The 123,073-nt window shown below is 39.4% G+C and overlaps 1 protein-coding gene across 24 annotated transcripts; it reads right to left on the bottom strand.

Annotated features, from left to right (window-relative positions):
- Window positions 1–14,486: 14,486 nt before the first annotated feature.
- On the bottom strand, window positions 14,487–110,740 carry KIDINS220 (kinase D interacting substrate 220). 24 transcript variants are annotated; one of them, XM_043469414.1, is made up of 32 exons: window positions 110,581–110,740; window positions 105,086–105,229; window positions 96,351–96,449; window positions 95,102–95,200; window positions 91,895–91,993; window positions 90,905–91,006; window positions 88,214–88,312; window positions 86,335–86,532; window positions 84,548–84,646; window positions 82,539–82,637; window positions 81,322–81,420; window positions 80,020–80,197; window positions 76,710–76,874; window positions 75,591–75,770; window positions 74,368–74,533; window positions 72,555–72,706; window positions 72,109–72,398; window positions 70,834–70,974; window positions 69,729–69,972; window positions 69,472–69,560; window positions 67,865–68,009; window positions 67,006–67,168; window positions 47,804–47,982; window positions 46,178–46,404; window positions 43,917–44,030; window positions 43,125–43,181; window positions 36,529–36,561; window positions 32,283–32,411; window positions 27,749–27,847; window positions 26,010–26,243; window positions 19,202–19,259; window positions 14,487–18,133 (listed from the first exon to the last, which is right to left on the bottom strand). In XM_043469414.1, exons 2-31 carry the CDS (start codon window positions 105,191–105,193, stop codon window positions 19,203–19,205), a joined length of 4,143 nt encoding a protein of 1,380 aa, XP_043325349.1. In that variant the 5' UTR covers window positions 105,194–105,229; window positions 110,581–110,740; the 3' UTR covers window positions 14,487–18,133; window position 19,202. The 24 variants fall into 24 exon arrangements, with proteins under 24 accessions (XP_043325349.1, XP_043325351.1, XP_043325353.1 ...); XM_043469416.1 differs by having other exon boundaries at window positions 14,487–18,060; XM_043469400.1 differs by lacking the exons at window positions 14,487–18,133; window positions 19,202–19,259 and adding exons at window positions 20,979–23,667; window positions 109,758–109,853 and having other exon boundaries at window positions 110,581–110,738.
- Between the last annotated feature and the right edge of the window lie 12,333 nt (window positions 110,741–123,073).

Below are 123,073 nucleotides of genomic sequence, written 5' to 3'. Positions count from 1 at the left end.
GAAAGTGGGTATTCTTGTCATATCCTGGCCCTTGGAGCACAGGTCACCCTCCATCCCTTATGGATGACCTGGCTGTATGTTGTAATACATAGTCTTTATCCATTTTAGGAAGAACCCTTCCATTGTTATGGATTTCTTGAGAATTTTAAATCATAATTTGGGTGTTGAATTTGGTAAAATACTTTTACCATATTTATTGATATTATTTCTCTAGTACATGATACCGATTTTTCTGATGCGAACTACTCTTTCATTTCTGCAATTAATCCTACCTGAACATGTATTGTTCTTTTTATAGACATTATTGCATTCTATCAGCCAATATTTTGCTTGGAATTTTTGAGAATGAAATAGAGCTGTGGTATTTTGTGCAGACCTTATCTAATTTTGGAATCAAGGTCACACTAACCTCAAACAGTAAATGTCAGTTTACATTTACTCTTAGTCCTCAAAGCCATGGATAAATCCTCAGAGGTTGGCAGACGTAAATCCTCCATCCTGTGGAAACTGGGTTCAGAGAGGTGACTTGAGTGAGGTAGGACACATAGCCGTTTGCAGACAGGGCGACTCGGCCCCATGTCCTACTGGAGTGGAGAAGGGGCTTCTGAATTTAAAAGGAAATAGCATTCTTGTCCATAAAAAGTTGTACCATGGAGCTTTTCTTTAAAAAAATATTTCAGCGTTAATTACTTATGGGGCTTGCTCTCCACAGTGTGGGCACGCGGCTCCAGGACCACTTGGAAAGTCAGTAGCCTGACTCACCACCCACCCTCCCCTTCTGTCCTGGTGGGAAGGCACCTCCAGGCCCGGAGTATCTTTGTTCTGGTTGATGACACTGCCCGAGACTTTGGCTGTCTTTCCGGTTCATCATAAAGATCATCTGAGACAGAGGCCGTGAGATGGGTTGAGAAGCTCAGTGGCAGGTACTGAGTTCAGTGCCAACCTCGGACACAGGCACTCTGAGTGGCACCAGCCCGAGGTCACAAGAATGCCAGGGAAGGCTGCAGAAGACACGTGCAGACAGAGCTGAAGCGGAGTAGGGGCAGGAGGGGCGTGCCCACCACTGTGGCCCTCCTGGCTGGGGGCGCCGGGCCTCACAACGTAGGGGCACTGGCCCGACGGGGATGGGGGTCAAGGTTTGGAAACCATGTGGAACCAGGGTGCCGCAGCTGAGGCCACCATGCAGAACCCTTGAAGGCCCCCAGTCTCAGCTGAAGTATAGACTAAAAAAATATATTGCTCACTAGATCATAAGAAAGTCCATCTGTCAGCCTGAGCTCAGGATGGGAAAGAAATAGCTCCCTTGAAAATTCATATCAGTAGATCTGCCCTCATGAGGAATGGAGGTTCAAATATATACCACCCAGTTAGTTTCAGACATTCTAATGCCTGTGTGTGTGCTCAGTCATTCAGCTGTGTCTGACTCTTGGCGACCCCGTGGACTGTAGCCCTGCAGGCTCCTCTGTCCATGGGATTCTTCAGGTAAGAATACTGAAGCGAGTTGCCCTCCTCCAGGGGATCTTCCCGACCCAGGGATCAAACCTGTGTCTCTTGCACCTCCTGCATTGGCAGGCAGTTTCATTACCACTGCACTAATGCCAATAAATTAATATAAAGTGGGGTCCCGGCTAGTGATGCTTCTGGGGTGTTTGGCAATAGCAAGTGCCAAACTTCTCTGGATAGAAAAGCCCTTTATACAGACCGCATAAAATTCTCATATTCAATGGCTTGCTGAAAGTAAGTTTAAAGTAAAAATTTTTAAAAACCACTGGAAAACAATTTACTATGAGAGAAAGAGTCAATAGATACAATGAAGAGAAAGATTAGGAACCAAAGAACTATAAAGAATGAGAATGACTAAAATGATTAAAGAAATCAAAGAACTAATTGAAAACATAAGACAATCCCAAGATATAGTTATTGAAATTGAAAACTTGATGCAAAAGTTAAAAGCCAGATGAAAAACCACTGGAGCGTTTCTACACACTAACAACAAACAATCTGAAAAGGAAATTAAGAAAACAATTCCATTTACAATAACATCAAAAAAGAATAAAATACTTAGGAATTAACCAAGGAGGCAAAAACCATGTACAATTAAAAGTATAAAACATTGCTTAAAAAATTAAAGAAGACATTTAGAAATGGAAAGATTTCCCATGCTCATGAATTAGAGAACTTAATATTGTTAAAATGACAATGCCATCTAAAGCAGTCTATTAGATTCAAGGCAATCCATGTCAAATCAAAATGATGTTTTTTGCAGAAATAGAAAAATCCATCCTAAAGTTCATACAGGCTCTCAAGGGACCCTTAAGCTAAAACAATCTTGAAAAAGAACAAAATTGGAGAGCTAATGGTTCCTGATTTCAAAACTCACTATAAAGCTCCAGTCATCAAAGCAGTGTGCTGTTGGCATGACCACAGTCATGGTGATCAGTGGAGCAGACTAGAGAACCCAGAAATAAACCCTCACATATGTGGTCAAATGATCAACAAGAATACCAAGACCATTCAATAGGAAAGGACAGGCTTTACAACAAAAGGTACTAGAGAAATTGGATAGTCACGTGCAAAAGAATGACATTGGACCCTTGCCTAATACCATATACAAAAATTAACTCAAAATGCACTAAAGACAATAAACATAAGACCTAAAACTATAAGATTATTATATGGCACAAGCTTCACAACCCTTGATGTAGCAATGACTTCTCAGACATGACACCAAAGGCACAAGGAAAATAGACAAATAAATAAAAATAGACAAATTGGACTTCATGAACATTTAAAACTTTGTGCATCCATTGATGCATTATCAACAGAGTGAAAAAGCAACCTATGGAATGGGAGGAAATATTTGCAAGTCATATAACTGATATAGGATTAATATCCAAAATATGTAAAGGACTTTTAAAACTCAACAACAGCCACCAAAAAAGTAAAAACCCAGCCCAATTCAAAACTGGGCAAAGGCAGATTTTCTTCACACTTAGATAATGGACTTAGGGCTGCCAGGGAAGGAAAGGGGGGAGAGTGGGATAGATTGGGAATTTAGGATTGACATGTTCACACTGCTGTGTTTTAAAATTAGATGACCAACAAGGACCTCCTGTATAGTACCGGGAATAGTGCTTAATATTCTGTAAATAACCTAAGTGGAAAAAGAGTTTGAAAAAGGATACCGTCATGTATATGTAGAACTGAATCATTTTGCTGCATACCTGAAATTCACTCAACATTATTAATCAACTATATTCCAATAGAAAATAAAACTAAATAAATAGCAAAACAACAAAATAGAATTTTACTGCTATACTGACCTGATATTGCTGGGTGAGTGAGCTTTCTAAAACCTAGCAGCTTGGACATCCCTGGTGGTCCAGTGGTTAAGAATCCACCTGCCAATGCAGGGGACATGGGTTCAGTCCCCAGTCAGGGAAGATTCCTCATGTCAAGGGGCAACGAAGCCTGTGCCCCACAGCTCCTGAGACCGGGCTCTTCAGCTGGTGCTCCGCAACAAGAGAAGCCACCGAAGTGAGAACCTGCCCAGCACAACCAGAGAAAGCCACAGTGAAGACCCAGTGCCACCGAAAATAACTAAATAAAACAGCAGCTTGAAAACCATAGCTTTGACTAAACAGACCTTTGTTGGTAAAATAATGCCTCTGCTTTTTAATATGCTGTCTAAATGGGTCATAGCTTTTCTTCCAAGGAGCAAGCATCTTTTAATTTCATGGCTGCAGTCACCATCTGCGGTGATTTGTTATGGATGTGAGAGTTGAACTATATAGAAAGCTGAGCACCGAAGAATTGATACTTTTGAACTGTGGTGTTGGAGAAGGCTCTTGAGAGTCCCTTGGACTGCAAGGAGATCCACCCAGTCCATCCTACAGGAAATCAGTCCTGAATATTTGTTAGAAGGGCTGATGCTGAAGCTGAAGTTCCAATCAATCCTTTGGCCACCTGATGCGAAGAGCTGACTCATTTGAAAAGAGCCTGATGCTGGGAAAGATTGAAGGCAGGAGGAGAAGGGGACGACAGAGGACGAGACGGTTGGATGGCATCACCGACTCAACGGACATGAGTTTGAGCAAACTCCAGGAGTTGGTGAAGGACACGGAGGCCTGGCGTGCTGCAGTCCATGGGGTTGGACACAACTGAGTGACTGAACTGAACTAGCAGCTTAAGGCAGTGAATGTTTCTTACTTTGCTCAGTTTCTGAGGGTTGGGAAGCGGGAGTGGCTTTGTTGGGTGACTCTGGATCAAGTCTCTGTTCTCTTACCTCAAGGCTGATGACTCTGGAGAATCAGCTTCCAGATTCCATCTTGTGGTCACCTCTGTTTGTCCCCAGCTGTCTGCCAGAGACCCCGGGGCCTCTCTTACGGGCCACTCACAGCAGGGCAGGGCAGCTGGTGTCCCCCGGAGCGGGGCAGGGAGAGAACGTACAGGACAGAAGCTGCAGCCTCGACTCACCAGATCTCGGGGATGACAGACCTCCACCATCGGTCATGCAGACCAACCTGTGTACAAGGCGGGGGGCCACCAGGGTGCGGGTGCACACAGCAGGGACAGGTCTCTGGGGCCACCTTGGAGGGTGGCAACACCCGGTCTTTTTATTTAAGAATCTCGACTGAGGGGGTGCAGTGGGATCAGGGCCTGCCTGGGGGTCTTGATGCCTTTGCTGCTGGTGACAGTGGAAGGACCCCACGGTCTGAGCAGGGACCCAGAGGGCCCGCAAGGAGGAAAGGGCCAACTTTCTACCATAGGCACCATTTTAGAAGCTCCTTGGGAACATTTGGTGGAAATGGCAGTGATAAATTTGGCTGTGTGACTCCTCCAGGCGTGTCTTGCTGTATCACTAAACTCTCAGTTTAGGAGTTCTGCCGGCATTTCCTCCAGCTGATACGATGTCTAGATGTCATGGGTTTACATGTGTCTTTTTTTAGTCGTAGCCAGTGCATTTTAAACTTATTAATAAGACCACAATTAACTTGGCTTTTTGAACTCAAGAAAAAGTACCACACTAAGTAACCTCAGATCACAGAACATCATCACTCATTCAACCATTTTACCTTTACTTTTTACATTTTACTTTTCCTAAATATTACTTTCACCTTAGATATTAATTCAATATCTAATTCTGGCTCTACGCAGAACCTCGAACTGGCGTAAATAATATTTTCACTTCTACAATGTGAGGGGTAATTTTGGCATATCCCAAAGACTAGATAGATAGATAGATATGAAATCATACTATTAAATAATTTGGACTTGAAATGATCATTCTATTAAAGAATGGAATGGCAAGGTATAATAGCCAAGGATAAAATTCATTTGTTTTTCCTTACTCAGCTATCATATGTATGCAGCTTGTCTGAGGGAAATATTTTAATTACTGAAAACATACTATACAGCATTGATAATGTTCTTCAATCTCACTATTGAAAATGACATCCTTCAAGTTCAAGTGATCCACTGAAGTAGATAAAAGGACCAAAGTTCTGGAAATGTTGGGCTATTTCTATGCCTTTACTCACAAGAAAGGGATTGCTTTTGCATAGCATCTACTAATAGATAAAGACAAGGGACTTGAATTCTAAGTCTTATGTTGATATGCAATCTAAAAATAGTAAGTATCGATTTCTATACACTTCAACATTTTCTGTATCAGGACTTTGCTTTCTTAGTTATAGGCAAGAGCCCAAGTTTTCTGAGATTCCATAGCCAAACCATCAGTGAAGTAGAAGAAGAAAAAAAAAAAAAAAAAAAAAACTCTTACTGGAAGCCATATGCAAGAGAGAGATAGTGACAGTGTCTGAAAAGAAAGCCATTTCTATTTTTTACATCTTTTTCACTACAGTAAGGGTGTAAATTTTAACTGACATTTCCCAACGAAGAAAATCATCCTGCAGGGGAAAAAAATGGAGGCAATCACATACCAGAAGTATGTGGAAGGCTTCAGCGTTGAGGGAAAAGATCTGCTTGATTTCAAATATTTTCAGCCAAGACAGAGCTTCTGTGCAGCCCCTGGAAGGAGGGAGGTGGCAAGCATTTGCCCTTGGGAGGTGTGGACAAGCACGTGCCCCATCCAGCTCTCAATCTCACTAGAAGCTCAGCAAGAGATCCTTTGAGCTCCATCATGCTGTCTGTAATTCTGCCCTGGAGGTGAACAGCTCTCTAAAATCAGTCTGGGTGCATCTAGCATGTAGCAGAGCTACGTTTTCATCCATTTTTCTGCCATGATAGCATCCTAGGAGACTGTTTATTTGTCTTCCTTACCCTGTAGATCCTAAAGGAAATCAACCCTGAATATTCATTGGAAGGACTGATACTTTGGCCATCTAATGCAAAGAGCCGACTCATTGGAAAAAACCCTGATGCTGGGAAAAATTGAGGGCAGGAGGAGAAGGGGACAACAGAGGATGAGATGGTTGGATGGCATCACTGACTCAATGAACACCAGCTTGAGCAAACTCCGGGAGGTAGTAAAGGACAGGGAAGCCTGGCATGCTGAGCCCATGGGGTCCCAAAGGTTCAGACATAACTCAGTCACTGAACAACAACGGCAACAATCCCTGTAGTGATCTGTGACAGTTTGTATGTTCCAAAAATATTTCTGGTCCCACATGGTTTTCTAGAACCTAGCTGCTCCAGCAACAAGAGCTGAAGGCTGTCCCCTGCCCTTGAGACAGGGCTGAAGCTTGTGAATGCGACGGAGAGGGTGCTCTGTGAATTCCAGGGCTAGGTCATAAGAGGCGATTTAACGGCTGCCTGGTTCTCGTCTCTCCATCTCAGGACATTCACCCTGGGAATGTAACTGCCGTTTTGTGAGGAAGCCTAAGCTGCAGAGAGAGAGAGAACATGTGTGGGAGTCGACACCTACAGCTGCCACCAGGTCACACATCACACACGTGAGTGAGAACGCTTCTGAGAGGCCTCCAGCCCCGCCACTGTCTGACCGACCACTCCTGCATGGAGACCCTAAGTGGGAACACCTGGCTGAGCCAGGTCAACCCCGGGACGGTTGGAATAATGCTTATAAGCCAGGACTCTAAGATAAATATAAGAATATTTATGAAATATTTAATAAAATATTTTTAAAAGCTTTATAATAACAACTTATAAAATTGTTTTGCCAGTCAGTTTTGGGGGACCCCTTACACAGTTCAAGCATCTGCCCACAATGTGGGAGACCTGGGTTCGATCCTTGGGTTGGGAAGATCCCCTGGAGAAGGAAATGGCAACCCACTCTAGTATTCTTGGCTGGAGAATCCCGTGGACGGAGGAGCCTGGTGGGCTACAGTCCATGGGGTCGCAAAGAGTCGGACACGACTGAGCGACTTCACTTTCACTTTCACTTTACACAGTATTTGATAACCTGAACATCATCAGAAAAGCTAAGACATCACATCATTTAAGAGTTATAACCTTTTATTTGGCTCATGCCATGTTATGATCATGTACCTTTGAAATAAGGGGAAATAGTATCTTTAAAATTAATGTCTAGCCAAGAGTTTAGTTAACAAAGAATTAAACTGCACTGTTGATTGGTTCTTTGTATAAATACATCTTAATGTTTGGGTTAAGAGGGACCTTACGAAGGACAGTTTGTTGTAGGAAAGCAATTCTGTACATGAATTTAAGCATACTTGTTGCATTGTCTCTACAGATTCTATTTTTTTTACAATCTTAAAATGTATGTTAGCAAAAATGGGTGGATTTTCAAATAAAATGCAGCTTCCACAAAAAAAAAAAAGAATTATAATCTCCAAATACTTTTTGGTGTAACTTCCTTAAAGGATTTTGAAAAACCATCTATCTACTCACATAGTTTTCAGTTGCCATCTAAAATTTTTGTTATAAGTTTAAATGTCTGCAAAATACATTTGCACACAAACTCATTACATTTTTCTCTTAAGTGTATCAGCACAATTTGATAGCAGTGATCACCCATATTTAAAGTACAAGAGCCTTCTTTAGAAGTCAAGAATTTCATATGGTTTCTTTTTCTCCCTTAACTACTGTTACTATCCCACTTCACCCCCAAAATTTTATTCTACTGTAATGTGTGTTTGTATTTGAAAATCATTTACTTAGTATCCTACTATGCCTTTCTGCAAAAGAACATATATATATATATATATATATATATATATATATATATACACATATGTATATTGAAGTTATAAACATTTTTATTTCCAGTTATCACAAATCATTCAACATTTAAACATTTTTATAAGCATTAAGATAATATTTTATAGGAAACACTTTTTTTCCATTTATTTTTATTAGTTGGAGGCTAATTACTTTAGAATATTGTAGTGGTTTTTGCCATACATTGACATGAATCAGCCATGGATTTACATGTGTTCCCCATCCTGAACCCCCCTCCCATGTTTTGACTCTCAGAATCATCCACCCTCGCCTTCTCCCATAGAGTCCAAAAAGTCTGTTCTATTATATCTGTGCCTCTTTTTCTGTCTTGCATATAGGGTTATCGTTACCATCTTTCTAAATTCCATATATGTGCATTAGTATACTGTATTGGTGTTTATCTTTCTGGCTTACTTCACTCTGTATAATGGGCTCCAGTTTTATCCATCTCATTAGAACTGATTCAAATGTATTCTTTTTAATGGCTGAGTAATATTCCACTGTGTATATGTACCACAGCTTTCTTATCCGTTCATCTGCTGATGGGCATCTAGTTTGCTTCCATGTCCTGGCTATTATAAACAGTGCTGCGATGAACATTGGGGTACACGTGTCTCTTTCAGACCTAGAGGAAACACTTTTTTTTTTTTTTGGAAACACATTTTTTAATGATACAGGTAAGACTGTTTTTCAGTTATTTTGAGACTCCATGGATGAAAGTTACTTTTGTATAGAATGAGCCAGAGTTCAGCATGAATTTTAATACTGGTGTTTTTACTGGAATAGATTTAAGTGCCAAGAAACCTCACATAAAGAAGCAGATGAAATTGGGTGCTCTTTTGATAGAACATCAACTTCTTCCAAGTTATATGCTAGAAATTATGTAGCAATTCACTCTCAAACCTTATTTTTAGCATTCTATCCCATGACAACTCGATTACATCTAGCTTCCATTCTATTGGTAGAAAAGAACTGGAAATCACCAGCTACATACGGTCCATTTTTCTTCCCATTTCAGCTCGGCCTCTAGGGGGCGACCCCGTGCCCCCAGAGCCTTCAAGGGCCTTTGCGAGCCCCGCACAAGTCTCTTCTCTTTAGGGGCCTGTTGGCAGGCACCCGGGATGTAGCTCACTTCTCTAAGTCACTTCACGCCTCCCCAGGTTTTCTAGATAACAGTGTTTCCTTTCCTGAGCTCTCTGACCTTGCAGGTCGATTCATCAGGATGGAGAAGAGAGATGCATGTGTTCATTCTTCCTGACCTGACGGGTATGAAGTCGGTAACTAGTTAACAGAAGGCCTGAGGACTTAGACTTGGCCACATGAGCATCCTACACTCTGAGGACCAGCCTCAGATGGCTCTCCTCCTGGGATCATTTAAACAGGAACATCATTGCTTTTTGAGTGTGCTCAATGGCCGTTTTGCTTTACTGATATTTCCAGAAGTCCTCTGGAGGAAAGGCTTTAATGAAGCATGGCCCTTTACAGGCTGTTGCATGGAATAGTGTCCTACATATTGTTCAGGGGGACAAGAGGCCGAGTGGGATATATTCGGAAGGGTCTTCCCTGGTGGCTCAGCAGCAAAGAATCCGCCTGTCAACGCAGGAGACACAAGAGATGTGGGTTCGATCCCTGGATCAGGAAGATCCCCTGGAGAAGGAATGGCAACCCACTCCAGTATTTTAGCCTGGAGAATCCCATGGACAGAAGAGCCTGGCAGGCTACAGTCTGTGGGGAAGTGAAGAGTCAGACACGACTGAGCAACTAAATGACAACAATATTTGGAAGCGACTGCACATCATTTTCTCTTCTTGGAGTTTCAGAACACACATTGAAAGGTCTAAGACATTATGTAACAAAAACCTGTTTAATTGAACTTTCAAGACTAATGAGACCACAAATCCAATTTTTTGGGTAACACCTGCTAGGGCCCTCAACTAAAGAGCCTCCCACAGAACCTCCTCAGAGAAAGGCTGAACTAACTGATAAATCTGGTAATAGCTTTTGGGGGAGAAGCTGTTTCTCCGAAAGCCCCTTTCAGCTGGTCCTGATGTGGTGAGGCCTCAGACTCTGTGCAGCTCTGCTGAGCATCCTGTGGGGCGTCAGCACATGTGTGTGTGTGAGATGAGCTGGATGGGCTTGACCGTGACACTCTGCTAAGCATCCTGTGGGCCGTCAGCACGTGTGTATGTGTGTGTGTGTGTGTGTGTGTGTGTATGCGCTGAGCTGGATGGGCTCAACTGTGCAACTCTGCTAAGCATCTTGTGGGCCGCCAGCACATGTGCGTGTGTGTGTGTGTGTGTGTGTGTGTGTGATGAGCTGGATGGGCTTGACCATGACACTCTGCTAAGCATCCTGTGGGCCGTCAGCACGTGTGCATGTGTGTGTGTACGTGTGTGTGTGTGCTGAGCTGGATGGGCTCAACTGTGCAACTCTGCTAAGCATCCTGTGGGCCGTCAGCACATGTGTGTGTGTGTATGTGTGTGTGTGTGTGATAAGCTGGATAGACTCTCGACTGTGCAGCTCTGCTAAGCATCCTGTGGGCCGTCAGCACATGTGTATGTGTGTGAGTGTGTGTGTGTGTGTGTATGCACTGAGCTGGATGGGCTCAACTGTGCAACTCTGGTGAGCATCCTGTGGGCCATCAGCACGTGTGTGTGTGTGTGTGTGTGTGATGAGCTGGATGGACTCGACTGTGCAACTCTGGTGAGCATCCTGTGGGCCATCAGCACAAGTATGTGTGTGTGTGTACACGCGCATGTGTGTGTGTGTGTGTGTGATGAGCTGGATGGACTCAACTGCAATTCTGGTAAGCATCCTGTGGGCCATCAGCACATATGTGCATGTGTGTGTGTGCGTGTGCACGTGTGCATGTCTGTGTGTGTGATGAGCTGGATGGGCTCAACTGTGCAACTCTGGTGAGCATCCTGTGGGCCATCAGCACGTGTGTGTGTGTGTGTGATGAACTGGATGGACTCTTGACTGTGCAACTCTGCTGTGCATCTCATGGACCATCAGCACGTGTGTGTGTATGCGTGTGCATGGGTGCATGTGATGAGCTGGATGGACTCTTGACCTCCGCGTCTGAACATCCTGCAGATGGCAGACAGGCGAAGCAACAGGCCTGCTATTTGCGATTTTGACAGGTGTGCTTGGGGGATGCTGGGAATGCTGTAATTCCCCAGTGCAAAGTTTGACGCTTTGTTTCTGGGTCCACCTTTCATCTCCAATTACTGTTTTCCTCAAATCCACGCTATTTTCATCCAGTTTCCTTTGAAAGACCAGAACAAATGCTAAGCCTTTGATTTCTCCACTTGTCATTCAGAGTCGTGGTACAGATTTTAAAGTCTTACCTTGTGTTCAGCTTGTCCTTCAGGACACGTGACTTGCTCCCAGTGTTACTTCTTTTCCCAACCCTTGTCACAATGTTGGAGTCACAGCACTCACCTTTATCATGATCATGTAAATGACCAACACTCTAATCATCAATATCATCTGTACCTTGTTTAATTTTCAAGGCCACACGCTCACTTATGATGTCACTTCATTCCAATCAAATCACTCTTTATATATTTATATTTCACATGAAAAATTGACTTCACATAACCTTTGCTATTCTTTGCTCTGAGTAATGATAATTCCTTTTAAGTCAATGCATAATAATACATTCTTCTATTTTTCAAGGCTGCTAGAACAAGATTAATTTAGACAATGTCGAGATTAATGCTGCTGCAAGTCAAAACAAGTTGCAACATGTTGGAAAACATTCGGAATCTCATTTTTAATTTACAAATTAAGGGCACTTGAATCTTTCAAGGTCTCTTTGGAGACCTTTATGCTCTGAATGTTGTTAAGCACCAGACTCTTGTGCTCCCATAAGTTATACAATAACCATCTTAATCACTTATCACTCATTAAATTTTTCTAAAATATTTGAGAGCCAGTTATTTTTCAACTTATGGCAACTCACAGTCATAAATTCCATTAACTTGCTACACACCAAGTTCAAGTTTGACCTTTGGCCCATTGCCTTGCATATGGCAGTGACAAATGGGCACTCCCTTGGGTTGTGATAAGCTTTAATGGATACCCCAGACAATTACATTTCAGGAGAAGATGTTGTGCCAAGAAGGAACAGCATGTGAGGAAGAAAAGAGCACGCACCTGGGCATGGGAGAAAATAAGAATAAACTCACAAAAATTAGGACCATCTGTGAATTTAGTTTCCTGAAGACATTTGTAATATTCAGGAAAAACTAGGGAAATGAACAACTTTAGCTTAGAAATCAATTTGCACAGGAATAAACTCCAAATGACTCAAATTGGGTACGGTGAGTGGCAGGGGGGTCATCACCACCAAGGAGCAGGAAATGAACTCTGTGGTTCAGGAGGCTCCATCAGCAGTGTGTGCAGTCTGGAGTGAAGGGGGGAGAGGGAGAGGCAGGTGATGGAGGTGGCTGGATTCAAGGTGGAGGGACCCTAGTGGGGTGGTCTGGAGAGACACTGCAGAGACCTGAGAGCCTGGTGATGGATGCGATAAGGGGGTGGCAGAGAGCAGAGGCAAAGACAACTCCAGTTCTGAGCCTGAGTAGCAGAGATAATTATGGCACCCATGACAAGGAGGAAAACCCAGTGGGGAGAGTTGGTCTGGCGGATGGTCTTGAGCTTTGTTTTAGACAAGCGACACGTGAAGTGATGGCCGATATCTGAGGGGATACATTCACCTGGTGAGAGAGGAATGGGAGGTCGGAATTCTAGGGCATGCTGGGCACACACACGTTCTCTCCATCACACCACAGCGTCAAGTCCTCCATCACAGCTGTCTTCTCCTTGCATCGTCTCAAAATACAAGGCCCCTTGTATTCATTATCAGTCTCTTGTGTACACTCACTCCCAGCCCCTGAGACCTCAGTTAAGGCTTCATGATTGTCACAGCAATCCCGATTAGACCTGTCTCTGGGGAGGTTTAGCGACTCAGTAAACCAAGAGAGTCTTTTCTTCCTGTGATTTTCTTGTGATCACAAAAGTACAAGTTTTAAAAAATAACTCAAATCCAGAAATCTGTCAGAAGAAGTCCCAACTCTTGCACAAGTTCAACAGGAGACATATAATGCACAGTCATACAAACCTCGCAATGAAAATTGGGAACAACCCAATATCCAATAAGGTAAATAGATAAGTTATACATATTCATATAATAGAATACTATTCTGCAGTGAAAAGTAATGACTTATAGCTGTGTACATCACCAGGGACAGACCTCACAGATAGTGTTTCCATCAGCTGTCACTGTCTCATTACTTTTAGGAAACACTGAAGGAAAAATACTTCCGTTGATGCTATGGGGTTTCAGTGATGGGCTTAATCAAGTCAGCTATCTGGCAAGGTCACATTTAAATACACAATTGCACAGGCACACTCTGACACACTCCCCACCCCGCCCCCCAGCACCAGTTTAGGAGATCCAGTCAGTGAGGACAGTGGAACCAGACAGAGGGTTCGTTTCGAGATACGCGAGGATTTAAAGGCCCAGGTGGCCTACAGAGCTGGGCTCCTTTACTGCTGGCTTTGAGGCTACCAGGCTCAGGGGGAGAGGACCGAGAAAGGAGAAGAGCTCCCTGGGAAAACCAGGACTCGTCCTGCAAAGTGTGAAGATGGGCGTGTTTAATACTCTCCACTAACATTTTCTGCAGCAATGGAATATGGGAAACAGAAGCACCACAGACCCATGGAGGACAGAGTGATGGCTACTGGCGGAAAAGGAGTGGGCTGGAAGAATCATCAGATTTGGAGTCAGAAAACCAGGGCTGGTGTCTTTGTCCTGTTTACTAGCTAAGTGACCTTGGGGGCAGGGGGATGGAAGGGTCTCAAACTGCCAAGGCTTTGGTTTTCTCAAAGTTAAGATAACGATGTCAGTAGTTTAAGAAACAGCTATAAAAATCTAATGCATTGTTGTCATGTAAAAGTTAAACATCTGTGTTTCAGTCTCCTTATCTCTATACTGAGGACAATGACAGCATATACTTGTTAGGATTTAATGAGTTAATCCATGTGAAATGCCTATAACAGTATCTGGCTTGAATAAGCACTTAGATTATTAGGCAGGTAATTATATAAAACTAAATTGTCACCCACCAACACCTCAATCCACAATTATTGATGTGTCTATTGGTTTCTTGCCTTTAGTGACTCGCTGACATTAAGAAAGACAGAAAGTCTCATCTTGCCTATTTTCTTTTCTTCTTAGGAGACAGCGACCAGAATCATTAAAAAAAAAAAAAAAAACTGCTGCAGTAATGATTTTTTTAGATAGGCAATATATACATTACTTATCTATTAACATTTATTAGGTATTAGTACTTTTAATAATAGAATATAAAGAAAAATACATATAGTGGTATTTAAGATTGCAATCTAACACAGAATACTGACAATAGGCATATAGAAGAGCAACTATATGAAAGTCATATAACAAGACTGCAAATAAAATTAATATATCCAGCACTATGTACAACTTTAATGTGATGGTCTAATCCATGAATAATGGGGTAAAGCATGTTAAAAAAAAAGAAAAGTTAAAGATTTTTAAACCAAAAATTAAACATTTTCCAAAATAACTAGTAGGAATAAAGATGTTTGATGTTTAAAAAAAAAATTTTCCTTATATATGTAATTTACATGGCTATAGATTTTTTAAAAAGACTTTTTCGTAAACCCCAAACCCTATTTTAAAACAAGTAGACAATGGTAATGGTACAGCAAATTAAGTTATAGTTGAAGTGTTATCTTGAGAGAAGTATAAAAATTGACTCATCCCCAATTAGCTAAAGAACAATGCAGATAAATGTAATATAAGAGTGGGCCTTCTGAAGTCCACTGCCTGGGCTTGAACCCTAGCTCTGCCACTTAGAAGCTGTATGACCTTGGGAAATTACTCAGTTTTTCAGTCTGTCAATTGAGGATAACAGTAATTAATTCATGAAGTTGTGGAGATTAGTTTGTGTACATATAGAGATTATAGAGCAATATGAGGAATATGTGTTCAATAAATGTAAACTTTTAAATTACAATAAATGTGTAACTATCCAAAATTAATACAGAACTAACAACTGATAAAACAAATATTCAACATCAAATGTTCAATTTGGGGGATCAGTTGACTATAAACCATCACTAGTCCATTACTATCGCTAAAGATACAATTCACCGTGACCACAGCATAAAATAATATCTTGTCTCATCAATCCAAACAAGACTCCATCAACTGTGGGATGTGTCACTAGTTTAGGAAACACTGAAGGAAAAATGGGAACATTAATGTTCCCATTGGTGTTATGGAAGATATTTCAGAAAAGTCAAGGTGTGAAAAACTGTACCTTGAAATTGATGAAATACCAATAGGAAAAAACAAAAAAACTGGAAAGTGGTCAACAGAGTTAGATTGCAGACCAATCTGTTTAAAAACAAAATGGTAAACATAAAGTCTTATTTTCGCACTGCTTTCTAAGTGTGGGAGCTGCATTTCTCAGATGGGAGTGCCCACTAACAGAAGTTCAGCTTCTGTTTAACACCCAGTCCCTGTGCTGGGAGCAGGGGCCTCCCAGGACCACGTCCTGCCACATCTGCCTGGCACAAGGAGAAGCAACCAGGTCCAGTTGCCGCTCTTCCAGGAGGAAGCATGTTGAAAGGATAGATTCTTGCAACAGAGTCTTGCTCTGTAATCAAATTTTAAGAATCAGGAAGATTATGGATGGTCTGAGTCTTTGGATAAAAAAGGATTCTAGAGAAATTGTGAAACTTGATTCTTTTCATTCTTAACCTTGCTTAATTCTCCCTGCAGCCTGCTCAATATTAGAAACTTGCAAAGTTCCTCAGATGTATGGAAATAACCAGTTGAAAATTACCTTAAAATCCTACAATCTTCCAGGCTAGGTGTTACGATTTTAATAGACTTCCTTACCAGCATGAAAACTGCATACAAAGCAAAAATTAAGAGATGCCTTAAAAAAAAAATACTGTGACTGAAGTTGAAAACAAGATGCGACACAGTGTTGAATCCGGAACATCCATGTCAGGTATCTACGTGGGAAGATGCCCATGAGCTACCAAAACACTCGCTCCTCCTCCAGGGCATACAGTTCACCTAATTCCGCAGCCACCCTTGCAGCTCAGCACAACCAGGGGCCTAGGAAGGCCAGTGGAATGTTCAAACACTACTTCCATACCTGGACGATATAAACTTCCCTTGTGTGGGCCTCGCCCCTCTCTCCTCCCCTTGTATCAACAGAACACAGAAGATGGGGCAAAGGACCCTGGATTCAGCCTTGGAAGCTGGTGGAGCCACAAAGTGAAGAAGCCTGGGCTCCTGAATCTTTGTCAACTTAGGGAACACTGAACTGTTACAGGAACAATCAACAAACCTCAAATGTATTAAGTCCATGAGATTTTGAGGTGGTTGGAACAGTGGTTAGCCTACCTTAATAAAGAAATTTTCAATCCACACAAAATGGCCCACTCAAATATAAAACATTCAGCACAGAACCCCAGTATAATTTATGTATTCTAGTTCAAATTTATCAGAGTGGTGAGCCTGAGATAAGGAATGAGAGACAGCAATGAGCAGTAGTCAATGAAAATAATAACTGTCCCTACCAGGGGGAAACAAAAGCATTTAAAATTTGAGCTGGAGAAAGGGTAAACCTAGGTATCAGATTTGGGGTGGGGGATGGTCTTGATGTTATCTACCCCCACTGTAACGACATGGGCAACTTGGGCTCAGGGAAAACATGCTCATTGTTGCAAAGATATACGTAAAAATATCTTCAGTATCCTGAAGTAAAATGTCGAACTGAACCATTTTGATTCTGTAATTAATTTATAAGACGGGCATCTCCACAAAGGACTAGACAAAAGGCTAAGGCACATGGAGGCTAAAATACATCCACACAGAGCAGACTGCCTGGCACTTTACCATGACAACATTCATCAAGATGGGCCGTGGGTCTTCTTCCCTGAGAGTTTTTAGCAATGTATGATATCATGTCCTGAAAAATTCCCAGTCATAAACAGAAAAGTTTATACAGTCAGACAGGTAGCAGGTGGTATAAGGTGATAGGGAAGTGGGGGAGAACTTAATATTATTAAAATGACAACACCATTCATTGTATTGAATGGAGGGGAGGGCAAGGTCTGTAAGGAACTACAGCATAAACATACTGTCTGAAGGCATTCAAATTCAGTATTTTTAGGATTTGTGGGCAAACTCTCCTAGTTCAGGTATTCCTTATTCACTCCCTTATGAAGTACTGACTGTGTGTCCCCTGGCTATCTGAAATCCAGGCATTCTTGAGGTTCTTTCCCATTCTAATACTCTAAGGAGTGTTTTATGGTAAAATGGATGAACACATGACAACAACAACAAAAAAAAAACTTCAGACACAAAATAGTGAACTCAGGTAAAACTCAGGTAAAACGGGAAAAACACAAAGAACTCAAAAAGAAAATAAATTCTTTAAAAATAAAAAGTTTAATTTGCATTAAGTATAACAATATACAGTCTATAAATTCTCTGAAGCACAACTAAAGAGTGCAAGTGTCAGGAACTATGGTAATTTTGAAAGCAACAGTCTAACTTTTTATTAGACACTTGACCAAGAAGATGATATAAGAAATGCCAAGTTATATAGGAGTTTATTTACATGCATTTTGCTATACATTCAGGCTTTTACCTAAAATTTTCTAAAAGAAACACTTCATTAAAATGAATTCAAATTTTACAACTATGTGGAACAAAGAAAACTGGCAGAAGTGACAAATCTCTCTTCTCCAACCAACCGGAAGCAGGATCACTGAGTAGTAGGTGGTCTCTTCTTTACCCCCTTGTATTTGGTGAGGAGCCAACAACTGTGAGAAGGTAACCGAATTGTCAGAAGGAATGGTCTATGAGCAGGGTACTAAGATCTAGAGCCCCTGTTGCCTTGAAAGAAAATGAGGCAAATAAGTATAAAACACATGTTAAAATCAAGAGAACGATGGTGGGTAATCAAGATGATCTTATTTCAAGCAACTCAATTTGAGTAACAGGGAGCATGGAGTTCAATGTTTTTTTAAAGTAAAATTTTATTCAAGTTCTAATAATCATTTGATAAGATTGCTTTGTGTTTTGTTAAATCCGGGCAAAACTAAGAAAGGGCTCATATTATATGTCACTGGTGTAAAGAACACTGTACATGCTAAGTCACTTCAGTTGTGTCCAACTCTCCGCAACCCTATGGGCTGTAGCCCGCCAGGCTCCTCTGTCATTGGGATTCTCCAGGCAAGAATACTGGAGTGGTTGCCTTGCCCTTCTCCAGATCTTCCTGACCCAGGGATCAAACCCGCATCTCTTACGTCTCCTGCATAGGCAGGCGGGAAGTAACATTACACAAAGCATATTAACCTCAGGAAATGAAGGACCTAACTGTAGTCTCTATAAACAAGCTGATCACCATGTATAAACATTGTCAGAACATTCTGTGGACCCCAAGACAGTCCCACTGCTTTTCTTATACAGTATCATTGTAATTCACAGTTCTGGCCAGTTTGGGTTGGTTCTCACTTCAGGGAGGTCAAACCACACACTGTTTTACTGACTTTGAGTCGCCGTTCTACTAATAGTCTGGAAATCATTGTTTGCCTTTCTTGATGGATCCACTTATGCCTATAAATTCCTTATTTTCTAATGCCTCACTAACTGGAGAGTCAGAGCTCACCACAGAGTCAGCCAGACCTGGTCAAAGAGCTCTTGCTCTTTTAAGAAACCTCTCACCCCCAGAGCAGGGCACAGCAGCATGGCGTTAACCAAGGCTGTGCTTTACCATTCTACTTAAAAGTCTCTGACCATGTCGGTGACAGTGGTTGTTGATTTCTACCAACTGTTTTAGCTATGTCTTACTTTTAACCCTAATTCTTTTTAAAGTGGTAAGAATATTAATTCTCTTCTTGGTAAGAACTGTTTCAGTGGTGGTTTAAAACTGATGATCTTGAAAACTCATTTTTTACATACCTTAGCTTAAACCGGATCCCTCGGAAGATCTATCTATCTCAAAGGCAGCATTTTCTTCCTAGACATGAAAGGGTTTAAGATATGTAAGATTTTAAATTCGCCTTCTAGTTAATCAGTCTCAACCAAGGATTCTCAACCTCTCTGAAGTGATGAGCCATTAAAAGACCATCCAAGGGGAGGCTCTCAATTTAGAGTAATTTATGTTTCCCAATTCATTTACAAAATTATGGCCTATGCTTAGAATTCGGAGTTAGGGAAGGGTTAGGGGCACCAGAACCTGGAAATCAAAAATGCAATCATTTCAGGTAGCCCACCCAGGCTGGTCACCCCCCAACCCCTACCCCAAGCAAAAAAGTCCCATCGGCTGTTCCTTCCCTTCTGCCAAGTGTCAGCATAATTCCAGAAGGGCAAGCAGTGAGGGAGCCTAGATATATTCAGTCTCAAGTATAAAGAAGTTAATTTCACAGCTCCTTTCTTTTACCAGCTTATTTTCTCAATGTCACTCCATAAAGTTGAGGGGACAGTACCCTCTGGTTCTCCTTTCCTGGTAGCTGTGTTGATTTTACTCAAGAGTTAACCAGGAACTCAGGGATTTTTTAACCTAGGATACTTCTAAACAGGCTGAGAATTCCTGGTATAGCCAAAAATTATGTAATCTTAAAACCTTTTAAATTTAGTATTTTAGCCAGAAGGATAAGGGATTTAATTTCATTCACAAATATTTTCTAATACTTAGTATTTGTAAGGGAAAAAAAATCATGATTACAAATATATTTCACTCAGAACTACAGCATGCAGGTGATCTAAAGAGTTCTCAATTTAAGAATTTTAGCAAGTAAGTTTCTAAAATTATTTGACTAGGCAATTAACTTATTCTGACGGCTGTGTAAAACTTGCCTAAATAAAATACAAGACAAAAACAAGTTTTCATGTTAATATTGAAAATGGTTGTTAGGAATTTTAAGTTTCCCCAAATTTGAGAGCTGATCCTTAAACACCCAGCATCATGAAAGCTGTATCAACTGGGAGAGTATCAGTTCTTTTCCAGTCTCTCCGACAGAAAGGCCATTCTCACAGGTACTACCCCACACGTCTGTGGTCAATGAATCTGCCTTAACATTAGCTATGTGGACAAAACTATCTGTGGCTTAAAGCAAAGGTAAAACAGTTTACAAAACACGGCAAGACGCTAACTGAGGCAGACTCTTAAGGGACTGGCAAATTTAGAGCACTGATTCTTTTCTGTCATTTTTCACCCAGTTTACAGCAAAGTTTTGCATATGTGAGAGTCAGGCTGGGCTACAGGTTATAAATAGATACAAATACATACATACACACACACACACACACACACACACACACACACACAGACTCGAAGAGATGATGGTGCGACTCAATAACCCATCTGGTTTGTCAATTTCCAAAGCACTGTGAAAAAGCAAATTTTTCCAGGATGCTCATGCAACAAGTTAAACTGACATCCTCCCAGGATCTGGAAAACCCACTTCTTGTGGTTACAGAAACGCACGGTACAGAGCTGAGCTTGGGCGCTATGCTTCACAAAAGCACCATTCAGACGCTGGACCTAACAGCCATGCACTCCAAAAGACCAGGGAGAGTCACTCAGGACACTCCTGCCAGCTGCGTGACTGCTACGTGAACCTGAACGTCTTCAACGAACTTTAGACCTCTGACAAAACAAACACACAAATTACTTTTTTATTTTTAATCAAAATGTGAATCATCACTGCAGTGAATAAAAATTCATGACTCAGAATAGCATGCAATTTTTTTATTATGTTCTAAATCTATTTGTACACTTAATACTCTTGTATTAACTTCACAAACAGAATAAAGAATACACTACAATGATATTAAGCTGTATCTACTCACCTGAAAAGGAACAAAATATTGCCCCTGAAATAACTGCTGATTACACAATATTGCAAACTAATAAACACTATAAATACTAAAATGTTAACATTTCAACACAGAACGTCAACAACATTCTGCCTTCTTTTTTAATTGATTAAAACATTTGTTAAGGTCATGCAAAATAAACGCTTCATGGAAATGTTAGATTACACTCAAACAGCAATGCAACGAAACCCACAAGAGGCAACTTTTTAATGCAACAACTGGTCAAATAAACCATTCAGCATGTCAATAAAAATCCAGTTAAGTTGAAAATGTCAAAAATGTAACACCATATTTAGGTAACTGCTCATCTAGGATCTCAATATCTACAATCCTATTTGTGACTGAAGATTATTGTGCTACATGGATACGTTATGTTAAAAAGGCCAAAAAGATGTCAACACATGATGGCAGGGGGCATCTCCAGTCCACACCACACTTCAATGGGACCATTCTCTTAACTCCACTATCAGTAAATGAAAAGTCACACGAGAGTCATCTTTTTACCCTTGCTTTGTCTTTAAACTTTTTTCTAGAAGTATTTCTTATGATCCTCCCCCAGAATTCACATGCTGATTTAGGTACAGGTCTGCTGATTTAGAAAGAAGGGCATCTAGGTCATAGGGAGGTGATGCCCCCCACCCCACGGGCCAACCTACTAGCAGCTCACAAGGGCCCAGTTTCTGGGGCTCTACTCTGGACACTGTTGACTCACTCTTTTATCAACTTTTAAAGCCCTCTTTATATTTTCTACTTACAATTTTTAAACTCTTTGATAAGCAATCTGTTATATAGAACACAGTTCTCAACTTACAGAGCATTAACTTTTAGTCTCTAGAGGCTATTCCATGACTTATCACCCCTTAAGAGCAAAATGTGCTTCTGGTTCACTCAGCATCATGTCTTCCCTCAAATATTTAGTGAATGAATGTTCCTCAAAAGGAATCTCTAGCTTGTTACTTTTGTTGGCAAATTCAGTTTATATTTAATAAACTCTCTAACCTATCTGTATACTCAGATCTTGTCTTGCAGCTGTATGCCGATGAAAGGTGTCATAACAATAGTGGGATTTTATACTTCTAAGTACAAAGACAATGGGGCTGACAGATGAGCCAGGCTTTCTCACACTTGCCTCTGCTGTGTCTCTTTTACCCAAGATCTTCTCATCCGTGAAGGTTTTGTGAGTGAAATGGACAAAAATAACATGCACAGATGGAGTCACTAAAAACTCAGGTCAGTCCTGTCACAGGGGCACAGTAATGCTATTCTACTTGTGCTTGTTCTTCTTAAAGAATGCTCTCTCTTTCTTCTCCAAAGCCTGTGCTATCAGAGGAGGCTACTGCATGGAGCTCTGAAGAATCCTTTGAGAGCCTCGTGTAGCTCGAACGCTGGCCTCGCTTGTGCGCCATGCTCTTCAGGTTCTCATTCTGCAGAGCGGTGGAGTGGGAACTGGAGCCTGACCTCAGGAGGACTTGGGGCATCTCCCTCAGCCCCTCCGTCTCATCGGAATTCTGGTTGGCTCTGTTAGCTGGGGCACTGTTGTTGTTTAGGGTCACAGTGCTGGGGGTGCGATTCAGGTTGTAGGCTTTGTGGCATGCTGGCCAGTTTTCCTCGGGGCTGCTGGCTATCAAGCTGCATTCGGAAGGGCTCTTCTTGTCCTCAGAGCAGATGGACATCCGGGCTACGAGGGGATCTGGCAGGCCACTCAGGCTGTGCGGGACTCCCCGTCTTCCGCTGTGGGGGTCATCTTCAAGCTCTATGAGGTTGGCCTTTTCAAGCTGGGAGTCATCTGCCGCCTCATTGTGAAGGGAGTGGTTGGGCGAGCTCTCATTGGACCTCACTCCCGAGTCAGAGGAGTCCTTTTTGTCAAGGAGGGCGTCTGACAAGTACTCTTTGGCCTTGATGAAGGTTCGAATGGGCTCTGCACTGTGCTCTGGAGACTTCAACGTTCTCTCTGCTTTCCCTTCAGCTTTCTTGTCTTTGTCATCTTTGAGCAGTGGAGTGTTGTCTGACTCTTCTGTCCCGGACTCATCTTCATCACTTGGGAGTTTCTGATAGCGCAGTCCACCTCCCTTCAGCTTCAGGTCTGTCTGGAAGAGACTTGACCTTTCTGAGGACTTCTTGCCTGGGAGAAGCTTACTGCCTGACTGATCGGATTTTTCATCTTCTTCGGTAATAGGATCCAGGGGTGAGGCATCATTGGTGGAAACTCCTGATGAGGAATAATCTATAACATCTCCCCTCTTCATCAGAAATGACTTCCGTGTATCATCTTGCTTTGGTTCACTATCCTTCCCTTTCTCGGGTTCTAGACTAGAGTGAATGGAACCCCCAGATGAACTCTGACCCATGTAATACGTGCTGTGTGGAGAAGACCTGCCACTCATGGTTGTGGAACCTGTGCCCCCTTCTAACTGAGACATCTGAGCAATGTACTCTCTATAAGCGTCTCTATACTCAGCCTGCACCTTATCAGTAAGCTTTGAAATTTCAATACTGGAATCCTGGGAAGTGAGACTGGAAAGACTTGGGGTTCTGCGAGTTTGTGACTGTGAAGACAAAAAAAAATAATAATAATAATTTAAGAATTCAAACAAACCAAAAAAAGGCAAAATAAACATGAGCTTAGGAAATATATATATATGGACAGTAAGAATTGTTAAAGTCGTTAAAAATACCAAATTCTTTTAAAAGAATTCTGTATAACACAGTTTAACAAAGCTGTGAACTTATGAGTAATTTTAGTGTTATTAGAAAGCTTTATATAAATTTTAATAAAATTAGTTTACTGTTAATATTTAAAAGTATAATTTAAGGTTATATTAACCACCTTAGGACTTGTTTTTATAATTTCAAACTTTTAAATTTATTTAAGGCAAAAGTCACCTTCATTGATAAAATATAAAAGTGCCTCTTAGAAAAGAGAAAGAAAATGACAGTTAAGATAGGATCTCAAGAACAAAATACTCACATCTTCAACGTATGTTAAAAAGAACCTTTCTCAACTTGCACAACATGAAGTTTCTGTCAAATTCCAATTCAGAGAGAGTAAATGTACTCAAAATGCAAAAAAAACAAAAACAAAAAATTTTAGAGCAAAAGTATAGAGTGCAATGGAGAAGATGAATATTGGATCCAAATGAATAGAAATGGAAGCCATGAGGTCAACAGTCAAGTCCAAGTAAACAGAGAAATAAAATAGTTTTAGACGTTTGATCTCCAATGTGAAGTTATAGGATGAGAATTGCTTTATATCCCAGAGAAGGTAATACACAAGGAGTAAGAGGTAAAGATTGGGGGGAAAAGGAAGGAAATGGAGAGAAAAGAATCAAGGAAGTTTGAGAAAGGAAAGAGCCAAGGCTGAAACAAAGCAGAAATAAGGCAGAGTCTTCCTTGCACAGGAGGGAACTAACCCAGCTCCAAGAAGCTTCCCTGAGATACAGCGAGCACTGAGCGGACGAGGCCGCTCCCTCACGCCAAGTGCAGTCTCTATACCCCTCCCTGGGATCCACAAGGGCCAAACTGTTTTCCTAAGCATATGAAGATGACCTTTGCCTTTCCACTTGCATTCTCACAATAATGCACAGTGGAGTCCCCAGAGGTTCCCTCATGTGTGACCTCCCAAGAGACTGAATGCCAGCTAAGGGAATCTAGCTAACTACTATTAAGCAAGGCATGAAAGATTGGTAACACAATTATCATTTTCAGTAAATATGTTTCATTCTCAAAAAATAGTCATTTTTCATAAAAGTGTCATCTATGTTGGTTTACATTAGTTTAAAAGATACCTGGTTTACTTTTAAGTTTCTCTCAGTTTTTATTTCTAATATGGCAAATACTGAAAGATAAAACTTACATAAACAAAAGCTCTTTAGGGGTCCTTCAATAATTTTTAAGAGTGTAAAAGGGTTCTAAGATTTGAAATAAGTTTTATGAGAGTGGCAGTACTGAAGGGAGGCTGGGAGAGCTGCCAGGGCATGGTGGGAACACCAAGTATGGAGGATGAGGATTTCTCAGGAAACGTTCAAAGAAATTCCAGGGAAAATAAAGGGATCGCTGTTGTTCAAACAGAGACATAAAAGGGTCAAGTGTGGACTCAATTTACTGAAAAATATAGAAATTTTTATCTTAGTTAATGCACAGTAATAAAATGCTTTCCCAACTTAAAGAAATAAGATTTATAGTAGGTAAGAAAAGGTAACAACAACAAAATATTTTTACAACCAAACCAAACACAATATCCTTACAAACAGCAGGCCTAATGGGCACTGCTTTTTCTAAATACAGTTCCTTTTCCATAGAGTTCTTTGTAAGTACTTCCTGTTTTTCCTCCCTTGCTTGTCTTCCCTCTGTTCTGTGCCCTGCTCTGATCTTTTCCTAGTGTTTTTCCTTCTTGTCCTCCCCTTTCTCCTTCTCATGTTCTCTCACTTTTGTTTTTAATCCTGATCCTTGCCTGTCCTCCCTCTTCTAAGAACATCCAAAGAAAGAGCCCCTCCATGTCTAACATCAGATAATAAAAAGGAAATGAATATCTGTGAAGATGTATCTTAAGCCAGTGCTTACTGAATTGAACAAGAAAATAGCAAGTGAAGGATGAATTCAGCTAACCACCTAGAGAGCCCAGTTCCTATCTACCTCAATGCCATTACTCTGTTTTACTGTTTTCACAATTCTTATCTTTGGAAATAATGTTATTGTCTCTGTTTTGTTGACTGTCCTCTCCAGAAGAACACAGCTCCTGGAGAAGAGGGCCGCCTCCCTCTACCCTGTTCACCTGGGGACTCACTGAAGAGTTTCTAAATGACTATCTGAATGCACCAACAGATTCCCAGCTAATTCAACCCTGTCCTTCCTCTTTGGCTCATGTAAATAATGGCATCCCAGTAAATACCTGCCAACTTAGGTTGCTGTGGCGAGGAGCCCCTTCGTCCAGGCCGAGCGTGTTCAGCTCTTCAAAGCTGAAGTTCAGGGTGTAGGGAGCCTGACTGGAGAGCTCGGTGTGGGGCAGCTCGCTGTGCGCAGAGCGACGAGCAGGTTCACCGTGAGGAACAGAGCTGCTGTTTTCACTCAGTAAACGTGGGTCTTCGGGGACCACCTGGTTTTCTGCATTTCGCATTTCTAATATCTTAACAGTAAACAAAGTCATCAATATCCATGCAGACAAAGCACCTTTTAGAAGCTTTAGAAATTATTTAAAAAATTAAACACAAAGTTACTATGATGGAAATGAGAAAGCAAACTTCCTGTAAGTGAATTTCAAATAAATTTGTCCTATATCTGCTCAGCTTTCATATTAACAATACAACTGACCCTTGAACGACACAGGTGTGAACTGTGCAGGTCCGCATACTTGCAGATGTTTTTCGATAGTGGAGATGGCAGTTTTTACTACGTGGTCCAAGGCTGCCTGAATCCACGGATGTGGAGAAGCCCTGGATATAAATGGCTGACTCCAAGTTGTCAGTGGATTAACCTCCAAATTGTTCAAGGACCATCTGTACTAAAGGTAGTACAACTGGCCCTCGGAATCCAGTGGTTTTGCATTTGCAGAATCAACCAATCACAGATTGAAAATATTCAGAAAAAAAGATTTCAGAAAGTTCCAAAAATCAACACTTGAATTTGCCATGCACTGAAAACTATTTGCATAGCATTTACACTGTATGAGATATTGTAAGTAATCTGTAGGTGATTTAAAGTATACAAGAGGATGTGTGTAGTGTGGAAATACCATGCCATTTTATAGAAAAGACTTGTGCATACAAAGACTTTGGAATCACAGGGGTCCCAGAACCACTCCCCCACCAGATACTAAAGGATGACTGGAATGATGACCATCATCATACGTGCAGGACACTCTAATTTGGCCACTGCGTTACTAGTGTAACATAACATTAAGATGAAGCACGACTGGAGCGTGTCAGTGAGCAGCAGAGCTGGACGGCAGCTAAAGCAGTAGGAGCTACTGCAGTGGGACAAGGAGACCTCAGGACAGAACTGGGCTCAATTCCAAAAGCAGCATGAACACATGGGCATTTACAGCCCAGGAGTGAGGGGGTCAGTGGATGGGAAGATGCAAAGAGGAAGCCTCAGCAGTACCAGGGCAGGAAGGGGTGTTTTTTGGCCGAACCATCTTGACAGGATTTACGCTGGAGGCAGGCCAGGGGTTTGGCACATCACCAGGGGTGGGGGGCAGGGGGGATAAGGAATTTGATCAGATACTGAAGGTGATCAGACATTAAGGGTGAGGCTCTTTCTAAACTGACTTAACAGAATTCTGGCTACAACTCGGCAATGCAGACCCAACGAGAACAGATACCAAGGTCAAGGCCTAGAGGGTTACAGAAGCCTGACTGAATGAGGTCAAGGAGTGTCTTGGTCAATGAAAGCATGGAGAATTGGCAAGTGGCCCCTCTCCCATATTTCCAAGTGAAATGACCAAAAGTAAATATTGCTAAGTGCTGCTGTATATACTCTACATAAGAGGACACACAAGAGCCCTACACACAACTGTAAAATGTCATTCTTAAATGTTTTTTAAAAATATAGGAAAATAGCAGTTTAGACCAGTACTTACTGGCACTTCTTTTATAAAATGTTGTAAATCTACAAGTATTAAAAATATCTTACTGTGCTTCTAAAAAGATGCCAGTCTCCAAAATTCATATTCATTTCCTTCTTCAGTTCATCAATGTTACACTGAGCCAACACACGGCCATTTATGTTCGCCTGAATAAAAATAAACACAAGATAAACAAAATGTGAGAAATTCTGAATTTCCAGTGATTAAAAAGCACATTTATATTACAGACTAGAATACACTGACCTAAAGAAGGTTATCATCCCACGTAATAATTAGTAAACAAGCAGAATTTGGACAACATAAGTCACTCCATACTTTCCCAAGCGTTTCAGGTGCTCAAGTAAAATAAATCACAAGGATCAACCTCAGAGCTAACCCCAATTATTTCCGAAACTACCTTCCCTGCCATGTACAATAACAAAACTGCTAACTTTTCTCCTCTGATCCTATAAAATCTGAGCACAAAGGCAAGCTGCTGGCAGGGGACACAGATGTCCGTCGGCATGCTGGTCGCTCACTGACAAAGTTCTAAATGAAGTGAAAGTGAAAGTCACTCAGTTGTGTCTGACTCTTTGCGACCCCATGGACTACAGTCCATGGACTATACCATGGAATTCCATGGACCCCATGTAATTCTCTAGGCCAGAATACTGGAGTGGGTAGCCTTTCTCTTCTCCAGGGGACCTTCCCAACCCAGGGATTGAACCCAGGTCTCCCGCATTACAGGTGGATTCTTTACCAGCTGAGCCACCAGGGAAGCCCAAGAACACTGGAGTAGGTAACCTATCCCTTCTCCAGTGGATCTTCCCAACCCAGCAATCGAACTGGGGTCTCCTGCATTGCAGATGGATTCTTTACCAGCTGACCTACCAGGGAAGCCCTGGTAAGCCTTCATTTACTTCTAAATAAAGTAAGCACTGACAAACATGTTCATCAACTACACTAGATAACCTCAGCCACCATAAATGTTCACCACAAGTTTCCCAGTCTACTAAATGCACAAAAAACGATCTTATCACCACTGGGTCTCTGATGAGGAATGACAGAATTTTCTTAATTAATAAACAGTTTACTTATTTTACAAAAATACAAAACCTGACTTTATTAACTGTGGTAAAAGTATGAGTTACCTATGTTTAAAATCGATAGAATGCCCAGTTTCCAAATTTATTCTGAAGAAAAGACTGTACGGAGCAAGCCTATGGCAGGGGTCCTCTGTGAAAGTGCAAGGAGGTTAGCAGTTCTTAAGAAACCAATGATGGCCTGGTAGCAAAAAGCTGAGCAGGGAGAAAACCACTGTCCTGAGGGAAATAAAATCCCCACAAAGGATTTGTGGAGGCCTCACCCTTTCCTGACTCTAATCAAGGTGCCTAGAGGAGAGAGTGAGGTTTATAGCTTGGAAAGGCAGTGCTGGACACTTTTGCAAATGGGAAATAACTAGATTTGTGAGAAAACCAGTGCTATCTGAGCATTTCTGACCAAATGTAGGCTATGATTAGTAAGATAGTATCAGTCAGTTCAATAGCTCAGTTGTCTCCAACTCTTTGGGACCTCATGGACTGCAGCACTCCAGGCTTCCCTGTCCATCACCAACTCCCAGAGCTTGCTCAAACTCATGTCCATCAAGTCAGTGATGCCATCTAACCATTTCATCCTCTGTTGTCCCCTTCTCCTCCTGCCTTCAATCTTTCCCAGCATCAGGGTTTTTTCCAATGAGTCAGTTCTTTGCATCAGGTGGCCAAAGTATTGGAGCTTCAGCCTCAACATCAGTCCTCCCAATGAATATTCAGGACTGATCTCCTTTAGGATGGACTGCTTCGATCTCTTTGCTGTCCAAGGGACTCTCAAGAGTCTTCTCCAACACCACAGTTCAAAAGTGTCAATTCTTTGGCACTCAGCTTTCTTTCTCTCACATCCATACATGACTCTCACATCATACATGACTACTGGAAAAACCATAGCTTTGACTAGATGGACCTTTGTCCTCAAAGTAATGTCTCTGCTTTTTAATATGCTGTCTAGGTTGATCATAGCTTTTCTTCCAAGGAGCAGGTGTCTTTTAATTTCATGGCTGCAGTCACCGTCTGCAGTGATTTTGGAGGCCAAGGAAAGAAAGTCTCTCGCTGTTTCCATTGTTTCCCCATCTATTTGCCAGGAAGAGATGGGACCAGATGCCATAATCTTCATTTTTAAATGTTGAGTTTTAAGCCAGCTTTTTTACTCTCCTCTTTCACTTTCATCAAGAGGCTCTTTAGTTCCTCTTTGCCTTCTGCCACAAGGGTGGTGTCATCTGTGTATCTAAGGTTACTGATATTTCTCCTAGTAATCTTGATTCCAGCTTGTGGTTCATCCAGCCTGGCATTTCACATAATGTACTCTGCATGTAAGTTAAATAAGCAGGGTGACAATATACAGCCTTGACGCACTCCTTTCCCAATTTGCAACCAGTTTTTTGTTCCATGTCTAGTTCTAACTGTTGCTTCTTGACCTGTATACAGGTTTCACAGGAAACAGGTAAGGTGGTCTGGTATTCCCATCTCTTTAAGAATTTTCCACAGTTCAGATCCACACAGTCACAGACTGGCATAGTCAATAAAGCAGAAATAGATGTTTTTCTGGAACTCTCTTGCTTTTTCAATGATCCAACAGATGTTGGCAACTTGATTTCTGGTTCCTCTGCCTTTTCTAAATCCAGCTTGAGCAGATAAAAGTTCACGGTTCACGTACTGTTGAAGCCTGGCTTGGAAAATTTTGAGCATTACTTTGCTAGTGTTGTGAGATGATGGCAATTGAGTGGTAGTTTGAGCATTCTTTGGCATTGCCTTTCTTTGGGATTGGAATGAAAGCTGACCTTTTCCAGTCCTGTGGCCACTGCTGAGTTTTCCAAATTTGCCGGCATATTGAGTGCAGCACTTTCACAGCATCATCTTTTAGGATCTGAAATAGCTCAGCTGGAATTCCATCACCTCCACTAGCTTTGTTCGTAGTGATGCTTCCTAAGGCCCACTTGACTTCACATTCCAGGATGTCTGGCTCTAGGTGAGTAATCACACCATTGTGGTTATCTGGGTCATAAAGATGTTTCTTGTGTAGTTCTTCTGTGTATTCTTGCCACCTCTTCTTAACATCTTCTGCTTCTGTTAGGTCTATACCATTTCTGTCCTTTATCGTGCCCATTATTTGTATGAAATGTTCCCTTGTTGTCTCTGATTTTCTTGAAGAGATCTCGTCTTTCCAATTCTATAGTTCTCCTCTATTTCTTTGCATTGATCACTGAGGAAGGCTTTCTTATCTCTCCCTGCTATTCTTTGGAACGCTGTATTCAGATGGATATATCTTTCCTTTTATCCCTTGCCTTTAGCGCCTCTTCTTTTGTCAGCTATTTGTAAGGCCTCCTCAGACAACCATTTTGGCTTTTTGCATTTGTTTTTGAGGATGGTCTTGATCACTGCCTCCTGTACAATGTCACGAACCTCCATCCATAGTTCTTCAGGCACTCTATCAGATCTAACCCCTTAAATCTATTTCTCACTTCTACTGTATAATTGTAAGGGATTTGATTTAGGTCGTACCTGAATGGTCTAGTGGTTTTCCCTACTTTCTTCAACTTAATTAAGTCTGAATTTTATAATAAGGAGTTCATGATCTGAGCCACAGTCAGCTCCTGGTTTTGTTTCTTCTGACTGTATAGAGCTTCTCCATCTTTGGCTGCAAAGAATATAATCAATCTGATTCAGTGTTGACCATCTGGTGAAGTCCATGTGTAGAGTCATCACTTGTTTTGTTAGAAGAGGGTGTTTGCTATGACTAGTGCATTCTCTTCGGGCAGTAAGATAGTATATATGTTCATAATTAACTTTTTAGATGCCATTCTTTAAAGTATATAAATACTAGAGGCTGTTGTTAATGTCCTACGTCACTAAATCTCTGATAGAAAAAGCATAACTTAGTGGAAATACCTATTAAAACTGGGGCTCAGTTAGCCCTGTACATGGGAAGACACCTTGAAATCTCACGCTCATGGTAATTACTGGAACTGCAAGAAAAGATCTAGGAAGAAAAGAACCTCAAGTGTGTCAGCCTTGCAAACCCAAAACTCAGAGGTAGTATCAAATGGGACATGATCAGAGTCCTCTAAGACATGAAAGTGAGAATTAGAGGGAAATGAAGCAAGCATGGTTTACTTGGATAATTGTTAAATCACAAATATTATAATGAAAGAAAGTGTAACATAAAAGAAAAGGCTTTCAAATGTTCTATGCTGCATACTGGAAATATAAGTAGTTGTCAACCTTAATGTGAAATCCTATAGAGCTTTCAATCAATATTTCTCATCAAAGCACTTTTGACTTACATGAGATCATTGTGAAGTAGCACTGTAACACAGCACTTTCTTTTATCTATCTCTAAACTAAGGCATGAAAGGGCAATTTTAGGATACAAATAGTAAGAAACCTATTTCCACCTGAGCTTTCCCATCTCAGCAGAGAACTCATCTTTGATAGCCTAAATAGAAAATGCTCGCTGTCCACAGAGCCCGCCTCCCGTGCCCTCGAGTGAGCAGGTAAAAGTGCAGGTCACCTTTTTGATGGTTGCACAGTACTGAGGCAGCATGCTCTGGTCCAGCCCTTCGATTTGTTTCAGTTTCTCACAAACCGCATCCACGTTCATTGAATTCAGTGGCACTGTACCTGAGGCTGGGCCTGATCCCTAGGTAAGTCGTGGGAAAACACATGTATAAATAGCATTTAATGTCAGATACATGCAGTTATGTGACAGAGAAACACTTATGAAGTTACACTATAAAGCACTTCAATTAAAGATACATTTTCAAACTTAAGTAAAAATAGTGAATGTGTGCAGCATGGGACATGCCATCAGAGAACAGATTTAGCTACTGTTTACCTTAAAGAGTATCTTTTATTATAGCAGATATAGCCTGATTGAAACCACTTTTCTAAGAAGACAGAAGTTCCATGAGCCAACCCAAGGCCAACTTCAAGAAAGCCTAACCTCAAATCTCAAGAGAGGAAGGTGAAGCCCTTAATAACAGAAAGACAGGGGCTTAAAAAAAAGGAATGGGGGAATTACTGATGCCTATAACATAGAAAAAAAATATAAAAGGTAAACCTATGAGATAATTTTAAAAGTGCTGACACTCAGCAGCTTTAAATGTCTTCACAGATTACCTTAACAGTCTACAACAGCTGAAGTTTTCAGATCTTGATCATATTTTATATCCAAGAGATCTAAAACCTCCCCTTAAGAACCTATACAATAATCGTGTAAGTATAAAACAACAGTACTTCTTAACACATGTGGAAGCAAATATAATCCATCAAAATTCAGTCTCATTTAAAAGAAAAGTCAAAATAATAAACCTAGTGTTTACTAAGAAGAAAAATATTTTCTGAATACAGAGACATACTAAAGAAGTATTTGCCTGTGGCTAATTACATACAAATCTCCTCAATTACAGATGTGGTCACTGGGCTCCAAAGAGGTAAGTTTTGGCTTCAAACTCACAGAATAAACAGCTAGTTAGTGGTAGATTCAGATCGGAACCCTAACTTATCAGGTCTTACAACTTCTTATTTTCTTTGTTGCCACTGTCTATCTTTAAAGAGTTTACAGAAACTATAACCAAAATAAAGAGAAGACAAGCCAACTAGTATAGAGGATAATGTTACAAATGATCTGTCTTGTTTACCAGTCAATTTAGTCTTAAAATGATAAATATCATTTATCCTATCCCCAAGGATGTGTCAATTTAAATTTTCTACTGCCTCTTTTGTCATCATCAAGACAAAAGTAGACTATGACAGCCAAAACTGCCTGGGAGCTACTTGTTAAACATTATTTGCAACATGAAAGTATAATATAATTCTCTATTATGAACTGATAAATAAATATACACACACAGTATATAAGCAATATATACCTAATTACATATAAATATAGTTAGTAGATGAGACCATACTGAACAGACAGTAAGGTAGTCATTTTATAAGAGGGAGTCTCAGCAAGTTTACAAGTGCAAGACAGTCCCATAAAAATTTATAAATTAATGATTTGGAATATACCATTTATAGCTTGTTTTTAATTAAATATAAATTTAAAATATGCCATGTATTATATGGTCTGAGGTTCTCAATTACTTCAAAAATACTAAGTACAGCACAACACTAGTATTTCCATGATTTAGTTCATATTTCTATACATAGTTCTATTTTCTGCCTGGATGAGAACAGCCAATATTTAAGTGTTAATTACCCACTATCTGCTATGGAAACTTTAAATGCTTTCTATGAATTTTTAATAACCATATTTGTTTTTTCTTTCTTTTAAACAGGTTTATGTGAAATATAATTCACAAACAATTCTCTGATTTAAAGTACACAATTCAGTGATGTTGAGTATCTTCTCATAGCTGTGACACCATCACTACACTTAACTTTAGGACATTATCAGAGCCCTAAAAGTTTAGCAATTCTACACTATTAGCAGTCAACCTTCATCCCTCCCAACACCCAGTCCTAACCCCTAGCAACCACTGACCTACTTTCTGTTTCTGTGGATTTGCCTATTTGGGATACCTAAACAGAACCACACAATCTGTGACCTTTTGTAACTCGCTTTTTCCTCTTAGTATATTCTCAACGTTCATCTATGCTATAGCATGGATTCATACTTCATTCCTTCTTATCACTGAACAGTATTTATCTTTTAAATGATCTTTAATACTGTTTTTCAAATGTTTTCATTCCTCAACCTATCTCTTCTTTCTGGGTACATTTAAACTTGTCTACATTTCTGTGATTACAAAAATCACAAATGCACAGTTTTATCATACTGGATTATAACTGGATTATAATGATCATACTGGATTATAATTCACAGAATTAAATGCCATGAATCCACACTGATAAAAATAAAAAGTTGAGTAAGTAAGTAAATGAGGAAGAAGAGACAGCTTTTACTTATAGAATTCCAATTAGTAAATGTAGAACAGAAAATTACCACCCGGAAAACACAACAAAAGTGGCAGTACACAAGACACCACTAAAATTCATGAGAAAAGTATAAGGAGGAACAGGATTATCTGCAGTTTCAAAGTATCTCCCCCTAAATATTCATTCATTACAAAGGGAAAGACATAACCTCACAGTGTTGAAACCTGGCAGATGCTGCCCTAACCACATGACTGAGGTCCCTATGACCACTGGGAAGATGCAGGCCCTCACAGACCCTCAAATGTGATACATGGAGGACACGTATCACTTTCTGTGGGTCTCTTGCAAAGATGTATAATCTCCTTCTAATCATTAGGAAATGGTAAACAAGCCCAAACAGAAGGGCAGTCTACAAAGTATCTGATCAGTATTCTTCAAAAGTTTTACGATCATAAGAGACAAGGAAAGACTGAGGAATTATCACAGATTAGGGAACTGTAAGGAGAAATAACAAAATACGACTGGACTGGATCTTGGACCAGAAAAATGACATTAGTGGAAACACTGGCAAGATTCAAATAAAGCCTGTATTAAGAGTATTGTACAAATTTTCATTTCTGTTCTGGAGAAATACACTACAATCAGGAAAGATATTAATAATAGGGGGATACTATTTTTGTACCTTTGAAGTCTAAAATTATTTTAAAGTAAAAAAAGTTTTTAATCACAAAAAACTCTATTTTTAATTGTGCTAAAAAGAACAAGTATAACAGACATGGAACTGATTAACTCTGTCTGTGTGGGGGCTGGGGAAATGTAAAATGTTAGAGAGTAACATTTCCATTAAGAAGGGACTCAGAGAATTCCGCAAGACAGACATGTTAATAAAGACACTACTCTTTCCTCTAAAACAGGAAACTCCACACTGTTTTACTTTCATGATCCTTCAAGACTTCTACATTTTATCACTTGAAAACATATCTTGTCCCTCACTGGGAATTATGCAGAAGATATATATTATCTTTGAATGACTTTTAGGAGTTTTCTAAGAAAAAGACACACAGGGTACCCTGTAACTCCATCAAAGCTATTGTCAGACTATTGATTATTTGTGAGTTGGATCTTATCAAAATAAAGAGTAGATTATCAATATACTAAAATACAATATACTTCTTTGAATAAAAGAGAAATGGTAACTATTCGCCCAGTTTTTTCTAAAGTAATCATATACAATAACTCTTGGTATCGAAACAAAGATCTTTGGATGGAAACCTCACAAAAGAAAAAGGACAAGAGTTGACAAGGAAAAGGTATAGTCAATAATTCAATATGTTAAGTTCTTAATGGAAAACATTACTTAATACATAGAATGGTAATACTTAAAGAGTTTATCATGCATATTCTTACTTGAAATTTACCTGTTACAAGTAAAGGAAAGATCATTTCAGTATATATCACAATCTACTAAAAAACTTTTTCTAACACAGAAAACTGAATGCAGAAGATGTTAGTTTGCTTAAGACTGTTAAATACTTACAAACTTCAAAATATACACAAATCAGAATTCCTCCAGGTCAAAGTAAAACTAACAAAACAGATTTAAATTACTTTGATGTAACTATATTATTTTATATTGTAAGTAGATTAAAACTACACTCTGAAACATCATCATCTTCAGTAAATTATCAAACAAGCTTAGAATTGATTAGCCAGAAATGAGAGCCATGCAGAGGCTGAAAGCAGCTATTAAAAATAAACCCAAGGCACTGAAATGAGCACAGGTTTATAAACAGCCCAGCGGGAAGTTGCCAATGATTGCTTCGAACAGCCTAAAATAAGAAAAATGAGTAAGATTTCACTGAAAGTTTCTGTACCTGTCTCTGTTTGTTAAACCCAGAGTCACACGGCTTTAAGGAAGGAATAAAACAGAATGAAGGACACGAGCTTAAAGGAAAACATCAAATACACGTCTGTAATAAACACAGGCAGCACTTCAGTCACTCTGTTTGCCCACGACTCTGAACACACCATCTCTACAGCAACATAAAGGAACATCCGTGCACGCGCGCACACACACACACACACACAAAACACACACACACAACACACACACACACAGTTTAATCTCATTAACATGTGCTTGGTAATTTTAAAATTGTACTCTCAAATTTAATATTCTTCCTGTTAGAAGAATAAGCCATGGGCCATACATTCAACAAGAAAACCAGATAAATAAAATTTGCTACGAAAAGTCAATATTCCTACTATATACAATTACTTTAAAATTAATTTTTAACATTCTAACTAAAAAAACTGCAACTATTAATTGCAGGTCAATTTAATAGCAAGGTTTAAATACTTGGAATTCACATGATCTCTTCATAAAACATTTTCTAGTCACACTAATAGTTAATGTTCAGAAATATACTTTTCAGATTTAGGTTTTGTTTCACTGGGCATGCACCGATGTATCATTTGAAAACAAAGGCCATAAGAGCCGAGCAGCTCAAAAAATCATAAATGTAACAGTGAAAAAATATTGGCACACTATCAGTAAGGTAACTATTTTACTGATGCAGTTTTCTTTTTTAATTTTTTTTTTGTTTTGGCACAGCACAGCTTGTGGGATCTTAGTTCCCCAACCAGGGATCAAACCTGGTCCCTGTCAGTAAAAGTCCAGAATCCTAACCACTGGGCTAGTAGGAAATTCCCGATGTAGCTCTTTAAATCCCTAATTCAAAGCTGACACACTGCTATCAATTATTGTTCTGCACAGATTAGGCTGGCAGTAAATCTTCTCAAACTAGTTCAAATAATCTAGAAGTAACTAACAATGTTGAATCAATTTACAATGTTCTTTTAACATGTTCACTATCTGGAGCACTTCATGGGAACTCTGCTTTCTGGTTTACATGTTAAACTTACTATAGGTACTTCTGAATATCTGTAGAAACTTGAAAAAATATCAAAAAGGAGCACTGGTGAGATTATAGTTTACTACAAGATACCAAAACACAAAAGAAGGCTATTGTTATCAAGCTGGAAAATGTAACTTTCTCTTCAAACTACATGAGAAATAATACGTAGGTTAAAGCTGACAGATGAGGTTTGACACCACATGCAAAGGGCAATCTTTTTAAAAAACTCAAGTTCAAAATATGATTTTGTTATGGTTTTTTAACTTTTAACTGTACTCTAGGATTTCAATGGTATCAATATTACAATATCCTATTTCTTCGATAGTGTCTCAACCAATTTAGTTGTAGTTTATTGTTTAGGAAAAATGTTTTCTTGAGCTGAAGTCTGGCACAAAGACTTTGAAGCTGGAAGTGAATACAATTTTTCACTATATTATGAAAAGAAAAAAATGTTAATAACTTTCCAAACTAAAGAAGTTAATAAAAATGCACTACTAAATTTAGACAGTGTGAGTGAACCTACAGAGAGAAGGTCCTGGGGGCTGTCAGAGAACACCCACCCTAAGACTACAGCCCAGGGAAACCTGAAACGTGCCCTGCCTTACCCATGGCATCTTTAGCTTTCTCGTCCAAGTCTGCTCCTGAATGATGACAGACGGCATGATCTGGACATCCATTTGTTTGAAAACAGGTTACTAGTTCTAAACCAGTGGTGGAAATAAAATGATCTACAGTGGAGTCCCATCTTTTTTTCACTTGGTCACTCCACCAACTGGATCCAGTTTAATGAAAACCAAGACTTTCATTTCTAGGACTTTCATTCAGTAATTTTCACCCAACTCTAAAAGTAAAAGTAACGGCACACCGGAAGGCAGGGTACTGCTCCTAACAATGCCGCTGAAGTTCTTTACCATCCAATGTCATGCTAATCAGTTTTGTGCCTTTTCAGTGCAGCAGCTGATCTAAAGATACCGAGAAAACCCTGCAGCAGAGAAGGTCGAGAAAGAGCTGACTTGGTAGCACTGATCATTCCCCCTCTTGGCAGCCCTCCAACCCATCAGCTCCAGGAAGCCAGGGTTTCCATCAGTTTTGTTCACTGCCCATCCCACTGCAATAGTGAAACAGTGGATGATCACACAGGCATGTGAAGGACTTGATGGTAAGTAATCCAAGGAAGGATACAAGGATAAGGAAAGCCTCCATTACACTTTCCTTTGAAAACATCCTCTTCAAGAAAACACTCCCTCCTCTCAAAAATGAGCAGCCACACCTTAAATAAAAATAGACCGAATATGACTCTTTCAAAGAGCAACTCTCTGAAAGACCACAACAAAATGCCACTGAGGAGACCTGACTCATGAAAGGCCCTCCTTTGTGGGTTCATCCCTTCATGGTCACTGAGTGATCTGAATGCTGCTACTTCCTAGAGGGGCCTGGACTGAAAGAAGGTAAAGGCACCAAGTAAAACTCTCCTGTAAAGTTTTCAAAAGTGTAAAGTATTTGGAGCATTCAGACAACCTGGAAATCCTTCTCAATTCTAAGAAAACAAACTGATTCGAGAAAATCAAACCACCTTTTGGGGCCATAAAAAGCATCAACAGGTCAAGTTAATCTAAAATGCCTGGAGTGTGTATGCACCACTCCTACCACTGAGGAAAGGTTATTTAACACAGTTTTAGTTTCTGAGTCTTTAAAGTTTCATGGAATTTGGCCTCTGGGACGGTAGTAATAGGAATGATTATTAAGTACTTAAAGTATGCGAAGACTGCTGCTGCTGCTGCTAAGTCACTTCAGTCGTGTCTGGCTCTGTGTGACCCCACAGACGGCAGCCCACCAGGCTCCGCCGTCCCTGGGATTCTCCAGGCAAGAACACTGGAGTGGGTTGCCATTTCCTTCTCCAATGCATGAAAGTGAAAAGTGAAAGTGAAGTTGCTCAGTCGTGTCCGACTCTTCACAACCCCATGGGCTGCAGCCTACCAGGCTCCTCCATCCATGGGATTTTCCAGGCAAGAGTACTGCAGTGGGTTGCCATTACCTTCTCCAATGCGAAGGCTGAGTAATCCTTAAATCAGACCTATGAGGTAAGGCCTGCTTTTTCCAGATGAGGGAGTATCAGAGAGCTTAAGTAATTTCTCCAAGGTAGAGAGCTAATCACCAGGGCCTATTCACCTTGAACACCAAGCTCCTGACCAAGTCAGGCTTAGTATTAACGGAGGCAAAGGGGGCAGCACAGTGGTGAGGAACGCTTCCAGGTACTGGCCATGCGGATTCCAGTTCTGCACCGAGGGCTCCCTCCTGTGAGCCTCAGTTCAGGTACACCTGCAGCATGGTGCTGGACTAGACCATGGGTACTGGTGTTCTCTGGGCTTCCCAGATGGCTCAATGGTAAAGAATGCACCTGCCAATGCAGGAGATGTGGGTTCGATCCCTGGGGAGGAGAAGATCCCCTGGAGGAGACCATGGCAACCCACTCCAGTATTCTTCCCTGGAGGCTCCTATGGACAGAGGAGCCCGCTAGGCTACGGTCTGTGGGGTCGCAAAGAGTCTTGACACAACTGAGCACAGAGCACGAGGATCCCCCAGAGTCAATGCCAAGTCCACCAAGGTGGAGGCCAGAGTTCTTGTTTTTACTGGTTTCATAAACTGAAATTCTGATTGAGATTTCATTTCTTAAAAAGTCTTTTCTGCTTTGAAAGTCTGAAAAACACGAGTCCTTTCTGGCTCTATTATCCTGGGGATCCTATCTCGGGCCCAACGTTAATGTATTCTTTGTCAGTTTTCTAAGGTTTGGCACTTATTTTCTCTACTATACAATCACAGAAGAAGAAAGCCAGCACAGAGGCTTACATTTTGCAAATTCACCTTCATGTAACACCTGGACATATCTGTAATTTACCTGCTAAGTCCTTGGCTGGCCTTCACAAGTCACAGTCATTACAGTGTTCGTGAATGTGAGAAAACCCAGTTGTTTTCATAAGGATCCACTTTATAAAGGGTGATGAGAAATTTCTTGAGGTTAAAAAAAAAAAGATGAGACCATCTATATTGAAAAGATCACAGAGAGCTGGTTAACTCTCTGTGATCAGGCAGGTTTTTTTTTTTAAGTCATTATTCTGTGTCCACATTGACAAGACAATTTGTCCAAAAATGTTTATGGAGCTCCTGACTTATCCACAAGCAGCTCTCATCATCAAGTGCTGCCCATAGGGGGACAGTTGAGTGAGCAGACATGAACTCAGTCTGCAGTCTTCTTATCTCAAGAATTACAGTCTACTACTACAGCCCTGGGAAGTCATAGGAGCCATGAAGGGCTAAAAAATTTTACATTAATTACTTCTGTGCTGGTTCAGCTATAAAGATCCCATAAGATGCTCCCCTGGATAGATACTTCTCCACATTTCCACCACTGTTTTTTTTAACATGGCTTTGAACTAAGTGTCTACTTGGACTAGTCTACTGCAAAATAAATGCTACATGCTACTGTCATTGTTAATTTCTTAAAAGCAAAGGCGGCTTGGGAAGCAACTACTATTCACTAAGGAGATAACAAAACTACCATTTAATATTAAAAGAACAGCAAATCCTAGAGTTATTTTACTAAACAAAGGCACTAATATCTTCAGGGCATGTTTATTCTCTGTTATTGGGCTTATACACACAACTTAAGAATTGCATTATTTCCCCTTCCCCAAAAACTCATTTTAAAATTTGCCTAATGCTCCTTCACTGGTCCCTGAAATTACAGACACCTTTTACTCACAAGTGTTTATCCTTAAGGACCGGAATAGCTATTTCAGCATGTCTCTGTCATTAAGACCATCAAATTCTTCACAGGACCTAACTTTCATCAAAAGTTTGCTGAGGAATTTTAGCTCAGACAATTGCATTGCATGCATGAATCTATGTATTAAAGGCTCTCTGACTAAACTAAAACTCATTCTTGCATATGGTGGCAATGATCCATGGACTAAAGATTCCCCTAACACCCAAATGAAATTACTATGGTTTATTGTGTCTATCATTTGTGGATAATGAAGTCTCTCAAACACTTCAGCTAAAATGTTAATGACTTAAAAAAGAATCATCAGCCCCTCAATGAAAACACCAAAATGGTTCTCTATCTCACTAATATTAACTCAAAGAAAATTAAAATTACAAAACCACTGCCTATTCAAGCACATGTTTTAAGTTAAAAATTATGCATAAATTCAGGATGCACTACTTCACTAAATTAATTCCAACTGCTATGCCACCTTTCTTTATATTAAATTGACCATGTTTACATGGGCATAACATTCTGCAAATAAATCAACAGAACTGAGAATACAAACTGGGTTCTTAAAATTCCTCACTGACTGAATGAAGATTCTGAGTCTCATCATATTAAATGTACTTATTAAGTACAAAGACTTAAATAATAAATATACAAAGTGATTTTCTACAAAAGTTGTTTTTTTTTTAAAGAAACCCATCCTAAAGTGTTGAGGGGAAAGTTTTAAATAATTCCCTTTACATGCTGGACTAGCTTTATCTGCAAATTTTATTTTAATAAATACAGTTGAACCTTGAACAACACAGGTTTGAACTGCGCAGGTCCACTTACATGCAGATTTTTTTCAATGGTAAATATAACAGTACTAACAGCAAAGAATCTGTCTGCGATGCAGGAGACCCAGGTTCAATCGATCCCTGGGTTGGGAATAAACCCTGAAGGGCATGGCAAACCACGGCCATATTCTCGCCTGGAGAATTCCATGGACAGAGGAGCCTGGTGGGCTACAGTCCATGGGATGGCAAAGAGTCAGACATGACTGAGCGACTGACACACAAACACACACAGTCTGAGGTTGTCTGAATCCAGAGACACAGAACCACAGATCAAGAGTAAAGACTACACTGTACGGCTGACCATAAGTTCTAGTTTCTAATTTAGACTCTCAGGATTTTAGGCTGGTAGGAGGGTCAGTGCCCCAACTCCTGCTCTGTTTAAGGATCAGCTGTATATAGGTAAAGAAAAGTAGCACTGTAGTGGCACTGAATTTACACTAAGTGTGGGCGCCGAGATGAAGCATGAGTCACTGAGGATCCATTCCTGGTCTACATCAAACTAGCTCACAATGTCTTTTTTGTAGTCTCAAGGTCAATTATGAATATTCTCAAAAATATTCTACACATGCAGTACCAATTTCAGGAAAAAAACAGGCAAGTGTGAAAATAAGGCCCAACATTAAGGAACAAATACCACCAAGTGGATGTTCCTGATGGTTGCTGGAAGAACCCCTTCCTTACTGGACGACCAAAAAAGTAAAAACACAAAACCCATCCCACGTCATTGAAAAAGGGGAAAAGCAGGAGGAAATGAAGGGTAAAGTTAAACATTAGCTTTTTAATTAATCCGTGAGCTATAATTATTAGTACTCAGCTACTCTACACTAGCAGCCCATCACACCACAGACGCAGAGTTAGTGAACTGCTGTCATCACGGTTAAGAGTCGTTACTGCTGCAAAAGCGGGAGAGGCTCGCGGTCCACACCACAAGACTACTCCATTACCCTTGAGGAGTCTGTGGGTGAAGAAAGGCCCTCAGCAGCATCCTCCTTGATAACTTCCTAGCAACACAAAACAAGAGTGTGGGTGAAAGGTGACAGGCTGAGCCAAACAAGGACGATGAATGAACAGGATGCTAAAATAATATGTGACAGTGACACCTGGATGTGATCAGACTTTTTTCTTCAATGATATTATTTTTAAATTTAAATAAACAGTTTAAGTTCTAAAGCTTTTACCTCCTAATTAAAAATAAAAACATTAACAGGGAATTTCTTTCTTTAAATTGATAAACTAAGTTTATCATCAGGAACACCTAGAATTTTAGGCCCAAATGTATTTTGCTTTGGATTAGAGTTAATAGTACATCTGGATAATTTCCTTGCCCTATTTAATTCCTGCTAGTCAATCAAAGTATTCCTTCAATATATAAGCTAATTTTTATACATAGGGCTAGCATATATTTAGATAGATAAAGTGACCATATATGAATGTCCTTTAAAAAGAAATCAGATATTAGCAGATGTAAAAGTTTAGTTATAAAAGCTTGATAACAAACAATACATTCTAGGCCAGACACTCTGGTTGTAAACAACTCGTCACTCATTCCCTGAGGCTGCTAGTCATTTTCCTTCCATAGATCCTGACCAAAATAAAAACAAAATACATTTTGTGTTAGTAATAGGTTATGTTTTTTGAAACTATTTATAAAATAAGTTGTGCTTTTACTACAGTAAGGAAATAAGCAAACTTCTAATGCTGACTGTAATACTTTAGTTACCCTTTTTTATACTTACTAGGCCATTGCTCTGATCTCTGGGCAAATTCGTTTTTACTGATGGACGTGAGATGAGATGGTGGGAGCCGCCAGGGCAGTACCTTGGCGTGTAAAGGTAGGGGGCAAAGAATGGCTATGGAGAAAACACGTGACAAAACAATTACCGAAATCAAAGTATAATGAGCTTTATCAAATGAAACTAACCAACAAAATACAACTCCAAATTTTTAAATGCAAGTGACAAAACAGAAGAAAAAATGCCTCACTCACATCTATAAGATATCAAACCCAAACTTAAGTCATATTATTTAAATTTTTATATTGTTGATTTAATACAATCTTTTTATAAAGCAACTAAAGTTTTGTACTTTATAAGTTGACACCAGAGTTTCTCTTTACATTTAACACTTTTATGGGCAGTTTACCATGTGTCAGGTTCTAAGTGATTTACAAATATAAATATTAACTCACAAACTCACAAAAAAAAGCAGAACAGACTCTCGATTGAGTATTATTCTTTACCAAAAAAAGACTAGCCTTAAGTAAGACCAAAAAAACAGTCTGAATTATTTAAGAACCTCCTAGCATGGATTTCAGGAATATTGTTACTCCGAGTTACTAGATTTTACTTTGTATTTTATACCCTGGAGTTTACTGTATCTACTAAATAAGCAAGGATATTATTTAAATGGGGAATCCACTGTTTAGAGAAAATCTCTAACTATAGGATTTATCTGTAGCCAGCTTCATATAAACAGGAGCTATCAGATTATATGGGCTAAATATAAAGATTAAAACATATTAAACTTCATTATACTGATGTAACATCTTCCCTTACCTTTTTCACTCCTGCCATTTTAAGAAAATTGTTCTGCTTTTAACTTTCAGACAAAAAATAACTAAATCTAAAAGCATAAAATTTTTTTTAATGTTTTAAAAATAATAAAACACTACTAAAGCATTATACATCATTGTTATTCACATGAAATCAGTGAACACAAAGTCTCCACCTAGATGGTACAGTAATTACAAAAAAAACTTCTTGGTCTCAAAACATCAATTGTCATCTAATTATCAGTTGAGACGTTTTTGTAAAATTACAGCAGATTTCAAGACTGCTAAATAAAAACCTGAATCTCACATTGCCTAGCACTCAGTTTACAGAGATGAAGTACGTTATCAAATGCTATCGTTCCACCTTTTCACCTTATTTGAGTAAAAGGATGAAATAACATTCGTAAAACCTCTATAGATGGTATACCTAATTACTTATATGGCTACCATTTCTCAAAAACTGAAAAATTTAAACTCTAGAATTTCTTCTTTGCCACGTTTATTCAAATTTCTCTGTCTTCCTAGCTTACTGGAAGTTTATTTAGGCATGCATTGGCTTCTGTGAATGCTAGCCCCTATGTTTTCTCACTTCAGACTAAAGAGGGAGACATATAAAATAAAGAAAAATAAAGAAACAATGGATTTTAGAGTTCAGTTCCAGAAAATATCGGGTTGGTCAAAAAGTTCATTCAGGCCTTTCCATACCATCTTATGGCAAAGCTTGAACGAACTTTTTGACCAATCCAATATCATACTAGGGTTGTTGTTTTGTTTTCCTACAGAAAATATTAGTGTTTAAGACCATTAAAATGAGGATAGCTTGGACCTACTAAACTCCACAGGGTCTGAATATTGCTGATAATGAATTGTGCTCTCATCATTTGAAGTAGATTATCATATTTATGGTATGAAAATAATTATACATGACTGAAGGTAGTGTGAAATAAAGCTCTAGAAATAGACTACATGCTATCTGGCCAATAGCATCCGAGTCCTTCAAGCACTAGGACCCACCATTATCTCACATTTAAAAGCTATATCACACTGAATATAGGTTTACTAAGTAAGATAAAAATTATCAGTTTTAAATGCCAATATAAATTATTATACAAGATACAACAAATGGAACATCTGTTTAGAAACCAAGAGAAAAACAGATCACTTTGAAGCTCAGGACAGTCACTGCTGACCCTACAGAGTTCACTTTCTTATTAGGACAATAAATCAAAGCAAAAAGCATCTCTACTATTCAGGCTCAATTGAGACATAGAACCTATTAAGATTAAAAAATCTTCTGATTTTTAAAAAATATTACATTCAACCTTAACATTTTTTGTCTTTACAGCTAAAATACAGTTTCAAATGGTAACAGACTCCATTAGCAGAACACTTCTAGCCTTTTCCTGGAAGAAATTCTTTAATTTAAGATGCCGGGCACTTGCTTACCCTGTTGTAGAAGGGGTGCTGGGGCCCCGTCATACCGCTGTAGTAGCTGCTATGAGGCTGTGGCGACACAACCCCTCCCCCAAACGGCCCATTGAAGGAGGTGGACGAAGAGCAGACGGATGCCGGCTGACTGTAGCCGGACGGCGGTCGAGGGGGAGGCTCATGCAGAGGTAGCGGAGGATACGCAAGTCCTCCAATATTAATCTGGTCTCTTGCAGCGCGAACGTCTAAGAGATTAAATGATACCCCAGAAGGCAAAAGAAAATAGAACGTTAGTAACCAAAGAAAATAGAACATTGGTAACTAGTCCAATTACCACTTCCTCCTTTAGTTACTGGACAGAAACGTGATTGATTATATCGCTCTTGCCAAAGATTCCAACTGGCTTTACAGAAGCAGACAGGGAACTCTGAATACTCCACAGACATTCTTAGTAAGAGGCACTCAACTACTTCACATAAAAGTTTTTTTCACCATGTGAAGAGTCACCAACGTCTGTATTCTTCTCTTCAGTTACCAGAATTCTGAACTTTTGACTTTTCAAGGTATTTGTGCTATTCTAACAATTCTTCTGATACAGTTTGCTAAATATTAGCAATTCATCCTTGTGTAGTAAGTACAATGTTAGCTAAGGCTGTGGGTTTGCAAACCACATGACACATCCACCTCTGAACCACCACCACCACTTCCACAGACAGAAAATACACCTCAGACAACAGCCTTATAACAGGTATTTTAAAAAAGAACATATGAAAGTACAGTCTCTCTCCCTCTCCATAGTTCATGGAAAACGCAAAGGTGGGTCAGCAGTACTGTATCACACACAAGAGTGTGTGTTTCAACGAAAGTTGAGTGCATGTTTTCGTGAGCATACAGCAGGGCCTCAAGAGCAACTATGGAGAAGGCAATGGCACCCCACTCCAGTACTCTTGCCTGGAAAATCTCATGGACAGAGGAGCCTGGTGGGCTGCAGTCCATGGGGTCACTAAGAGTCTGACACGGCTGAGCGACTTGACTTTCACTTTTCACTTTCACGCACTGAAGAAGGAAATGGCAACCCACTCCAGTGTTCTTGCCTGGAGAATCCCAGGGAGGGGAGAGCCTGGCAGGCTGCTGTCTATGGGGTCGCAGAGAGTCAGACACGACTGAAGCGACTTAGCAGCAGCAGCAGCAAGAGCAACTTTAACTTATCCAAAACCTTCACATCATTATCGTCAAGTTCTACTCCACAGATTTAACCTTTGAAAGGAATATAAACTTTGCTACAGCTCTGGATACAGATCCCTATTAAAGACAGAAGACTGGTGACAGAAAAAAAAAAAAATCACAGTGCGTTGACAGCTTAAAGTGGTGACTGTGTGGTAAAAGGAATTTGATTCCAGTGACGCTTCAGGTGTGTAGGCTGGGAAACATAATAAGGTCAATTTAACAGACAGCATTTTCCCAGCGTTCCCAGAGGATGCTGAGACCCCCCACCTTCAGTTTCATTAACTCTCCTGGGTAGTGCTTGGTTCAATATTTCCCATTTTTTTCATGGAGCAGGAGAAACTTATACAGCAAAGTTAGAAACGGGAAAATTTTTTAGCACTTCAGAGAGGGCAAATTAAATTTACTGCTGATACCCACCTGCAATAATTTCCCGCAGTTTGGGGTCTAGATTTACAGTGCATGGCAAAAAGGTTTTCACATCTCGAGCCACAAGAACTGGGGTCCTTGAAGACAAAAACACTTCAAAATTTCTTATATCTCCATCTATTTCAAGCAGTGGCTCAACATCTTTAGTTGTCGGAATATTCTTTGATATTCTTCAAATAAGAAACAAATGAAAATTGTCATTAAAGTCATTATTAGACAGGCAAATTCTGCACGAAACTTAAAATGTGTTACTTATAAAAGTAAGTAACACATTACTCATTACTCAGTTTGCTCTCATTAATTTTTTTAAAGAAAAAGGAACAAAATAAATGGTACAGTTTCAAAATTACTAAGGTGACAAGTGTGACGTTAGAATTATATTGCCTTAACCAAATGAGAAGGGAATGGCAACCCACTCTTAATATTCTTGCCTGGAGAATTCCAAGGACAGAGGAGCCTGGTGGACTACAGTCCATGGGGTCACAAAGAGTCGGACACAACTGAGTGAACTTTCACAACCAAAGGCAGAATTTGGGCAGGGAAAACAGAAAAAGGACAGTAACATACACTCTAGGTATGTCACATGTTAATGATTACCTCACAGTGAAGGCTGAGTTACCACTTCACACACATGAACAGTGGCCTCAGACAAACTCGACAGTCTGACTAAGTCACATGACATGAAAAAGAACCTAACTGACTCTAAAAATCATGTTTATTACAAAATGCCATGGCTCTTTCTTTTTTCTAAATTTTATTGTTTGGCTGCACCACATGGCACGTGAGATTTCAGTTCCCTGACCAGGGGTCTTTTCATGTCTCCTGCAGCAGAAACATGAGATCTTAACCATTGGACCACCAGAGAAGTCCCTAAAATGCCATGATTCTTGCCATGATTCTTGCAAAGAAAACAAAAATAATAATCTCTAAACAAATTATGCAAACTAGAAAAATGCATAGATTTTTCCATTTTTAAAAAAGGTTTTATTTTCTATTAGAAAATAGAAAGTAATCTGTGTTTACTATATAAGCATATATATAAGACAAAGAAGTACAAAAGAACAGAGGGGGTTTAAAAAACCACATAATTTTACCAACCAGACACAATAACTACTAATATAGTACTATTTTTCATTATGCATTATGCATAACTTTTTACATAGCTAAATTATAAGTAAATAACTGTATCAGGCAGAGGTCTTAAACGTAAAAAAAAGTGACATTCATTAAAAACTGCTTTAAAAATTAAAAACGCTTCTATGTTGAACTATATGAAACTGTCAATTTTGTAGGTCGAAATGGTAAACTACTGACAATTCCATAGGTTTCAACCCACTACATGCAAGGTCATGGGCTAATTTGAGGCAGTAAGTAAAAATACATCATAGAGAGAGAAAAGAATGGAAAATGTGAAGGAGCTTAAAAGACAAGGAGGTGGATGGAAAACCTGGATATAACCCAATGTCTGTTAACAATGAAGAGATAAATAATTTGTGGTACATCCATATAATGGAATACTACTTAGCAATAAAAAGGAATGGACTTATTTATATATATACAACATCGATAAACCTCATAGTAAATTATGTTGAGTGAAAGAATATAGCAAATAAAGAACAGCTGTAGTTTTTTCATTTATACAAGACTAGAAAATAAAAACTAATCTGTAGTGACAGAAGGAGAATAAGGGTTTACTGTGAAGTCAGGAATGGGGGGAGAGAGGCAACAGGAGAGATTTCGTAAGAATGGGAGGAGACTTTTGGAAGTCACGTGTCTTCTCTCCTGGTGGTGGTGAAGATTTGGTGGCTATAGATATATATCGAAACTTCAGGAATTGGACAATCTAAATATGGCCATTTCTTATATGTTGATGACACCTCAAAAGCTCTTTTAAAATCACTGTAAATTTGAAGATATCATCAAAACACTCAATTCCCAACTAGTTAATAATATTAACTGTGAGATTATAATAAGTCTAGTTTCAGACAAACAGTAAGATTTTCCTGCCCTTCAAAAAAAGTAAAATGGGATCTGACTCTAACACTGGTTACAGCAACATGATTTCTCTGGGACCAGCATTTTACTCCTCAGGCTCACCACCTGACTAGCAGCCATTTATTAAAAGCCATCTAAGGGGAAATTCAGAGACCACAGTCAGCAAACAAGAACACAACAGGGTGCTGGTGAGGAAATAGGGATGGCAACTGCATCTTAATGAATTTCAGGAAGTCCCTTTTCTGGGGCCATGCACATGTGCACAAAACAGAAAAGCCCTCTGAAATAGGACTGTGTGCGCTAAGTTGCTTCAGTCGTGTCCAACTCTTTGCGACCCCAGGGACTATAACCCAGCAGGCTCTGCTGTCCATGGGATTACCCAGGCAAGAACACTGGAGTGGGTTGCCATTTTCTTCTCCAGGGGATCTTCCTGACCCAGAGATTGAACCTGTGTCTCTTACGCCTCCTGCATTGGCAGGCGGATTCTTTACCAGTAGCACCACCTGGGAGGCCAATAAATTAAGCTGACTTTCAAACCAATTATTAAGTATATTTAAAATGAAATGGAAAACTTAGAGAATGGTTTCATGGAATCCCCAGATTTCTGCAAATCACTTTGCAGAAGTGGTCAAAGTATCAGAGCTTCAACAGTTAAAAAGGTAGTTTGTCTATTTCAGGAGTTTAACATAAAATGCTAAGAAGAGAAGCTAGAAAGATTTAGATAAAAACACACAGCTGACAAGTCACATGAAACAAATTAACTGAATTTTAATGCCAGCTCTGCTTAAGCTTGAATGTGAACAGTGTTCTCAATACGATGAACAATACTGCTGTTCACAAGCCAACAGTCTACTGCTGGTTTCCAGATTGAAGTCTCTATTCTAACCTTTTGAGCTCAATACATTAAACTCTTCTACTGAAAGAGATATTTATGTAAATGATAATCTTTTGGCAGTAGGCCACCAAAATCATATGTGCTTTTATTTTTCAGATATTTTCCCCAAAGGTTAGTATTTAAAGAATTTAAGTAACTTCACTTTTCAATTAACAGTGAATTTAAATTTCCAGTATTATGAATCATGTGAATTAAAGTTGCCAGCAGTTAAATGGCCCACAGAATGCATTATAAAGCCTCAGGCATCAACGATCTCTCAGTAAGTTTAAATGCATTTTCTTTCCATGCTACCAATCTAGCAGAACTTGTTAATGCCAATGTCAATGTAAGTTAAAAGCATTTTGATTATAAATGACAGTGGTTTCTAGGAAGTCCATATTAATTCCTTGGCAGAAAGTACATAAGCCATTCATATCACTTCCATTCAAAATAAGGTTTTAAATCACATGGGAAAAAAAATTCTGTTTTAAATCAAAATATAAATAGGTTCTAAGATCATCATTATGAAGAAGGTGTTATTTACCATATTTTGTCTAAAAGTAGCTGCCTGATAATGTCATTATTTAATCATAAGAGGTTAAAAATTAAGATACATTTTCTTTAAAAATTTAAAAAGGGAAAACTCTTCATTGCCTCAGAATTTTATTACTTTGACACAACTTAACTTCCAGTAGATTCTCAAATACTTCCTATGAGTGAGTGCACATCTGCTAAATACTCTCTGTGCACAGAGCACTCTGGGGATCCTGGAAGACAGATGAAACACAGAGACAGAAAACCGCCACTCAGCACTGTAGCCAAAGGGTCAGAAACAAAAGATAAAATGATAAAATGAAGCCCATTACTATCTGCAAACAATCAAAACCCCCAGAACATGTCAGGAGCTAGCCACGCTCTCTCCTTCCTGGTCTTAACCAGGTTAATTTCTACTCATCCTCTGTCTCTCCGCTCAGCTCCCCCTCTTCAGGGAGTCCTCCGTGAAACTACATTGCATTCCTCTATTACAAACCTCAAACCACATATGCTTCCTTGCATATACATATCACAATCAGAATGTTGTTATTCACGAGTAAAATCATTTTATTAATGCCTATCTACCCTGCTAGAAGATAAACTCCATTAAAGCTAAAGACGAATTTGGTTGTGTATTTCGAATGCTTAGCACAGAGAGCCATCGTATCACTTTTGCTTAATAAATAACTTGTAGAGTGAATAAACTACACAAAAAGAAGTACTGCTCCCAAAGAACTCTATTCTTTTAAAATAATTTTCACTTTAATTATCCTTTCTGATTGGAAAAAACGTTGTGCTTGGGAAAGAGTACATTGACCCTTTCCTGTTAACTTTTGTACATGATGTGAAATAAGGGTCCAACTCCATTCTTTCACATGTGGAAATCTAGTTGTTCCAGCACCGTTTCTTGTAGACTATTCTTCCCCCCAATGAATGGACTTGGCAACCTTTTTACAGCTTAACTGGCTGTAGATGTGTCAATTTATTTTACGTCTGGACTCTCAATCCTATTCCATTATGTCTATCCTTATGTCAGTGCCACAGTATTCTGATGACTACAGCTTTGTAGTAAGGTTTTTTTTTTTTTTTTAATTCTTGGCTGTACCCTTCAGAATTTAGGACCTTAGCCCCCCAACCAGGGTTCAAAGCCACTTCCCATGCATTGGAAGGCAGAATCTTAAACACTGGGCCACTAAGGAAGTCCCTGTAGTAAGTTTTAAAATCAAGAAAGAGTTCTCCAACTTTATTCCTTTTCAAGATTGTTTTAGCTATTTGGGATCCCTTCCAATTTCATATAGGTCATCCCTGATAGCTCAACTGCTAAAGAATCCACCTGCAATGTGGGAGACCTGGGTTTGATCCCTGGGTTGGGAAGATCCCCTGGAGAAGAGAAATGTTACCCACTCCAGTATTATGAATCTAAGGATGAGGTTTCAGCTAAAAAAAAAAGGGGGGGGGGGTTTACTGGAATTTTGAAAGGGATTCATTGAATCTGTAGATCACTTTGGGTAATACTGACTATATTTAGTCTTTCTATCCATGAATGTGGGATATCTTTTCATTTCTTAAGTACTTTAATTAACCAATATTTTGTAGTTTTCAGTGTACAAGTCTTTACCTCAATGGGCAAACTTTTTCCTGGATATTCCATTCTTTCAGGCACTATAGTAAATACAATTTTTTTCTTAATTTCCTTTCAGATTGTTCATTTCAGGTGTATAAAAACTCTCAGCTAATTTTTGTGCTGATCTGTATCCTGAAACACTGCCAAATTTATCGGCTCTATTAGCTTTCTTGTGAAATTCTTTGGGATTTTCTACATAAAGCATCACATCATTTGTGACCAGAGGTATTTTCACTTCCTCATTTCCAAATGGATCCACTTATCTCTGTTTCTTGTCTAACTGTGCTAGCCAGAACTTCCAGGATAATGTCTATCAGCAGTGGTGAGAGCAGGTAACTTAAGTCAACTGAGATTTCTCTAACAGGATCTCACAGACTGGGGGCTTAAACAACATTTATTTCTGATGTGGTCTGAGAGCATGATCAGGTTCTGATGAGAACCCTCTCTCTGATTTGCAGCTAGCTCTCTGATTCTTTTTATAACGACACCAATTCCATCATAAGGACTTGCCCCTCATGACCTCACTAAACCTCCCAAAGGTTTCACCTCCAAGTACCATCACACTGGGGGGTAAGGTCTCAACACATGAATTTTGTGGGGGACACATTCTGCCCATAGCAGGAGGCGCCCTTGTCTTATTCCTGTCTTTAGGGGGAAGCTTGCAATTTGTCATCACTGAGACCATTAGCAGTGGATTTTTCCCTACATGCCCTTTACCATGCTGAGTAAATTCCCTTCTACTCCTAGTTTTCTGCTTTTATCCAAAAAGGGTGTTGTATTTCATCAGATGCCTTTTGTGCCTCCCTTGAGTATTCTGCAATCTTTTTTATTTCTGTAGAATGAGTGGTAACATCCACAATTTCTGATTTTAGTTAATTCTGTCTTCTCTCTTATTTTTTCCTGTCAATCTAGTGAAAGACTTGTAAATTTTGTTGATCTTTGCAAAGAACTTTCATTATCACCAATTCTTACTACTGCTATTTTATTCTCTATTTTATTTATTTCCACTCTAATCATTATTATTTCCTTTCTTTGGCTAATTTTGAAATTTTTTAAATTTGCTCCTTTTTTTCTAGTTTCTCAATGTGTAAAGTTGGACTATTCATATAAGATTTTTCTCCTTTTTAAATATAAGCATTTATAGCTATAAATTTTCCTGAGTGCTGCCTTTGCTGTATCCCATAAATTTAATCACCCCTAAAATTCTCATAAAGAGTATCTTGAGGGACTTCCCTGATGGTCCAGTGCTTAAGATGGTGCGCTTTTACTGCTGAGGGCACAGCTTCAATCCTTGGTCAGGGGAGCCAAGATCCCACAAGTCACTCCAAGGCACCAAAAATCCTGATAAGGCACTGACTTCATGCATGGGCACTATGTAAAGTGTTCTGAGTAAGGTATCCCTTTCTTATATAAAATCTAACAGAAAAGATATTTAAATGCTATAATGAAAGGGAGTTTTAAAAAACTAGTATTTCATCTAATTTCTATCTCCCGACATCCTGTGATGTATTATTTCAGTTTTTAAAATGAGGAACTTGAGGCTCAGAGAGGTTAAGCAACTGGCCTGACATGGCCTGGCTGTAAACACAAGAGCTGGTGGGTGTGTTTGCCGATTCACAACCCTGTACCCTGCTCCTTGCACTGGCTCATGATTCTTAAATTAATTATTTACATGTTTTTAACTCCTTACAAGTATAAAATAGAATGCTGTTACATATTAAATTATAACACACTGAAGAAGACCAACACATAAGCCTACGTTGGCAGGTTATACTGGCTTTTTGTTTCAGTTTTTTTGCAGGCTTTTGAAATAAAGTTTCTCCTCCATCTTCATGGATGTTATATTTAAATTCCTTCACTGTTTTAAAATACAGGCTAGCACTTTTCTGCTAACAAAATTATGCGAACAAGACACTACTACTACTCCACTCCACATGCCTGAGCATGGAATGCAAAAGCCAGTTAAAAAATCGCAATAATAATGATGTGCTTCAAGTGACAGGACCTCGTCAGAGAAGCAGCACCCAATACTTCATCTATTATTAAAAAAAAAAAATGTGAACAACTGTTAGATTATATTAATGAGTCACTTAAGAAGTAAAATTCCCAATTAAACTTTCACATTTCTGAATTACATTAATTGAAAATATCCTACCATTGCAAAGCAAGTTTAAAAACTGGTTACCATCTGCATCTACTCATGATTGAGAATTTTCTTGATATTACATTGCCAAAACTGAGTACAGAAACAAATAGATGCGTAAACCAATGCAGAACTGCAACCATTGTCCATACACTTCAATTTTAATAATCTTCCAAACAGCTCATTTTCCCAACTGAATTTATCAGGAAATGTTATAATTTCAATTAATTTCTATTCATTCTGCTTTATTTATTGGGATGCAGCATAAGACAGAATCTACAAAAAGGTTTCCACTAGCAGGGGGATAGCCTGAATCATGTAAGTGGTCAGATGACAAGAAAATGGTGATTTCAAGCTAGAGTAAAGAGAAAACTTCAGTTGAGAGGTTAAGAGACAGGCAACATATTTCACAACAGGCTCAATGAAAATAGTTATCACTCATAAAAAAGCAAAGTTCATTGTTTTATATCAAAATTTTATATGATATTTTAAAATATTTCAACAAAAGTAAATAAGATCCAATTTTCATAACCTTTTAACGAACACTAGTAACACTGTGAGGTGCTAGAAAGCAATGAGAAAATGTTCATGTTATTGTTGCCTTTAAGAAATCTTAAAAAGTGTAACACTAATCACAAAGTGATTTACTGCAAAAATCTGCAATAAAACTTTCAATAACAAGCAGAGAATGGAGGCTCTGCACTCAAAGTCTGCCTATAAATATGTCTAAGGTTAAACCAAAACTTCTATTATATAAGTTATCTTAAAAGTTTAATGTTTAATTAGCATGGAACCCAAGATCCACATTAGTATTTTAATATATAAACACAAATTTGTAACAAGATTAATTTAAAACATTCTTCATATCTACCCTTTTCTCAATCAACTTAATGAAAACTACACCATTCAGATAGTCATTCATTTGTTTATGATCATAATTCTCAGTGCTTACAAGTGTCCTGTAAAGCCATTATTTAAATAACAGGAATGAAAGCTGAACTTCAGAGACTAAAATACTCATTAAACTCAGGGTCCTTCTTGCTTTCCTGCTATGAAAAAGGGAAAGCAAAATGCATTAGCTCCTATTTCTCGGTCAACCACGTTAACCATGTTTCTGATGAAATACTGCCCCCTCGTGGACTTTCCAGACATTGCAAACAGAGGCCACATGCTTCAAGGTTTTACATCAGCATATCTTAGTATTTCCATTAGTGAGCATCTTCTAACATTAGAAGACCCCCTGGAGAAAGGTATGGCAACGCACTCCAGTATTCTTGCCTGGAGAATCCCATGGACAGAGGAGCCTGGCGGGCTACAGTCCATGGCGTCACAAAGAGTCAGACACGACGGAAGCGGCTTAGCATAGCACAGCAATTTTATTATACATTACTTTTGTTTATTCTTACATTTTGAAGAGTCTTAAAAGAATTTCGCTTTGAAATTCCAAAATTACAAACCTCTAGTGAAGAAATAATTTCAGGAAAAAATTGATCTCTACCTGATCTCTAATGGTATATTTAATCTTTTTGACAAATCTGAATCCTTCAACAGTATGTTAATATAAATATGCATAATATTCTTGCTGTACTATAAAATAAATTATAAGCTTGCAGAAGTAATAAAATTTTTATTTTACATATTAAAACATATTTTAGAAAAACTGATTTTTAAATAGTTTTCAAATATTTAAATATTTTCAAATATCAAAGCCTTAGTTAACATATTCTGGTTTTTCATGTTAAAGTTAGAAACACACAACTTTGAAACATTTAAAATTCTCTGTTCTACATTTGTATAAAATACTGAAAACAGCATTATGAGTTTAAATGAGAAAATATTTTAAAAATCAATTTTATCCTATTGAGAGCAAAAGAAAAATTATTTAAAAAGCTACCAAGGAAAAAATTACAGCCACTTAGTGTACATAAAAATGGTCTGAAGGCTTAAACACACAGATGTACCAGCTGTTTAAGTGACAAATACCACAACTGATTTTTCTTAAGCTTTCCATACAAAACCTACTGCAGTTAGCAGACACAATCAGAACTGAATAAAGCATTGATTTGGGGTTTTACATAAGTTGGTAAGAAGTCTGCCTTTTTTAAATGGAATTAAGACAAATTCCATCCTCTTAAAAAATGTCTGCTATAACATTCCCATTGATACACAATAAATGATTCTAAATATTCATTTGAAAATGAATAAATTATATCTGGAAATAAAAATAAAATTAGTTCACTTCTTTCTAATATCTCAGACCGGTTGTCTAGCTCTGTAGTCGCAGACAGCCTGCTGGCTTCTAGAAATAGGCCTGGGGAAGCTCCAGCAGCTACAGCTGTGTGGTCTTAGATAACTCCCACTCCCTGCCTCCAAGAGTTATGGATATTAAATGAAATAATCTAGGTAAATCCATATATTAAGGGCTCAAGTAATAGCACTAGCTAGTGCTTTTATTAGCATGTGCCCAGCATGTAATAAACTCTATAAATATTTAATGAATGAACACAATCAAAATGTTCAGTATAACAAAAACAGAGTCCAGCTAAGTCAAAGGGCCTTTCTGAACAATACTGAAAACAGCCAGTAAACAGAAACAGAAGTGAGAGGAACTTGTCTAAAAGCATGCTGATACGAAGCAATTCCAAACTGTGGCATTCATAAAACGATCATGAGTGTAAGAAACCTTATAAATGCAGCTAAACAGGGAAACGCCTATGAAAACACTGCTTTGATTTTACTATCACCTGACAAAAGGCAGAATCTACTAGGTGTTAGCTGAAATATGTACTCATTCAATCTTTGTGTTCTGAAAACTTTCTGTGTGCCTCACCCAGGGATCCACTGTTGTAATAACAAAGGAAAGTGTTCACCTACATTTAGAACCAAAGAAGGACTAGTCTGTATGGATAGTATTCTTTTCAAGATAAAATGTGCCTTCTCACTTACCACGTTCCCCTACACCATGCTTTCCCCAAAGCAAATGTCATCATCATAATTCTTTATTCTTTCAGAAATACCCACACCGTCTACTCTATGTCAAGAATGTCTAAAAACAAGGAATTCAGCAAGGTTTAAGGAAGTTACACTTCATGGAGTTATCAGTCTAATTCAGGAAACAAATATTAAAGAAACTGCAATGCAAGTATCTATTAAAGATACTGAATGTTGCTAGGCGCCTGGTCGCAATGATAAAACAAAGAAGTTGCAAAATATATAAATAAACTCAAAAAACACTCAAACATGTCTCATTCTGTTTCATTTTTTTTTCTCCAAACAAAACTAGAGATATTTTTCAGGCCTATCAAAATAAACCAAAAAAGTCTGCCCTTCACCTTTACTTATCTTTAGGAACCTGAGTTCTCCAAGTAATTTCCACAAAGACAATGAATAAAAATAAACAACACACAACAAGAAATGCATGTTTAACTGTCAACACTACATCTGTTTACAGGCATCTTTGTTCATGGTTCTTTGAAGGCTCAATCTTCATGTGAAACCTTGCAAATATACTGTTATTTATTTTATCCTGTTAAAATGTGATTTCTATTTTAGATTTTAATCTTTTTTTTCAACACAAACCTACTTAGGTTCCTTTTTTATATGGAGAATTATTTCATGAGCTTGCAAAGAATTTGATGAGTTTTTTTTTTAAAGATAAAAAAGAAAGTAGAAAAGAAAAAGTGAAGTTGCTCAGTCATGTCCAACTCTTTATGACCCCACGGACTGTAGCCTATCAGGCTCCTCCGTCCATGGAATTTTCCAGGCAAGAGTACTGGAGTGGGTTGCCATTTCCTTCTCCAGGGGATCTTCCTAACCCAGGGATCGAACCCCAGTCTCCCACATTGCAGGCAGATGCTTTACCGTCTGAGCCAATAAAGATATGATAAAGTACTGAAATTCTGAAAAACGTGTTCACACTGTATATACATTAAGGGCAAGAATGTTCTGAGAATAAAAATGGAAGTAACAATTACACACAAGATAATAAATTATTAACTGTGGAATGATGACAACACCAACACCTATCAAGAATACAGAATTTCATTAGGATTCTCAACTACCTACAAAAAACAATAAAAGGGCATGCATGAAACAGTATTGGGAATAAATATTTATAGTATCTCAAACCTAAATGGAAGAAAAAATCATCAGTACAAGAATGAACTTCGTACCACCAAGAAGATAAGACAATTTCCTTACAAATCTAAACTATCTAGCGTCCAATTTTTTATGTTATTCAAATTCATAACTTCCATCCACATTCAAAGGAAACAAGCCTGTGCATAGTCTGGGCCACGTGATGGGGTGGGGAGAGTATCAGAAATAACCCAGAACTTGAAGGAAAGAGGAAGGTAGTTAGTGAGAGCAAAGAGAGGTGTGAGGTAACTAGAAGTGATAAAACTAAGCTTATGAAAAGTTTGGCTGAGTATCAGGAAGGAGTATCATCCAACATGATGTTTCATTATGAAAAATGTTGTAAGCACAGAAACACTACTCCTTGAGTAGTTTAAATATACTGAACTTTGGATAAATTTTATAAATTAGATGTCTATAGTGTCTACTCAGCAAATAGCTATTTCAGGGAAATGGAAATGGCTACCATTCTGAAGCTCTCTCAAAACTTACTCAATTGCTCTAAAAAAATCAAGTACCAAAACAAAGGACAACATTATCCTTACCACAAGCCTAATTCTGACCACATCATTCTAAGTAAAAGACTGGCTGACATTAAAAAGAATACATTTGAATCAGTTCTAATGAGATGGATGAAACTGGAGCCGATTATACAGAGTGAAGTAAGCCAGAAAGATAAACACCAATACAGTATACTAAGGCATATATGTGGAATTTAGAAAGATGGTAACGATAACCCTATATGCAAGACAGAAAAAGAGACACAGATGTATAGAACAGACTTTTGGACTCTATGGGAGAAGGCGAGGGTGGGATGATCTGAGAGAACAGCATCGAAACATGTATACTATCAAGTGTGAAACAGATCACCAGTCCAGGTTGGATGCATGAGACAAGTACTCGGGGCTGGTGCACTGGGATGACCCAGAAGGATGGGATGGGGAGGGAGGTGGGAGGGGGGTGCAGGATGGGGAACACATGTAAATCCATGGCTGATTCATGTCAATGTATGGCAAAAACCACTACAATATTGTAAAGTAATTAGCATCCAACTAATAAAAATAAATGGAAAAAAAAAAAAAAAAGACTTGCTGAGAGTGTCAAAACAGACATTTGAAGCAGTACCTTCATGGAAGCTTTTTTTTTTTTTTTTCATGGAAGCTATTTAAATTGATCTTTCAAAAACCTCTATCATTGCTTAAAATGCTTAATACTAAAAAATATCAGAAATAAAGTTTTATACTAAAATATCTCAATGGGGTCTAAAACTCTGCAATAAAAGTAGACAGAAAATCTTTATCTACAGTTTTTATTTTACTCCTTTTCTTCTTACTAAATGTATGTTAACAAAAAAAACCCTCAAATGATCTAGACAAAAGCTTTTAGCTCAACACATAATTGCAAGAAAATTACAATAATTGTACCAATTAAAATAATCTTGAATGAACAGTATGTCATCTTAATGTTCCAATGGTTTATAGAGGGATCTACTTAATTAGCTGAAATTGCTTTCCAGTGTTAGTATCAAATGTCATTTGTTAAAAGTTGAACAATTTAGAAAATAATTTAACAAAGCAATTTTACCAAACACCAAGAACCAACATTTTCTTTTTCAGCTGAATAAAGCAAGCAGATGTGTCATCAAATTGCTATAAAAATAAATGAGGCTTTTTATGGATTAAAAAAATTTTACTACTAGTGTTAAAAATACTATTTTCTGATTGTTTTTACCAAATCAGATTTCTTTAATAAAATAAATGAATATCAATTATATACTGCTGCTTTCTGTCTGCCATAAATAAAACTTTTTATTATTCAAATGACAAGCAATAGCATCAAAGAACTCAACTATGGTTAACTAGAACAGTCATCTGAGTTATTCTAACATATTCCAATACGATTTTTTGATATACTGATCAAACTGTCTCCCTATAGTTTTTCATTCAAGATCACATTAAATTAAATCAATTCCTTAATGAACTCTCAAAGATTCTTACTAAATTGTCTTTTTCTTTCCCTTAGAATAGCTACAAAACAGTATTTCTAAGTATCTGCAGGCATAAAGGACACAGTCATTTCTTTTAAAAAAAAAAGACACATCTCAAAGTCACTCTGCATTCTACCCATTCATGGATGGCAGGCCCACCAAGAGCTAAAGTATAAAATAATAGATTAACTTAATTGCAAAGTTCTCATTACCTCATTATACCTCCAATATACAATAGTCTATATTTACAGGCATAGAATATTCTCACTGCAAAAATTCACTCCACGCTATTTTTCCTATGATTAAAAATAAAAAATATACTTTCCCCCAAAACTTTTGACAAATGTTTTATTTAACAAACAGGGCGAATTTTTACCATTATCTTTAAACTACAGGTGATAATATATTTTCTTTTGTTTGTATGATATATTTTAACTAATTAAAATGTAAATTTCTGAGAATTTCCTTGAACATTAGGAAGTCGTGTAAGCTTGAGGCTCAAATGCTGGAAATTAGCATTAAAAGTTTTAAAAGGGCAATTAATTAGACCTTTTAAAAGGTCTATTAGCAAAGAACGTTAGTTTTAGCCTGAAAAGCTTTCTATCATCCAGAAAGCAGTGTTTCGGCCCATTATTGATAAAACTTGTTAACTGGCTAATTGTTTGAGCCATCACATTTTTACTTTATTCCAGTTGCTTCAAATATGTACATTTTACTTTCAATCAGAATATATATTCCTCATATACTTGAGTGATGAGGGACAGAAGATATGTTGCATATAATTTACCCTCTAATGGTTTAGGAAATTGAGTGAGTGAGTGAGTGAGTGAGTGAGTGAGTGAGTGAGTGAGTGTGTGTGTGTTTGTGTGTGTGTGTGTGTGTGTGTGTGTGTGTGTGTGTGTGTGTGTGTGTGTGTGTGTGTGTGTGTGTGTGTGTGTGTGTGGTGTGTGGTAATGATGTCTTTGGGAATGCTGAAGTATTTAGGTGTGAATACACTTTCAGATGGTTTGGCAAAAGGGTATGTATGTGTGTAGATATGTATCTGTAAGTTCCTCAAGAGCATTAGATGCTTTGCATATTTGTCCCTCTACCCTACGTCCTCAGGCAGGCCCTGGAACACATAAAAGCACAAAGGACACAATCTGAGCCCTAACCTACAGTAAAGACCCACACTAAACACACATCACATGAAGAAAATTAACTAGAATGGGTACAGTAATGAACAGTGCACCTTCCATACCCACATGCTCCATACCTTTAGAGATACTGGCTGATTCTGACATTAGAATCAACCAGTGAATAACATGTGGTTTTTGATTCATTCTGCCACCATGGAGCAAAATAGTAGTTTTTTTTAGAATTTTCAGAAGAGCCATGTATAGATACATAACGATTTTCAATTTGGCATGTGTGAAAAGGTTATTAAAATCACAGGAATGCACTAAGGAGTACAGCTCTTAGATTCATTTAATTCAAATTATGTCCCTAAGTAAAAATGTTAACAAAGCATTTACTGAACAGTCACTGTGGAGAATAAAAGGCATGGGAAGAGGAAAATTTTTTAATAAGAACCAGGTACTTCATCTACACACACATACATACTTTCCTTTTGCCAAACCATCTGAAAGTGTATTTCACACCTAAATACTTCAGCACGAATGTCCCCCAAACACCCTTAGCATACCAAAGGATATTAACATTACCAAAGGATATTAACATTAACTCAAAAACTCAAATTCCCCAACTGCCCACAAAATGCCCTTCAATGCTCTATTCTTCTGATAGATTCCAATCACTGCTCACACGCTGCATTTGGGCTGTGGGATCTCTTCAGTCTTCCTCAGTGGCCAATATGGAACCTAAGCCAGTTGCCTTGCAGAGTGTTTCACATCTCAGATTCATCTGGCTGTTTCCTCACAATTAAGATCACAGTAAAACATGGCTGGCAACAAGAGCACATAGGTGATGTGGTACGTTCTACTGCATTTTATCTAGAGTCACACGAGCCTGATGCTGGGAAAGACTGAAGACAGACGAGAAGAGGGTGGCAAAGAACGGGATGGTTAGATAGTATCACTGACTCAATGAACATGAATCTGCACAAATTCCAGGAGATGGTAAAGGACAGGGAAGCCTGGCGTACTACAGTCCATGGGGTTGCAAAGAGTCAAACACAACTTAGCGACTAAACAACACAATGCTATGCCTCCCATTACTGATGTCAGACTTGACTATTTGATTAAAACTGGTGACAAGTCTCTCCCAGCAAGGGCATTTCTTCTGTGGTTGCACATAACCTGGGGAGTGACACTTTGAGATCACGTGTGCCTCGTATTCCCCAACAACTTCCCCCCCAGTGGTTTTTGCAACCACTGATGATCCTTGCTTGAATCAATGATTATATTGGGGATTAAAAATGATAATTTTTTAACTTCATTCATTCCTTCTACATTCATTAGCTGGCATTCTAAAACAAAGAATTATTCCTTGTTTGCTCTCTTCTAAGCATTACTATGGACTCATGGATTTTTTTTTTTTTGGTTGATATGTTATAACCCATTACTATCATTTTTCTTTGTGAAAGTGGGCCCAAGTTTGAAAGGTTCTCCTTCAGACCACGTCCTGTGGAGATCTGTGCAAACTCTGCTGTCCTCGAACACATCCTTCCTTGGTTCCTGGCACAACAATGCAGACTCCCCTTGAGCTTTCCCTGCCTCAGACATGGAATTAGCCATTTCTCCAAGGAGTCCAGCTCCAGGTGGGCTCACAGTTTGGGGATATTTTTGCTCCCTTTCGCTGGGCAAAGCAAGGGAAAACCTCATTTTAAATTATAGGTTAATAATTTAACATTTCCAAATCCAATCTGCTTTCCAGATGGCTCAGCAGGTAAAGAATCTGCCTGCAATGTAGGAGACACAGGCAACCTGGGTTCAATCCCCAGGTCAGGGAAGATCCCCTGGAGGAAGGAAATGGCAACCCATTCTAGTATTCTTTCTTGGGAAATCTCATGGACAGTGGTGCTGGAGAAGACTCTCGAGTCTTCAAGTCCCCTTAAATTGCAAGGAGATCACAGTCAATCCTAAAGGAAATCAACCCTAAATATTCATTGGAAGGACTGATACTGAAGCTGAAGTTCCAATACTCTGGCTACCTCATGTGAAGAACCGACTCATTGGAAAAGACCTTGATGCTGGGAAAGACTGAAGGCAAAAAGAGAAGGGGGCAACAGAGGGTGAGATGGTTGGATAGCATCACCAACTCAATGGACATGAATCTGAGCAAACTCCAGGAGATAGTGAAGCACAGGGAAGCCTGGTGCACTGCAGTCCATGGCATCACAGAGTCAGACACGACTTAGTGACCTAACAACAACAAAATTCAATCTAATACCACAGTGCTCTTCCTAATTTTGTTCCATTCAATATTGGTATTCCCTTCTCCCACAGAGAAAACACTGGCTTCCAAGAATATCAATTTATTCATTCATTTACTCTATCTTACAATACACATAAAAAGACTTCAGGAGTATAATAATACCATTAGCAACAATAAACCTACCAAGTTCAACATTTCGTTGCAGCTAATTTTGTCCTCAGTAAATTCTATTAAGAATAAAGAGTCAAGAGAAAACTGAGTTCCAAGGTGCTTGAATTAATATTTTTCTGTGTGATTATACTATCAGTTTCATGTATCATTAGCATCAATTCTTCCTGTTTGTATTCAATATTAGGGTTTGCTTTTTTCTATCCTTTTTGAATTAGTTTTTTTAATATATGAAAGGCAAACCATATAAAAATACACATTCAGAGTACATCTCATTCCCCATCTAAGCATCATCTTCAGGTAAACATTTTTATTAGTTTGTTTTTTCCTTCCTGTGGGTTGTTTTATATTTTCACAAAAAATAATACATATTTACATCTTTATATGTAGATGTCCTTACTCCCCACCAAATAGAGCATGTTATATACTCTCGCACTTTGCAGTTTTCACTTACTAATGTATCCTTACAATATCTCCATATCAAACCATAATTTTTTTCTCATTTTCTACAGTTACAAAATACTCTATTGTGGTAGATGTGCCATAATTTATTCAACTAATGTTTCTAAAAACATGCAGTTAAGTTATGGTGCTACAGATAAGGTCACAATAAATAACCTTGTATTAGTGTTGTTTTATCACTGTGGAGGTGTGTGTTCAGAGTAAATTTCCACAGTGGGATTGCTGGGTGAAAAAGTAAACACATATTTACTTGTTCACCATTGTTATCTCCAGTATTGGCAGCAGGGCCTAGTAGACACTTAATAAACTTTTTCTGATTGAACTGAATCATGAATTTTTCTGAGAGTTTTAAAAACCTTTTGATATTTTTACATCTCTCCTGCTTCTATTTCCTGAGGACACAGACTCTCTCACCAAGTCTCACCCTCTTCACAGAGCATGCATGGGGCCGAGGGCTGAACTCTAAGCATATAGCCCTTAAAGCGTGAACACTGGTCAATGTTTTTGTACTCCTGAGACACAGGAAACTTCTAGGCATCACGTTCAATTACATGAAGGTGAAGAGACTGACTTGAGTCCTATTCTGCACCAAAACCTAAAAACTGTGCTCATCCAGCAAACATTCATTATGTAGCACTTGTTACAATGCAAATGTTTATTCATGAAACAAAACAACAGTCTACTACACAACCAAGGAAAAAAACAATCATGTATCTCATAATAAAAAGAGGATTTCTAAGATATCAAAGGGCAGATGTATCCAATAACACTGCTCTGCAGGCCCCTGGCAGCTGTGGATCACTGCCATCTACTGGAACACCTACTTCACACAGCTCACACAGTTTACACTGATTAATGTAACATAAATTGAACATACAACCTCAAGAGCTCAAGTGTGTAGACGAATATTACAACCATCCTCTATATTCTAAAATCAGTTACTTACCTAGAAAACATTAAATAAAATATGTACATGAAAAATGGGGATTGGAAAATAATGAAAACCATATGCTGATAATACTCAAGGAGAAACTATTTGGAATTTTAAAAGTTTAATACAGAAACTCTACACTGAATGGTTGGTCAGGTTTACTATGTCATTTACATGTTCAAAATAATGCTTCAATTATACTAAGTTTTATACAATTACATAGCTCCCTTGAATTGCATTTTTTCCTAAGAGATACCTTTTATTTAGAGTTGTAATTGAAAGCTATGATGGTATTAAGTATTCTGGTAAACAAAGAGGATTATAATTTTGTTTGTGAATTTGACAAGAAAGTGGTACTCTCAAAACTTGACACTACACTGAGCCTTGACTGCATGTTTTCCCAGAAAAACTTAATCAATTTCTTTATCAGAAGTAGATTTAAAAGTACTTCCAATGACTATAAAAGAACAATAAATTCCTTTACTGTTTAGTGCAAAGCACGTTTACCAGCCCGTATTCACAGTTCCCCAGGTCTTCCAGATACAAAGCTGTGAAAACACCTGCACTAATGATTTGGAAAATGAGACCTCCTCAACATTCTATCAAGACACTTAGAATAAAAAATAAAATGGACATTAAACAATGTTTCAAGGTTTGTCTTTTGTATATTTAAATACATAAATCTAATAGGACTATTAATTAAACATCTTTTATCATATAGGTTACACTGAGAAAGAAAGAATCTATCCAAATAAAGCTGCAAATTTTACGTAATGGGATATATACCTGTGCTAATACAACTCTGAAATTATAATGGAAAAATTACTAATGAGAATGATTAAACTCAGAACTCTACATTTTATACATATTATTTCGCATTCATTTTGCTTTGTATGCATTAACTTTTTTCTTAAGAGTCAACTCAATTTAAAACAAATTTAAATATAAAGAGGTAAGATAAAGTACCTTTCATATATGGTTTTTAATGTCATTTGATCTGGGATACCTTCAGTCTCTTCCAAATACAATATGAGCCATGAAGTTCTGTACGGCCACTGCTCAGTTAGATTGATCCAGCTAGCAAGCCTATCCCAGTTGAAGCTTATCTGATTGGCTCTCAGTAATCGTCCTTTAAAGAATACAAAAACATTTTAGAATTAATAGGTGTGTAATGTTATGTTAAGCCAACCATTCTGTATATCCACAAATAACCAACTTTCAGTGTTTTTGAATTTGCCACTTAACTTACACTACAAATTCATACCTAATATTTATATGGCTGCTGGGAGAGGACCAGGGGGATGAGTATAGAGTTTCAGTTTAATGGAATGAAATGCATTATGGAGATGGATGGTGGTGAAGGTTACACAAATAGTGAAAGCATTTAATACCACCCAAATGGACGCTGGTTAAGATGGTAAATTTTATGTGTATATCATTTAACACACTAAAAAAAAGAAAAAGTATGTAATTTGAAAATTAAAGCAGAATAGCAGCATGTAAAAATCTGAACTTCAACATTTTAAAGAATAAATTAATTATAGTCATACAAATAAGCATAAAATTATTTTTATACAAAGAGAAAAATTAAACCTGAGGTGAAATTTTTAAATCATCACATTTTAAAATAATAGTAGACAACTGATTGTCAATTTTCACTATCGAAACTAACACTGGTTTTATTAGACACACAATGCAAAATAAAACTGGTGTTCAGCGATGTAAACCTATAAACACAGTCCATCCTTTTGTTTCTGGAAGTGAATTGCTCTGTTAATGTTGCACCTTATTGTCTACCACACAACACTAAGACAATGAAACCCACCTGTCACAGAAACAATGTTAAGCAGTCTTCTCATGGTCTGCGGACTTATGTCACTGAACCAGTCCTCCGTAACCAGCAGTTTTGTGAGGTCGAAGGACATCTGCCGGGTTATTGTGCGCTGCATCTGCCTTCTTCGGTAAGTGTCCTAAAAACGGGGTACCGTCAGTGAGAACGAACTCTCACTTCAACCCTGAGAACTTGAGGCTTTTTTTGAGAAGTTAATACATGTCTATGTCAACAACAAAAACAATCCAAAATTTCAGTCAAAGAGGAAGATGAAATAGAAACAAAAAGTATTATTACTCCTCCCTGAAGTAGAATATGTACTGAACTCTATAAAGTAAGTATTTCCAGCAAATGCATCAGAGACTATGGTTTAGCTTTGGGTGTACCTGATTTATAGTTGTACAATCAGAGAAAGCCCAATGCCTTGAAAACTACAAATAAGCTGAACTGTATAAAGAAAATTCAATTCAAACTCTTATGGCAGCTCAGTATCTACAGGAACCCTGATAATAAAGCAAGTAACCCCTTGCCCAGATTTAAGGATTCAGCATTTTGATTTTTAGGTTATTTTCAAACGTGACAACTACTGAAAGGGCACAGCTGCTGTATCCTCATGTCTAGTAAGAATGAAAGGCTCTCTACTGGGTGGGATGGGTGTGGGTCCCATCCAATCAGGAAAAGCAGGCACAACGAGGGTGGTTCTCATCTAAGGTCATGAGACAAGGGAACCCAACAGTCCAGGCTCCCAGGACAGAAATTCTAAATGGCAACTCATATCCCATTTTTAATTTAGAGCTGTCAATTATCCTTCATAATATTATTTCTGCATCCATACTTGAACATGGTAAAGGCATAAGATCAAAATACCTGAAAATAGTTTTTAAAATGTAAACTGTCCCAATTAAAGATTCGCAAACTGCGGTGGGGGGGGGGGCGGGTAGTGGGAAATATCTGATGCTAGACCAAGTTCGCCATCCATAAGCAGCACTGTTACCATCACTTAGCTGCAAAGGTACATCTCCTGTCTTATAATAGCCCCAGTTCTTCACAAAAGGCTCCTAGGATAGGGCAGGGCAGGGAAACTACAGTGTCTACAAGAGACAACCAACAGACTGGGAAAGGCACACAAGGTCACTTTGTGGGGATAGGAAAAAAGAGCGCACACCTCACAAACATTAGGGCAGGTGGTCAGCCAATGGGACAACACAGCAAAGACTGGTTCTCACACCACAAGCCTCTCCCCTTTACAGTTGTGGTGACAATGGGCCCTGGGACAAGCACAACCTGTCCTGGGATGAACCCAGCGGTTCTCTGCCCCCAGTGACATCATCTGGGAAGCTGTCAAATCTCACTCTCAGAGGTTCTGATTCAACTGGTCTGGAGTGGGACCTGGGCTGAGAGCAGGCTGGGAGAGACTGGGCACTCCTATATAATTTACAGTTATTATGGCTCTAGATTCAGACATTCCCTGAAAAACCACCAAGGATAAAATGTACTTTATGAGCTCAATGCAGTATTTATAAAATATTAAGTGGCCTCACCTTGGTTTTACTTAAACAGCAGCAATATAAACAAATGGCTCAAAACATACACTATCTTACCCGTCTATTAAGGGCCGTCTTGCTACCAAGTTTTGTCATCTCTCCAAGGCTGTTTTGTGAAACTCTTCTGTCAGCATCTTCCTGCATCCCTAAAAGAGTTTATCAAGAAAGCACAATTTGTCCTGAAACTCTGCTGTAAATGATACTTAAAGAGTCATGAGAAATTCAAACAATACTTTTCAAGGTAAGAGGAGATGCAAAATGAAAAACTACAGAACCACTTCAAACCCAAAGTACCCAAGGAACTTGATCTTTACCTGCATTATCTGAGCATGGAACATCTCCATTAGTTGTTGAAGTTACAAGAAATTTTCTTGCACTGCTTAGTCCCCGACTGTTGAGGAAAACGGGCAGATGAACTATATTGCGCATATAGTCATGCCCATTGATATTTGAGTCACGAAGCACACTATTGAGGTTCTGATTAATTGCCTTTATGATAATATGTGGATCACTTGCAAAAATGGCGATGAATGGGCCTTTTGAAAACAGAACTCGGACCTGTGGTAGAAGAAATGTATAATCACAGTAAAAAACTTAAATTATCCAAAGTAACAAAACCTCTCTTCAAATTCTGTGTTAGCCTTTGTGACTACATTTTAAAAATAGCATTTCCTTCTCATTCAAATGTTATTCTATGTGAAAACAAATTTTCTTGAAGTCTCAATCTGGTTTTTCACCACCTGACAATTTTTCAACATTTGACAGTGATAGAATCTCCGAAGGAAACAACTGGTCCTGTCCTATTGAGACCCTCAGGATCTACATTAAGAAGTAAGATCCACGAACATGAGAAACACTCATGAAATACTCATGAGCAGACACGATGCACTGTACACACTGGTCTAGTAAAAGCAACACAGATGAGAAACACTCATGAAGTGCTCATGAGCAGACATGGTGCACTGCACACACTCATCTAGTAAGATCCACACACATGAGAAATACAAGCAGACACGGTGAACTGCACACACTGGTCTCTGACCACAGGCACACACCGCTGTTTATACCAGACCTTGCAGAAAGCCACTGACCTTTCTTACTTTTTAACAAAAACTCCACAAATTCTGTGGTCTCCCCACCCCTATCTATATTCTAACCATAACCATCTGTACAGAAATGCTGGAGTCACACCCTGGACTTTAGAGACCCCCCCCATTCACGTTTCCCCTCACAGTGCCATTAACCTAAAATTGGTTAAATGTGCTTGGGATGAAACTTCTGCTGTTTCTGCATAAAACACACAGTTGTTTTTATAAAAGAAAAAATGGTATTCAAATTCCACTTAAGATATTCATGAAGCTGTTCCTCTCAGCTGCCACATACGTGACAGTTACAAGTTTCAAGATGGTTAAGACGTACAGTGTCCAGCATCTGGAGTACTTTGTCCTGCTCACAGGCATCTAATCCATCGATGATAACCACCAGCCTTGTCTGATTCTGAGTGAAGCTGTCAATGGTTTTTGCCATCCTGGCCATCAATTCCACTTCACACTTAAGAACCTGTGCAAAAGAAAGGATACACTGTGCTGAAGATACGAGAAACTTAAGTACCTCTCTTAAAGAGCCTGAAAGTCACCTACTGGAAGAAAAGAAACCCAAAGTGCTTGCTGCCAGCTGTGGTTCCATTTAGTGGAACTGTAGTGAATGTGTCACCATTTACAAAGTGCCTTCATCTAAATTAGAGCATTTCTTACAAAGAGGTAGACAATGTCATACACATTTTAAAAGGACAAACTTGGCTGAAGTGACTTATATGCCAAGATCACATGCTCTGAAGGTCAGAAAACAGATCAGAATGCAAATCCAAATGATCTACATGCCTCACCACAACTGGCTGCCAGATGGCATGTGACCTTGATCAAAGGAAGAGGCTGTGGATAATTGTATAAAGTCCTTTTTTACTCTAAAAAATACATTCCTATCTTCTATGTTTTGGTGGTTCAATTTGTCTACTCTACCAGGCTGCAGAGCAACCTAAACTATTAGGTAGTAACTACCACCTGAGGGGTATCTGCTAACTCTGCTGTTGCTGTTTAGCTGCTAAGTTGTGTCCGACTCTGCGACCCCACGGACTGCAGCACATTAGGCTCCTCTGTCTTCCACTATCTCCTCAAGTTTGCTCAAATTCATATCCATTGAGTCGGTGATGCTATCTAACCATCTCATCCTCTGCCGTCTCCTTCTCCTTTGCCTTCAATCTTTCCCAGCACCAGGCTATTTGCCAATGAATTGGTTCTTCGCATCAGGGGGCCAAAGTACTGAAGCTATAGTTAACTCTATGAGGATCTGGTAAAAGTCGGTTTTATAAAAAGATGTTCCTGTTATAACTTTTTCCACACTATACATGCATTTTTCATAGGAAAAATCTGGATTATAACTAAAAACAAGTGCAATTCTCTAACAGTTAGAAAATAGACTCCCTAAAGCCCCAGTGATCATGGTCATGGGAGCATGTTTACATTAGGACTATTTTCTTTTTTTTTTTTTTTTTTGGCCACACCACATGGTTTATATGGGATCTTAGTTCCCTGACCAGGGATCAAACCTGGGCCCTTGGCAGTGAAAGCAGAGTCCTAACCACTGGACCACCAGAGAATTCCCAGAATTATTTTCTAACAAGCAAGGAGTGCTTACTTTCATGAATCCTTCACTCTTCAGTTTGTGCAGTTTGGAGGCAGCATTATGGAGGCGTTTCCTTTGAGAATTCAAAAGTGAATCCAGCACCTGCCACCATGTTCGACAGTTGAGCACAAACGCCAACCCCACTATGGACGCAATTGATATGAGGACAGCATTCACTGTCATATGCTTGGGGTCAACTCTGAATATAGCCAGAAGAGTAATCCCAGCAATAATGCAGCCAAAGATGAAAAGGAAGATGACAAAAGATGGGAGACAACACGTTTTTTTCCATTTCTTTTTACCTGTAAAATACAACAAATGGATTTAACATCTCAAGCATCCAGAAAGTCCCAATCATTACAGTGACAGCATATGATGAACCTGATGTTCATGTTTCCATGCATTTTGTCCATACCATCTTCAACCCCTCCATATACAGAAAGAAGAAAAGGTCCTACCCTGCGTATCTTCAGTCTTGAACACTCGGAAAAGCCTGGTTGCCAAAAAGCCAAACTCTCTTTCACAAGCATCCGAGAGGGTGGCGATCATTTCAGCCATTGAAGTTTCCCCACCTACGCTGGACAGTCTATTATAATCTGTAAACAAAAACCTTGGGGAAAGGGGAAAGAAAATGTTATGCCGCTTGGGGAAAGAGGAAAGAAAATGTTATGCCGCTACCTAAAGAAACAGTTTCAACATACATTATGTCTATCATGTAGCTCGGTGTTTCCTTCATGTCTCTGTCAAGACATTGTTTTTAAAATTCTATTTGTAATTAGGTATCTTCCATTTCTAACAGCTTATATTCTTTTCTTAGGAAATGACAGTAACAAATGTTAAATTAGGAGAGTTATATGAAGCAATTCTGACTAAAAGCAGAAAAGGGAAAAGGTTATGACAGAACTTAGACAAAGGAGCCAGACATCTCCCAGATCTCATGACAACAATTCAACGGTGGTGCCCCACATTAGTCAGAAAGAGCCGCACAAAGAACATTTTGTAAACACCAACTGAAGAGATTAGAACCTTGAGAAAATAGTATAGTAATTAAGAACTTGATGCCATTTAAAAACTCAAGCTTCAGAATGTCCTATTTATAGCTTACTCATCTACCAGGGGTTGAGAAAGAAGTTATATTCTTTTCCTAGTTGTTCTGTGAAATAACTGAATTATTTGCATTTTGAGCCTCTGAATGGGTATTACTTCTGCATTAGTTCCTTTATTCCTTTCTACTGCTAAACTCTCAACTCAATCCTGTAGACAGGCATTGCTTTCAAAATACAATCCAGGATCACAGTGTACTCTATATATACTTGGTCTTAATTAAATTAATGCTATTTTAGTTGCTCTAACTTTTTAAAAGATAATGATCTCATTAACTTTAAATGCTTTTAATTTATGTAAAAATATCTTCCCCAACTTCTTTTTATTCTACTCTGTATGCTTTATTTTTATGTTTTTCATTTTAACTTCTCATTTTAAATCCTTTTCTTAACACTTAATCCTATATACCATTTATTTACCTGTAAGATTTTATTTTTATCTTCCTCTCATAGTTCTGATGTCTTACCAGGTTTGGGCCATTCACTTTCAGCTTAACTTACACATATTTTATCTTACAATAATTTCTAAATTCTTAATCTTTCCATATTTAATTATTTTACTAATTTCTGTTGAATTTCTTTTGCTTTCAGTTCTTTAACCTTTTTTTCCATTTTACTTCCTCTGGGGCCCTCCAGATTTCCTTTACTCTTTGACTTAAAGTTTCTCATCTTTTCTGAACTGTTTGCTCATACCTTCCCTATTTGATATGATGATAACTTTAGAGGAGTGGGTACATACATATCCACAGATGAGGAAACAACAGCTCGGAGCACATGCTGAGTTGCCAAGACCACATCCTGATGTCAAAAGGTTCCAGGACTCCAACCTAGACCCAGTACTCTTTACTGATTTGTCCAAAGGATGGCAACAGGTATCATAAGGGGGGAATGTGGGGCTTCACTCTTAATAAAATTTGGCAAATCAAAGTTAAATATGATTTTTTATGAAAAGGTGTCTCTGATCCTATAATGTACAAGAGGGAGATATAGTATGAAGAGTTTTCCAAGTGATTTGACCAGGGCATGTTTGTTTTATTTCTCACATTAAAAAAGTTTAAGGGACCAATGTTTTTTTTGCTCCCTTAAGAAAACATGAGAAAAGATGCATTATCAACTTTCATTTGCTTCATTTTATTAAAAGTTACTTCTGTCTAAGGGACCAACTCACCTCACAGGCAGAGCTTTAGTGGTTTGCTCTGGCAGCTCAGGTGGGTTCACAAACATCAATTTGAGGAGGAGCTCCAAGTAGCCGATATGTCTTGCCAATCTAGTACTGAGGACCCAGGCCCAATTCCAACTCTCTCCTTCCCTCCGTCCACCAAAGTAAATGACAACTAAAAGTCAAGGTTTTAAAAAAAATTATCCGGAACAATCATTAGTCAAGCAGCCTCTTTTCTGCAAACAGTCAAGTATCAAGTAGTGACAGGTAGGCTTACATAATTTTAATGGTCCCTTGTTATTTCCTAACTAGTTCTCAAAGAATTCCTCAACTAATTAACCTTCCCCAACATACATCAGGAGCTTCCCAGGTGGAGCTTCCCAGGTGGAGCTAGTGGTAAAGAATCCACCTGCCAGTGCAGGAGACGTAAGAGATCTGGGTTCAATCCCTGGGTCAGGAAGATCCCCTGGAGTAGGAAATGGCAACCCACTCCAGTATTCTTGCTGGGAAAATCCCATGGACAGAGGAGTCTGGTGGGCTATAGTCTACGGGGTCACAAAGAGTTGGACACGACTGAGCATCTGAGCAATAGCAAAAGCAAAAACATATTATCAGGTATGTGAAAAACAGAAAGTAAGTTGACTAAAATATGACATAATAGACACAATCAGAAGGATAATGCCTTAACCAAAGCATATCCTTTAGTTCAGATTCAAATGTTAAGAATGACTGGTTTTATCTCTACTTGTGACTGCTGCAGTTACCAATAGTAAACCTATTTCCTTTCTTGCAACTGAAGACACTCCGAAAAACAGGGATTATATATATTTATTACCTTACTTTTAGATAAAATAAAAATCACAGTCATGATCAAAATGATCAAGAGCATGCCATGATGTCTATGAAGATTTTCAAAAAAGATTCAAATACAAATCATTAACATAAAAAAGGAAAAGTAATTTAAAGTTCTGCTTCAATATTAACAAGTAGTGCACTAGCTTTTAAAGTTTTGCCAGAAAAAAATAAGTAAATAAATAAATAAAGTTTTGCCAGGCAGGCTGGGGACAATGCTCCTCTAAGCCAACTTACAAAATAGCAAAAAATCAATCTTCTCACCAAAATAGGAAAACCACTTACAGACTTTAGAAGACAGACACAGATACAATTCTAAATAAAACAATGAGTTTTGGCATTCTCTACATTTTTGAAAAAGATAAAAGGCAAAGACTTACTAAAAAATATATACAAGACAGCCAAGAAGCTCAATGACACTGCAATTCCAAGATTTGGGTCTACTGTAAAAGCAAACAATAAACCAAGCCCTCCACAAAGCAGCAGGGTCAGAAACACCACAAGCCATGAAAACTGAAACAGAGGTTCAATCTGTTGTCCTGCAAAAGTTTTCATTTCATCTGAAAGAGAAATTAATAAGAAAACATTATTTGTTTAAAAAAATAAAACATTTTGAAAATTTCACATTTTCACTACAAACAATTACCTAGCTAGAATGTTGCTACTTAACCATGCTAACCAATGTTAGCTTTTGCTAAGAATCTCATTCTTTGGGGGCACATTTACCCTTGACCCTTGCCCTACCCACTCTCTTGCTTCCTACTGAAAATGCACAAAATCCTCTCTCATATATTCCCAACTGTCAAGGTTTTGTTGGTATTTTGAGATTTGTATTAATGCAACCAACAAAGTATTGTTTCCATATATAAAACTAAAAATTATTACTTTGCTATGTGTCTTCAGAAAACATAGCACCACCATTCCTCTGCGACTCCTCATCCCTTCTCCCTCCAGTTACATTTGAGGATCACTGCTCTTAAAGGTGAGCCCAAATGAGCCGGAAACAAGTCATTCATTCCTACTACAAAACTTAGTTAAAAAAAGAAAAATTTACAGGTGATATTGAAACCTGTCCTTGAAGAAATGAGTAAGATTTTGCCAAGCAAAAGGAGTGGGGTCTCAGGTCAGAGGTGGGGGGAGATGTAGAGGAGCCACTCAGTAAGTGTGTCTGCGCCTACAAGAGCAAACAGCCATCTGTAACTACACCACTGAACATGCACAAGAGGTAGTGCTGGCAGGTAGGAGCACACAAGCTGACATGTCTGCAAAGGGCCCTAATTTAAGATACCTATAGGTTTAAGATATCTATAAACAGTACAGGCAGGAAATCTGCTACAGAGGGGTTCTAATGCAGTTGGACCTTTGTTTTAGAAAGAGAACTCAAATGACTGGGTGGAGGATCAACCACATATCCATACATAAAACTCTATTTTTACTTAAAAAACACACAAGAGAAAACGTTGTTATATGTGCAGACACTTTATAAACAAGCCCTTTACCTTCCAGTTTCTTGAGTAAGAAGGATTTACCACTTCCCCACTGTGCATAAAGGCCCACACAAATGGGCGGCTGCATGGTAGGCTCACTGAGAATATCTGCCAGGGCACTGCTGTACAGATCGTAACCAAGCATGTCACCATCTGTCTCGGTAGGAGACAAGTGTCCTGTAATTATAAACACATGATACCCTAACATTAAAAAGAGACATTATTATTATAAAGGAGTATCAATTCTCCATGTATTAATTGTTTACTCAAGTAAAGGAAAAAAAAGGTTGAAAGTGTTAGTTGCTCAGTCGTGTCTGACTCTCTGCAACCCCATGGACTATAGCCCATCAGGCTCCTCTGTCCATGGGATTCTCCAGGCAAGAATATGGAGTCGGTTGCCATTCCCTTCTCCAGGGGATCTTCCTGATTCAGGGATTGAACCCCAGTCTCCTGCTTTGCAGGCAGATTCTTTACTGTCTAAGCCACCAGGGTTAGACCTGTGTAAAAATAGGTTCAGAGATTAATAAGTTAATATCATATTTCACAGAACTTAAATACCTACTAATTACAAAAGGCATCATTATTATGTTCAACTGAGAGAAGAAGAAATGTTGCCAAATTATGACACAATGCTTTCTCACCCATCAATTATAAGACAAAGTCCAACTTCAAGGATACTAAAATGTGGAGTAAAGTATATTATAAAATCAATAAAAAGATTAAAACAGAAACTAGTCAATAGGAATCAATTTAATATGTACAGTATGAATAAAAATAAGGCTATAAAATGTTAGTTAAAAACACAAGAGATAAGCAGAGAAAAAAATTATTCTATGGTTCCAAACAGAAAGGGTCAATGACTAAACAATAGCAATTCTCCCCAAATTAATCAATCACTTTAAGGCAATCTCAATAAAAATCGATGAGAATATTCTGAAAAATTAAAAAGCAAGAATAGGTATGAAAAAAATTTAAAGACTACCAATAATTAGCTCTCTTTGGAGAAGAATCAAAATACATTCTAAAATGACAATAATTACAATACCATAGAACTCACACAGGATATTAATGTAAGTGGCATGTCTAATCAGTGGGGAAAGGATGAATTAGTAGGTGGTATTGGGAGAAGTAAGCCATTCTTTTTTTTTTCCCCCTTCTTTTTAATGAAATTAAAACTCTACATCTCATACTTCAACAAAAATACATTTCTGAAACAAAAAATTAAACGTAAAGAGTAAAACTATAAAAGTACAAGAAAATATAAGACAAAAACCTTTAAAAATCTTTGTGTGGAAAAAGACCTTTCCTTCTCAATATAATATTAAAGCCAGAGCTGCAAGAAAAGGTCAGCAAACTACAGATTTATATACCTTTCGAATGGGGAATAAAAAAACTCCCATCACCATAAACAAAGAATAATCTATATAGCTGAATTCAGGATCAATATCCTTAAAAACACAAAAGTCAATTTTATTAAATAATTTTTTAAAAAAGAGGACAAAGGAATCAAAGAGGAAACAAGCAAAACTGCAAATAGGCTATGAATGTTATTAAAAGATCTCAATCTCACTAATAATTTTACAATGGAAATTAAAGTGAAACTTTTTTCTTATCAATCTGATTAGCAAAGGTTAATAAGAAAGCTGGAAATAGCCTCCAACTAATAAAAATAAATGGAAAAAAAAAAAAAGGAAGCTGAAATATCCAGTGTTAGCAAGGTTGTAGGGAATTGCACAAATGCAGCCTAAGGAAGAAGAGATTGTTACAACCATTTTGGAAAGTCTATCAAAACTGAATACCCAGTGACTTGCCAGTTCTACTTCTGGAAGTTTATTCCAAGAAAATAATCCTAAAAATAAGAGTTAATGGATATTTGTACAAATATGTTCACTGAAGCACTAGCTTTTAAGTGCAAAACAAACCAAGTATTTATCAATAAAGAACTGACCATACTATTAAAACTGATTGAAAGATTATGCAACAATCATTTAAAACTTTTATAATACAGTATCTCAAGTGTTTTTTAAGGCTATATACATATATAGCATAAAACATTTTTAGAAATGTAAAGAATTTACAATTTGTACAAACAAAGACAAATTAGGAAATATAAGGGACAACGGGAAGATTGCACTTTTTTTCTACTATATTTGTGTTTTCATCCTTAAAATTTAATGTATGCATTACAAAACTTAATACAATAGAATCATACTTAAAATTTAAAAACAAGATGTAAATAAACAGCTAAACTGAAAGGTGGCAGGGTTCCACTCTCTCCTGTTGGTTTCTAGGACTAACATGTCTCTTTTTAATTTGAGTAGAAAATTGCTCCATATTTCAAAAGACCACATGTGAATGATTAGATTCTCATGTGCATCCTCTATAAGCAAAAACTACTTTAGTACAATATTCAAGGCATTATGCGAGGTGTTATGGAGGATACAAGATAAGAAGAAAGAATGCCTGCCCTGAATAACTTGGAATCTGGGAGAAAATTCTAAAAGAAACAAAATAAAAGGCCGTATGTAACAGGTATTTAAAAAGGATTATTAACACAGTGCTTAAGTACTCAAATGGTGCAAAAATTTCATCTGGTTAGGCAGATCAGTCCGGAGAAGACAATGGCACCTCACTCCAGTACTCTTGCCTGGAAAATCCCATGGATGGAGGAGCCTGGTGGGCTGCAGTCCATGGGGTCACTAAGAGTTGGACACAACTGAGCAACTTCACTTTCACTTTTACGCATTGGAGAAGGAAATGGCAACCCACTCCAGTGTTCTTGCCTGGAGAATCCCAGGGATGGGGGAGCCTGGTGGGCTGCCATCTATGGGGTCACACAGGGTCGGACACAACTGAAGCGACTTAGCAGCAGCAGGCAGATCAGTCAAAAGGTCACTGAGAAGGAGACAGCTGACCCCAACCTTGGAGAGACAGGATTTTAACAAGAACATTCATGGGAATGGAGCGGGCACAACACAAGCAGAGGTTGAGAGCCACTCACTGAAAACAGAGCATGTTTGACCAAAGAACAAAGTCTACCTGAGAGAATAACAGGGGGAAGAGATTTTCAGAAAAGTAGGCTAGATTTTTGAAGGTTTTAAAAGCTACCATTGACTCTGAATGTACTTAATTTAGAATGCTCCAATATAATGCAAAGGAACTCTAGACAGGAAGAAGTTACTTTTCTACAGCAAAGTAATAACATTTTCAACTTTTATAATCTCTGGTTAAGTGATAAACACAAAACTGCTGTCATTCTCTTAATTTTTTCATAGATGTTCATTTCTTAAAACCTCAGGCAGATACAAAACCCAATACTTACTGGCTCCAAATATTTGAGTTAAAATACTTTTCTGATGGCTACAGTCAATATTGTAGGGAGTCTCGCCTGCTTTGTTGGGTCTATACAGTAACCGTCCATCTTTGGGGTTTCTTAAAAGGAGTTCTGCCAGTTTCCGACTCCTCCCACGAATAGCAATGTGCAGAGGGGTGTCTCCTTTCTGTAAACAGTGAAGGGACACTTGAACTTCCCCATTTCTCATGTACATATATACAGAATAACATTTTCTATATCTCTACAAAATAAGAGAATATCCAAACTCTCCATATTTTTCATATGAGTTTTTATTTCTATCTTCCTTGCAATTTTCTTTCTCTAGTTCCCTCCCTAGCTTTTCTTGGGTATTCTTTCTCCCAGAGCCTCCAGAATGAAAGAGCACAAGGAACAGGTTTCCCCTGTGGCTTCCCACAGGCCCTGGATCCACTTCCATCATAGGTTAATGGTACTTCCATCTACCATTCAGATACTAACTGTCCACTGATGTCAACCATCTTCCTCAACTAATTTATATTCTATTTCACAATGCTCTCGTCATTGGTCTACATAGCATCTCAGTCCATGTTGGTATTTCTCTACTACGAGTGAACTTGTCTTTCCTCATGCTCTTGGTCACCCATCATCGTCTTTCTCTACATTCCCTCCCTCAGAGTCCTCTCTGTTGTATCCACCCTTCTCTGCCTACTTACCACCTCTTTATTCCCTCAGCTTTAACTTCTCTCAAACATCAACCTGCCTTCTTTCCTTATTAGAATCTCCATCACTTTACTCTTCACATCCAGCACTAATGAAAACTATCATGTAAAAAAAAATTTAGTCTGCAAAGTATTCTCCACATTTTACTTTACAAACATCTCTTAAAGACAATGACCCAAAAGCTAACAAATGAAATTCTCAGTTCCCGCCCACTCTGGTCGCTCTAGAATCTTAAATGAAAATGATGTGCCACGTTCTTCCTGTGGCTTATCTTGATTCTTTCCTCTTGTTTCTCTGCAACAAGATCCACCCTAATGACATCATCCTTGCATGGTGCTCAATGTAGCTCAGCTCCCCATAACTGATCTGAGCCACAGAGGGCACCCAGTAAGCAACTTCTTTAACTGAGCCTGCCCACTCCTCAGCACGCTCTCAGGACAGCCAAGACCTCACAGCATCCAAATCCCACACAGATATCCCCAGTCAGTAATCTCTCCCTCCACAACATAACATGAGACTCCCCTAAGTCCACCAGGTATACAGGTTGGTCTTACCAACTGCCCTATGCTCTCTGCACAGTTTTATGACTACCTTATCGACGGCAGACACTTTGGCTCCTTTATCCAGCAGCAGCTCTACCACTTCTATGTTTCTCATCTTGGTAGCCTTTATAAGGGGTGTTTCGCCATCCTGTGGGTACACATAAAAAGGTTTGCCAGATTAATACGTTTAAAGTCACATAAACACACGTCAAGAAGTCAAATATCTGCCCAGTCTACATCGAAAATGTTCTCAAGAAAACAGTTGCAAAAACTAACAAGAAAGTGCTTTTCCTTTCACAACCAACCATTTGTATCAAAATACTTGATTGTCACTCAGCCAAGCAAGGGTTGTACCCACTACTTACTTATTAAAGAATGATCTAATTGCTTTCAAAACCAAATTAAGAGAAAGAAGGAGAGACCACAGTTCAGCACTGTATTAGGAAAAAGCAAAATGTGGTCAGAGCAGCTGACACACAGTTCCAAAAGAAAAAAGATTCCAAGGAGCCATGGCCTGCAAACCAGAAGGTATCCCAGGGCACTGCAGTCACCATCACTGGTTCAGACAACACTGCTCCAAATCTCTGGTAGATGAAACGGGGCTGTATTACGGGTGCTTCCATAAGTCTGCTTTATTCATGAAGAACTCCTGCCATTTCACTTCAGAATTCCAAATATACTTTCCTTATGAACTACTACTACACAGAAGGCCAAATATAATCACTGAGGTCTTACACGGTTTTATACTTTTCACATGGAGTAAAACAGACTAAAGTGGTTGGTTTGAGGAACCAATAACCACACGAAATGATCTGTTAAAAAGAAACATGTTTGGCATTCCAAACAACAGGAACATAAAATAATTCTGGGGAAATGACCCGGCCACAGTTTATGAATGGCTGATATTGTACTTTCTGAAAGTATCTAATTAAAATAACAAATTACACAGTGTATTCTGCTGTGAATACACAACTCCTAAAAGGATATAAAGCTACTCCTCAACTTAATACAGAACACTACCAGTAAAATTCTAATATCCAACAGTTGTAAAAACTGAAAAAAAAAAATAAGCAGTACTAACATTCAGCACTGCTGCTGCTGCTGCTGCTAAGTCGCATCCAACTCTATGCGACCCCATAGACGGCAGCCCGCCAGGCTCCCCCGTCCCTGGGATTCTCCAGGCAAGAACACTGGAGTAGATTGCCATTTCCTTCTCCAAACATTCAGCACTAGGTATTGCTAAAAGGATGGAAATGTCATTTATACCTTTGTGCATATTTCAGTGTCAGGATTGCACTGTAAGATGTCTCTCACCATTGTTGCATTTCCTTTCTCAACAGCCCAATACAAAGCAGTTTTATTGTCCTGTATTAATTAGAAAAATCAACAGTCACTTCATATAAGACAGAGTATTAAAAATTCATCAGTATTAACATTTCTGTCAGAAAGCATTAATATATCTTACCAAGCAGCAGCATGAAAGAAAATAATAATCCTAACTGTACCTTGCATTTACTTGTGGGAAATTCTTTACAAAAGAAGTCGAGGAAAACTTAACATTTCTTGACTAGGAAGCAGCATCCCCACACAGCTGATAGGGTAAACTATGCTTCTGGAATACAATTAGGTTTCAGGACCCCACACTGTGTTGGAGGTCTTCAGGACTTGAGCTGTGTCCTTTGAGAAGTCATGTAAATATTCTGACCTTAGCTTGTGGCTTTTCATCTGCCCAATCTTTTCAAAAGATAATGCACGAGAATGTACTACACAAACATAAGCTGAATTGTTTCTATCAATCTCAGCTTTCTTAACCTCCACCCACACCCATAAACTGATTTTCATCAGATCCTTTAAAATCCTATCTAGTTCATACACCAAAAATAGATTCAAATGGATTTTGAAAGCAGAGCTAAAGAAGAAAAACAAAAACTAATTAAAATGTTGGAAAACAGAATTGACAGACACAAAGGAGTTAGATAAAAGCCTAAATAGGTGATCAAGGCATCTACTTTTAGTGAAAATATGATTTTTTTCTCAATGAATGACTTTCGGCCACTATCACACTGTTTGCTACACCAAGGTTTTCTCAACACAGTTCCCTTCTCAAAACTGCACACTAGCTTCTGAACCTTCTGAGTTTAACACTGTAGCCTCTCTGGTCCTACATCCCTTTGTACTTTACTATCTCCCACCCCACCCTCTTTAACAACCTGATTTATTCACTAGCTAAGGACTACAGTCTTTCACTTTCCCACTTTCCTAAACTTTCTCATCCCATTATTCTACTATCCTTGCCTGAATTACTCAGCCTTTCTTTATCCAAACTCGACCCATTTTTCAAACTTAGTTCAAATTCTACCTTCCCTCAAAAGTTCTCCTTAATGTCTTCTTTCACCACCTTAAGACTCTCACATTTGAATCTTCACTAGGCAATCAACCATACACTATCTGATATCAAAAGTGGCATCACTTTTTATGTTTAGATAAAAACGTAAGTTTAAGTATAAACTAAATGAACTAAAACCTTCCGAACTAAAATACATGTTTCTTACAGGCAAGGGATCCATGTTAAAAGACTCTCATGGCATTTGGCATAATGTTTATTAGTTTGATTCAAAAATGGATTTGTATACAAGGAAAAACTGAGCAAAAATGCAGACTGTGCAACAGCAAAATGGGTTGTAAAGTATAGCTTTTTCTTTTTTAATCAAAAACTTTTGACATACTGAATAAATTTACAACTTTAGGAGTGCTTTTACCTAAAATGAATAACCTTTATAGCTCTGTGAGCTGTGACTGCCTTAAACGAAGTCCACAGGCACTACCAAATGGTCCTGAGAAAGGCAAGCAAATGGGGGAAAGGAGATGAAAGATTTAAAAAAAAAAAACAAAACAGGAATAGAAGAACAATACATGGCTGAAGAAGACAAACAGAACAAGAACACAAAAGAAAACAAGTGACACACACTCAAAGTGCTGCCATGTCTCACTTATCATAAACTACTAATTTCAGGATTGAATATATTTAGACATTAATAAGGGAGGTGTACTTGAAAAACATGAGCTTCTTTACGGTTCATTTCTATCTAAATCTAACTTGACATTAATATAGAAATTTCATAATAATGGCAGTGAAACTTAATAATACAGGCATCCATTAAATATATTAGTGTTTATAAGTTTAACTTCATAGGAAAACCCAAAGAATGACATTATGATCAACCAACATATATTACCAATTACAGTCACAGACAGTAGTCTGTAATCACACACACCTGTCCTCTAATGTCGATATCAGCATATTTTTGGAGAAGTGCTCGAACAATTTCCACATGACCACCTCTGACAGCACCAATTAAGACAGTATCTCCACTCTAAAAAGACAAAAAAAAAAAAATAGATAATTGATGAGGAAAACAAAAAATATTGTTTTGAAGTTAAGATTAACCATATATTAATACAATAAAATTTTTTTTTGAAATGTCTTGGGGAAAAAAGTTATCTCAGATATTTTCTGTAAACAACGAAGTTTTTAGGTAACTAGTATTAATACCTGATATCAATAGCCTGTAGAATAAGGGACAGAAGACTATACATCAAAATGAGGACATTTATACCTGAAATTCCAGGACAAAACTTTAGAAAGCTAAGTCACGCAGAACAATAAGCCATTCTATTTTGAAGGCACCCTCTCATTACAAATGTAAATTAAATAAAATGATGCCATGACTGTCAATGAACCAGACGAACCTTTGGAAATTACGTAACACAAATCCCTTGGAATCATGTTATCTGACAAACGCCACCGACTCTAAAGGGCGCTGCCAAGCTAGAGCCATCTGTGGGTTCATCACCACGTTTAACTAAGGGGAAGGCTGGTTCCCAGAACAGAAGCTACATTCCACTCGGCAGTTCAGGCCAAGACTGCCCAGGACTGACTCTCCCCAGCACAAGGGTTAGATGAAATTCATTACCTCATAAGGGTAGCTCTGCCCTGAAATTATATTCACCAAGCAATAATCATTATTAATTATATCTTTCCCTACTTCAAATACTGCAAACGGCCTTTTTTTTTTTTTAAACTGCTAAATTACAAATCAGTTACACGGGTTTGAGTTGGATTATTCCATGAGCTATGGCTCACCTCAATCTTAAGTGGGCCCCGGCAGGCTACAATTCAAGATGCAGGCCCTTGAGAACTGAGTCTAATGCCACAATGTAGTATCTTAACTACTACATTAAAAGTATAAACCCATGGCAGAAACATTTTGAGTATATTAGCATTAACATGGGTTCAAACTAGGAAATTAACACAAGGTTCTAAATATTTCATCGCTTACTATGTGCCATGCACTATTCTAGGCTCTAGGAAATAAGTGAGACAAGGTCCCAGCTCTGGGAGAATGTATAGTCTAGAGGAGACTAACCAACAACATACAATAAACAAAAATAAAAAATAAGATAAATGTAATGCAAATAAAAGAGAGTGATGTGATAGAAAGTGACTGGGGAGTGACTCTGGTCACTGAGAAATCAAGACTATTGTGTACAGTATGCGTCTTTAACACAGGGTATATGGTGGGACCACTTACTGAGATGGAGAAGTCTGAAGGGAAAGCAGATTTGGGATCAAACAAACAAAACATCTGTTTTGCTGAAAATAAAAAGGCCCATTAGACACTCAGGTGGAGAGTTTAAGTGGAAATGGACATGCAAGTGTATACTTCTGAGAAGAGGTCAGAGCAAGAGATACAAACTTGAAAATTCTATTAAGTGTTAAGAGTGGTACCTAAAGTCTTAGAACAATGAACAACACCAGCCATGAACAAGACCTACAGTAAGGATGATTTTAAGATCACATTTTCAATAACAATATTATTTTTAAAAAACTGAAAAGAACACCTTTCACAAAGATTAAATAGGTTTTAACTTATTAGTTTTAAAGGTAGAAATAAAACATCTTAAATATGTTATGCAGGAAGAATGTTGAAAGGTGTTGAGAAGTTAAGGTACCTTCCATCAACATCACCACTGGAAGACAAGTTCTAAATAGACAACCTACCCTATCAGGTATGTTCACATATGTCCCAGCGTCAAGGAGATCCTGTACAATTTCTGTATGTCCCTCCTTCGATGCGATCATCAAAGCTGTATTTCCATCCTTATCTGTTAAATTTACATTTGGATTTCGCTTCAAAATTTCTTTCACTGACTGTGTGTAGCCTCCTTTTACTGCCACAATAAGTGCAGTCATTGAATTCTAAAAAACAAACAAAAAGTCCAATAAATTAGTCATTTCAGACAACTTAATTTATGCCATAGTCAAAAAATTGATGTTTTCAAATAGGTGATCTATAATTAACAATTATTTCTGATAATAAAATGCCAACATAAATAACCAGAAACATACCAAAAGTGGTCAGGAAGCATATTTTCCATTCTTGAAGATGCATTAGTTCTCTTCAGTCAGGAGGACTGACATTAAAATCTTTAAATGATAACCTAAATTTGGACTCATTTACAATGAACAAATCCTCTCACTACAGTACTGAATGGTAAAATAGCTGACAGGATGATTCAAAATTAAACACATTCTAAATGAAATAATTCAAAGTAAGGTTAACAGACTTTAAACAAGTAACAGCCTACAATAAAATCTATACAAAAACGTAAGTGAAACAATGAATTAAAAAGTATAGAATATTTCAATAACAGTGTAATATATTCTTCTTTCTTACAGTGACCTGGAAACCACATTTTAAAAACTGTCTTATTTTTAGTGGTTCTTTTAAAAACTGCACATTTAATTTATTAACAATAAATCACCTAATACAAGAATCTGACTCACTGCAAAACAAATAAAATTTATTCTTGAGATTTTTATGTAGTTTGAGATAGCATGCAATTTCCTTATAGAAATATTTTAGTTGTTATATCAGCCCCTGGAACTAAGCCATAACTCTCAATATTAAATAACACAGCCTTTTCAGATTCTTCAGCAGTCAACATAGAGACAGGCCACTCATCCACTTGATAAACTGCCCAGAAAAGAGGCAGGTGAACAGTATGGCTTCCAGGGTTGGGTAAGAATCATGCTCTGTCTCCACACAGCACTAACGTATTCCACACCCCTTGAAGGTCGGCAGTGAGCAGCTCTGCCACCACGGAAAATAGGAGGAGCTGGTTGGTATTATGCCAAGAAGTCAAGTATGACTTAGAGCCCACTCTTGTTACACTGCAGCCACAGGTTTGCTAGCAACTCTTCTCAGAATCCTTTATGATCCACCTCACATAATCTAATAATTATGATAACAGAAGACTATATTGTTTCCTGTGCATAAACATCATCTCCTTTAACTATATTCTTAGAAGTTCAAGAGAAAAGTGATGTGATAGTCTCCTCCACCCCCAGCAACTCTGGCACAGGTCAGGTGCAAACAGGGACTCAATAATGAATCCATAACTCCTAGTCACTAAGATATACTGAACTAATTTTTAAGCTATCTAGGTTTTGACCACTGATTTCTGATATTTTAAAATCAGAGAAGTAAAACAAGTTACAGCTTAAAATATCAAAAAATTATGGCATTATTTTAAAATTTTAAAGAAAAGGTATTTTGAAAGAACAGAAATTCTTTCCACATTAGTAATTCAAATCATTTGATGTGGGAAGTACTTTAATTTATACTAAGATTACTAAAAGATATTCCTTAGAGCTTTAGCCTCCTAAAATTGATGTGCACTGACAAAAACTCCTTAAGAGCACATGTTTGTAATATATAATATCTAAATTTACCAGGATAATAGATGTTTGTTTTTCTAGGTATCACTTAGACACTGTAGGGAAATTTTTCTAGACATATGCTAAGGAAAAAATATTCTCTCTCTCAAAACTAAAAATATCTCTCTACTACCAGCAGTTAAGTAGAAAAGATACTTACAGCTCCTTCTTGATCAACATCAGCTCCCATGGCCAATAAATGTTTTACACATTCCAAATGACCTTTTCGTGCAGCCCAAACCAAAGGGGTGGTTCCATACTATTAAAAGAAATAACAAATTTAAAATTATTATTGAAGATATATTAAAAGAAACTAAGCTCTCAACATTAATTTTGATAAAAATCACATTGAGTATTTTAGATTACAGTTTACACCAATCATAATTTTAAGCCTAGATGAATCATATTTTTCTCACTTTATTTCTCCCAAATAGATGGTTAACCACTGGATGAAATGTATTTTAACCAACTTTAACTTTCATAATCAGTGACAATTTTTCATCATAAAGTCATACAGCCTTTAATTTCCAACACACTTTCTTTGCTTCCCGTATCTTGTGACATATGAAATCGAACAATCTGACTACAGTCAAAAAAAGTGACAGCTACGTGCCAAATACGGTTCTAACTAGTTGACATAGGTTAACTTGTGTAATCCTCATCACAAGATTAAATACAAATCACAATATTACATTTTAACAGATGAGCAAACAAGACCCCAAGAAGCTAATTACAGGCTCGATGTCACAAAGCTACTAAGAGGTGGAGCAAAATCCATGAACCCAACAAGCCTGGATTCAGCCTGTGCTCTTCACCACCACCCTAGATTCACCTCTATGCTTGATAAAATAAACATCAGCTGAGAAATGGCACTCAAAAGCACCTTCTGCTGCAACATGACTCAAAAGGCATCAGAGAATATAAATCATGAATAAAAGCAACGCTTTACCTTTGGGGAGATTCACATGGCAATGAAAAGACACAAGAACAACTGCAGTGACATTTGACTACATAGGAGACTGCAGATTGACATGAACGCTTAATGAATGCCTACTTTTTATAACAGCCTTGACTAAGAGAACTTCTGTGCACTAATGGAGGTATGGGCAGTGAATACTGACAGTACAGAAGAAGAGGCATCCACATTGACTGGGTAAGTTAAGGAGACTTAACAGAGAAGATAACATTTCAACTGAGCCTTGAGAAAATAAATAGGAGTTCATGGCGCAGAGGAGGTAGTAACATTTTTAACAGAGGGAAAAGAATAAACAAAGAGACACACTTCACAGAAACTCATAAAAGTTCACAGAGTGGTAGACCATCTTCTGCATCCAAAAGTGCAGTGTATTTGTAGAGCAATGGCAAGAAGTGAACCTGGGAAGAAAGACTGGGGTCAAATTAAAAAATCTGGGCTTTGAAACCAAAGATGCTAGAAAAGCTCTCCCAAAGCAAGAAAGAATGATATAATCAAACATTTCTCAAATATGTGGGTTGTGCTCAGTCGTGTTCAACTCTTTTGCCGACTCCATGCACTGTAACCCACCAGGCTCTTCTGTCCATTGAATTTTCCAAACGAGAAAACAAAACAAGGTTGCGAACTCCTCCTCCAGGAGATCTCCCCAACCTAGGGACCGAATCCGCATCTATTGTGTTCCCTGTACCAGCATGTAGATTCTTTACCACTATTGCCATGTGAGAAGCCCTATTTGGGGTATTAAGGATTTTTTAAAAAGTGAATAGAAAAAATCCTGGGGAGCTTTCTGGAACTGATGGCACATGAGCTGAGAGTGAAGGATGACTAGAAGTCCAAGAAAAGAAGGAGGAGAGGGCACTCCACATTGTGAAAGAGCACCTGCCAGGAACTCAGGAACCTGCATCATCTGACAGCCGAGCAAAGGTAGTCTGGGGTAGAGACAGCAGGAGAAAGGGAGGCAAAGACTATCTTTATGCATCATAACAGGGACTGACATCCTTAGGATTTTAAGTATGAGAGAGAAAGAACAAAACTTAAATTTTAAAGACCATCTGGGGTTTCCCCGATGACTCCGTGGTGAAGAATCCACCTGCCAGTGCAGGAGACATGGGTTCAATCCCTGGCCCAGGAAGATAACACATGCTGTGCAGCGCCTACACCCGGGCACCACAGCTACCAAGTCCATGCTCCACAACAAGAGTAGCCAACACAATGAGAAGTCCACGCGTCACAACACAGAGCAGCCCCCGCTCACCACAGCTAGAGAAAGCTCACAAACATCGGTAAAGGCCCAGCACAGCCATAAATAATTAATTTAAATGATTTTTAAAAACATAATTTGGCAATAATACAGAGAGGGTGATAGGACTCAAGATAGAAAGAAGAGCAACAACAGAAAACTTCAAATAATGAAGCTGGGGAATCAACTCTACTTTCCTGAGAATGATGAATGTGATATAAAAGACAATGGAAAGATACTGAGTACCAATTTGGGCTTCCCTGGTGGCTCAGATGGTAAAGAATCTGCCTGCAACGCAGGAGACCCAGGTTCCATCCCTGGGTCAGGAAGATCCCCTGGAGAAGGGAATGACAACCCACTCCAGTATTCTTGCCTGGAGAATCTCATGGACAGAGGAGCCTGACAGGCTACAGTCCATGGGGTCACAAAGAATCAGACACAACTGAGTGACTAACACTTTCAATTTTAACACCTATAGGGAACCGATCTATGAGATGTATGCCTTTATAAGATATATTAATAAATACAAACATAAGATACATCAGTGCAGCCTCATAAGATCATATAAAAATCCTTGTAAGTCAGACACACTGAGTGGACACAACATGAACTGAACCTGGAAGATTCTGTTGACCTACCTTGTCGGAGCAGTTGACCTTGGCACCATTTTGCAGTAAAAGTTGCACTATATCAGCATGGCCTCTGCCTGCTGCCCAAATGATTGGGTAGACACTGTACTGCTGGGAGACAGACAGACGGGCGGGGAGGTAGACAGGGAGGGAGGGAAAGAAAAAGTCTTTTAGGTTGATATCTATAGCACACATTTGCTAAGAGTAAATAACACAGAGAGCAATACAAGGTAATATTTTTTAAAAAGTCAAGTCACAGACCATTAAAAACACACATAAATCTCAGAATATGTAACTGGGAATGGAGATGTACTCAACCTTAAATAAATATATATTACGAACATATTTATTTTTATAGATTCAACACACTTAAGGTAATTATCTAGCCAATAGGTAAGACTAAGAAGAAGAATGTGAAACCTTTCTTTATAATCCTTCTATCAACTTGAATAAAACTGATTTTTTTCCCAGTTGTATTAAGGCATAATTGACAAATAAAACTGTAAGGTATTTGAAGTGTACATGATGAACTGACATACATATGCACTGTGAAAGGAGTCCCCCATCAATAAAATTATTACTTAACCTGCAGTCAGAGCAAGCTTCAAGCAAAGCAGTAATGCATGTATTACAACCAATAAGAATACACAGAAAACTGACATGAGTATTTGGTAAATGTCTCTCTTCTTTAAAAGAGCTTAAGTTAAGAATGCATACCCATAGAACACAGGCAAGATGACAAAAGGATTTCAAAATCTCCTTTTGAAACGTTATATAGCTGTAATTAACATTTAAGTTGCTTTTTTGTTGATAAAAATTGAGGAAAAAAGCTTAGCTTGAGAAAAAAATTCCCTTGTGTTTTGAAATCACATTCTGAATTATCTTTAGTAAGATTGAGATCATTTTATCCATTACGAAGTCCAAAGTACAACCAATCCTAAGTATTTCCTAAAAGAACTTACCACTTGTATTACAGATGAAGTTTTTGTTAACGCTTACCAGACCAGTAACACTTGGATTGGCACCATGAGAAAGCAGCAGCTCAACCACTTCAGTACGGCCTTTATAACATGCCCACATAAGAGCCGTCCATCCTCCCTTCAGGGAAAAAAAAAGGGAGAGAGGAGGGAAATAAAACACTGGACTATCCCCAAGCACAAAAATGTCATTAATGAAGCTTCTTTTGTGAACATTCTCTATAAAACCACTGTTTTAAGAAATCACTACTATGTAGTGATTTTCCCACTCCCCAGGGAAAAACACAGTCGTATCTGGACAAAGTCCAATCTCTTAAGTCCAGTAATGATTACTCCAAAGTTTGTATTATATTTTTGGAAATTGATATAGGGAACATTCATATTGGACTCTTCTAAATTTCCAAGATTTATTTTGGCTATTTAAGTGTTTTCCTTCAGCAAACATGCTATGTCCCTAGATACTCTCCTCCTGGTGTGAGTCTAGATTTTTTTCCATAGATGGATTCCAGCCATCCCATTCAACTCCTGCATCTAAACCCATCCTATAAATTCCAGATCAGTATCGTACCTCTTGCTAAGAAAGAGAGGATACAAAGGCAATGATCTATAGATCATGATTTCCAGGGGCGAGCAAAGTCATTAAGTATGAATTAATGGCATGGTAACTTTCTATCTTCTAAGCTACAAAGCAACATTCTTTGTTTTAGCAGTGTTCTCTTTAGCTATCATGCAATTCAATAAAAGTGACAAATGTAATCAAATTATACTAAGAAGTGAATGTCTTGTTTGCTTAAAAAAAAGAAAGTCAGTATTTGGACCAATCCAAATTTGGATGCAAGAATATAAACCACTTAATCCTTTTGATTCTGTTTCATCATCACAATAGAGGTAAAATAAAATAAGCTGCTCTAATCTGAAAAAGGCAAAACTACGGAAAGGGAAAACAGACAGTGGCAGCCACGGACTGGGGAGTGGGTGGAGGGGGTGGTTACAAACAAGCAGCATGGGAGTACAGGTGAGGCCATGGAACTGCTCTGCACAGAGCTACGGTGGATGAACGGCATCACAACCTGCCAAAACCCACAGAACTGAACGCCAAAGAGTGAATTTTACTGGATGTAAATCTTTAAAAAATCAACTAGAATATAGGAAAGACAGACAGAATACAGATCAGGATGAATTAATTATATTACAAGAATATCACACAATTACTTAGAACCTGATCCAGGTAATGTCAAAAAGCAGTATTTTGAATTCTGTAATGCTACAGACAAAAAGAACTGTATACAAACACTGTATTTAGTAGCAAATCTGTTTCTCTCAGGGTATGGGTTAGAAATTCTGAAACTATTTGTTTACTAGAGTTGAACAAATAAGTAAATATTCTGTGTTGATAGTGAGAGCCAGATTTCTCAGAGTCAGAAGAGTGTTACAAATTAAGAAAATGGGAAAGGCTTACTGTAGACTGGGTTCACAGTTATCAACCAAGTCTTTTCATTAAAACAAAAATACACCACACACATCAACTGAGTCTCTTTATTTATATACATATATATATACACACACACACAGAGATATACAGAATAGACGTATGTGACATGCATGCAAAAGTTAATATACCCATATGTATTTTCTACATCTATCCACTGAGGAGGACAAGAAGCAGAGACATTCCAGTAGCAATAAGTACACCCGACACCTAGATTATTGGTTTCTAAATATCACTTTAGAATATCAAGAACTAGGGCCCCTTGGGAAACTGATTGATTCCAAGAGGGAGGATCACGGAAATAAGGCAGGGAAAATATAAGATGAACCAGAGCCTGAAGCATTTTGTAATGCAAGAAAGTGAAAGTGAAAGTCGCTTGGTCGAGTCTGATTCTTTGCGACACCAGACACTACAGTCCTTGGAATTCTTCAGGCCAGAATACTGGAGTAGCCTTTCCCTTCCCCAGGGGATCTTCCCAACCTAGGGATTGAACCCAGGTTTCCCACGTTGCAGGCGGATTCTTTATCACTGAGCCACAAGGGAAGTCCAAGAATACTGGAGTGGGTAACCTATCCCTTCTCCAGCAGATCTTCCCAACCCAGGAATCGAAACAGGGTCTCCTGCATTGCAGGCAGATTCTTTACCAACTGAGCTATCAGGGAAAGGAAATGCTAAAATATATATCTACACATAGATATTTATTGAGAGAGACTGAACTCTTCTTTAATTTCAATTACTAAATGTAATGGAATTATGAAAATAGAAAAATCACCTAATATTAATTCACCTGATAAACTGGTATGGTTCTTTTAATAAAATATTGGGAACTAGGTAATTCCATGAATTTCTCTTCTACTTTACATGCCAATAAGAACACTACCTTTTCCTCCTGCCTGTCAGGTATCCATCCTTTGCCTAGGTTACTGACATCATCACTTTCTCTCCCTAAACTTTTATAGCGATGTACTTCCATTTCTTTTCAGCAAAAGGAAAGATACAAATAGTTCTGTATCTTTCTATAAAAATAAGTATACCATTACTTCACTGAGTTTTGAGAGTAAGTATAATACTGTAGAAGAACACTGTATAAATTGTATTGTACAATAGAATATTAAGTGAAAGGTGGTAGAATGCTGAAGTTTCTTAAAAATTCAGACCACCTGTACTTCATAAAGCATCATCAGCAAAGTAATACATGTTTTATCAAGGCAGTTCAACTTCAACATAATGTAGAATAAGAAGCCTTCATGATGCTTTTCTTCACCTTTATGCTTTAGGCACATGCCAAGATCAAATAAGAGCTAAGATGATTAAGAATCAGATCTTGAGAAACTTGTAATGTGTACAGAGGGCATATCTGAACAGTTACATTTTTAAAATAAACTTATAAATATTATTCTGAATATCATAACTGAAGCACTGAAAATATTTTCAAAACTATACTATGGCCCTCTTAAAGTTCTCCTTAAAGAAAACAATTCTCTCATTGATACATTATAAAGAGTAATGTGTTGTCTTAACAATATTTCAGAATTTTAAACTCTAAAATAAACAGAAAATGTGATTAAGAGTATTCTAAGGAGGTACATTATCTCACCATGATTTTAAAGCATTCTTGATGGTCATTTCAATGCCTAACCCTAAAAACGTCATCTGACACACAAAAATACAAGACTTCACAAATATCTATTACTGTTAATAAGACTGCAGCTGATTAACAACTGTAAAGAGTATCCATACCATATCCCGGTGCTCCAAATTAGCCCCACACTTGAGTAGTTCTTCTACAATGTGCAGGTGCCCTTCTTTTGAAGCTGATATAAGCGCTGTCCAGTTATCCTTGAATATACAGACATAAATGTTATCATTTCAAAACAAAAAATAACATTCCAAAGTCAGGTAAATTTGAATTTACATACCAGAAGATCATACCAAATTGACATGATCTGACACACTCTAAGCTACTCTGAAATAACACTGAAGCATAAGCTCTGTTAAGAATTTATCTCACTACCTATATGACTATAATGATGTAGAAATGGCTTCACAACTCTTGTGCAGTCTTTTCACTGGACTTTTAATCACTGTGTTTTTTAAAAAGGAGAAAAAATGAGTATCAAAACCTCAGAGCTAATCTGTGTGGCTACAACATTATAAATTGAAATTCAAAAGCCTTCAGTCAAATAAAAAAGCATATTTACAAACTATTAAACTAAAGCCATCCCATGTGATGTGCTCAGAAACAATGGGATAAAGGACTGGTCTCCTTTATTTTTTAAAGGCTGCAAGTATCCTATCCTTTTATTCATGTGTACTGTCATTTAATTCAAATGATCATTCAATTACAATCATCAATTTAGTATCATCAATTTGAATTATAAAGACAAACAGAAAAACAGATGTGGCTATGGGACCCTGAAAAATAATTCCTCAGAAGCAGAGAAGCAAGCCTCTCAAATAGTGATTTATCCTTTACAAATGGTATCAGAAGGGACCACATCTTTCTGACTTATCCTAGGTAATGATGCTTCTAATAAGAAGATACCATTATGGGGAGTTACTTAGCAGTATGACTCTTACATGGATATCTTCTAGGCAGGCATTTAATTTTGAGTGTGTGTATATGTGTGCATGCTTAGTCACTCAGTCGTGTCCAACTTCTTGCAACCCTATGGACTGTAGCCCACCTGGTTCCTCTGTCCATGGTATTTTTCAGGCAAGAATACTGGAGTGGCTACATGTGCTCCTTATTCAGTGAGTGCTATCTATACATAAAAAAATACACAAAGAGCTGAGACTTCTCAATGAAGGTAAAAATTTCTCTCCTGTAATAAATGCCCTTTTAAAAAAATCGAGTTAGCATATTACTGAGCAATGTTGATACACAGCAGAAATACAATCTGTAATTTACTGCTTCTGAAATCACTTCTTAAAACCAAGCAGCAAAGTTAAAGAAAAGAAAAAGGCAAATGAGTAAATCAATATATACCAAATCTTCCAGATTGCAATTAGCGCCATTCTTAATTAATTCTTTCACTATTTCCAGATTGCCTTGTTCAGCAGCTATCATCAATGGAGTCTGGCCACACTAGAGACAGAAGAGACACAGAGAACATCCAGGATGCTGCATGTTAGGTGACACACCAGTTAAATATACCACCCATACATTTCCATGACGTTCAGCTCTATTTACAGCACTTAATTTAGAAACACCTCTGAATTCAAGTTTTCAGTTTACTAATAATACGAAATTCCAAGAGAAAATGCTTTTTTTTTTTACAATAGCATGCATAATCTGTTTTGGGCACTGCAATTTTATTTAAAATAAGCAACATGTGTAATACTAGGCACTGAAAAGCAACTTCCACAATTTATACAATAATCTCAGAATATCTATGGCAACCAAATCCTCTAACAATACAGCTAGAATTTGATACACAATGTGGTTTTGCTGTGTGTATAAGATGTTTTTATCAGGACCAGAGGAAGAAAACTAAAACAGTAAAAACAATACAGGTGCTGCAATATCATGGAGTGTTTTGAAGCCTTCCCTTATAACCTTAACTCATTACACTAAAGTTCCTACTAGCTACAGCAGTGCTGTCCAGCCTGTCCCCAGAATGAGTCACGGCAGTAAGACACGGGCTCCAGAAGCCCTGAGACCATGGGGCAGGGCCTGGGCAGCTGGATCCTGGGACAGGTTCCCTCCAGCTGTCAGCTTCGTCTATCCCAAGTCAGGGATGCATACGATCATTTTCTGTACATGCCATGACATGAAACAGACCAGAAGCTAACAGTGACAAGTACCAAAGGTGCCAAAACATACCAAGGTATAAAGAAAAAAATTACACCAAAGCCTGAGTTCCATTTGATAGATTAAGCACCTATTTACTGAATGTATATCAATGTGCAGGAAAACATCAGTTATTTTTATTTTGTTTTGTTGTTTTTTTCAGTTTTTCAGTTATTTTTTTTAAATGCTAATTTGACAATATCCACTGCTTAAAATCCTTAATGGTTTCCTAGGCTCTTCTGGATAAGAACTGAAGTCCTTACATGGCCTGTGGTCCATGAAAATCTACCTTGAAACCTGTGCCAGGCCATTTCCTCCTCACACTTGTGCCCTCAAACTGTACGCAAGCTCTTTCCCATCTCTATATCCCTCTATCCCACCCAATTAACTATTTCCCACCTGGCATCTCTTGGGTCAAACAACAACTCCACAGGGAAGACTTGCTAACCCGCTCTAATGTCATGTACCATGCTAATCCTTGTTTGTACTCACACTTTTATTTGCATGATGAACAACTGTTATTGTGTTTCCTCTAAAGGCCCTAAATTCCCCAAGGGTGGGAAGCATGCCTGTTTTGTTGAATACTGAAACTCCCCCATAAGGCACAGTGACTGCCACACAGGTGTTCACATATTTATTGAGTAAAAGAGTGAGCAAAGTCCAGAAGAATTTACAAATCTACTAATGGCAACATACGAACAAGCAAATAATCCTAGTAACAACACATGCTACTGTAAGATTTAAGTAAAGAGAAACACAAAGACTGAGTTAAGGTACACAAGTAAATCAAGTTACATACAGACACTCATATAATGTTGGATGCTAAATTACATGTGGTAGTCACATGTCATTCAACCAGAGTCATTAGAGAATGAGACATTATGCATAAGTAGATTTTCCAGGTGAAAAGTTTATCCTTTAAATATATTTGATTACAACTTTATGATAACTGTTTTTTCTTAACGTAACGTGCACATTGCTACTTGTTAAACAGATTAACTTAACCATTATGTTTATGATTCTGAGTCATAACTACAGACATCAATCATTATACAAGGCTTGCCTCTGTCAGCGCTAATGTCTCTGACTTCCTTTCTACAGCATGTTTCTGCCTTCTAATCAACTGGGATAAAAAAAATGAAATATCAAAGTCATTGGTATAATATATATATTAAAGCCAACTAGGTGAATCTATGTCCCTAAGGATATAGAATGACCTCTGTTCGTTTCCAAGGCAAACCACTCAATGTCACAGTAATCCAAGTCTATGCCCCGACCCGTAACACTGAAGAAGCTGAAGTTGAACGGTTCTATGAAGACCTACAAGACCTTTTAGAACTAACACCCAAAAAAGATATCCTTTTCATTAGAGGGGACTGGAATGCAAAAGTAGGGAAATCAAGAAACACCTGGAGTAACAGGCAAATTTGGCCTTAGAGTACAGAATTAAGCAGGGCAAAGGCTAAAAGAGTTTTGCCAAGAGAACGCACTGGTCATAGCAAACACCCTCTTCCAACAACACAAGAGAAGACTCTACACGTGGACATCACCAGATGGTCAACACTAAAATCAGACTGATTATATTTGCAGCCAAAGATGGAGAAGCTCTATACAGTCAGCAAAAGCAAGACCGGGAGCTGACTATGGCTCAGATCATGAACTCCCTATTGCCAAATTCAGACTTAAATTGAAGAAGGTGGGGAAAACCACTAGACCATTCAGGTATGACCTAAATCAAAACCCTTATGATTATACAGTGGAAGTGAGAAATAGATTTAAGGGACTAGATCTGATAGACAGAGAGCCTGATGAACTACAGACGGAGGTTCGTGACACTGTACAGGAGACAGTGATCATGGCCATCCCCAAGAAAAAGAAATGCAAAAAGGCAAAATGGCTGTCTGAGAAGGCCTTACAAATAGCTGTGAAAAGAAGAGAAGTGAAAAGCAAAGGAGAAAAGGAAAGATATTCCCATTTGAATGCAGAGTTCCAAAGAATAGCCAGGAGAGATAAGAAAGCTTTCCTCAGATCAATGCAAAGAAATACAGAAAAACAATAGAATGGGAAAGACTAGAGAGCTCTTCAAGAAAATTAGAGATACCAAGGGAACATTTCATGCAAAGATGGGATCAATAAAGGACAGATATGGGATGGATCTAACAGAAGCAGAAGATATTAAGAAGAGGTGGCAAGAATACACAGAAGAACTACACAAAAAAGATCTTCACGATCCAGATAATCACGATGGTGTGATCACTCACCTAGAGCCAGACATCCTGGAATGTGAAGTCAAGTGGGCCTTAAAGAAGCATCACTACACACAAAGCTAGTGGATGTGATGGAATTTCAGTTGAGCTATTTCAAATCCTAAAAGATGATGCTGTGAAAGTACTGCATTAAATATGCCAACAAATTTGGATATCTCAGCAGTGGCCACAGGACTAGAAAAGGTTAGTTTTCATTCCAATCCCAAAGAAAGGCAATGCCAAAGAATGCTTAAACTACCGCACAACTGCACTCATCTCACACACTAGTAAAGTAATGCTCAAAATTCTCCGAGCCAGGCTTCAGCAATATGTGAACTGTGAACTTCCAGATACTCAAGCTGGTTTGAGAAAAGGCAGAGGAACCAGAGATCAAATTGCTAACATCCACTGGATCATCGAAAAGGCAAGAGAGTTCCAGAAAAACATCTATCTCTGCTTTATTGACTATGCCAAAGCCTTTGACTATGTGGATCACAATAAACTGTGGAAAATTCTGAAAGAGATGGGAATACAAGACCACCTGACCTGCCTCTTGAGAAATCTGTATGAAGGTCAGGAAGCAACAGTTCGAACTGGATATGGAACAACAGACTGGTTCCAAATAGGAAAAGGAGTACATCAAGGCTGTACATTGTCACCCTGCTTATTTAACTTATATGCAGAGTACATCATGAGAAACGCTGGGCTGGAGGAAGCACAAGCTGGAATCAAGATTGCAGGGAGAAATATCAATAACCTCAGATATGCAGATGACACCACCCTTATGGCAGAAAGTGAAGAAGAACTAAAGAGCCTCTTGATGAAAGTGAAAGAGGAGAGTGAAAAAGTTGGCTTAAAGCTCAACATTCAGAAAACTAAGATCATGGCATCTGGTCCCATCACCTCATGGGAAATAGATGGGGAAACAGTGGCTGACTTTTTTTATTTTTCTGGGCTCCAAAATCACTGCAGATGGTGACTGCAGCCATGAAATTAAAAGACGCTTACTCCTTGGAAGGAAAGTTATGACCAACCTAGACAGCATGTTAAAAAGCAGAGACATTACTTTGCCAACAAAGGTCTGTCTGGTCAAGGCTATGGTTTTTCCAGTGGTCATGTATGGAAGTGAGAGTTGGACTATAAACAAAGCTGAGCACCGAAGAATTGATGCTTTTGAACTGTGGTGTTGAAGACGACTCTTGAGAGTCCCTTGGACTGAATGGAGATCCAACCAGTCCATCCTAGAGGAGATCAGTCTTGGGTGTTCATTGGAAGGACTGATGCTGAAGCTGAAACTCCAGTCCTTTGGCCACCTGATGCGAAAAGGTGACTCTTTTGAAAAGACCCTGATGCTGGGAAAGATTGAGGGCGGGAGGAGAAGGGGATGACAGAGGATTATGGTTGGTTGGCATCACCAACTCAATGGACATGAGTCTGGGTAAACTCCAGGAGTTGGTGATAGTCAGGGAGGCCTGGTGTGCTGCAGTTCATGGGGTCGCAAAGAGTCAGACATGACTGAGTGACTGAACTGAAGGATATAGGACTTGCACATCAGTTTTCAAAACTGCAATTCCAAAGACTCGGGCGTTTTCTGTTAACCTTCTGTGGTCACAGGCACATTTCAGATAGTTTGCAAAGAAAGGTGCTTTTAGAGTATGAGGGAAAAAATTAATTAGATGTGTATTAAAAAACCATAATACAAAAAGAAAGTGGGTATAAATGTGATTAACTAGAAACAAGCTAAATAAGACTTGAACAGTCATAAATTTCTCTTGCAGAAACTACCGTTTGTCTACCCAGTATCTAGAGCAACAGGATTTTGTTCGGGGTGGCAGTCTGCTCAGCGAAAAAAACCTACATTGTTCAGCCTTACTTGCAGTTGGAAACCATCCATGCTACCACTCTAGTGAGATCTCCTGGGAAAGCTTGGTAATTAGACCAACTCAGCTGGCCTGTGCCCTTTTCCTTCTTGCCTGATATGTGGACACAATGCTGCAGTTGTATCAAGACTGCTGATGGGAATAACTGGCATGCATAGCAGTGGGCAGAAGGAGCCTGGGAAGATATCCTGAGACCATTATACCAACTTCGGAATGACTCCTCCAGCTTGTCATTACATGAGAAAAGTAAGACCTTAATTTGATTAAGCCACTATTTGGGGAGTTGTTATATGCACTCAAAAGCAATCCTTAACCTTTTGTAGCTTCAATATCCAAATAAACAAGTGATTCTCAGGAAAGGCTGCCATAAGTTTTATTAATCTGAAAAGACATAATGATATTTACCTTGTAAGTTATGCCTTATCACAAAACATATTTATTCTATTAGTTCTGGTTTAAACCCATCTAGTAACTACAGTTGTAGAGACAGTGACTCAGAAACAAACAATCATGACAACTTGATTCTTTTACTTCAATGTGAATCACTAAAGGCCCCTTCCCTACCTAACCCGCCACACACATCTCAGCAAATCTCAAGTCCATTTCTTTCCCAAAAAATACAGGATCACATAACTCATAGAACCCCTACTCTACTGGTAAGAACCTCAAACCAAAACACACCAAAACAGAACACTGCCATGCCAACTGAAGTTCCCCACAGCAGGTACCATGCTTTATCTCACCTTCCCAGAAGCTACAATGCAAAAACATCTCCTATTCAGCATCTTTTTGGTCTTCCCAGTTCCTGGGTCGTCCCACTTGTATTCAGGTGTGCTGTGCTGTGCTGAGCCACTCAGTCATGTCCAGCTCTCTACGACCCCATGGACTGTATGTAGCCCGCCAGGCTCCTCTGTCCATGGGGATTCTCCAGGCAAGAATGCTGGAGTGGGTTGCCATGCCCTCCTCTACGGCATCTTCCCAATCCAGGGATCGAACCCAGGTCTCCCACATTGCAGGAAGATTCTTTACTGTCTGAGCCACCTTACTGGACCTAAATAACTATTGCCTTTTAAAGCAGTGGCATTCTGAGGATAGCTACTTCTTCCAGTAATTATAGTGAAAATTTAACATTTTTAAATTCTCCTTTGAACTTTACTTCAGGGTCTCTACTTGTAAGCACATGACAAAATTCATCTCTTGAACTTAAGAGTCCCATTTCACTTTCTTCAACAGGAGAATAATGTTCAACCTCAACACTATACCCCTGTATCAAGAAGAGCTGATAGTGACTTTTTGCTCTTTTCAAAAATAACATTAAATTAAAGCCCTTCACTACTCTACAAAAGGCAAAGACCTGCCATCATAGAGAATATTCATACAAAGGGCAAAGACCTGCCATCATTGACAATATTCAGAGGCCAAGAATTTTATTTAGTTTACAAATAAAGCAGAAAGGAAAGAAGGGAGAAAACTGGTATTTACTAATTGCAACCGATTATATGCTAAGGACGGCAAGAGGCAATTTCCCCCACATTATTTTCTTTTATTGATAACATTTAAGAAACCTTTAGAAAACTGAAAACCAAACATATTAAATGAGGTAACTAAGTACTTCACTTTTTAAAGGTGAGAAATAAGGAAAGAAAGTCTAAGCAACTCTTTAGAATTCAATAAAAATTAAATTTTATCAGAAGCAGTAGAAGCAAAATGCTAAAAAAAAAAATAAGGCCTTGAAAAAGTTACTCTACTCTCTCTATAACCTTCACAGTGAGCCATAATTTAACAATGCCAGGTTGTTTCAAAGTATTATTTTAAAACTCCAATTTTAACTGACATAATATTAAACTAGAGGTAAATATCATTAAAACTCCTTGAATGCCACTGCATGCCTGATAACATTTTAAGTTTTTTACCATATACACTTCATTCTTTGTGTGAATAAGATCAATATAATTTTGTGCTTATTGTGTATTATTTTTCTCCTTCCAAGTGAAGCTATTTTCTCAATATTCCCAAAGAAAGTATCTAAGAAGTAAAGCTTAATCTTTTTAAACTATCATTTTATTACTCCAAATATACTAATGCCAATAGAATGACTACTTCAATAAGCAGCTCTTTTAAAATGGTGAACAATCTCCAATTATAAATTTTATCTCATTTATATGTAACAACTGTTAACTATTCATAATCATAGAAAGGAATAATGATGTAAACTAACCAAAATACAGTTTGTGCAATATATAAACATTGAAAATATAGACATCATCATTAGATGAACTTATTCTGAAGACTCAAAGGAAGACAAAAGGGCATCAACAAATCATAGGCTGTTTGATGTTAAGACAGAACAGCATTCAATGTGGATTTCACCAGGAAGTATCTTCAGGCGGAATCTGAGAGATTAAGTCGTGTATTTGTAAGTTGAGATAAATAAGTATAATTCTTTACAGAACTGCTATGCAAATTAAATGAGCTAAGTATACAGAACCATTACCATATTTACATAAATACTGAATAAAACATGAGTTATCATAATTGTATTGCTCTAATAAAATTTTTATACCATTTTTCAATGACAGCTAATATTTAAAAAAATTAGGTAGTCAACAATAATAATAATGTAATAACTGTTGATTCAGTAGCTTTGAAAACATTTATAATATTTGCATACCCATGTTCATGCAGCACTATCCACAAGAGCCAAGAAAAGCAAACAACCTGAATGTCTACCAGTGGATAAATGTATAAACACAACATGGTATCTACATATGAAAGTGAAAGGCGCTCAGTCATGTCCAACTCTTTGCAACCCCACAGACTACACGGTTCATGGAATTCTCCAGGCCAGACTATTGGAATGGGTAGCCCTTCCCTTCTCTAGAGGATCTTCCCAACCAAGGGATCAAACCCAGGTCTTCCACACTGCAGGCAGATTCTGTACAAAATGAGCAATCAGGGAAGCCCTTCTACATATAATGGAATAGTATTCAGCTTTAATATGGAAGGAAATCATGTCACATGCTCCAACATGGATGAACCAACATGTCATTTAGGATGTTATACTAAATGAAATAAGTGAAAGTCACTCAGTCGTGTCCAACTCTTTGCGACTCCATGAATCACAGCACACCAGGCCTCCCTAGTTTATTAGTCCCTAAAATGTTGCAGCTCAGCTGTTCATGATAAAATTACCATTTATCTGCTAGGATTGTTGAATAGAAATATCTAATACAAGTTAATGAAAACAATAAATATTTACTCCCCAATCTTAGTAAACAGAACACACAACCTATTTAGCTGTCTCTTAAAGACGCAGGCCTTTAAAATCCCAAGGTGTGTATAATAAACAACTAAGGAAAACAGCTGAGGCTCCAATAAAGAAAATATTTCAAAAAGCCCTAATAGTTTCTGGTTAATCTGTTTTTTCTCGTTCATCTTTTATAAAAAGATTGGGATTAGAAGCCCCTCTAAAGTTTTCTAGAAATACTTCTGATTTCGGTAATAATTCTTGAATCATTCTTGAATAGTGATTATTCTATCTGGAAAAAAAAAGTCAACCACAATTCTCAATCATAAATCTAAATCATTAATTCAATGTTCAGTCATTTATAGAAGTTCAGGTATATTTCAAAGGTACAGAATTCAAAGTACTTTTAACTGTGAGAAGTTATGTCAATATTACTGAGGGTGAGAACTATGTATTTCTTACTTACCTTTACCCTTTTAGCACAGTGCCTTACACTTACTTAGTAGGTAGTCCACAAACATCTGTAAAAAGAATTAAACTTTAGAAACTTGGTCTTACCTCATTTCTCTCATCAACATCTTTGCATTTCTCAAGAAGAGCTTTCAAAGCAGGAATGTTTTCTTCTTCTACATAATTTATTACACTCTGTGATATTAGAACTGACATTTTCACAGAAAGCTATAGTTTTCTTTACTCCAATACCTGTTAAAGCAGATTAGACAAAATACATGTAATTTTGGATTGGGGAAAAAAGATACTACTAACTATATCTTTCCTAACCTTAGGCTTGTACAAATACACCTCCACTGGCAGGAGTGAAAACAAAGCCCCGAAGCTCAGCTGTCAAAATGTCCAACCCCCTCTTCCCAAGACTCAAACTCATCTCACTCTTAACTCACTATTGTTCTTCAGTCACTAAGCTGTGTCCAACTCTGCAACTCCACGAACTTCAGCACACCAGGCTTCCCTGCCTTAACTCATCCACACCCCCAAACTCCAGATCCATCCCCCAAACCCACCCCTCATCACCCACAAACAAGAGAAAGCACTCCACTGTTCCCCCTGCTATGTAATCCCAATCAGTCAATGGCCACTCCAGCTCCATCCTTCTAAGGCCAAAACCTTGGAATTATGAATGACTCATCACCTCCTCTTATACTCTACATTCAATCTACGAGCAAACTTTTCAGTTCTACTTATAAAATATATTTCACATCTGATTCCTACTCACCACCTCCATCTCAACCACCCTGGCCCAGCCACTGTGACCTCTCACCTAGATCCCAATTGCTCTCCCTACCTCCCTTTTGCCTTTCTGATGGTCTGTCCTCCACAAGGCAACCACAGATATCTTTTGAAAATGTAAGCTGGGCCAGAGCTTCTTAAATCATTATACTCATCAGAATCACCTGAAGAGCTTGTGAAGCAGATGCCTGGGCCCTTCCCTGGGAGATTCTGACAAGCAGGTCCAGGTACAGCCCTGGCACCTTTAACAAGCTCCCAGGTGATGCTACCCCTGTGGTTGCTGACTGAAGAACCACACCTTGAGCAGTACTGAGTCAGATTGCATCCTTCCTTGCTCAAAGTCCTCCAGTGGCTTCCCAGAGTCCTCAAGGTAAAAATCGAATGTTTGACCTTGGCCTAGATGACTGTAAGTGACAGGGTGTTAACACTGCTGACCTCATCTCCTACCCCTCTCCCTCACCACATCACTGCTTGAACTTGCCAAGCACTGTGCCATGTCCAGGCCTCTGGCGAGCTTTTCTGTCTAAATTCCTCCTCCACCAGACCTGCACACATAGGCCTCTCCCACATGAAATTAATATGAATTTAATTACAGAGACCATGTGCACCCTAACTTTTAATTTTACACCTGGTGAATCTGGTTAATGCATAGAAGAGAGTTCTTTGTACTTTTTGCAATTACTTTGTAAACACACACACATATATGTCTGACAAAGTCCTTATTTGGATCAAATATTTTTTTTCAGCACAAAATCCCACAAGACTAGAATGAGTAAAGAAAAGTAGTAACAGACACTGACCAATTATTTAAAAAATTGAAAATCTTAGATTTTCAAATCTTGTTACCTCTCTCCCCAATCCATTATGTGGATTATATGTATGTCACCTTAAGACATATAAAACTTAACAGTCATCAATCATAGATAGTGACTTAGATTAAGACATAAATTCCTTCAGACTAAGATTAAGTAGAAAATGGTAATAAAATTTTTTATAAAACCAACTTAGAAACTGAAGCTGCACGCCTTAAGCTACCAGAAAGATACTCTTTAAACAAATCTAGTATGGAAAAATGATCTTTGTTATATAATTCCGAGAAAATGCATTCAATTCTACACTGCTGTAATTGAGTAACAGTCCGATCTAACAGTAGTCTGCTGAAAGGGTATGATCTGCAAAGCACTGGGCTTCAGGTTATCACTGGTAAGCTGAACAATACACTATTTCTGCCCTGCAGAGTCTCGGAGCTCTTTAAAGTACTGGAGGAGAAAAGGGGTACTGGGGTAAGAAACAGCCAAAATAAAATTGGTAAAATATTTATAACTGTTGGCTGGACTTGGGGGATGGGTACATGAGGGTTCATTAGGTCAGGGGTCCCTCACCCCCATACTGGGGCCTGTTGGGAACCAGGCCGCACAGCAGGAGGTGAGCAAAGGAAGCTTCATCTGTACTTGAGGCCACTCCCCAGCACTGGCATTACCACTCGAGCTCCACCTCCTGTCAGATCAGGGGCAGCATCAGATCTTCACAGGAGCATGAACCCTATTGTGAACCGTGCTCACGAGGGATCTAGGTTGTGGGCTCCCTATGAGAGTCATCCCGAAACCCGTCCCCCACCCCCTAGGTCTGTGGAAAATCTGTCTTCCATGAAACTGGTCCCTGGTGCCAAAAAGGTTGGGGAGCGCTACATTAGATACTGCTCTGCTTTGTGTATTGGGGGGGGGGGCGGATACTAGGGCAGACCTTACATATCGTTGAACATCACATGCCTGAAATCTGGCAATCTCTGCATTCATCCACCCGTCGCTTCTTTACTGTTAAATTTCTTAATGGAAGCAACTTCACAAGTCTCACCTTCACAAATTCAGAAGTACCTAAAACAGTTTCTTGTGCATATTAAAAGAACTGATAAATGTTGTCTGAACTGAATTTGATCAAGTCACATCACATTTTATTAACTGAACAGGACAAAACCATCTGCCACAGCTGACAGTTATAAAATGACTCCCATCAGCCAGACTTCTAACAAATCAAGAGTTTGATCGCAAGTGTGCCCATAAATCAGATGATGTTCTTGGAAGGTCCCCATCCCTCCCTCAGAGATTTCTTTCAGCTCTGCTTTCCCTCTTAAATGAATCCTTGAAACAGGTTCTAGTCTCACCCATCTAAAATACACGCTATTCTCACCTATCTCAAAACAGACACACACACCTCCATTCTTCACATGAGCGTGCGCGCGCACACACACACACACACACACCCGCACACACACACACACACAACCCCCCCCTCCCATTCTCCATATGAGATCATCCTCAGCTCTTGTCACTCAGAGATTACCTGTCAGCTTCAAACCATTCTCCCCTTCACCTTTAGAAGACCAGGATCTTCCCCTCATCCAAACTCGTTCGCCCAACTCATCCCACCACCCCCACCACCCAGAGACAGCCTAGAGGTCTCAATTTCAAAGTCCCTTCCCCCAGGGAGGTCTCCCTGACCACCCACCCTCCTCCCAGACCAGCTTAGGGCCTGCTCGCTCCTTCCTTTCTCTACTACCATCAGCCATATCCAGGAATGAGCATATGAGGACATGTGACTGTTCAAAAAGATAAGCTTAGCCAATCAGATTCCTCTCTCTAAACCTGGAAATTAGAAACCAGATACCCAGTCATTACAGGCCAAGAACAAAATGTTACAGTTTTGAGGCAGCCAGGCAGCAGAGAGAGGACTCAACAGATATGAACGGAGAAAAAGACTTCTCCAGAGAAAACAAATGAGGCCCCTGAGAGAGCTACAGAAGGTGGGAGCTGCTTTAGATCCCAATTTCTTGCTGATTCTCAGTCAGTCCTATAAACTACCTTTTCCCTGAGGTAAAAGAGTAACTCACTGTTCCCTGCCTTCCAAACAGCCCTCACACACTAACAGAGAAGGTGACAAAGAACTTGAGCAAAAGCAGGGAAGAAGGGGATGGACACGCACATCATCCCAGGAAAAGCTTCCCCCAGTACTGTGTGCCTTCCAGAATCAGAACCCTAGAGACAGTCAGTCAGGGAACCACCAAAACAGCCTATGGGAGAGGGGAAAGGCGCTAGGGATGGAGAAGAAATGAGAGACAGGAACTTGATCAGGATAAAATCCCTCATACTGGACCCTTCGACCTACTGAAATATCTAGAACAAAGATTCTGGATGTAGAAATTTTAAAAATTATGTGATTTTAAATGAAAGACCAGGTCAAAGATGACTAGATACCAAACACCGGTGATGGGAAGATGGCGGTCCCATTAAAAAATAGAGCAAAGTCAGGAGAAAGTTTCAGGACTTCCCTCTGCTTGGTTACTGCCCCCTCCTTCCCCACCACCCTTGCTAGGTAAACAAGACCAGGCTGAATGTGAGGTGCTCCAAAAAACCTCAGTTGGAGAATCCACCCAGGATTAGGAAAAACAAATCTGGAAATCACTCAGAGTGTAAAACAAAGGTTCTCAAACTTGTATGCAAAGTTGCTGGGGAAGCTTGCCAATATACATATTCCTTCGGCTTTTCCCCCCAGTAGATCCGGGGCCCAGAAACTGACATTTTAACAAGCACCGCAAAATGATTCTGATGAAGGTTTCCATGCTGGTAAAGCTAGCTAACAAAGAACACAACCTTGCCGCCGCACTTCTCAACCTCGGCTCTGCATCAGATCTCCTCAGGCGCTTTAAAAAAAATTTAGACGTCTCAACCTCATTGTTTTCCAAGTTGAGGGAGTAACAAAACGCATTAGAATTACCCGTCGGAAGGTGGAGATGGGGGGGTGGGAATCCTGAGCCACACCCCAGGTCTGCTGAATGGGAATTCTGAGGGTAAGGCTGAGAAAGCCACATTTTTAACCGGTGCCCCTAGCGGCTACCAAAGACGGCTCCATAGTTTTTAAAAAAAAGAGGTTTAAATAATAATAGGTTTAAACCTTTCTATATGTCAAAACAATCTGAAAGAAAACTAACCGAACGTCAGTGGCTGACAAAGAAGTCGCTTCGCAGTAAAGAAATCATGGAAGCATCGTAATCAATGGCTCGCTGATACTTAGCTGAAATAACGGCCTGCAGTGGACAATGGAGTAATGGAGCCTGGTGAGAAAACAAAAAGCGAGAAAACCCAACCACCACGCCCTTGGAGAGCCCAGGGAAAGGAACCTGGGACGCCTGCCTTCGTGCGACCGGCCCAGGTGGTTCTGGAGGTGGTGGTGGGTGTGCCTGCGGCTGCCCCGTAAAAAACAAACGAACCAAAAAAAAAAAAAAAAACAACCCACCGGTGTCACACACATCCCCCATCGCAGCCCCAAAAGAGGCTGACCACCTGGGACAGCAAGTCCGAGACCGTCCTAGGGCCCCCGGCAGGCGCGGACCCGCCCCAAGAGCCAGGCCCCGCGTCGTCGGCCGCCCCCTACCTTCCCGAACCCAGCCGCGCGCCCTGCGTCGCCCCCTCCTCACCCGCCCACGGTTTCTTCCCCACACCCGGCCTCACCCTTCCTCAGCAGGCCTTCGCTCCCTCCCCGCCCGGCCGCCGCCGACTCTCCCCGCTCGACGACATCCCCCTACAAACCAGGGCTTCTTTCCTACCGGCCTCGCCCCCCTCACCACACACACACACACACACACACACCGCCACACACACACACACCGCCACACACACACACACACACACACCGCCACACACACACACACACACCGCCACACACACACACACCGCCACACACACACACCGCCACACACACACCGCCACACACACACACACACCCCGCCCCTCCCCGCGGACCACCACACTGACCGTCTCACAACCTGGCCCCAAAACAGCGCCCACCGCTGAGGCGGAAAGGAACCGCTTTGCCGCAGGTGCTGTCAGAAGACTAGAAAGGGGGTGACGGTGGCTTTCGGCGCGTTCCCCTCACCACACCCGGCAGCCATTTTCAAGTTATCGCCCAGAACTGACAGATCACGTGACGCTGGGCTGCGGGGCGGGTTGACGGGTGGCCACGCCCCCTGCCGGCCGACCCGGGAGCCCGAAGGAGACGGGGCTGCGGGCGCAGGAGAGGCTAGCGGCCCTCTGCACCTTCCTTCCAACCTCGAAATAGATGTATTTTGGCAAGCTCCCCAGACAGTATATAACGCATCGTCACCGTCATTCTTCATATTCTGGCGAGTTTATTATCCCTGCTCACCATTATCATCAAAGCTTATGCAGAGAAATAAACCGCAATCTTTAACTTCAAAACATATTGCCGGTGGAGGCCGGCTGAAATCCCTCCCAAACCCGGAGCCGCTGTGGGGCCTGTAATCCTGGCGCCTAGAGCCACCGCCTGCTGGCTTTCTCATTTCCCCCCCTAAACAGTACCGGAGCCCAGCCTCGCCCCAGCCTCCCCACAAGGGACCTCTGAACTGCCTGCGGCCAAACGAGATTGACAGCTTTTCCACTCACAGTTTCCTTGACCACTGCCTCCTGGAATGTTCCCTTCCCTGGGCTTCTGTGACTCTGATTCTCCTAATTTCTCTCGCATTTCGCCTCCGTCAAATTGGTTGATTGTTTCCAGAGTTTAAAGCTCAGCGCTGGAATCGTCAGCCTCTGACCTGGTGTGAGTCTCTGGTGTGATCACACCTGGTGTGACCCTGGTGTACTGACGCTGGCGGGGGACCTGGACAGGAATTGGGAAGATACACACTCCCTCCTCTGCCCCTCCCTGATGTCACCCAGTCAGCCCACTGCCTGACCATAGCCACTTTCAGCACCCCTGATCTGCTTAAAGGCTTCAGAAGCTCCCCAGCAAGACTATATCAAAAGCCCCCAATTACCCTCCCCTGCCTCTGCTGGCGCCCCACTGTTTCCCCAGGAGACGGGATCATGTCACTTGGATTAAACTTCTCTGCAGCCTTCAGTTTCCATAGACCAAATTCCCGAATAGAACTTAACACATGAGGCTTCCCTGGAGCTGGCCCCTGCCAGACATCTTGCCATCCTACTGTCCACCACTCTCCCCTGCCCTCATCCCAGGCTGGCCAGTTCAGTTCCTGGAACATGAGGCCATACTAGGTCTCATCTCCACTGTTTCCAGAGTGCTGTTCTCTCTCCACCTCTTGTCCAGCAGAGTCCGACAGAGGAATTCTTTTTTGTCTTTAAGGAGGCGGTCCTCTCTTATGTAGCTTTCTGTGTGACCTCAAAAAGAGTTCATCATCCATCTTCTGTATTAACTTCTTTTTTTTTTTCTTTTTTTTTTTTTTTTTAAAAAATTGAGGCAAGGCTTTATTGTGGCTCCTGTGGCAGCAGGAGGGAGTGAAAACAAGCAACAGGTTCCCTTGCTCCCTCCGTAAGAGGGGATGAGCTAGTTCCTTATATGGGGTGAGGGCAGGGTGGGTCCAGGGATCAGGTCAGAGGGATGGCTTAGGTGGCTTCCCCACTCCTTAGGTGGTTCTATGTACGGAGGTCATGCTTAGTGTCCTGTTTATGCTCCTGGCTCTTCAGAAGTGGCAGTTGGGCTTCTTTGGTCTTCTTGTATCTTTTCCATAATTTGCCCCAACCAAGCATGCATTCAGTTATTTTCAGTCCCTTATAGTTTCTAGGTATTTTGTTGCTCAAGGAAATATTTGTCCAGGTATAAGCACTGCAGCAAAGGGTCCCAGGTCCCAGGTTCAGCCTGTCTCACAATGATCTTTAAACACATGAAAAATTTTCAACATAGTTGGTCATCAGGGAAATGCCACACAGAAGCGTGATATCATTATACACCCTCTAGAATGTTGAAAAAAAATTTTTTTTAGTATGATAGGTTTTATTTTCAGGGCCTTGAACAATACATGATGTTAAGCATACCTTTCTCATTTTATGAAAATGTATGTTGATTTATAAATTAATTTTCATTTCTTTTTTGCTATACAGTAGGTCCTTGTTGGTTATCCATTTTGAATATAGCAGTGTATACCTGTCCATTCCAAACTATCCATTTCCTTTGGCAACCATAGGTTCATTCTCTAAGTCTGTGAGTCTCTGTTTTGTAAGTAAGTTTATTTGTATCATTTCTTTTTAGATTTCACATGTAAGGGATGTCACACGATATTTCTCCTTTTCTGTTTTATTTATTTCACTCAGTGTCAGGCGAGTGTATGCGCCTCGGTTTTTGTCTCGTCACAACAAAGATTTGGAGTGACGGACATTAAAGCCCCCTCGGCGTGTCACAGCTCTCGGGTCTTGGACACACCGTGTTATAGCTCTCGGGTCTCGAATGGACCGTGTTATAGCTCTTAGACAAATCAGTGTTACAGCTCCATGTTACAGCTCTATTTTATTTAGAAGATAGCAGGAAAATCCATCTTCAAGGCTTGAGGGCATGTCAACCCAAAGACGTGATGAGAAGAGTGCCCTAGTGCGCGGGGCGGGGGTGGGGGGAACTTTGGCTCTTCTTTTTATGTTTTTCTCTCCCTGGGCCTGTCCTATGTAAATTGGGCCAGCCAGGAGTGCTGTTTGTTTTACCTGAGGTTCTCACTCCGGTCCTCGGACTTTCCTTTGTTCTATTTTTGTGGGCTTTTCCCTTCCAAGTCTCTTAGCCACCACCATTCTGGACTCTTTTTCCCTATTCTAACTACCTAACATTTCCCCCTCAAGAAATGGGAGGCCCAATTCTTTGGGAATAGGGGCGTTGAGGTCTTTCAGGCTACTTCCTGCTGAACTGGGACAGCAAGGGGCATTGGGCCTCCCCCTCCTGCTAGTCTCAAGCCTCAGAGTCCTTATAGCAGTGTCCATCTAAGGATGAGTGATATTTTCTGTGGTCGGCTGTAGTTTTATATCTCTGTTGAACTGGCACTGCATGTTGCAGCTTGACCTGCCACATCCAGTTGCACCATTGGCTCCAGCCCCGTGATGGTTATCTGTGACAGGTGGACTGGCTGAAGCGGGCTGCTTCAGTCCTCTTGAACCATCGTGAGGGAAGGCTTGGTGCTTGACCTTGAGGCTCTTGGGCCCCGAGGGCAGAGTGCCGCCCAATGTCCCAGTTGATGGCATTTGTGGCAAGCTGTTCTAGGAGACTTGTCATGGTTCGGACACTCTTTGGCCCAATGCCTCGCCTGTCTACAGATTAGGCATTTGCTCGTGCCTTGTCCTTCAAGGAATCGGGGTGTGTCAGGGCTTCCCTGGAGAGCGGCCAGCATCTGGGCATGCCTTGTCTCTTTCCTTCTCCTGTTCTCTGTTATAAACGGTATTGGTGGCTGTCTGGACCATCTCATCTAGAGAGGAAGCAGGGTCCCGCTGCTGTAGCTGTTGTAACTTAATTCTGATATTTGATGCACATTGGGACTTTTAAAATCACCTGTCTCTCGTAAGAGTCTAAGTCCAAATTGGTAAACTTTTGGAGGGCCTCTTTTAGCCTTTCCAGAAAGGTAACGGGGTTCTCATTGGGCTCCTGAGTTATTGCTGAGACCCAGGCATAGCTGATTACTTTTTGTTTAGCTGCTTTCAGTCCTGCCTTCACACAGATTAGAAAATGATCCCTTTCCTAGATGTGCTCAGGGTCATTATAATTCCAGTTAGGATCAGAGGAGGGGACTGCAGTTTCCCCTACTGGGTATTTATCACTGGACATGTGAAGCCCTGTTGCATACCTCCGGGCTTTCTTTAAGACCCTAGTATGTTTGGGGTCAGATAAAGTTTGACTAAATGTGACCATGATGTCTTTCCACGTCAAGTCAAAGGCCAAGGTAATATGTGGAATGTATCTATATATTTGCCTGGGTCATCTGTATAGCTTCCCAGGTCTTGTTTGATCTGTGTTAGTTCTAAGAGGGAGAAGGGCTTATGGACCCGGGTTGGTCCAAATTCTCCTCCAGTTTCAACTAAGGGACATACTTGAGCTGGCTTTTGTGGAGGGGGTGCTCCTGGATATGGGGGCACATTTGGATACAAGGAAGGAGCACCAGGCAACTTGGGAGCTGTGGGAGGTGAGCCTGTACAGGGGGCTTCCTTCTCTTGGTTGCCTGTGCCTAACAACATTTGCCTAGTGGGCTCACTTTTAGGGTGTACAACAATCCCATACTTAAGACAGATTTCCTTCATATCTCTTAGAAGAAAATTTGGACATAGGGGATCTCTGTCCATTTCCCTTGTCTTTTGCAGAGTAATTCTAATTGCAGGATGGTATTGTAATTTAAAGTCCCATCCTCAGGCCAGTGTTCCTCGTCCCCCTGTGGATACTGTGGCCACGCAATGGCACAAAAGAATTTTAAGGGACTCCTCCTCAGAGTTAGAGGATCAAACAGCTTCCAGTTATCAAGGATGCATCTCAAGGGCGTCTGCCCGGAAGTGGATTGGTTATTTCCCATCTGAAAGACAGTCTGTCACTTTGTCTCTCACTGAATTTTTGCAATGAGACATCAGAGCCTAATCTTCATTAGGTCCTGAAGCCAGGCATCCTGGGTTTTGGTCGGGCTCGAGTCCTGGGAGAGAGAGCTTAACCGGGGGTCTGCTGGAATCTGAGGCTGAGCCATGTGAGCTTTCTGCCGAGTTCATTTTCCTCTGTTCAGGTTTCCAACACAATGAGCCTTACCCGCGCTGGGTTTTCTTCGCGTTCCGTTTCTACCGCGGGAGCTTCGCTGAGTTGGGCTCCTGCTGTGTTTGGCCTCTTCCGCGCAGGAGGTTGTTTTCGCCAGGTTAAACCTGAGTCATGGCACCATAGATGTCAGGCGAGTATATGCGCCTCGGTTTTTGTCTCGTCACAACAAAGATTTGGAGTGACGCATATTAAAGCCCCCTCGGCGGGTCACAGCTCTCGGGTCTTGGACAGACCGTGTTATAGCTCTCGGGTCTCGAATGGACTGTGTTACAGCTCTTAGACAAAGCAGTGTTACAGCTCAGGGTTACAGCTCTATTTTATTTAGAAGATAGCAGGAAAATCCATCTTCAAGGCTTGAGGGCACGTCGATCCAAAGACACGAAGAGAAGAGTGGCATAGCGCGTGGCGGGAGAGGGCGGGAGACAGAGGGAGAGAGAGAGAGCCTGTATTAACTTCTTAGTCTACAATCCTGGGGCACAGGAGGTACTAGAAAGTACGCGTTAAAGCATGTTTAGCCTGTCTCTCCCCCACTATAAGTTCACTCCATCTTTATTCCACACCAGTTTCCCTCACCTGGTTTAGAGGAGTGAGTGGCCTAGGCAAGCCTTCAAGGAAGAAAAAGCACAATTTAAGACTATCACACACTTTGGGTGCCGTCTCATGGTCCCAGGCATCCGCACCTGATGTGGGACTGGATGTTGGCTCTTTGTTGGCTTTCTCCATAAGTTGTCAGATTGATTCATTAGGAGATGATTTCAATAATGCCCAAACTTGGTACATCAGAATCATCCTTAGTTCATTTTTTAAAAAATCAAAACTTGACTCTTGCTGGAGATTTTTTAAATATCTCCGTAGCTGATCCCAATGAAACACCGTTCTCAATCTTCGGTTTTGTCCCAGTGTGTCCAAATAAATGATTTCAAATGTTAATGTCCTTTTTCAATGTCAAACAATCTTTTGAGGACCTGCACAGGACAGCAGGTGGCCTTTTAGTAGGACTGTTTGTGAGAGCAACAGGGGAACTAGAATCTGTGGTTTCATAGGGATCTATGGCCCCAGTATGGGAGCTGGGGCTTTCACTATAATGAACCATCTGAAAAATCAGCAAGGCATTTGACAGGCTTTCTTTTGTTGTTATTGTTGCTGTGTTGTTCTTTTTTTAATATATTTTAATGAGTGCATTTCAATATTATGGTGTCTTTTGTTGTTGTTGTTCAGTCACTCAGTTGTGTCCGACTCTTTTGCAACCCCATGGACTGTAGCATGCCAGGCTTCCCTGTCCTTCACCATCCCCCGGAGCTTACTCAAACGCGTGTCCATCCAATCCGTGATGCCATCCAACCATCTCATCCTCTGTCGTCCCCTTCTCTGCCTTCAGTCTTTCCCAGCATCAGGGTCTTCTCTGATGAGTCGGCTCTTGGCATCACGTAGCCAAAGTATTGGAGCTTCAGCTTCAGCATCAGTCCTTCCAATGAATATTCAGGGCTGATTTCCTTCAGGATTGACTGGTTTGATATCCTTGCAGTCCAAGGGACTCACAAGAGTCTTCTCCAACACCATGGTTCAAAAGCATCAATTCTTCGGCAGTCAACTTTCTTTATAGTCTAACTCTCACATCCATACATGACTACTGGAAAAACCATAACTTTGACTCTATGTACATTTGTTGGCAAAGTATTTGGTGTCTTTTGTAATCATATTTATTTTATCAATCTAAATATATTGTGAGAAGAGAATCATAGGTCTTACCTGTCTGCCAAAAAGGACTATAACGCAGAAAATAGTTAAGAATCCCTGAGCAACAATATTAAAAATGAGATGAGACGCTAGACTTCCTGACACCATCCAAGATACCATGCACGAAAGGCTGCACTCTCATCTCTCAATGGCTAAATTTGTTTCCAGCATTCCCACCCAGTACTGGGAAAATCCAGGTTGTTGTGCTTCTAAGAACATTGTCTATACGTTAAGCCTTGCCTTTGAGTTTTTTGACATTCTGAGCTACTCTTGAGCACAGATTGGCTCTTCCCTGGGGAATTTGACAGGCTTTCTGGATGAGTTTGTGGAACCAAAGGCAAAATGTGGATTATCTATCAGCAGGTGGACACTAACAGGTCTCCGTGAGGTGTGTGGGCTGGGAAATGATGCCTCGGGGACACAGGGATCTCAAGTCCCTGAGCACTCCCCCTATGGAACATCTTTTTGAGAAGAACTGCCCCCATGACCTCACCTTCCAGCCTCCCTCACCACTGCCACCCCCAGCCCCTTCACCCTGTAATCTGTCACTCCAGCAGCACCCCCTGGTTGGTGAACCAGCTGCTCCACAGCAAGCCCAGGGGGCTGGCTTTAAGCCGACTCCTGCCCTCCAGGTATGAACCACGGGGAGTGGCACTGAACCAGTACAACCAAGGCACCAATCTTGGGGACAACTGGAATACAATGGTAGGTGAGAGGGTGAGATGGGACAGGACGTGGTGGTTCTCCAGCTTAGGCTGTCCCAAGCACCACACCACCACAGATCGGGGCTTGTCAGTCAAGAGCTTTGCAAACCACAATCTAGAAGTGGGACATTCCTTCTCAGACACTGACAAGACAACTGCCCATGCTGCCCAAACCCTCTCCCTGCCTCTTCCTGCCAGGTAAAAATCCTGAAGGTACTCAGTGTACAAATCGTCCTTTTAGGAACATTTTCAAATCAGTCCAGTTGACAGCCTGGAAAGAAGCTACTAGAAACAGGCTTTCCTTTAGTGAACATTTGAGTGGAGGAGGAGGGTGGAGTGCAAGGATGGCAGGAAAGTGGAGGAACCCTGGAGAGAGAATGGGTTTATGCACTAGGGTCCCCCTTCCATGGGCTTCCCAGGTGGCGCTAGTGGTAAAAAAAAAAAAAAAAGAAAAGAAAAGAAAAAAAAAAAAAACAACCACCTGCCAATGCAGGAGACATGGGTTCAATCCCTGGGTTGGGAAGATCCCATGAAGGAGGACATGGCAACCTGTTGCCCTAAAGGTACAGGAGCAAGCAAAGAGAATGAAAACAGAACACGAAATCTAGTGCAACGGGTCAGGGGACCTGCAGCCTCTATTGGACTGAGGTGCAGAGTCCACTCTGATTCCAGCTTTTATTCCTAATTGCAGACTACAAAACTTTCTTTGATCTATCTTTCCCAAGACAATACATTGACATAGTCCAGATCTCCTTGTTTTTACCCCAGGCCATTTCCTTCTGGGATAGTCTCAGAAACAATCAGCAAGTGCATAGGCAGTGTTCATATCTAATGCCAACCTGACCTGGTGTTCCAAGGTCCATGCTTTCATGATCCCAGTCATACTCCCTTCTGGGTCTGGCCTTAGGGTCTACAACAAGGCTATTATTCTAGGAAAAACATGAAAAATAATCATGAACACAGTTTCTTGATATATGCTGTTTTTCCAGGTGCTATTTCTATGAAATTTCTCAAGGTTGTGAAAGTACATTATTAGGAATTCCCACTCTAGCAACCCACTCCAGTATTCCTGCCTAGAGAATCTCATGGACAGAGGAGCCTGGCGGGCTATAGTCCATAGCGTTGCTTCAAAGAGTCGAACTTGACTGAAGAGATTTAGCATGCATGTATGCCTCCCCTCTATGCCAAGACTAAACTGGGGAAGGGAGAAACCTTATATTCAGGGATTTTAGTAACAGTCCAGATTAGGCATTTCATTACTAAAATAAGGATTTGTAATGACCAAATGTGATTCGGTGATATTCAATGCTCCAAGACTGAGGAGAAAAGATTATGAAAATTATAAGACCAATTAGAAATGTTGTCCAGGAAACAAGTAGACAGGGAGCATTTACAGGAGCTGTCCTCAGGAAAAATAAAGTGATTTTAAAAAAAATTTTTTTTAATTCCCTTTTTTATTGGAGCATAGTTGATTTACAATGTTGTGTTAGTTTGTGCTCTATAGCAAAGTGATCCAGTTATACATGTATATACATTCTTTTAAATATTCTTTTCCATTATGGTTTATCATAGGATACTGGTAAAGTTCTCTGTGCTCTACAGTAGGACCTTGCTGTTTAAAGTTGCTTTTTAACTCCACTGTAGCCCATTCTTCTCCATTTACATAGTGGTTACATTTAGTAAATTTTATCTATTGTGATAATAAATATTTTCTCACTTCTGCCAAATGCCGTTAACTCCTTTCATATTTGTGGACTCAAAGCCTCATCTTGTGATGATATGACGGTTGTAAAAATAGAACTGAAATTCTTTCTCCTCAATTTTGTTTCAAATGGATCACTCTCTCCATTGGTCTTTTTGGGGTTTATGCAGCTCGCCTAGATCTTTCTGGCAAAGGCACCCTAAGGGTTTCTTGCTTCAGAATCACTCAAATCACCTCAAGGCTCTGGCTTTCCTACTTGCCATGTGATATTACGGAGAGGGAAGAACATGAGCTAGCTTTCAATTCCTTACCACTCTTCCCATCAAGGCTGTAATTTTAATCACACTTTCACCTGTTTTAACAGGATCAGCATATTGAGATAATGACTTCAGCAGTCCAGTCTTTTCACATGGTTTCAATTTCATTGTACATCAGACTTTCCACAGAAATCTTAAGATGTTTCACACACCACCTTGCTTTAAAAAGATGTTTTTCATTGACTAAAAAAAGAATATGTGTTCATTATAAAGTATTTGAAAAATACAGAAACATTTGAAGAAGCAATCTCCCTTAACTTACCACTCAGAATTCCCTGACTTCTAAAAAAGAGATTTGAAACAGAAAGGCCAAGGAAATCTGAATACAGTGTGGACTTTATTTAACATTGGTTTATTATTGTGGCTAATGTGAGATGATAACCATTGGGAAACATGTGGAGTGCATGGAAATGCTATACTATCTTTACCACATTTTCTGTAAATCTAAGAGTATTCTAAAAAACTTAGTGTATGTATATAAAGTATTTGGTATATGCTTAGTCACTCAGTAGTGTCCAATTCTTTGCAACCCCATGGACTATAACCTGCCAAGCTCCTCTGTCCAAGGGATTCTCCAGGCAAGAATACTGGAGTGGGTTGCTGTGCCCTTCTCCCCCCGGGGATCTTCCTCACCCAGGGATCAAACCTGGGTCTCCTGAATTGCAGGCAGATTCTTTACCAACAGAGTCATCAGGGAAGTCCCAAAGTATTTGGTATACACATATACAAAATAAAATTTTTATTTGAGAACATATTTTTGCATTTTTATTCTTTGCTGGATCACACAACATAGATTTCATTAGAATCTCTGTGCTTTAAGGACAGAAGCCTGTAGCAGTCAACAGGGCTGAAGCCGCAGTAGTAAGCATTACTACAAACTAATTACAGAGCAGAGAGTCTATGCAGGTTAAGGGAGGAGTTAGGTTGCATGTGCATGCTCAGTTGTGTCCGACTCTCTGCAACCACATGCACTGTAGCCTGCCAGGCTCCTCTATCCGTGGGATTCTCCAGGTAAGAATACTGGAGTGGGTTGCCATTTCCTCCTCCAGGGGATCTTCCCTACCCAGGAGTCAAACCGGTGTCTCTTACATCTCCTGCATTGCAGGTGGATTCTTTACCACGAGCGCCACCTGGAGGAGTAAGGACGTGAGTTAAGATCACTGGATCAAAGTATGTGTTGTGGTGTCAAAGCGTTGATGGGGTCTGTCTACTAAAGGGAGTGAGATAGAGAGTGGGAGGTGGTTGGGAGTGAAAGGCAGGAAATGGAGACTGTTGATGATAACAAGATCTAATGCACACCTACAGGGGATCTGAGTAGAATGGAGGCTGGATCATGGGAGGACAGCTGGGCAGGCAACCGGGAGGCCAGAGTGTTGGCAGGCTCTTCTCCAAGGATATTGACATCATCAAGGGTCTTGTGTTGGAGAATGACAATAACCAGGCTTTAATCTTTTCCAGTGGGGAGTGACCAGGGAAGTCTGTTGATGGTGGCAGCAAGGTAGGATGACATGAGCTTCTAAACTCTGGTATTTTAGGAAGAAAACAGGGGTGATTGTTTACACATGCCAATGAGGAGGGAAAGTACCCACGCTACCTCCAGGCCCAGTGATGAGCAAGGGAAACCAGCTACAATTTGTGAAGTCTGCAAGGGAAGTCAAGGCCTGGGTTTTCATTAGCACAAAAGGTGGAGGAAAGAGTTGGAGGAAACAGAGGCTATTTTACCAACAATGTGCCGTGAATCCCACGGTAGTGGCAGGCTGGGGATAGAGTTGGTGGTGGACTGTACAGAGCTGTAGGGGGATAGCTAGGTTTTCCATTTTAAATACTGATGAAAATAGAGATGACCAGGCAAACATAAACACAGTCAAATGCTATGACTCTGGATGTAAAAGACACTTCCATGCACTCACCATAGCAGCATGAAGCTCAAATTGTTGAGCCATCCACAGAGGAAGTTGCACCAAAAGCACCACCATATACTAAAAATATTTACTAAGTTGTGGCTTATGGGTCCAAATTCCTAGTGGAATAAAATGTCAGGGGCACATGATTGTTGGCATAAAATTCCATAGCTCTTCACTGTTAGTCAGCTTCTTCCTTAGCAAACTGATTCAGAGAGTCAGATGACAGTCATCTGGGTGGTTTCCTTATATTGGATCTGTCTTGAATCATTCCATTGTCTATTTATCTGTTCTTGATGAAAGCTGATACAAGTTTTAATACATTTTATCTATATATGGCCTGATGTGTCCTTGAAATAAAATCACTTTCAGGGAAATACTGGGCATCCAGTATAAAGCCAGAGAAGCAGATGTGACCTACTCTCTTACTGTTTCACATACATTTATAAATGAACCTGACAACAGATTTTCTAGTTTTTACAGAGTGCAGGAGAGTTCAGTGAGCATGTGCCTTATTTAGGGCTTCCCCGGTGGCTCAGTGGTAAAAATATCTGACTGCAATGCAGGAGAGGCAGGAGATGTGGGTTCGATCCCTGAATCGGGAAGATCCCCTAGAGGAGGCATGGCAACCCACTCCAGTATTCTTGCCTGGAGAATCCCATGGACAGAGGAGCCTGCCAAGCTATAGTTCAGAGGGTCACAAAGAGTCAGACATGACTTAAGTGACACACATGTGGCTTATTTAATCTGCAGCCTTCATTTCTCTTTTCTTGTTATTGTCCTTCTAAGTAAACTTATTAGGTGAAATAGGGAAAGAGAGATACAAAATATCAGTGAAAAATGAAGCTTACAAAATTATTTTGTAAAATATATCTCTTTACCTAGCAGTAGGAAAAAAAAAGGCTAGAAATAACTCGAAAATATTAAAATTGGTTGTCAATGACAGACGATGGGGCTTTGTTTGACTCCTTTGGATGCATCTTACTAGCTGTGTGGTGCCTAATGTAAAATGTGGGGACATCAGTTAGTGTGGGTGTGGAGGAACCAATGAGTAATTCCTAATCTGAAGGCTTGGATAGAAAACACTTAACCTTGTCTACAAAACACCTTCAGTCTGTTTTTTTATTGACGGATAATTGGTTTACAATGTTAATTTCTCTGTCCAGAAAAGTGATTCAGTTATATATATATATAGGGCTTCCCAGGTGGTGCTAGTGGTAAAGAATCCGTCTGCTGATGCAGGAGATGCAAGAGATGCAGTTTCGATCCCCGAGTCAGGAAGATCCCAGGGAGAAGGAAATGGAAACTCACTCCACTATTCTTGTCTGGAAAACCCAATGGACAGAGGAGCCTGGTGAGTACGGGCCATG

Source organism: Cervus canadensis, chromosome 5 (genome assembly GCF_019320065.1).
Source record: "Cervus canadensis isolate Bull #8, Minnesota chromosome 5, ASM1932006v1, whole genome shotgun sequence".
Lineage (NCBI taxonomy): Eukaryota > Metazoa > Chordata > Mammalia > Artiodactyla > Cervidae > Cervus > Cervus canadensis.
The sequence above is the reverse complement of the archived record's forward strand: the minus strand, read 5'-3'. Positions and strand labels throughout refer to the sequence as shown.

What these genes read in the sequence shown, in the direction of transcription:
- KIDINS220 (XM_043469400.1), bottom strand. Translation starts at nt 105,193, where the DNA reads ATGTCAGTTCTAATATCACAGAGTGTAATAAATTATGTAGAAGAAGAA. An exon ending in ATTTGGAGCACCGGGATATG is followed by an intron (nt 91,994 to 95,101) that starts GTATGGATACTC and finishes TTTTCCCTGAAG; the next exon opens with GGAGGATGGACGGCTCTTAT. An exon ending in AGACGGCCCTTAATAGACGG is followed by an intron (nt 68,010 to 69,471) that starts GTAAGATAGTGT and finishes CCCCGTTTTTAG; the next exon opens with GACACTTACCGAAGAAGGCA.